Below are 114,231 nucleotides of genomic sequence, written 5' to 3'. Positions count from 1 at the left end.
AGGTTGTATTCGGTTGTTATAGGTTGTGACAGGATCAGGAAACAGGTATTTGGCTTCAGTCCACTCAATCGGGTAGTGGACAACGTTGTGGAACTCTCACATAGAAATACATACAAAAGTATAGGACACCCCTTCAAATGAGTTGATTCGGCTATTTCAGCCAAACCCGTTGCTGACAGGTGTATAAAATCGAGCACACAGCATGCATTCTCCATAGACAAACATTGCCAGTAGAATGGCCATATTGAAGAGCTCAGTGACTTTCAACGATGTCACCTTTCCAACAAGTCAGTACGTTAATTTTCTGCCCTGCTGGAGCTGCCCCTGTCAACTGTAAGTGCTGTTATTGTGAAGTGGAAACGCCTTGGACCAACAACGGCTCAGCCGAGACGTGAAAGGCCACACAAGCTCACAGAATGGGACCGCCGAGTGCTGAAGAGCGTAAAAATTGTCTGTCCTCGGTTGCAACACTCACTACGAGTTCCAAACTGCCTCTGGAAGTAACATCAGCACAATAACTGTTCGTCAGGAGCTTCATGAAATGGGTTTCCATGGCCAAGCAGCCGCACACAAACCTAGAGTGTGGAGGCTTTTATAGCAGCAAAGGGGGAAATACTCCACATTTAATACCCATGAATTTGTTATGAGATGTTCAACGAGCAGGTTTCCGCATACCTTTTGGTCATGTAGTGTAGCTATATTGTGTATGACAGGCATGTCATGTAGTAGTAGGGTTAACATTTTGTTTTCCTCTCTCTCCTCTTTCCTCTCTCTCCTCCTTCTAATATTTTCAGGTGTATGGATGGCTAACGTTAAAACATTAAATGTAATGGGACACCTCAAATCGTCTGTCTCTGGTAGGCCTTGGCCCAGGCATGGGCTTTACCTGCTCCACTGGTTCTCCCATAACTACTTCATTTTCGACAACAATGGTGACCTGCTGGCGCCGTACAACCCCAAAAGGAAGGAGTTTGGCTTCCATCGCTATGATAACCGCCTCGAGTGTGACGGTTACTGTTGGCAACTGCTTCCCAACCACAACTTTCCGTACTATGAGATGGGCAACCTGAATACCTCAGGGGCAGATGACTTGCTATCATACGTTACGCAGAACTACGAAGGACACCATGATGACAGCAGCATGGACCGTATCATCATCAGCCTTCACCCCGACCCAACATGAGGATGTGAGGACCTTTGATCGCCAGAAGACCTATTGGATCATTAGGGATTTGGTCAGGCTCATCCGTAATCTGGAGCTGGGGGAGCTGCTAAGGCAAGCTGGGTACCTGGTACCCAGACCGATTATGTTTGTCAAAGCAGTCAAGCGGCAAGAAACTCCAGCTCGAAGCCACACCACCGTTTATCAACCAGCTTTCAGCCAACCTGACCGGGTCAACATCAAGGGGCCATCAACATCAAGAGTCCCAGGCCAACACCATCAAGGAAGTCTGTGATTGACATGCCACATGACTCAATGCCTCGTAAGAGCAAAGGAAACAGAGACTCCCATAAGCCTCGGCCAGAGAGGCGATGCTGTGTCATTCTGTAGACTGGGCCAAAGAGAGTCAAAAGAGTTGTGCTACTTCCTCTTACAGGATGAATTGGGAAAATAACCGTGGACATCATTTATTGCGGTGGTCCTGTAAGTAAGTTTACTGTGCAATACTATTGTAATTACTCATTATTGTTACACTGTAGCTACAGCAGTGACCCTTAACCCCAAGTAACTTTTTAAACAATTATTTAGAATAATGTAATTGTTTTATTAAAAATGATTTATTTCAACATACAATCAATTTTTAATATGTGTAGATTTCTTATAGATTATAATCAACCTCTATACTTCTAGTCTAAAGAAAACTACAACACAGCCCAGTTACCTGGTTTGGAACAGAATACAGAACTTGTTCCTGGTTTGGAACAGAATACAGAACTTGTTCCTGGTTTGGAACAAAATACAGAACCTGTTCCTGGTTTGGAACAGAATACAGAACTTGTTCCTGGTTTGGAACAGCTTTGGAACAGAATACAGAACTTGTTCCTGGTTTGGAACAGGTTTGGAATAGAATACAGAACTTGTTCCTGGTTTGGAACAGAATACAGAACCTGTTCCTGGTTTGTAACAAAATAAGCTACATTGGATGTAAATGGAGCTATGCTTGCAAAGACTGACAGCCCAAAGACTGACAACCAGGACTCCAACCTGGGTCTGTAGACTGTTGGTCCAACACCCAAAACAGTTGGGCTAAGCCAATAGATCCAAACCGCTTCTCAAAATAACTGTGATATGTTGAAGGTATACATGGTTTGTTTACAAAGACTCAAATGACATCAAAAATATAAGTATGGAATAATACAACCTTACATTTTAGATGAAGCTTTTCGATAGGTGTATCTAAGTCAAATGATATACTCTTGTAAATTATATGTTAACAGTTCAGTGAAAAGTCTGCAAACTTTTTTGTCACTTTTGGTTATCATTGCAATACATATTTTTTCAAAGGCCTTTTATTTACCTAAATCCTAAGGGGGATTCCCCTAGCTAGACTTTTAGGATGCCTAAGGATTAGAAAAATTTGTACAATTAATTAATTTGTTCCATATGCTGTACGGGGCTTAATGTGATGTCTCAAGGTATTTTTTGTAACTATTTTACATGAAATAGAATATTTGTTATCTATTGTCTATGAATTTCTACTGTCTATGAATTTCAGGGTGGTTACATTTCTTCAGTCCTATCCCCCAGGTTTTTACCAAACAGTAGTGGGGTACCCAGTTTGTTATTATTTGAACCGCAGATTGCCCTTTAGTTTATCAAATTCCCAGAGTGTTGTAACAGCTCTGTTCTAATTGGTTAAACAGCTTCTTGTTTAGATTCAAATGGCTAAAGGGCTCTATCCAAAGCTGTCAATTATATGCATATTCTAGCATCTTGTCCTGACAAAATATCCCGTTTAAAACGGGAACGTTTGTTTTCCAAAACTGAAAATACTGCCCCTAGAGTTGCAACAGGTTAAGATCAATTATAAATGTTAGTCGTAATGGATTTGCCTTTGTATTTTGTTAAATGTATGATCTTATATTATTTTGTACATATAAGCTATTTATTTGATTCTTTTGTATTTTTGACACTTCATTTAGACATTTGTAAACAGAGGGGGAGACAGGCAAGTTGGAGTATCAGTAGGAAGGGTGACCGCGGGGAATGAACCGGTAGGGAGAGGCATATATGTGGCTGGAGCCGGGAGCGTTGCCATAAGGTCGTCATATATTTTTGTTACCTAACTACAGTGGCGATTTTAGCATGTCAATCTTGGCAGGGCAAACTCCCCAAAACATTTTTAGATGCATGCCAGCAAAGCCACAACACTAAACAATACATTAATTGCACTATAATGGTGCCCACAAACTGTTAGGGCCTACATAAATCTGTCCCAACAGCAGCAGAGTCCTAACAGCAGTCCCAACACCTTACCACTGCTACACTTGGCTATCACCGGAGCCTTGTCTGGCAACGAAACAGTTAATTCAGCCTAATTTATTGCCTTTTAAAAAAACATAGCTGATATGGCTGACTTGCTTAAACAAATAAGCATATAAGCAGACAATGAAATCTCTTAGAATATTCAATGATTACATTTCTCTAAAACAGGCTATAGGCTACATGTGCACCACCAGTAGGCTAAGTTATAAGGGGGAAATGGCCAAATTATTAGGGTGAGGCACATGGGCTACTAACAGCTTACTACACAACATACACTTAGTATTACTTTCTTAGCTACAGTATACATATCTCCCTGGTATATTACATAATTTATGAAGCAGCATACAATACATTTTTTGGACTCAATTTGTTGTACTGTACTCACTTGAACAGCAATTTGTGGAACTTTGTCATCAAAGTCTGGCATTCTCTGGATTTATGATGCTTTCAAGACAACTGGGAACTCTGGAGAAAAAAAACGTCAAATCATGACTTCAGTGATCTTCAGGTCCACTGGTTCCCGACATGGAATTCCAAATTGAATGACCGTTAAAAACTTATTTTCCCAGTTGGAGCTCATATTTTCCGAGGTCCCAGTTGTCTTGAACTTGATGAAGTCTGAGACTTCCAGTTGTTTTGGAACGCGGCAGGAGTCATGCTGGATTGACAGCTTAGACAATGGTTTCGATCTTTTCTGGCCCATGGTGTTGAATGTTTATCATTTTAAGCTTGGAAAAGAGACCCGTAAACCCAGACTTGGACCACACACCGACTCCACTGAATAGCAGGCGAGTGATTGCTTTTCAACGCTTGCAGTTAGCCACTGATTCCTTCCAAACCAACTCATTGTTGAATTTGCGATTTCCAACTTGTTGTGTAATGTTTATGTCCAATGCCCGATGAGCACTGAGCACATTTATCTATAATTTATCTTCATATGACAAGGATTGAAAAGGATTTGCCAGTAGATTGTCAATGTGATTCATGATGATGCCTTCTTGTCTAGTATGCTAGCTAAGATTTGAAAGTATGATGTTGACATGATCAGTCCAATCAAATCTATGGTAGACATAACATGATTTTATTACATTTACATTTACATTTAAGTCATTTAGCAGACGCTCTTATCCAGAGCGACTTACAAATTGGTGCATTCACCTTATGACATCCAGTGGAACAGCCACTTTACAATAGTGCATCTAAATATTTTAAGGGGGGTGAGAAGGATTACTTTATCCTATCCTAGGTATTCCTTAAAGAGGTGGGGTTTCAGGTGTCTCCGGAAGGTGGTGATTGACTCCGCTGTCCTGGCGTCGTGAGGGAGTTTGTTCCACCATTGGGGAGCCAGAGCAGCGAACAGTTTTGACTGGGCTGAGCGGGAACTGTACTTCCTCAGTGGTAGGGAGGCGAGCAGGCCAGAGGTGGATGAACGCAGTGCCCTTATTTGGGTGTAGGGCCTGATCAGAGCCTGGAGGTACTGAGGTGCCGTTCCCCTCACAGCTCCGTAGGCAAGCACCATGGTCTTGTAGCGGATGCGAGCTTCAACTGGAAGCCAGTGGAGAGAGCGGAGGAGCGGGGTGACGTGAGAGAACTTGGGAAGGTTGAACACTAGACGGGCTGCGGCGTTCTGGATGAGTTGTAGGGGTTTAATGGCAGAGGCAGGGAGCCCAGCCAACAGCGAGTTGCAGTAATCCAGACGGGAGATGACAAGTGCCTGGATTAGGACCTGCGCCGCTTCCTGTGTGAGGCAGGGTTATCTGTGGCCAATGACCTTGGGCCTTCTTGGATGGGCACTTCTAATGTAACTCTATGGCAGCACCCAAGGGGCTTGAATTTTTGAGCTCTCCCTGTAGATTTTGCAGGGATATAGTGTCCCCTTGAGTGACAGAACACTGAGCCAATCACGGCGCAACTAGAGAACATTACCAACCCCTACGCTTTGTATTTTCCGCTGGCTGCCCCACCACCACAGAAAGCACTGAGCTACGCTGAAACACCTGCATTAAGGAGCTGCCTTACTCAATAAAGCAAAAAAGAGACTATGTTTGTGTGCGGCTTTAACATTTTTTACATTGTTTTCAAACTGATACAGTGGGGGCAAAAAAGTAGTTAGTCAGCCACCAATTGTGCAAGTTCTCCCACTTAAAAAGATGAGACCTGTAATTTTCTTCATAGGTACACTTCAAATATGACAGACAAAATGCGAGGAAATAAATCCAGAAAATCACATCGTAGGATTTTTTATGAATTTATTTGCAAATTATGGTGGAAAATAAGTATTTGATCACCTACGAACAAGCACATTTTCTGGCTCTCACAGACCTGTAACTTCTTCTTTAAGAGGCTCCTCTGTCCTCCACTCGTTACCTGTATTAATGGCACCTGTTTGATTGAACATGTTATCAGTATAAAAGACACCTGTCCACAACCTCAAACAGTCACACTCCAAACTCCACTATGGCCAAGACCAAAGAGCTGACAAAGGACACCAGAAACAAAATTGTAGACCTGCACCAGACTGGGAAGACTGAATCTGCAATAGGTAAGCAGCTTGGTTTGAAGAAATCAACTGTGGGAGCAATTATTAGCAAATGGAAGACATACAAGACCACTGATAATCTCCCTCGATCTGGGGCTCCACGCAAGATCTCACCCGATGGGGTCAAAATGATCACAAGAACGGTGAGCAAAAATCCCAGAACCACATGGGGGGACCTAGTGAATGACCTGCAGAGAGCTGGGACTAAAGTAACAAAGCCTACCATCAGTAATACACTACGCCGCCAGGGACTCAAATCCTGCAGTGCCAGACGTGCCCCCCTGCTTAAGCCAGTACATGTCCAGGCCCGTCTGAAGTTTGCTAGAGAGCATTTGGATGATCCAGAAGAAGATTGGGAGAATGTGATATGGTCAGATGAAACCAAAATAGAACTTTGGTAAAAACTCAACTCGTCGTGTTTGGAGGACAAAGAATGCTGAGTTGCATCCAAAGAACACCATACCTACTGTGAAGCATGGGGGTGGAAACATTATGCTTTGGGGCTGTTTTTCTGCAAAGGGACCAGGACGACTGATCCGTGTAAAGGAAAGAATGAATGGGGCCATGTATCGTGAGATTTTGAGTGAAAACCTCCTTCCATCAGCAAGGGCATTGAAGATGAAACGTGGCTGGGTCTTTCAGCATGACGATGATCCCAAACACACCGCCCGGGCAACAAAGGAGTGGCTTCGTAAGAAGCATTTCAAGGTCCTGGAGTGGCCTAGCCAGTCTCCAGATCTCAACTCCATAGAAAATCGTGAGGGAGTTGAAGAATGGGCCAAAATACCAGCAACAGTGTGTGAAAACCTTGTGAAGACTTACAGAAAACGTTTGACTTCTGTCATTGCCAACAAAGGGTATATAACAAAGTATTGAGAAACTTTTGTTATTGACCAAATACTTATTTTCCACCATAATATGCAAATAAATTCATAACAAATCCTGCAATGTGATTTTCTGGATTTTTTTTCTAATTTTGTCTGTCAAAATTGAAGTGTACCTATGATGAAAATTACAGGCCTCTCATCTTTTTACGTGGGAGAACTTGCACAATTGGTGGCTGACTAAATACTTTTTGCCCCACTGTATGTGACACGTATTAATGGCAAAATAACATGCAAAACAGGCAATACAGGAGATATTGACACAACTCAAATAGAATTCACCAGAATTCTGATTAGAGATTGTCATTTGCTATTTCATGATGCTAAAGAAACATAAACAATACCATGTTTCCCCTCATGTTTATGTCTAGGTACTTCATCAGTGAACTGTGCTAAAGGGTCAGACCTGACACTGGGACCCCGTAGACGAGGAATATGAGGGTAAACTAATGCCATATCCATTCAAGTATTATATTTGTTTGTGAGTTACCAAACCAATATGTCTCGCCGGTATTTCTGTTAAAGGATTACACAGGAAAAGAGAAAGGTGGCTGGATGAGGGGAGAAAATGAGATTGAACCCATTCTGTCTTTTTTTGTAACAACCTTTGTTACAATATACTGACTGTAATAGGGGGAAACATTCAGTGACATTTAATAATAATTTCTGGTACTATACATCACCAAAATGAATATTTGCCTCCCCTTGATGCTACAACAGGGGAAGTGGAAGTCCTCGATGAGATCCCCGTGGGTGTTACCGTGAGGCTTGTGGCGTATGCCTTTCCAGACCACATCAATTTTCTCGAGTTAGTTTACACCCCTGGGAGTACAAATGCAACAGTCCGTACCAAGATGGCGCTGGATGCAGATCTGTTACCACAGGTGAGATGGTTATAGTTGCTCTACAACGTCTAGCTCTGGTCCAGTGTATTGGTGCACGTTCCTCTACTACACTCCTACAGTAGAGGAATGCGCAGTAACGCTCTGGATCAGAGCTATACAACGTCATTCATGGTCTAGTATGGTTCACTTTAGGTGTTACCTTTTTTATGGACAAAATGGGCGAAAGCTAAATCCTGATGATCATGCTGCAAAGGGTTTTGAACTTTACAATTTCCCTTCTCTTGTAGACTGGCGGGCAACTTTGGTATTCTGTTATGTGTGTGAATAGCGAGGTAAAGTCAAATTGAAAGATTATAAACTACAATGGTTAATATGTATGCTGTATATGATGGATTGTAACAACATATTATAATGTTCGAGAAGTGCATTCTGTTGACATAACAACTGTTATCTCTTCAGACAGAAAATAAACAAAAACTTATCCTCACCGACCTAAATGACAAAGCGCCAATATCTGAGGTAAGGCTACATCAGTCTACAGAAGATGAGTTGGCAAAAACATAATACTCCTGTCCTACACCTTGTAATACAATGGAGAGCATAAGCCTATATGTATTGTTTATGTGGTTATAACCACCGAGTGTTTTGTCCCTCCAGATTCAGGCAGTGAATACCGAGGTGATCAGAGTGGAAGCTGTGGATGCCGATATCAGCATAAACAACAACAGAATTACATACCGCATATTGGTGAGTCACACATGGGGCCTGTATTCACCAAGAGTCTCAGAGCAGGAGTGCTGATATAGGACCAGTTTAGTCTTTTAAATAATAATGAATAAGAAGGGAGACCTGACCCTAGATCAGCAGTCCTACTCTGAGACGCTAGATACATACAGGTCCTGGTCTATACTTTTTATAAGTGTAACAGCAGTGGTTCTGTGACCACACTTGAGCTGCATTAGCTCCCTTGACTTAGTTAGATGGACAGGAGACCCGGGTTCGAATCCCTTTGGTCACATAATTTACTCACCACGACATGATCCATATGTCACATTCACCAAAGTAAACATCTAGTCTAAACTGTCCATACAACTGTCTTACAAAAATATATACAGCCACAATGTAGGTCTATAATCCATAGCAGGTATTGGATAATCCAATGGAAATAATGACTGAATAGACCTATCTGATTCTTTCTCTGATACTGTTCCACAATTACATGGCTGAGGGGATAATCTCATAGTCTTTCACCTTATTTAAGGACCCAGCACACCGCTGACTTTGAGGTCCGCAATGATGGGAATGTACTGCTGAAGAGACCTCTGAACTACAACATCGCCCAAAACTAGGAATTCACAGTTGAGGAGCGGGTAGGTGATCTCACCATATCACAACCTATCCCGTTGGTCCATAAATAGATATCCATGTTTATCTATTAGTAATGCTTCTGGGATCCTTCCTTTTAGGATAATGGTGATCTCTACGACACAGCGACCGTTCTCCTTGAGATTATGGACTTTGATCATCCCGAATCCCTATTTCAATCACAGCCTTTACCAGGCTGTGAGTGTCATCGTACCCATCAGACTACAAAATGTCATATATGTCTCCTTAAAGCTACTGGTGTTGCCATGGTTGTGATGTCTATTTAATACATAATCTCCTCATTAGACAGGGCCTTTCCTCACCATCCAGCCAGAGGCCATAAAAGCACAAGATGGAGACACTGGCATTAATATGTCTATAGTCTACAGCATCAGTTCAGGTAATCTACCTGAGGCTTTTATCACAGGCTTGGACTAGAACTCCCATCAGCCTTAGCAAAACTAAATTATATGAAACAAGTACACTATATATACAAAAGTATGTGGACACCCCCTCAAATTGGTGGATTTGGCTACTTCAGCCACACCCGTCGCTGTCAGGTGTATAAACTCAAGCACACCGACATGCAATCTCCATAGACAAACATTGGCAGTAGAATGGCTTTACTAAAGAGCTCAATGACTTTCAATGTGGCACCATCATAGGATGCTACCTTTCCAACAAGACCGTTTGTCGAATTTCTGCCCTGCTAGAGCTGCCCCGGCCAACTGTAAGTGCTGTTATTGTGAAGTGGAAACATCTAGGAGCAACAAACGCTCAGCTCACAGAATGGGACCGCAGAGTGCTGAAGCACGTAGCTCGTAAAAATCATCTGTCCTCTGTTGCAACATTCACTACCAAGTTCCAAACTGCCTCTGGAAGCAAGGTCAGTAAAATAACTGTTTGTCGGGAGCTTCATGAAATGGGTTTCCATGGCCGAGCAGCCGCACACAAGCCTAAGATCACCATGCGCAATGCAACGTGTCAGCTGGAGTGGTGTAATGCTCCCGTTTTCTGGAGTGATGAATCACGCTTTACCATCTGGCAGTCCGATGGACAAATCTGGGTTTAGCTGATGCCAGAACTCTACCTGCCCCGATGCATAGTGCCAACTGTCAAGTTTGGTGGGGGAGGAATAATGTTCTGAGGCTGTTTTTCATGGTGCGGGCTAGGCCCCTTAGTTCCAGTGAAGGGAAATCTTAATGCTCAAGTAGACAATGACATTCTAGACGATTCTGTGCTTCCTACTTTGTGGCAACAATTTGGGAAAGGCCCTTTCCTGTTTCAGCCTGACAATGCCCCTGTGCACAAAGTGAGGTCCATACAGAAATGGTTTGTCGAGACCGGTGTGGAAGAACATGACTGGCCTGCACAGAGCCTGAACCTCAACCCAATCGATCACCTTTCGGGATGAATTGGAACGCCGACCTCACTAATGCTCTTGTGGATGAATGGAAGCAAGTCCCCGCAGCAATGTTCCAACAGCTAGTGGGGAAAAAAGGGGGACCAACTCCATATTAATACCCATGATTTTGTAATGAGATGTTCGACGAGCAGGCGTCCATATACTTTTGGTCATGTAGTGTATCTTTGCATATGGAAACCATCAGAATAGAAAGTTTGCACGAAAACCACAACAATATCATTAACATGTATGAGGAAATTTGTTTGGTTCTGTTTACTTTGTGGTGAAATCCTGAAGTGAAATGTTGTTGTGTGTCTTTACCTCAGTATCGCCAAGCAAGTATCTGAGTAACTTCAACATCGACGCAAACAGTGGAGTCATCTCCGTGGTGACTGGGTTGGACAGAGAGGAGATACCTACAGTCACTCTCAATATCAAGGTATTGGGAATTGTAGCTATAGCATTCTAACGTTTTACGACTATTCAAAATAAGTAAAATCACACTTCTCTCAGTTCATTCTCATTGTAGATTGACTCACTCACAATCACAAGTGCTTTAAAATAGTTAACATGGTATGGGCATTAGGTGGGCTGGTGACCGTTTTATACATTCCAAGTTATGGATGTCAAATATCAACATCTATCACTTCCTTCCAGGTATCATAGCAGGATGACAGCCTAAAGACCGCTGGCACTTTAGTGTCTGTTACAATCGAGGACGTCAATGACAACGCTCCAGAGTTTGACAAAGCAAGCTACTCTGTCACACTACTGGAGAAATCTCAAATAGACACGGCTGTTTTCAGAGTCACAGTCACTGACCTGGACAAGGTAGGTACGGTGTCCTAGAGGATCAGTACACATACAAAAAACTGGGTGATGGATTTACACAAAAAGAGATGAGATGTACTTTACTACTCAAGCTGGGATGCGATGTCAATAAGTGCACATATCACAACAGTTTACATGCTTGTATCTTGAGTTGTGTCTGTTTCTACATGAGCCAAATCTTTTGTCACACTAAAACTTCATTTTTTTCCCCAATTGGACATGAAACCATTTAGTCTTTGCCTCGGGGTGGATTTGTGGGAGCGTTGTGGGTGGTGGCACCGGGATCCTCATCTCTCCCAAGTGGTCATTCTCTCTTTCTCCCCTTACCCATCTGTCTATCGCCTCCTTTGAATTCCATGCTGTCACAGTTACTAGCCCTTTCAAGCTTAACATCCTTATCATTTATCGCCCTCCAGGTTCCCTCGGAGAGTTCATCAATGAGCTTGATGCCTTGATAAGCTCCTTTCCTGAGGACGGCTCACCTCTCACAGTTCTGGGCGACTTTAACCTCCCCACGTCTACCTTTGACTCTTTCCTCTCTGCCTCCTTCTTTCCACTCCTCTCCTCTTTTGACCTCACCCTCTCACCTTCCCCCCCTACTCACAAGGCAGGCAATACGCTCGACCTCATCTTTACTAGATGCTGTTCTTCCACTAACCTCATTGCAACTCCCCTCCAAGTCTCCGACCACTGCCTTGTATCCTTTTCCCTCTCGCTCTCATCCAACACCTCCCACACTGCCCCTACTCGGATGGTACTCCGCCCCCTCCCCCCCCCCCTCCTCCCTCTCTGCAGATGACTTCATCAACCATTTTGAAAAGAAGGTCGACGACATCCGATCCTCGTTTGCTAAGTCAAACGACACCGCTGGTTCTGCTCACACTGCCCTACCCTGTGCTCTGACCTCTTTCTCCCCTCTCTCTCCAGATGAAATCTCGCGTCTTGTGACGGCCGGCCGCCCAACAACCTGCCCGCTTGACCCTATCCCCTCCTCTCTTCTCCAGACCATTTCCGGAGACCTTCTCCCTTACCTCACCTCGCTCATCAACTCATCCCTGACCGTTGGCTACGTCCCTTCCGTCTTCAAGAGAGCGAGAGTTGCACCCCTTCTGAAAAAACCTACACTCGATCCCTCCGATGTCAACAACTACAGACCAGTATCCCTTCTTTCTTTTCTCTCCAAAACTCTTGAACGTGCCGTCCTTGGCCAGCTCTCCCGCTATCTCTCTCTGAATGACCTTCTTGATCCAAATCAGTCAGGTTTCAAGACTAGTCATTCAACTGAGACTGCTCTCCTCTGTATCACGGAGGCGCTCCGCACTGCTAAAGCTAACTCTCTCTCCTCTGCTCTCATCCTTCTAGATCTATCGGCTGCCTTCGATACTGTGAACCATCAGATCCTCCTCTCCACCCTCTCCGAGTTGGGCATCTCCGGCGCGGCCCACGCTTGGATTGCGTCCTACCTGACAGGTCGCTCCTACCAGGTGGCGTGGCGAGAATCTGTCTCCTCACCACGCGCTCTCACCACTGGTGTCCCCCAGGGCTCTGTTCTTGGCCCTCTCCTATTCTCGCTATACACCAAGTCACTTGGCTCTGTCATAACCTCACATGGTCTCTCTTATCATTGCTATGCAGACGACACACAATTAATCTTCTCCTTTCCCCCTTCTGATGACCAGGTGGCGAATCGCATCTCTGCATGTCTGGCAGACATATCAGTGTGGATGACGGATCACCACCTCAAGCTGAACCTCGGCAAGACGGAGCTGCTCTTCCTCCCGGGGAAGGACTGCCCGTTCCATGATCTCGCCATCACGGTTGACAACTCCATTGTGTCCTCCTCCCAGAGCGCCAAGAACCTTGGCGTGATCCTGGACAACACCCTGTCGTTCTCAACTAACATCAAGGCGGTGGCCCGTTCCTGTAGGTTCATGCTCTACAACATCCGCAGAGTACGACCCTGCCTCACACAGGAAGCGGCGCAGGTCCTAATCCAGGCACTTGTCATCTCCCGTCTGGATTACTGCAACTCGCTGTTGGCTGGGCTCCCTGCCTGTGCCATTAAACCCCTTCAACTCATCCAGAACGCCGCAGCCCGTCTGGTGTTCAACCTTCCCAAGTTCTCTCACGTCACCCCGCTCCTCCGTTCTCTCCACTGGCTTCCAGTTGAAGCTCGCATCCGCTACAAGACCATGGTGCTTGCCTACGGAGCTGTGAGGGGAACGGCACCTCAGTACCTCCAGGCTCTGATCAGGCCCTACACCCAAACAAGGGCACTGCGTTCATCCACCTCTGGCCTGCTCGCCTCCCTACCACTGAGGAAGTACAGCTCCCGCTCAGCCCAGTCAAAACTGTTCGCTGCCCTGGCCCCCCAATGGTGGAACAAACTCCCTCACGACGCCAGGACAGCGGAGTCAATCACCACCTTCCGGAGACACCTGAAACCCCACCTCTTTAAGGAATACCTAGGATAGGTTAAGTAATCCCTCTCACCCCACCCCCCCTAAGTTTTAGATGCACTATTGTAAAGTGACTGTCCCACTGGATGTCATAAGGTGAATGCACCAATTTGTAAGTCGCTCTGGATAAGAGCGTCTGCTAAATGACTTAAATGTAATGTAAATGTGGATCCTTCCGGAGACTGTGCCTTTTTCTATACACTTGGATGGAACTGTCATAGTGAAGAGTTCAGCTGACCTGGACAGGGAGACTGTTGGGAACTTCATCTTTCAGGTCAGACACTCTGAAACACAGCAGTACTTAGACCTCCAACTTTGATCCATTTAGCAGCAGACATAATCACCATAACTTATAAATCAGAAAGGAACCTGTAAATATGTCTAAAAAGTTGCAAACCAGGTCTAATGGCACTTGGCAGTGCCCTGTACTGTCTAATAAAACATATCTTATCAATTAGTCTGTCACAATGGGCAGTGCACACGTCAGTTGGTATGCTGTTGAACACCTTCCCATACCATTCCAAGATTGAAGCACGGGAAAACGACCCACCGAACCACGTTGCGTTGGCTGATGTGAACGTCACCCTCCTGGATGAGAATGACAACAGTCCTCAATTTAAGAGCTCCAGGTACGAGGGCAAGGTCTTCAAGAACCAAACGGTGGGGATGTTGGTTACCCAGGTGAGATGGTTTCTAACCTTGCACCTCAATTCGTCACTGTGTTTGGTAAAGTGGTTTTTGTCCGAGGCATTTGCAACGTGGGAAACACACATCAGCTGATGTCACCACACATGTCCACAGGAACACGGCTGCAAACAGGAAACAACGGTACTGCTTTGTCACCACATGCATTTTATGCCATGTGATAGGTAGGTTTTATGACATGTGATTGGTAGGTTTAATGCCATGTGATTGGTAGATTGAAGCAACAAATCTGGATGCTGGTGCTAATGGACAGGTCAAGTACCCAATAGAGTTTGGGAACCTGGAAGGATTTGTCTCCATCGATGAAAACACTGGCGAGATAAAGCTGGAAAAGAACATTCCTCTGGAGGAGAACAAGGTCCTTCAGTTCCCTCTCTATGTGGCAGCAAGATGGTGAGTCTAGGTACAGTCTCTGTCTACAGAACTTGAAGGCACTGTCATGTAAACAATTTTGTTGAGCGCATTGTAGTGTGGAATTAATCTGAACGTAAAGTTGAGAAAATATGTAAATGAACACAAGCAACTCAAGAAAACATACTATAGCCTAGTAGTCATAGCATATATACACTGTAGACTAGAAGAATATGAGAGGAATAGTGTATATCTACAGGAGGCTAGTCAGTCAACAGCTGGAGATTTGGTTATGGGTTCCCACATTTTTTGGGGCCCAAAGTGACTGGATGTTCTCCTCCTGTCCTGTAGGGGGCGGAATTTCTCGTTCCTCCGTGGTGCTGGTGGAGATCCTGGCACCTGGAGACCCATGTTCATCTTGAGCACCTACCGTGGGAGCATAGAGGAAGAGACGGATCCAGGGGCTGTGATTGTCAAGGTGAACTTCCCCAGATCCATTAAATTCTACTTCATCTGAAAAAATAACCAGATTGATCCTATAACATTTTTGTCACCCCAAATACAGGTGACCTTCCTAGCAGTAACTACAGTAGTTCCCGTGACGCTTCAGGTCCTGACAGACGCCGACAAGTTTGCCATCGACTCCAAAGGCGTTTTTTTTACCTCTAAGGTCAAACTGGACTATGAGACCCGAATGGCATATAAGGAACTACTCAGTCCAGATCTCAATCTCGGATGGCACAAGCAGCGATGAGGCACACCCTGTTCCGGAGGATACAGATGTAGGGGCCAACCTCACTGCCATGACCGCCAGGGATGCGGACGACGGCTTCAACAGGGAGCTCCGCTATGCCCTCTGGGGAGGCGCGGGGAAGTTCACTATCGACCCCAAAATGGGGATGGTGTCCCATGGCTGGGGCGCTGGACAGAGAGACCAAAGCCGAGTTCAGCCTGGAGGTGGTGGCTCAGGACCAAGGTCGTCCAGCTCTCTCTCTGCAACCGCCACTCTGCTCATTCAAGTATCTGACGTCAACGACAACGTTCCAAGTTTCTCCAAGACAGAATATGAGGTTGAGGTCTTAGAAACAGAGTCCGTGGGAACGACACTGGTCACCCTAGAAGCGGTGGACCTTGACGAAGGCACAAACGGTGTAGTGACCTATAGTATATTTCAGCAAGACCCTCCCTCGACCGTGGCGCTCTTCCAGCTGGACTCTTCCACTGGGGTACTGCGGCTGGCGCGGGCCTTGGACTATGGAGCAGTGAAGGTGTACAACCTAATGGTACAGGCTGCAGATGGGGGGACCCCGTCCCTCGTTGGGAATGGATCAGTGGTGGTGAGGGTGACAGATGTGAACAACAACCCGCCTCAGTTCAGCGCGGAGCACTACGATATCGCCGTCTCTGAGAACCTGGCCAGCGGAGCGGCTGTCGTGACCCTGTCGTGACCCTGTCGTGACCCACAGCCAGAAGAGGACTGGCCACCCCACATAGCCCGGTTCCTCTCTAGGTTTCTTCCTAGGTTTTGGCCTTTCTAGGGAGTTTTTCCTAGCCACCGTGCTTTTACACCTGCATTGTTTGCTGTTTGGGGTTTTAGGCTGGGTTTCTGTACTGCACTTTGAGATATCAGCTGATGTACGAAGGGCTATATAAATAAATTTGATTTGATTTGAAATTTGATTTGATTTGGAGGTCACCGACGAGGATGAGGTCAGAGAAATGAGAATGTCATTATCATCAGGAGATCTATTGTATTTTGTTATGATGGTAACAATATCTTGGACATTACGATCTACATTGAGATGAGGGATATATCTGCACGACATGAAGACTATTGGCTATATATAATATTGGTATATCGATTACGGTATATCAATGACAATATATATAATCGATGAAAATATATCATGGTGATACATAATGGTGTTTATCATGACGATATCAACAATCTGAAAATATTTCAATACATCCATCCCACTAATACATTTCTGACGAACCTAGGAATGATAAGCCGACACGCACCATTAACATATCTCTGGGTTATCCTTTTAGGGTGGATTCTTCTCGAGTATTTACAAGTGACACCTTCAACATAAACAAACAAGGTGCTGTGTCCCTGAAGAGTGACGTCGCCTTGGCCAGAGAGACAAAGGATAACTACGTTCTACAGGTATACCACGTCGTGTCAAACAGCATGTGCTTTAGCTGCGTCTCTCATAAGATCTACACCCAAATATAGGCCCCGATAACAGTCGGGTCTACTTCCATAAATGTAATCCATGTGGAGGAGGGAACATTTTTCATATCTTAACGATGGGCAAGGACGCAGCTGGAGGAGAATCTCTCTCTCCCTATCACCCTGACCTTAACTCTACCCCACCTAGACGCCAACGTAAACATTGTCTTTGCTCATGTTGTTAAGTCATATAGGTGATAAAAATGTACAATGTGGATAGGCAAATGCAGGCTGGTAATTTCACTTAAGATGCTCAGGTAGACCATGAAGGTCAGCAACATTATGCGTTGGAGTCAACAATGTTACGTTTTGTCAACTACGTTACCTGTTAAGATCTTACCCCTCTCACTGTGTTCAGGTGGTGGCGGTGGACAAAGATGGGCTGAACGCCACAGCCCAGCTCAACATCACCGTTCTGGACTACAATGACAACACACCCCATCCCACCATGACTGGGAATACATATATGCATCTGTTAGTCACAGAAACAGTACTTCAAAAAGTTTTTAGGGGCATGGGTCAGAAAACCAGTCAGTATCTGGTGTGACCACCATTTGCCTCATTGCGTGACATCTTCGCATAAAGTTCATCAGGCTGTTGATTTTGGTCTGTGGAATGTTGTCTCACTCCTCTTCAATGGCTGCGCGAAGATGCTGGACATTGGCGGGAACTGGAACATGCTGTCGTACACGTCGATCCAGAGCATCCCAAACATGCTCAATGGTGACGTGTCTGGTGAGTATGCTGGCCATGGAAGAACTGGGACATTTTCAGATTCCAGGAATTGAGTACAGACCCTTGTGACATGGGGCTGTGCATTATCATGCTGAAACATGCAGTGATGCTTGAAACATGCACGCATTGAAGCTGTTCTGGCAGCTCGTAATGGATGTATATAAATAAATTAGCCAACATCTCAAAGCATAGCCAAGGTGATTTGTCCACACTGATGCTGACATGGAGGCGCATGAAAATATAGCCAAATGTTTAATTACATAAATAGGCCTAAAGGCAGTGATGTTTGACAAATATAATTTAAGATAATTAACATTAACGTAAAGGCTCATTCTGTTGACATACTCAAGGTGTAACAGTATAACTTTAGACCGTCCCCTCGCCCATACCCGGGCACGGGGGGTTCAAATTGACGTGTTTCTAAAAACCCCCCGCAAGTTAGCGTGTTAGCATCGGCCTGCTAACTGTCAATCGCCGTGGACCCATGTTCACTTGGCTACGCATGCCTCTCTCTAATATCAATGTGCCTCGTCCATTACTGTCCTGGTTAGTGATTACTCTCTCACTGTAGAGCCTCTAGCCCTGCTCAATATGCCTTAACCATGTTGTTCCACCTCCTACATATGCGATGACATCACCTGGTTTAAACGTCTCTAGAGACTATATCTCTCTTATCATTACTCAATGCCTAGGTTTACCTCCAAATGTACTCACATCCTACCTTACCTTTGTCTGTACACTATGCCTTGAATCTATGCTATCATTCCCAGAAACCTGCTCCTTTTACTCTCTGGTCCGAACATGCTAGACGGCCAGTTCGTATAGCCTTTAGCCGTACCTTTATCCTACTTCTCCTCCGTTCCTCTGGTGATGTAGAGGTTAATCCAGGTCCTGCAGTGCCTAGCTCCACTCTCCAGGTGCTCTCATTAGTTGACTTCTGTAACTGTAAAAGCCTCGGTTTCATGCATGTTAACATAGAAGCCTACTCCCGAAGTTGATTTTACTCACTGCTTTAGCACACTCTGCCAACCTGAATGTCTTAGTCGTGTCTGAATCCTGGTTTAGGAAAACCACCAAAAACCTATAAATCTCCATCGCTAACTATAACATTTTCCGCCCAGATATAACTGCCAAAGGGGACGATGTTGCAATCTACTGCAAGGATAGTAATACAGAACTTTGCAGGCTATCCAAGTCTGTACCCAAACAAAATCGAGCATCTACTTCTAAAAATTAATCTTTCCAGAAACAAGTCACTCACCGTTGCCGCTTGCTATAGACCTTCCTCTGCCCCCAGCTGTGCCCTCGATACCACATGTGAATTGATTGCCCCCCATCTATCTTCTGAGCTCGTGCTACTAGGTGACCGAAACTGGGACATGCTTAACACCCCGGCCATCCTTCAATCCAAGCTTGATGCCCTCAATCTCACACAAATGATCAATTAACCTACCAGGTACAACTCCAAATCCGTAAACACGGGCACCCTCATAGATATCATCCTAACCAACCTACCCTCCAAATACACCTCTGCTGTTTTCAACCAAGATCTCAGCAATCACTGCCTCATTGCCTGCATCCGTAATGGGTCTGCGACCAAACGACTCTCCTTCCAGACTCAAATTAAGCATCTCCAATCCAAAATAAATCTGGAATTGGCTTCCTATATCGCAACAAAGCATCCTTCACTCGTGCTGCCAAACATACCCAAGTAAAACTGACCATCCTACCGATCCTCGACTTCGGTGATGTCATCTATAAAATAGCCTCCAACACTCTACTCAACAAACTGGATGAAGTCTATCACAGTGCCATCCGTTTTTGTCACCAAAGCCCCATACACTACCCACCATTGCGACCTGTACGCTGTCGTTGGTTGGCCCTCTCTTCATATCTCACCGGTCACCCCGAAAAGACAATTCCTCCTTTGGTCATCTAGCCAAAAAGTTCTCAGCTGCCAATGACTGGAACGAACTGCAAAAATCTCACAGATCTCACTCACTAGCTTTAAGCACCAGCTGTCAGAGCAGCTCACAGATCACTGCACATAGCCCATCTGTAAACAGCCCCCAGTATCTCTACTTGCACATTCATCTTCTGCACATCTACCATTCCAGTGTTTAATTGCCATATTGTAATTACTTCGCCACCATGGCCTATTTATTGCCTTAACTCCCTTATCTTACCTCATTTGCACTCACTGTATATAGACTTTCTTTTGTTCTACTGTATTATTGACTATGTTTTGTTTATTCCATGTGTAACTCTGTGTCGAATTGCTGTGCTTTATCTTGGCCAGGTCGCAGTTGTAAATGAGAACTTGTTCAACTAGCCTACCTGGTTAAATAAAAGGTGAAATAAAACAAATTAGTTCCACGGCTGCCTGAAGGATCCCTGTGTAAAAGTGGCCTTCAGTAAACCCTGTAACAAATCAATACATTTTTACAGAGAGGATGATTATGATAAAATGCCACCACACACACACCACACTGGTCTCTCAAGACCAGGATTGGGTAACGTTGAGTACACCACATGTCCTCCTCTCAAGGACAGTTTCAAGACTGTTTCAAGACTGTTTCAAAACACTGACCTAGCATTGGGTTGTGCAGGACTTACACCATATGTTAAGATTGTTACGGTATAAAGCAAAACCAGACGGAGCAAAATTAAAAACAAGAGCAGAGCTGATAATAGCGCCCATTAGTGTCGCAGTCCACCCAAAGACTTCTCTCGAAACTGCTGCAGTCTACGAACCAGGTTTCCCTTGAAAACATACATCCATCTAAATGGGACACGATTGATTTGATAAAGACACGGTTCAATTAAAATGATTGTGGTTCTTCACAGCAGTGTAACGTGTGGCGGAATAAGTCCGGAAACATTCTAGTAAACCTTACGAGCACGGTGAAGGCTGTACGGGGGGGCTCTTTTAAAACAAATCATTCACAACGCTAAATCAATCAGATTGTAATCCAGGATGTGCGAGGACGCTATAGAACAAAATGATCATAGCTCATTTGTGGTTCAGTTCATAATTATTCAGATTACAATTTTTATTCATTGATCCTATAATCGAAATAAATTAAAAAAGAAACAAAACAACCAGAAGAAGCAAGAATGACAATAGATTATGGAATGTATTTTCAGTAAATAAAATAAAGCTCCAACTGTTACACCAAGACTGCTTTATTTCACCCACAGATATCGTGTCAAATAAAGCACCATTATATATATATATATATATAAAGTTTTATATATATATATATAGTTTTCATATACACCGCCAGGCAACAACTAGAGAAGATTCTTTACAGAATCAAGTTTCTTGTGGTTCTTTTTTTAATGTACAGGTAAACTTAGTTTGGATATTAACCACAGAAAAAAGCAAGGCAACTTTTGCCTCTCATCAGGTACAAAACTGGCACAGAGGACACCATTTTATACAGAGTAAAAATGCAATAAAATTAAATTGCATACAGAAGAGACTAAAATTCCTGTAAACCTTTCCCCGTTACAGCAACCTCAAAACAAATAAATCACTTCAAAAAGAACTCGGAAATCGGTAAAAAAAATAATAATTATTTTTCGTCCAATGGATCGGCGGCTGTGCATGTTTATAGTCATTTGGGAGCATGCTGTCTAGAGCCTTCTTCTGCCATTGAAGCTGGGGAGGAGTGATTGCGTGACAAACCGGAGCACAAGAACTGATAGAAGCACATCAGCAGAGGCCAACGCAACACACACAGAAAATGGAAAACAAAAACGAAAGGATGAAAACAGGGAAAGAAAAGTGTTAAACGAAAGAGCATAATACACTTAGAGAAAAAAAAACAGACAAAAAAAGATTTTTAAAAAGGGCTCATAGCGCTGAGAGCAATAATGGGGATGTCACGTGGAGGCGGAGCACGGCCCTTTCGCAGATAGTTTTGTAACCACGGCGATAGTGGCCTCCACTGTCCTGTAGAGCATTTCCAGGGTGTCCGGAGGCGGGGCAGAGTTCGTCAGAGCCTGCGAGGGGGCGTGGCTACTGCACCCTGGGACCTCTGGCCCCTCTCCTGCCAGGCTCAGGGCAGATGGGAAGGCCAGGTCCTCCGAGCCTCCGCAAGTCTTAGAGCCCGTCTCCCTCTCCTCCTTTGTCTCATCCATTGCCGCCGTTGCTTCCCTCCTCTCTTCCTCCTCCGCTCCTGCCATGGCTGCCTGCTGCGTCTGAGACGACTGCGGCTCCTCCCCTCCCTGTCCGCTGACGCCGTACGACAACTCTCCTGTCTCCGGGAGGGAGGAAGAGGATGATGATGAGGAAGAGGAGGAAGACTCCATCTTCTCCTCCTTGGGGGAGGCGTCCCCAGGGGGTTGGCTGCAACTGGTGGCAGCGGTAGGATCCGGTGAGGGCGGGTCGTGCTCGGTTCCCGGGTCGATGAGGGACGAGGAGTCCCGAGTCTCTGTGTCCGAGGTGCTGGTGGGAGTCAGTGCCCCCTGGTGCTCCGGCTTCAGCTCGACACATGGGGGGAGGGAGGAGGTGGTGGCGGCTGCGCAGGTGGGTCCGGATACGGTCACACCCCCGGTGCTGGTGCCGGCACTGGTTCCTTCCCCGGGGCCTTCGTCGCTACTCATCCGCCGGCGCTTCACTGGGGTGGCGCCCTCCTCCTCCGCTAAAAGACAGAAGAAACTCAGGTGATTAACCTTTACATCTGTGTACAGGTAAGTACTACCGTTAGCATTTTCAACTTCAATTCATCATAGCCCAACGAGTTTAAATGACACATAGTGTAAGCAGATAACAGGGTTGGACTAAGTGACACCACACATTGACTACCTTCAATGCGTTTCAATTTTTCCAAGTTTGTGACAGTACACTGTATGTGTCGTACCTTTGGCCTTGCGGTCCTTGGCCTCCTGTTCGAGCGCGCTGCGTTGCTGCACACAGGCGCTACACTTGGACAGCAACTCCTGCAGGGCCGGACCCAGAGCCGGGTCCAACGCCTGAGGGGTGTGTATGGACAACATCAACGCCAACGCTCGCAGGTCCTGCAGAGAGGGAGGGAGAGGGACAAAAGAACAGTGATTATCTAGTAGAGAAGAGCATTTGAACAGGGAATGACAATCTAGTAAGGCATGACTATGGAATTAACGAGTAAGCATGAATAAGGCCCAAGTAGAGCGTGAAAAAGGGATGAATAGCATGTAAATAGGGCATGAATTGCATTAGAATAAGGCATGAATAGTGCACTAACAGAATGTGAATAAGGCGTGAATAAGGGCACGAATAAGGGGTACTGACAGCGTTGAGGAGTCCGCTGGTCTTGCTCAGCTCCAGGCGGTGCGAGGCCAGCTCGGGCTGTAGGCTGCGGTACTCGTTCAGCAGGTTGGTCACCAGCAGACTGATCAGGTTGGCGCAGCTGGGGCCTGACAGCACCTGGCTCTGGACCTGAGAGATGACAAACACACACACACACACACACACATACGGTCATGCACTCGAAAGGCCCATGAACATGGCATTTACTAGTAGCAAGGTTAGCCTGAGTCCCAGATCAGATTATGCAGTCTTGCCAACATCATGGCGGTCATTTGAAGTTGACAAGACGGCAAAACAGATCTGGGACTCAGACCAGCATGACACCTTGGTGGAGCGTCAACATTGGATGCATACATGAACTGACACGCTATAAAAACAGGCTAAAGCAGAGGCTGTCGGCGTTGAAGTAAACGGATGGTAGCGGTGGCTCCAAGATGGCTACCTTGTGCAGGAAGCAGGTGAGGAAGGAGTAGGCCATGTTGTTGTTGAGGAAGGTCCTCTCGTCCATCAGGATGCACTTGATGTACTCGCCGAACGCCGGGTCCTCGCACAGAAGCTTCACACAGGTCTTAGCCAGGGCCGACTACAGAACAGCACAGCAAGATGTTGGTGACAACGACCAATTATATTTTGTGTGTTACGCGTGTTTGTAGATTTGGATGTGTGTTAAGCGTGTTTTGCAAGTGAGAGAAATAGTACACATTTGTGTCTAAGTATTGTGTGTGTGTGTGTGTGTGTGTGATTGTATTGGAGTGAGCGTGTTAGTGTGTGTGAAAGCGTGTGATATTTACCGGAGACTGGCAAAGCTCCGTCCACAGCTTGGGGAAGAGGGCCAAGTGCAGAGGCAAGCCCTCGTACGCTATCAGGACACCTGGAACCAAAGAGACATGGTCACATTGGCGACAAACACACACTTTTTAGTCATTAGATACAGTAACATTAGAAACGCATCCACACACACTCACTTAGTTTGACAAGGGTCTCTGTGAACTTCTCGCAGTTGATGGCGACTCGACACAGCAGGTGGATGAACTGGTGGTAGGAGAGAAAGTAGTCTAGGAGCATCCGGTCATACACCTCATCTTTACCCTGAGAGAGAGAGAGCGAGAGAGCGAGAGACATGGAAGTTGATGATCCTTCTCGAAGAAAGCAGGAAGACCACACTAGCGCAAATATACACATGAAATGAACAGACCTTGAAATTGCGAAGAAACATGCATACATAAACCATTTTATTTACTTCAGCTTCCACTTATCCAACCATGACTGTAACCAGGTAGGACAGATGGGTCTCATCTTAAATGAACCTTTACTCAGCTAGGTAAGCTATCAACAACAATCTCCCTTACAACAACAACCTGCGGTGAGATTTCCCCCAAAACATCCTCTTTAGCACTAAGACCACTGTTCAATCAAACTTGCCATGATCTTGGTGCCAAAGATGGTCTTTATGTTAAGAAAATGACAAACTGGCCAAGAGACATGAAGCAGTGGTAGTATTCAGAGACACACACACCTTGCTGGTCTCCACCATGGAAGGCAGGAGGCACATGTTGAGTTCAGGTCTGGGAGGCCGGATGTTGTTCTTGCCTCCCATCAGCTTGATGTTCTCTCTGCAGGGCAGGTAAGGCCCAAAGGACACTTGTGTACAAAAGAGAGTCACATTCAGATAAATCCTACCTGGTCTTACGCAAATCTACAGCAACATTTATGCCAATGGGAGATTGTGGTTGTCCCTTTCTAGATATGTGTAGGACAGTTGAGTGACTGCCTCAGACACGGAGAGGCCAGGACAGTCAAAGACTCCCCCCGGTACTCTGGCATGCACTTGGAGAACCAGAGGCTACAAACAGAGCCAGGGTCCTTAGGATAGCATGCTGTGTGGTATTATTCGTAGGCACTGTTTCCCTGATCGCTTGCGTTTGTCCTCGTTAACTTTCGTCAATACATAAGACGAGCTCCAAGTGTCGCAGCTGGAGGGGGGCACTCACTGGGGATGTTGCTGTGGTGGTAGGTGCAGTGGTTGTGCTGCAGGAAGGGCACCAGAGTGTGCAGGAAGTCATGGGGACTCAACAGGACCAGCTCCTTCAGAACATCTGGAAGGGGGGGGGGGGGATAACCAGGAACTACTAGTGACATCACATCTCATATTACATACAACAACAGGTACTCCCTCGAGTGATTGGAATTGTTCAAAGGTCTATTGTATATACTATGTGGAATAGTTTAGAGGGGAAAATGTGGTCAAATATTATCCAAACTGTTTGCGTGTTCTTACCCAGGCAGGCGTTGCGGAGCTCCGGAGGGCTGTAGGAGTTGAGGAGGGTGAGCAGCTTGTGGGCAAAGTCGATCCTCTCCTGCCACTGGATAAGAGCCTGCTTCACGTCTATAGGAGAACAACACAGGTTACACAGAGACTTTACAGGGTCCCTAAATAAAGAAAGGCAAGTCACTGAGCTAAACAAAAGGCTCCGACAGAAGAACAAAGGGCTTATTCACACGGGGGGGGGGGTGAATCCTAACTTTCACTTAAGTCATGCATTGATGTCAAATGTTCTGTCTCCCATTGACTCGGAAATGAGGTTTTGCTACAAGGTAGGTGGTCGGCGTAGAATAACTATCTTCAAAGTAATTGACTAGAGACTTCGGTGGCGAGATGAAAGCTTCTTTTTAGTAATAATACATTTTACCACTTTAGATTCTACAGAACAATAAAAAGATTGTTGCCAGGAAAAGCCACGATTAATGACTTGCACATAACTGGCGCATAAAAAATAAAAAAAGGCATTCTGGTACTTGCAGTCAATAGCGTAATCCAATACAACATAAATACGTACATAGCTCTCTCAAATCGCCACATGAATTCTAGTACAATTACTCTTACATATGTAAATAACTCAAATCAAATATTTTTTAGGATACAGCGGAACAAATTAACTGTAAAGATGAACTCTGTAACCCATTACGGTTACAACATCCAGAGGAGAAGGGGGAGGGATATATTAGGGAGGGTCATTTTTGCTGACCTTTGCGTTGCAGATAGGGCCGCGTGGCCTTGAGTACAGACAGGAAGATGGACAGTAGCTCCACCAGGTCCCCGGTCACATGGCACGCTGTGGCCTCGTGGTACATCATGTGCAGGGTGTTGAACGACTGCAGGAAGCGGAGGGTGAGGGAGAGCGCGAGAGGGGCACATCAAATGACAAACCGTTGCCTACGCTAGAACCCTCGGCCTACGAAATTAACGTTCCTACACTTTATAGTAAAATATTATTTTACTGGATACAGTTCACAATGAAGAAACTTCAAACTACCAACATCATGTATAGGGTGTTAAAGACAGCAGGATGGAGAGGGGGGGGGGGCACGACAAATGCCCGGTAACGATTTATGCAACATCTGACACTCTTTACATTGAGAAACGTAAAAAAAAAATATAGAGAATATTTTATATTGGATACTGAATAATACATTAAACGCTAATATTATTTACACCTTTGAACCCGTTAACCAAACCTTGATTTCCACTAGCCGAGTGATACAAGAGACTTGGAAATGTGGCAACACGAGACTACCCCCAACCCCACAACTAACTCAAAATGATAATATAGAAGCCAGTGAAATGAAGCCACGTATGAACGGTTCGTTATAAAGCCTAATAACCATAATCAGTGCAGAATGTCTTGACGTACCTCTGTCATGAGGATGAGTCCTCTGTTGAAGACCACCAGTAGTCTGTCCTCGTCGTTCTCCAACAACACACGGAAGGCACTGCGACGGACACAAAACACAGTTAACACTATATCATGGACATATACCGTAGCTCACAGTGCTTTCATCTCAAAAGTAAGACAGTGCCCATATGATTCTCTAAAAGGCATCAGACATCTCTCTGGTTAAGTTGCCGTGAGTTCATTTTTTTTCTTTCTTTTAACTCTGCAGATGCTTCGTATCTGGGCCGTGTTTTAGGGCAACGGAATAAATAAAAAAATAAAAAAGGTTTTGCAACAAATGATTGTGTCCTATTGGACCATTCCAGGTAGTCCCTGTTTCAGTCAATTCAGCCTGATGAACATGATCCTGGTGGCAAGTGTGTGTGTGTGCGATCCCCTCTGCACGTGCACGATCCCCTCTGTGGCTTTTGTGGAGTGATAGGTAACGATGCTTGGTAGGTGACTGTTGTTGATGTGTGCAGAGGGTCCCTGGTTCGCACCCGGGGACAGTCTAAAGTTATACTGTTACATCCCGTGCGCTCGCCATCCCACCCTGTGCGTGCCGCGATCCCCTCCGCGATGGGTAACGATGCTTCGTGGGTGACTGTTGTTGATGTGTGCAGAGGGTCCCTAGTTTGCGCCCGGGGATGGTCTAAAGTTATACTGTTGCGACCCCCTCCGCGTGCACGACCCCCTCCGCGTGCACGACCCCCTCCGCGTACGGCGACCCCCTCCGTTTTACCTGATGAGTGTGGTCCAGCAGGAGCGTCCGTCCAGGCAGCGGAGGTAGCAGCTGATGGTGGTCTTCTTAAACTGCTTGACGTCCTCCAGCTCCTCCTCCCTCATGTCCGACCGCTGGGCCACAAACAGCTGCATCAGGTTGAACAGCTCCTCCACCGCCTGCAGGGTGACAAACACACAGACACACCAGACAGTGGTCAGAGATGTAGGGGGACAGACACACCAGACAGTGGTCAGAGATGTAGGGGGACAGACACACCAGACAGTGGTCAGAGATGTAGGGGGACAGACACACCAGACAGTGGTCAGAGATGTAGGGGGACAGACACACCAGACAGTGGTCAGAGATGTAGGGGGACAGACACACCAGACAGTGGTCAGAGATGTAGGGGGACAGACACACCAGACAGTGGTCAGAGATGTAGGGGGACAGACACACCAGACAGTGGTCAGAGATGTAGGGGGACAGACACACCAGACAGTGGTCAGAGAGGCAACAGAGACAAACGCAAATCAACCTCATACCGGAGTCAGAGAGACTACGTGAAGTAGAGGATGACAGTGGACAAAGCACAAGGGACTAATGAATCGCCTGAGGGGTCATGGACACAGGCAGTATAACAGAGGCATAAGATATGTCGACCTGACGCAGTAAGAGAGAAAAAAAAGACAGACGGAGAGTCACACGAACAGACAACACACACCAGCACCCAGTCAAATCAGGTCATCTTCCCATTACACACAAAGGGACAGAGTCAGTCAGTCAGCTGGACCACCCACCCCTGGGTACTGGCTGGCGTGCGGCGTCAGGTTCTTGAAGGCCCACTGGATGTTCTGGTGCGAGGCCAGCTGGCGGGTGAAGGCGGGCGACTGCTCGCAGCACATCCTCAGGATGCCGTAGTACGCCGGCAGCATTCCCCGGTTGAACAGCACCACCTGTTGGTAAATCATCGCAGGCAGGCTTTCAGACCTTTCCCACCTTCATTCTGTGGCGGTTGTGTTTTTGCTTGTAACATTTTGTACATTTTCAATGTGTTCCTGGATAAATTGCTCAGAAAAAGTTGAGTTCTCTCCGCTCTCTTTGCCAGTGGAAGGCGCCTCTTTCACTGACGGTTATAACTATTGAACTGTTGGACGTTTTTTAATAATTAGGGGGGTTTTGCAGCTAAAATGTATTATTTCCACCTCCTGGTCGTCGTGGTCGGCCAGGATGTAGTTGAAGGCGATGTTCTTCGTGACCACGGGGTTCTGGACGACCAGACGGACGTTCTCGGGACACTCCATACACACGTTGTACCAGAAGGAGAGGAGGGCCTGCTTGTTGTGGTTAGTGGCGATGGCTGGTTCAGACAGCTTGGGCTGAGAGGGGAGGGACATGGAGAAAGATCAGAGAAGTTCTCTTACGGCAACTCAATTATCTCATTACTATCACTAGTTATTATTCAATAAGGTGTGAACAGGTGAACACACCACAGAGGAAGAGAAAAAGGAACCAAACTAAATTAAACTAATAGACTTCATTTTCATGCCGTGAGATGAACCAAAACGCATGTATTTAATTATTCTAGTGTGGTGCAGTGAATGCACAAAGAGACTAACTTCTAAATGACTAATGTGACAAATCTAATCCCACACTCATTTAGCCCACTCAATTCTTCCCAGAGCAGACAACCCCCCCACCTGGAAGAGGTTCCATAGGTCCATGAAGTAACCGGAGAACATGAGCTTCTCCGTCTTGGAGATGAGGCAGTAGGTCATGAAGCTGAAGTACTGCACCAGCTTGGTGGTCCCATGCACCGCCGCGTCCACGTACAGCTTAGCCCGACCCAGCAGGCCCAGAAGCAGGTTGTACACCTGGTACAGGAGCAAAAGGGAAAGACTACAGATATTTTTCGGGATTTTTCGTTTTCACACTAAATAAACACAATTTCAAAACAGTTCCTGTGAAACACGTACACTTCCATCTAGTCGTTGTACATTCTGTATCTTGTCAATAAATTGTATTATGTAAGTCTCCTTCACGGGTTGTAAATTACATCCACTTCTCCCAGTTTCAATAAAATATCTGTACTTGAAGTCTTCGAACTAGAAGATATCTGAGCAGGTGATCAAAAAATACCAGCAAATGGATATTATTGCCAAGACCTGATTGGTCTAAACGTCACTGATGATGGAAACCGTTTGACTTGAGCCCATTATAAATTGTATAATACGCTCATTAGTAGTAGTCTTGTTATGGATTTGGTTGTTGGAGCTTGTTATTGTAGCGGCAAAGGGGAAGCACAGAACGTGTAGGTCTCAGGTCAGACACTGTTGGTGCTGTATATCAAGATGCTAAGGAAGTAGGTAAAAGAGCAACAGTTGGGTTGCTGTTGAGCTAAGTTAGTTTCTGAGGGACAAGGGCAAGGAGAGGACAATAGTTGGGTTGCTGTTGTGCTAAGTTAGTTTCTGAGGGACAAGGGCAAGGAGAGGATAATAGTTGGGTTGCTGTTGAGCTAAGTTAGTTTCTGAGGAACAAGGGCAAGGAGAGGACAATAGTTGGGTTGCTGTTGAGCGAAGTTAGTTTCTGAGGAACAAGGGCAAGGAGAGGACAATAGTTGGGTTGCTGTTGAGCTAAGTTTCTGAGGAACAAGGGCAAGGAGAGGATAATAGTTGGGTTTCTGTTGTGCTAAGTTAGTTTCTGAGGAACAAGGGCAAGGAGAGGACAATAGTTGGGTTGCTGTTGAGCTAAGTTAGTTTCTGAGGGACAAGGGCAAGGAGAGGACAACAGTTGAAGAGGGAGGAAACATCTGCGAGGGGGGCCAGAGGGGCGCCAATGACACTAACTGCAGCTTTCCCTCCCTCACAGACACACCGGCCCACAAAGGTTCTGGACACTAACAAAGAGGCACAGACCTAGTTTCCGCCCAGCAACAGAGACTAATTGTTTATCTTAGACATACAAGAAGGGGAAATCCGCCTAGTCGGGGTATAAATATATGCTTGTATAACTTGCATGCAGGGCCGGGTCCTTGCCTCTCTGCCGCCCTAGGCGAGACACACACAAAAAAAGGAACTTGGCTGGTGTTTACTGGGGTGCAGCCTACCATGTCGACCAGCCATGGAATTTTAGGAATGCCCATACACCCGGTAGGCCCACCATTTGTAAAACAGGCCATTGCATTGGCTTTATTGGTCCTGTGACTAATCAATTTGGCCATTTAAGCTCCGAATGTCAGCTACCCATCAGGAGTTATCCTGAGCCTATTTGCAATGTGTTTGCACAACACGTAATATAAACTAAATTCAAGGAAAGCCGCACACTCCAGGAGCTCAGATGCAATAATTGAATGTCCAACGTGTCGACAGACAAGCAGTCTTCATCAGGGTAGAATCAACACGTAATGCAGAAATATTAGATTTTTTCGCTATGGTCAACTTGTTAAAAACACACAAACTTGAAACCACTGGTCATAAAGGGGGGGGGGAACTCCTGGACAACAGTTGTGATTGCAGATTCTATATTGTCCATGTTACTTTGACCTGTCCTGTTTTCAGGATATGTTGTTTGTTCACGTGACAGCGCATTTTGTCGTCGTCGAATGGGCGCCATTTATTTTGATCAGAGAAACCGGCACGATGATAAAAAAAAGTGTCCGTCTTAATACATTGTCGTACGTTTTGATCTCCAGCCTGTTGGCTACAGAAAAGGCCACATACTCTTTCTACGATATCTGACACGTGATTTATGTCCGATTTTGGCGCGCCGCATCTCAGCAATAGCATCCTGGAGAAGTGCGCTGGGAATGGACAAGTGAAATAGCTCATCACAGGGCGGCATCAGAGCACACCTAAAAAGCCCATATGCCACTGGTTGAAAGAAATTGCAATTGTTTTTGGCCAGAATTCCATGAGGTTTTCTGTGTTTTTGTTGGTGCGCCTTGGTCAGTTTCGATCAGAAAATGGCGCCCTCAGTCAAGTCTGCCGCCATAGGCGGACGCCTAATCCTGCCCAACGAGCAGGCCGGCCACGCTTGCATGTCACGCTATTTAGCTGAAGCATCCAGGCTGGGTGAATGATTCATGGTTTGAGCGTTTCTCAGTGTCCAACTGTACCTGGAGTAGAACCTAAACACGAATAGAAACACAGGGAGGAAAGACTGCAGAGTGTAACCGTACCTGGTGCAGCACCACGGTGGTGTCGGGGGACAGGGGCAGGTCCCGCGTGGGGATGTGGAGGGAACGCGTGGAGCGGAACATCTGGCGGAACGAGTTGCTGGGAATCAGGGAGACCAGGAGGTAGGCTGCCGCTGGAGGGTCAGAAAGAGAACTTCAGAGTTGGAGCAGCGTTTAGCCTAAATGTCTGTCTTTAAAATAAATATTTCTAGGCTAACTACACACAATCGTTCTTTTGCTAGAGTGAGAAGAGAAGGATGGGGATGAGTGCAGTGGACAGCAGTGGTACCTAGCTCTCTGTTGGTTCTCTGTGAGGTGGGGATGGAAGCGAGAGAGGGAGTAACATATAAAACAAGTTGAAAAGGGCACTTAAGGAACCTGTTTTAGGGGATTGTTTTATGGGGAAAGTTTTGTAACCTACACTATATATATTTTTTATTTATTTTACCATTATTTAACCAGGTAGGCAAGTTGAGAACAAGTTCTCATTTACAATTGCGACCTGGCCAAGATAAAGCAAAGCAGTTCGACACATACAACAACAGAGTTACACATGGAGTAAAACAAACATACAGTTAATAATACAGTAGAAAAAGAAGTCTATATACAATGTGAGCAAATGAGGTGAGATAAGGGAGGTAAAGGCAAAATAAAGGCCATGGTGGCGAAGTAAATACACGCGCAACACCAATCAATGGCTGAAGAAGTGTCAAACTCGTTGCCATTAGACTCTGGAACAGCGGAAACTTGTTCTCTGGACTGATGAATCACGCAGTCCGACGGACTAATCTTGCTTTGGTGGATCCCAGGAGAACACGACCTGCCCCAATGCATAGTGCCAACTGTAAAGTTTGGTGGAGGAGGAATAATGGTCTGGGGCTGTTTTTCATGGTTTGGGCTAGGCCCTTTAGATCCAGTGAAGGGAAATCTTAACGCTATAGCATACAATGACATTCTAGACAATTCCGTACTTCAAACTTTGTGGCAACAGTTTGGGGAAGGCCCTTTCCTGTTTCAGCATGACAATGCCCCTGTTCTGCCCCTGAACAAGGCAATTAACCAACTGTTCCTAGGTGGTCATTGAAAATAAGAATTTGTTAACTGCCTTGCTTCGTTAAATAAGGGTAAAATAAAATTTAAACAAAGCGAGGTCCATACAGAAATGGTTTGTCGAGATTGGTGTGGAAGAACTTGACTGGCCTGCACAGAGCCCTGACCTCAACCCCATTGAACACTTTGGGATGAATTGGAAGGCCTATTTGCCCAAAATAAATGCCCAACCTCACTAATGTTCGTGGCCGAAAGGAAGCAAGAACCCGCAGGAATGTTCCAACATCTAGTGGAAAGCCTTCCCAAAAGAGTGGAGGCTGTTATAGCAGCAAAGGGGGACCAACTCCATATTAATGGCCATGATTTTGGAATGAGATGTTTGACGAGCAGGTGTCCATATACTTTTGGCCATGTAGTGTAGTTCGTAAGAACTTCCAGACAGAGACATCACAAGTGTTCTTACAGGTGCGGACACGAGGGTAGTTGTGGGCCAGTAGGAAGCGCTCCACCCAGTTCTCCATGTTCTGCAGCACCCAGCTGTGAGCCAGCTTGTTCCTGGGGGTCTGCACCGCCAACCAGTCCAGACACTGACTAGGGTTGTACTCTATCACCTGGGAGAGAACACACACACACACACACACATCAAAAAGGATAAGATTCTGAATATTTTAGGCAACGACGTCAAGATCAACTGAAATAACTTGACTAAGTGAATTAAGGACAAATACATAGATACATTTATGTTTAACTGAAGTAACTTGATAAAGAACAATTAATCAGATGAACCTATGTGACTATGTTAACTCCAAGCTCATCACTAAGTTCAGTACTCTGGGACTGAACACCTCCCTCTGCAACTGGATCCTGGACTTCCTGTCGGGACGCCCCCAGGTGGTGAGGGTAAGCAACAACACATCCGCCACTCTGACCATTAACACTGGGGCCCCTCAGGGGTGCGTACTTAGTCCCTTCCTGTACTCACTATTCACCCAGGACTGCGTGGCAACACCTAACTCCAACACCATCATTAAGCTCGCTGACGACACTACGGTGGTAGGCCTGATCACCGACGACAAGATAGCCTATAGGGAGGTCAGTGACCTGGCAGTGTGCTGCCAAGACAACAACCTCTCCCTCAATGTCACAGCAAGACATCGTGGACAACAGGAAACGGAGAGCCAGGCACGCACCCATCAGCCAGGCACGCACCCATCCGCGCGATGTAGTGGCGCGGGTCGAGAGCTTCAAGTTCCTCACTAAGGAATTAACACGGTCCACACACACCAACACGACAATGCCTCTTGCCCCTCGGGAGGCTGAAACGATTTGGCATGGGCCTTCAGATTCTCAAAAACGTCTACAGCTGCACCATTGAGAGCATCTTGACTGGCTGCGTCACCGCCTTGGTACGGCAACTGCTTGGTATACCGACCGCAAGGCGCTACAGAGGCCAGTGTATGGCCCAGTACATCACTGAGGCAGAGCTCCCTGCCATCCAGGCCCTCGATACCAGGCGGTGTCAGAGGAAAGCTCTAAAAATTGCCAAAGACTCCAAGTCATAGACAGTTCTCTCAGCTACTGTATGGCGAGCGGTCTGGAACCAACGGGACCCTGAACAGCTTCTACCCCCAAGCCATTAGACAGCTACATAGCTACCTGGACTATCTGCATTGACCCTTTTTGCACCAACTTTTTTGACTCATCACATACGCTGTTGTTACTGTTTATTATCTATCCTGTTGCCTAGTCACTCTACCTACCCCCTACCTATATGTACATATCTACCTCAATTACCTTGTACATCGACTTGACTACACACACACACACACACACACACACACACACACACACACACACACACACACACACACACACACACACACACACACACACACACACACACACACACACACACACACACACACACACACACACACACACCAGTACCAAGCTAGTTATTTATTCCATGTATCATTTATATTTTTCTATCTGCACTGTTGGGAAGGGCCCCTACCGGTCACCGTTTACGAAGCATGTGACAAATAACATGACATTTGATGTTTGTGTGTGTGTGTGTGTGAGTGACCGTACCTCCCAGATCCTCTGTAGGATGTAAGAGGCGAAGGAAGGCATGCCCGGAGGACCACCTGACAGCTCCATCAGCATGGTGAGCAGCTTGAAGAAAGGGTTTGCCGCCTAGACGAGGAGAAGCGGGAGACGGAGAGCAGGGTGGAGATGAGGAGAGGGAGAGAGAGGGACGGAGAGCAGGGTGGAGATGAGGAGAGGGAGAGGGAAGGACGGAGAGAAGGGTGGAGTTGAGGAGAGGGAGAGAAAGGGACGGAGAGCAGGGTGGAGATGAGGAGAGGGAGAGAGAGGGACGGAGAGCAGGGTGGAGATGAGGAGAGGGAGAGAGAGGGACGGAGAGCAGGGTGGAGATGAGGAGAGGGAGAGATAGGGACGGAGAGCAGCGTGGAGATGAGGAGAGGGAGAGAGAGGACGGAGAGCAGGGTGGAGATGAGGAGAGGGAGGGACGGAGAGCAGGGTGGAGATGAGGAGAGGGACGGAGAGAAAGAAGTAGAGAACATGAGGGACAAATTGAGATTTGTACAAACTAATAATTGAGTTGGATAATAGACAGAGCATTATGTATTAAAAGTATAGGTTCTCACATCAGTGCTTACCTCAGGCGTCAGTTTAGCGATAGAGGTGAAGAGCATGGATACAATCTGGAATAAAAAACACAGGAGAAATTATGCTCCTCTATGTAATAATAATTTAGTGGGTGCCTATATTTGTCCTAGTTCAAACATGTAAAAGTCTGTATTAATACCAATTGTGCTTTTGTCAAATCCCAACTCTCTCTGAGACACCCTCGGAGAGTGAGGTCACGGCCAGGGTCTACCATTAACAACGGCGATGTGTTTGTTGGTGGGTGCGTGCGTTAGTGTGTGTGTGTGTGTGTGTGTGCGAGCGTTAAACGTACGTGCTCGGCCAGGCGGTTGTTGTAGCGACACAGGCTGAAGATGAGGTTGCAGGTCTGCCTGATGTTGATGCCGTCTCGGATGTGCTGGAAGAGGAAGGGGAAGCCTTTCCCCCCGGTCAGGGCTGCCATGTCACTCTGGGACAGAGTCAGGTGTCTGGAGAGAGAGGGAGGGGGAAAAGGAGATTAGAAAGAATATGAAAAATTAAGCATATGAAGAAGGGGGAGGATTTGATACAGACAACAGTGAAAAGATTGGGTGCTATATGTGGTAGTATTTCTAGCTAACTTTTGGGAAGTATTACCAACACTATGTTGTGCTGTACCAGTGCCAGAGACTGCTTTTCCTGTGTCCCAAGTGGTGCCACGCAGCGCCCTACCTCTCAGAGCGGGACTGTTCCACCAGCAGGGCGATGAGAGCTATCATCTTCTCCAAGGCGGCAGGGCGGTACTTCTCTTCTGCCAGGGATAAGATGTCCTCCTCCTCATCCTCCTCTTCTCCCTCCTCCTCAGACAGCACCTCCACCTGGGGCTGGGGGGGGCAGGTTATTACACACCCAATCACAGAAACACACACACACAAACACACACACAACTAGTGTTTACTTACGTTCTCAGGCCCCTTGGTGCCCATGTAGAAGTGCACCATGATGGAAATGGCTTGTAGGGACAGAAGGAACTGACTCTGGAGGTATGAGAACAAAACAGACTTAACAAAAACCTTGTTCTCTAAAAACCCTTTCAGCCATGTATTTTGGTGAGGTAATGCCAAGGTCATGGGGTTCAAGCCTTGCAGGAATCACAGAAAACATGTGCACTCAGAGAGCAGGCTCTGGTCAAAAGTAGTACACTCTCTTGGTTACAGGGTGCCATTTGGGACTAATTTTTACACACTTAAGTCCTTTGGGATAAAAGTGTCAAGAGTATTTTCCTATAAAATGACAATTGTTATCAACAACCCACCTCCTCCTCTCCCATCTTGGCGAACTCGTAGAGGAAGGCGAAGTACTCAGTCAGGTGTTTGCTGTGGGGCTTGACGCCGTGTTCCATGATGGACAGCAGCGTCTTGACGAAGCGAGTCACGCACGAGCGGCTGCCAATGTCCTCCACCGGCCCGTCCATGTCGTCAGACCTGGAGGCAGCACACAGGAAGTGACACCAGACAACTTGTGAGGTCATGTTCATTACCAAACAAATGAAGATGGACTGAAACAAAGGGACTACCGAGACTTGTTCAATGAGAAACTCATTTTCATTTCCTTTTGCAAAGCATTTTGAAACATTCTCTGTTGAGTACCCTAATGAACATGATCCAGGTGATAGTAGAATTAAACATGGAGTTCTCCCCGAGTTTTTCCAAAAAATAATAAAAAATCGATACTTCTTCTTTTGTTTGTGACCATTTTCCTCAATGTTTTGCCACAAAACTCTCCAGGTGCCCATAGTGCTAGGGCAACAAGGTGACACATGGCCAGCTAATGACACCGACAACACGGTGATGTCATGCTGCAACGCCTCTAGTTTCAGCAAAACATGATCAGCTCAAGAGCCACGTTATAGACTCATGGGATATCAGAAGCCAGTTTAATCTGGGAAAAATTCAACAACAAAAAAAGTATATAGTTATGTGTAAGCCATCATTTGTTAACATTATAAAGCATACAAATGAACATGTTTCTCAGGTTGTGAGTGATTGAGTGGGTGGATGATTGATTGGTACATATGCAACCAGTCCTACCCGTCCTCCATGCCAGGTTGTAGGTAGAGGTGGGCGTGGACTGGCCGTAGCCTCTGGATGACGTGGATACACAGCCTCTGAAACATCTGATGGGGGACAACAGGGTAGAGAGTATGAGTGAGTGAGTGAGAGTGAGTGAGTGAGGGTGACTGCCGAACAATCTGATTGGGGCTCTCACCTGTCGAACAATCTGATTGGGGCACTTGATGAGGATCTGCATGGGCCACCAGTTGTCATCAGCCATGCGGTCCAAAAACCACTGAAAGGCCATGACAACATGAGAACAGGAAGTTAGCAATTACCCCGCTAATGATTGAAAACCATTTCAGCACAATGTGTTCCCGGATTTGTCCTTCAACAAACAGTCAATTCACCTCGCAGGCTGCCTGGCTGTTGTTGAATTGTTTGGTCAGTAGCTCGATCCACTGCAGCATGGTGGGCTGAAAACACACCGACAAAATTTAGACAAATTTAGACAAACCCTTGCACGCGGTAAAACAGAGGGCAAAAAAAATAAAAAATAAAAATAAATTAACCAGACTGCAATTGAAGCTGGCAACTAGAGGGACCATCCACTGACAGTAAGGAAGGACAACTCACCTTTTCCTTGGAGTGAATGAACGTCTCCAGGACAAATGACGTGCTAAGCTGTAGCCAAGGAGGAGAAGTGTGAGAGTGGAAAGTATATTCAAAAAGTGGAAAGGTAAAACCATTTTTTATTTTTTATTAAACGGTGAAAAAAATTGATTTTTCGAATGAAGTTCTACGGTTGCGAATAAGGCTTTAGTGGAGTGCGGTCGTACCTTGGCAGTCATGAGGGAGATGGCTTTGGGGTCTGGTAAAGTGCTAGGGATGCTGCTGCAAAGTTGCCACATGAACCTGTAGGTAAGAGTGGAGAGAGAGTCACAACACTGATCTCAGACCAGTTGATCCACCAAGGCAACACTACATCCTACATAACTTGCACTATGTTAATAGATCAAGACCACATTTGATTGCATATGAGCTTTAATTGAGACAGTATTTCATTAGTAAAATCGATTTGGTTATACATTTCAGGGTAAAGTCAAGGGCACACAAGCAAAGTACTGTTAACATAAACTCTAAATTATATCACATCTGCATTCTAGCTTCAGAAAAGGTACAGTCTTGACGGCTAGTACAAAAATGTGTCACTGACCCAAAGTACGTGTGCTCGAAAATGTTCTTGTCCTGGAGAAACTGCATGTTGTCTTGCCAAATCCACTGAGTAGAGAAAATAAAATAAAAACACAGCTTAAGAGAGAGAATGAAGAATGTGAGAAAGGAGAAGTGCAATGAGATTGTGACCAGCCGGGTACCTCGAGTAGATCTGGAGAAACGTCGAAGTTGAAGTCCTTGCCATTTTCCTCCTCGAGCTCCACTCTCTTGTAGAAAAGCATGTAGGCGCTGTGGGTCTGGAGTGCGAGACACGGGACAAACTGTCAACTTCAAAACCCATCGTTTTATTAAACGAAATTTTAAAAAACACTCGAAAATTATTTACAAGGAAACTGACCTTCTCAAAGGAGAAGTCCATGAACTTGTCGGTGACAGAGTCATACGTTTTTGTCTAAAAGACAAATATGTAGGCGAGACAAAACATTGAAATATTTAAAAGGGTATTAATTAACAGTAAAACATTGAAGCCGTGACTATTTTTGGTGTGGATTTACCGTCATCTCTCCACCGAAGCACTCGGAGGCTAGCTGGGCTGAGTCAAAGGGCTTCACCTCGGCATCGTTGAATAAGTACCTGAGAAAAGCAAACAAATGACCTGAATGACAGTCGGTTGTACTCCCTAAAATTCAAAAGCATCCAGATATCAAAAGGCGTGTCATGAATGAATCTCCATGTAAAGGGACAATAAAGTGTATCGTAAGACAATAACATGAGACCTCTATTTAAAAAAAAAAAAGTAAATTCCCCCACTGATCTGATTTCAATACTAGAGCCAGAGATATTGCTCACCATTTGTTATTCTTGTAGGCGTGCGGGTTGACGATGTCTCGGATGAAACTGTAGTAATGGCCGCCGTCGGCCGTGCCCGTGTGAACCGTGACGCCGATGAGGTCGTACTCGTAGCTCTCCGCCACCTTGGCCTCACCCTCCTCCCGGAAACCTGTAGTAGGACATAGTGGACCACATCAATGAGCAACCCATTCCTCCAATGATTGGTCCAGCTAGCCTCTGATAGGCTAGATCGATGAAGATACCAAGAGGATAAAAACTTTATATTAAATCGCCGGGGAGCATTCGAGGTGCAGACATTACTTTGTTTTTAGATATTCATTTTTCTATCCAGCACATTTGTCCTCTTTCTACAGACTGCGAAAAAGGAATTATATGCAAATTGCTACTCAACCCGATTTCAAAACACACCGACTAGCACAGTGATACAAGTGAATTTAGTACAGAGCCTATGAGAACCAAATCATGCAGTTGGGCGGGGGGGTCTGTCGGAACAGGAAGTGACGCGTACCCTCTTTCCTGTCTCCCTTGGCCATGAGGAAGTCCTCCGTGTAGGGGGTCATGTCGAGGCGCAGGGGGAAGGAGAAGTGAGTGTTGACCTTCTCCTTCATCATGGTGACCATGTTGAAGGTGTAGCGCATGGTGTTGAAGCTCAGGATGCGAGGCAGCTTCTTGAAGCAGGCCCTGGAACAGAGCAGGATGGAGAAAGGGAAGGGAGATGAATATAAGCGCAGGTCTTGGACAAAAAAAAAAAAAAAATAGAGACGTCAATAAGTTATTTTTTCAAATGGTAAAACCAACATCAACTAGTGGAAAACCAGCCAACCATTCCAAAAATGTCTAGTACACAACTACGACTGCCAGTGTAGGATAGTTGGCTTATTTTCAGTAGAAACCAGCAGGGTCCTCTTCATGAGGTTCGCGTCGACTCACCTCTTCTCTGCCCGTACTTTCTTGCCACACTGGGAGCAGGTGTACATGTTGTCCCCCTCCAGAGTGTCCTTGATGGTCACCTCGTCCAGAGATTCCTGAGGAAGCACGAAGACAAGTCTCTAGCAACGTTCCAAGCAGTACTATATGCCCACTAGAATTAGGAGCATAGAAAATACACCGGACTAACAGAGTACGACATAGGATGACTTGAGGAGAAGTTGTCATTTGCAAGAGTAAGAATTCCAAGCTGAATAGAAGGAGGCAGTGTGATACTACAGTGCTATGAGATTTGAGACTTGTGATTGGAAGGTAAAACCCCAGTCTATAACACTTGGTTGCACTTCTAAACGACGTCAACAGTGTTGATGGCGATGTTGTCCTTACGTAGATGTTCTTCATGTCGGCCACCTGGCACCTGACTGTGTAGAACTCCTCGGCTGTCTGACTCACGTGGTCACAGTCCTGTTGGACGGGGAAAATGACTTGAATGAGAATTGTGTAAAGCCACACACACACACAAGTGCAATAAACACATGTAGGGCAACATTTTGTAGTGAATTTTTGTAGTGCCAAGGAATAGTGCAAAGTGCACAAAAACAGTAAACCTTGTAATCAAGCAGTGTGGTTTAATGCGGTTTATGATGAGTTTTGCACTTTACACAACTCTTCTGCACCAGGGAAACGTTGCAGGTAAACTTTTAAAAGGAGTATAGTGATTCTTACCAGCGAGACCACATTGTTGGTGATGACTCCTCCAAAGAGCGTCTTCACTGTGTTTTTCAGGTCCTGGGACATCTCCTCTATCTTGGTGATGAGGTCGGTGAAGAACTCGGTCATGTCCTTCTGCTCGCCCGTGTTCAGGGGCTGCTTGTCCATGGTGTAGGTCTTACAGAACGGGCGGGGGTTGTACGCCTTCCTCTCGCTCTCCTGGAACGAGGGATGGAGAGCGAGGGGGTAAAAATGGAAGAAAGAGGAGCGGAGCAAAATCGAAGTAGCAGGGTCTCCACGGGGACAACGTCAGTTTGTTCCTGTCATGTGGACGGAGGAGCTAGATGAGAAGGGTGTGAGACAGAGGGCTGAGAGAGAGAGAGAGAGACCGGCTGCATACCATGAGATAGGTGAACATCTTCTGGAGCTCCAGCAAGGTGGTCTTGTGCTTAATCTCCTCTGCGTACTGGGGAAGAAAATAAAAAACACACAACTCTCATTAGCAAACAACATTCACAAATACCAACATCGAAAGCGTTCTTCCGGGTGGCAGAGGGAGTGAAATAGCATGTGTGGGATGAGCATTCTTGCGCAAAATGGCTGCCGCGGATCTTCCAAGCGTGGATGTGGTGAAATTGCCCCCATACAAACTACAGCATTGTGAAAAAGGAACCACAGTAATATCATCCATTACAAATCGCTAACATAGAGCGAGGAGAGAGAGCGAGAGAACAAGACAGGGGGGGAAAAAACAACGAGGCGTAAGAAAAGCAAGAGGGAGAACAAGAGAGGAACGATAGAACAAAGAGCGTAAAGGGCGTAAGAGGAGCACAGCATTTAGCAGACTGACCTTCGCAGTGAAGACTGCCTGGCGTGCCTCAGGGATCATGTAGAGCTGTTGGATCGTGGAGGCCAGGTAGCAGGTGGCCCCCAGGTTAGTGAGGCCCACGAAGCGACACTCGGCACGCACGTCGTCGTGGGGCCAGTAGTCCCACTTGTACGGGGCGTGAGAGGCTGTCAATTTAATTAACATTAACACAAATATTAATATCGTTCAGGGGCCTAATAAAATATACCAGATCTAGGATTATGTTTGATGATGCTCAAATACCTTAAATCATAGCGACTTTGTGACTTTGAACCTTATGGAAATCCATGGAGCAGACATTACCAACAGGAAGGCCTGACTTCAATGGGTTGCTATTTGGCTGTTTGTTTAAAACCAGCGTATATAGCATTTCTACTCCTCGCACCCCACCAAAGGAAACAGCTAGGCGCAGTTTAGGGGCGGAAACTATTTTCAGATTCTGTCAGCCAGCACAATGTCTAATTCAATGGCCATTGTATTCCCTTGGGCCCTCCTACCAATGCATTACTCTCATTGACAAATATCCCTAGTAGCATTTTCAACCGTTCTTAAAAAGGTCCTTCTCACTCTGCATGTGCTGGGACATGACCCAGTTGTGAAGCAGCCTGTAGTTCTCCACCGAGCCCTTCACCGTCTCCACCAGGAGGTCGTAGGCGGCCGCGCGGGCCGCATGCGACTTGCACTTGGGCTGGGCGCGGTCGGCCAGGCTGGGAAGGAGGAAGAGGAGGTTGTGGACGTCGCGCAGGAACTCCTGGCCCTCTCGGGAGAACTTGAAGGGGGGCTTGTGTTTGAGGACGCTAGTGGCGAGGCGCAGGAGGCCCGTGAGGCCGTCGTCCTCGATGGCGCCGTCCTGCTGGTCCAGGATCTCGCGGCTGGGGAGCGGGAGACAGGTCAATGTTTGAGCAAGCAAACTTTAATTGTAGAAGTGGTTTAAAAACAATATTGTGCCGTGTATTTGAACGGAGCTGGCCTTAATTCTCCAGAAAGAATGTGGACAACGCAAGCCACCACACATTAAAACATCATATTTCCTATATAGCGCACTTCTTTTGACCCAGGCACATGGTCCAAAGGCAGTGCGCTAAATAGGCAATAGGACACCGTTACAGACGCAGACCTGGTCTTGGATTCATCTTGGACTCACCTCCGTATGCAGTCGGCCAGGTGTCTGGCTAAAGCGTCCAGGTCCAACAGAGTGGTTTGGCTGGCGTCTTTGACGTGGATGTTGTCGATGAGCTTGCACAGCAGCCAGAAGTACTCCTTACAGCCCGTCCTCAGCACGGGCTCCTCTTCATAGTCCTCCACCTGAACACATGACCACACAGCACATCAGCTACAGAGCCTCCTTCGTTTATATTAGCTATAACTTGACGTGACCTAGGAATTTAATAACCCACCACAAACACATTTGTTTTAGTCAGTATACAGTACAAAACAAATTGTGCTTGTGTGTGTGTATATGCATCTGTCTATACGCGCAAGTGTGTACGTGTGCTGTACCCACCCGCAGTGGTTTGAGGGCCTGTGCGTCGGGGAGGAACTTGAGCAGCGTGGAGGCGGCCAGCAGCAGGAAGGACCTGTTGATGGACTCTCCCCCCTCCTCCAGACCCGACAGGGACAGCTTGTACAGGCCGTTACACGCCTCGTGACGCACCGCCGTCTGAGAAGGCACACTCACGTTAACCCATTCCTCTATTTGATGTTGTTACCAAGGTCACACGGATCGATTGGGTCACAATAGTTAGTATTCCAGTGGCATCAAAATAGAGACAATATTTTTCGATGGAAATACCCACAAATGTTACACCGAAACAAACTGAGGGGGGTCAGTGTCTCATTATTCCCCCAGATCTCACCTCCGGGACCAGCAGGGTGAGCTTCCTGAGCCAGTCGTGGAGGTGGTCGCTGTCGGCCAGACCGGACTTGACCGTAGAGCAGCAGTGGGCCCAGCTCACCAGCAGCCACATGGAGTAGTGGGTCACTGGAACATAGGAATAACGTTATCAGTTCACATATCTAATGTGTCATTCCTAAGAACAATGTGCTTAAGCACATACAGAATGGATAGGAGGCTATGAAAGCTCTACTTTCAGTGCAAAATGTTTGTGTGAAAAAAAAAAAAAATGTGGCTTTTAATTTCTCATGCTGATTAACATTTAAGCCTATGTAAAACGTAGCTCACCTTCATGGCGGGACCGGTGATCCGATTGGGCCTTCAAAACTCTGCAGGTGAGACAGGAAGTAAACAAAGTCAAGATAGGCTGACGGAAACCTTTAGTACAAAAACATTTCACACGAATACCCCATGTCCATACGACAACACAACTTACAATGAATGCCTTCCTTCAAATTCAATCATTTGTTCCCTGTCTTCAAATTCAAACGCCTTTCTTGGCATGGAGAGTGTGACCACATACATTGAGCCACACCAAAAATACTTAGTAGTTAAGTACTACATAGCACGCTAGTGGGTAGTGTGACCACGGAAACACAGGCCTCGTCTTCGGTGTCCTCTCACCTGTGTGCTAGGTTGTCGTAGGTGTAGGCCACGTTGATCAAGCGCTGGATCAGGTTGGTGCCTTGGACAAGGCCCAGGAAAACCTGACATGAAAAAAAATTATAATCAAGTATTACCAAGTATATGAAGTATTTAAGATACAAATAATTACCCATGGGGATAGTTTTGAAGTTCATGTAGAGGCCAAGACACCACAGGGAAGGAAGTACAGAGAGACAAAATAGCTGTGGGCAATAGAAGACTGCTTCAGAGGGAGAGAAGAGGCAATAGAAGACTGCTTCAGAGGGAGAGAAGAGGCAATAGAAGACTGCTTCAGGTGGAGAGAAGAGGAAATAGAAGACTGCTTCAGAGGGAGAAAAGAGGAAATAGAAGACTGCTTCAGAGGGAGAAAAGAGGCAATAGAAGACTGCTTCAGAGGGAGAAAAGAGGCAATAGAAGACTGCTTCAGAGGGAGAAAAGAGGCAATAGAAGACTGCTTCAGAGGGAGAAAAGAGGAAATAGAAGACTGCTTCAGAGGGAGAAAAGAGGCAATAGAAGACTGCTTCAGAGGGAGAAAAGAGGAAATAGAAGACTGCTTCAAAGGGAGAGAAGAGGAAATAGAAGACTGCTTCAGAGGGAGAAAAGAGGAAATAGAAGACTGCTTCAGAGGGAGAAAAGAGGCAATAGAAGACTGCTTCAGAGGGAGAAAAGAGGCAATAGAAGACTGCTTCAGAGGGAGAAAAGAGGCAATAGAAGACTGCTTCAGAGGGAGAAAAGAGGCAATAGAAGACTGCTTCAGAGGGAGAAAAGAGGCAATGGACGACTGCTTCAGAGGGAGAAAAGAGGCAATAGACGACTGCTTCAGAGGGAGAGAAGAGGAAATAGATGGTGAGACAAAAAGATGCTGCAGGACATTCTCTACTACTTTCTACAGAAATGTTGCATTCACTACAGAAATTAAGTTGAAAAAAATGTCATTAAAATGTTTTATTGATTTTTTAAAAGGTTTATGGTTACTGGTTTCTCAATCCTGGGTTATTACACGTTTCTGTATTTCCTGGTTACGTCAAACAAAATAATACAAAAATCGATCGACCATTTCTCTTTTAAGTGCCTCAGCTGTAGAAAGAAAGGCTGTGTCCCACACAGAAAGAGTTAAGGATGGCAACTCTCCCCAACCAGCGGTGAGCTTAAGCTGTTAGCATTTAGCTGAGGGACCAGTGTACCTCTGTGAGGCGGGGGATGTGCAGGCCCTTGCCGTGGTCGCCGGCGGACTTGCGGGACTTGCCAGGCCAGGCCCTTTTGCGCTGGCTGTCGGTGAGGCCCGACCAGGAGAAGACGTCGTGGTAGGCTAGGTCCAGGTCGGCCGGGTCCACCGCAAACTGGCAGATGAGCTTAAGCAGGCAAGCCAGGCAGTCCAACAACCACTGGAGGAGAGAGAGAGAGACGTGACCTGTGTTAACACTCAACACTAACTACAGAACATTATTTTTGAAAACAATGAAGGACATGGTTTTATTTCTGACCTGTTCATCCCCCCCCCATGTTTTTCATATATAGTTTAGGATTGTCCACTTTGAAATTGGAAATCGTCGGCACCTCATAAAGCGGTTTTCAAAATGTGTGATTTTTTAACAGAATCATTACCACTCGTCATATGACTGTAGAGTACCAAGACTTCAACTTTATTTAGTTTAATCTATACAACCCATTCTATTCCATTTCTCCCACGTATTATAATGTGTTTCTGATCCACCCACCACTGTCCAAGACTCCTGGTCCTTGGGCTCCAGAATGGCAGAGTTGAAAATCTCCAACAGCAACTGAAGCCCTCCAGACGACACAAACTGTAAGAAGAGAGCAACAAAAAACAAACAGGAAATGGAGTTGACGTGATGGATAAGTGGTTTGTGTAAGTGTGTACAGTATGAGAGTTAGTCAGTTTATAAAGAGGCGTACCTTGCAGCTCCAGGAGTTCTTACTATTCTCTATCTGGTCCTCGCTGGAGTCGTCAGAGTCTGGGTACAGGTCACTGTAGCTCCCCTGGACACACACAGACAACACAGGGGTCATTCATATGTGTGTTTGAATCAGTGAGCAGAGCAAGGGTGTGCATATGTGTGTGAATGTGGGTGTTCGTGAATGAGAAAAAAAGGTGTTTGAGTGACAAAGTATATTTATATAAATAATTAGTCCCAGTAGTACCGTGGACTCCCGGTGGATGCGTCGGTTGGGCTTGCCCAGGGCCTCGATTATCTCCAGGGCGTACAGCAGCTTGTGGGGGCTCTTGATCCTCAGCAGGTCCTTCCAGCACAGACCCTCGCCTCCCTAAGGACAGACGGAGAACACACACACACGAGACAGGACGCATATCTTTATGTTGTCATTCATTGGTGAGCAAAGTGGGTCAGGACAAGCACGGCTCATTGAACAAATCAACTCAATCGGCAGGCCCTTGATATGTTGAATGAGGCGTGTGCGTGACGGGCTGAAACTACAATGTACACCCCTGGGGCCCTGGGAATGTTTAAGAAATACGAGCAGAAACTAATGAGCAGGATGCAAAGGGATAAGCAGGCCAGCATGAGCAGGGGCACAACAGTATTGGGGAAAGTGACGGCGTGTAAGGGGAGCGTGACGGCGTGTAAGGGGAGCGTGACGGCGTGTAAGGGGAGCGTGACGGCGTGTAAGGGGAGCGTGACGGCGTGTAAGGGGAGCGTGACGGCGTGTAAGGGGAGAGTGACGGCGTGTAAGGGGAGAGTGACGGCGTGTAAGGGGAGAGTGACGGCGTGTAAGGGGAGAGTGACGGCGTGTAAGGGGAGAGTGACGGCGTGTAAGGGGAGCGTGACGGCGTGTAAGGGGAGCGTGACGGCGTGTAAGGGGAGCGTGACGGCGTGTAAGGGGAGAGTGACGGCGTGTAAGGGGAGAGTGACGGCGTGTAAGGGGAGAGTGACGGCGTGTAAGGGGAGAGAGTGACGGCGTGTAAGGGGAGAGTGACGGCGTGTAAGGGGAGAGTGACGGCGTGTAAGGGGAGAGTGACGGCGTGTAAGGGGAGAGTGACGGCGTGTAAGGGGAGAGTGACGGCGTGTAAGGGGAGAGTGACGGCGTGTAAGGGGAGAGTGACGGCGTGTAAGGGGAGCGTGACGGCGTGTAAGGGGAGCGTGACGGCGTGTAAGGGGAGCGTGACGGCGTGTAAGGGGAGACGGCGTGTAAGGGGAGCGTGACGGCGTGTAAGGGGCGTGACGGCGTGTAAGGGGAGCGTGACGGCGTGTAAGGGGAGAGTGACGGCGTGTAAGGGGAGCGTGACGGCGTGTAAGGGGAGCGTGACGGCGTGTAAGGGGAGCGTGACGGCGTGTAAGGGGAGCGTGACGGCGTGTAAGGGGAGCGTGACGGCGTGTAAGGGGAGCGTGACGGCGTGTAAGGGGAGCGTGACGGCGTGTAAGGGGAGCGTGACGGCGTGTAATGGGAGCGTGACGGCGTGTAATGGGAGCGTGTGTGAGAACAGGTGACGTACCGTGTCATCGGCGATGTTCTGGAAGGCCAGCAGCATGTTGGGGCAGGTGGGCAGCAGCATGAGCAGCTCCCAGACGCGCCTCGACAGGTTTTCAGCATGGAGATGCAGCTCCTCACATCGTAGGTTCTGGAGAGTAAAATAAAAATAATCTTTATTTAGATATTTGTAACGCGTTATTTTCTGCTGTCACAGTGACAGAACCCATACACCACACACACACACCACACCACAGCCACAGAGCAGCCTTGGAGCGGTACTATAAACACAGCCGAAGGCAGGCAGACACTATAGTCAATACCTCATTTTGATTCAAGTAATTTTGTTAACGTTCCGGTCAGATGAAGATGGGAGGAAGTGAAGAGGGGGGAGACAGACAGAGAGACAGAGAGAGAGGAGGGATAAATGCATGCAAAAGAGGGAGTGAGTGACGTACAAACAGCACACTAGATAACCCCTCTCTGAGTCCCTGTGAAGGGAGAGACTATAAAAAGCACTGACCGCCGGGTGACTTTGCATTTCAAAACGAGACGGCTCCCGCCGCTGTGACTAAAATATACACGTTGACAGATGAGCGCCTTACATCCTATGTATTACACATCTGAGGCTCGGTCCTAAATGGCAACTTACTCCCTACACAGTGCACTACTTTTGACCGGAACATATGAGCCCTGGTCAAAAAAAAAGTGCACCATCAAGGGAATAGGGATGGCATTTAGGACATACCCCATGCAGTACGTTTTACTGGACTATCAAACGACTGCCAGAAGACCATTGGACAGTCGTGATGCATTATGCATGATGCACCTGGAAGGAAGAGCCCACTTTATATTCTGGAAGGGATTTTTGTTCAAAGACTATTTCACATTTAATCGGATGGAGAGTATTTCAAGTCTGGTTTCTATGTAGCTGTTTCCAAGCTGCTTTTTCAAATGCTCTGTTGCATTCTTATTTCCTTAACTATATTATCAAGGGTATCTAATAGACTAAAAAAATATCATGATATACAATGAAACCCATCCCCAAACATATCTACTCCGTCACACACACATTTTTGATGGAGATGCCGAAGGGGACTCTTCCCCCCAACATACAACCCCCTCACACACCACGTCCTGCCAAACCATCTTTGTCTCCGCCCTACCTACACACACAAACCATTGGGCTGTAAAGGGCCTCCTCTCACAGAGCACTGGGGGGCATAAAGCAGGCTGGCATCTCACATACCCTCAACATCCCCTCACACACAGCCCGAAACCCATGCCCCCACAACACGCACACTCCATGACCCACCTCGGGGCTGTCTCCCAGGGCACTGGGGGGCTTAAAGCAGGCCAGCATCTCCAGCAGGTCGAACAGGGTGGTGAGGTGGGGCTCCTGGAGCAGCAGTAGCATGGGGATGTGCTCCTTCTGGGGCGGGGGGAGACACGAGGCCGGAAGCTGCACCCCCTCGCCCTTACGCTCCCGCCGTGGGGCGCCCAGCGAGACAAACACCATCTGTAAATGAGGAGAGGGAGAGGCGTGAGTGCCATAGCTGAAGGGGCCAATCGTGCGTTATAGGCATTGTGGCTTTGAAAGTCAACGTTCCCCCGTTCGCAGAGATATCGTTCTCGTAAACTCTGCATGTTATCGGCTCAAACGGAAATGGCCTTTAAAAATCCGCAATGCCTAATAACCAGCGATCGCTTTGAAATCTCCGGCTCAAGTGTGTGCGAATATTTATGCCTAAGTGCAGACTGCCAAGTGTGTGTAGGTAGTTTACCTGCATGTCTTTGAAGCCCAGCTCATGAAGGGTCTTCTCATCGTAGTCCGTGGTGAGCTCATGGCCAGAGGAGATCATTCTGACCGGGCCCATCAAACCACCTGACGGAAACACACACACACACGTTAGAAACACAGACTGGCGAAACACCCAATACTGGCTTCTGATCCCTTAACTTGCTCCTTTCCCTTAGTGAAAAACCATGACTCAGATCTGAAAGGACGGCATAGAAACGGTGTAATCCTTCCTTCTGAGGTGATTACCTCAATAGATCACTGAAGGAAGTGTGCATTTCTAATGAGGGGGTAAGGAAACCATTCGCTACATAAGAATTGCCCTTCGGGACAAAAAAACGAATTGATTTCAATTAAATTCAAGACTACTGACACCACAGGCCGTGTTTGAATACCCCTAAAATACTGATACAAAATACACGGTGAGATCAGCGATTGCTTCAAAAAGGGAAGGATGAAACAGCCTTGGGGAGAATCTCAATTGCATTTCCTTGATCCCATCCAATCAAATACTCATTATCCAATTGTTTTTTTGTTTTTTCAAAGGAGAGGAGAGGATGCGAGGAATCAAGGAAAAGCAATCGAGATTCTCCATTGGTATTGCCGCCACACTGGATCAGGGGTCAAAGGTGAGAGGTGACAGACCTGGGAAGTCCCCCTGGCGGCTGCTCTGCCCAAACTCTTGCAGCTGGGCCTGTTGGTTCATCTGCTCCTTCTGCAGGTTCTCGTACCAGTGGGTCACCTCGGCCCGCAGGTCTGCCACCTGGTCACTGGGGTACATCTCGATGGTCATCTGGTACCACATACACAGGTAGGAACGTAGACACACACACAGACAGACGCAACACACACACACACAGACAGAAAGGGACACACACACACACACACACACACACACACACACACACACACACACACACACACACACACACACACACACACACACACACACACAGGCAAGTGACCAAACAGACACACACAGACGCGCGCACACACAGAAAAAGTGTGTTAGAACATCCTTACGAACATCAAGAATGAGAACACAGCATTCTTCACAGTAGTATCACAACAAACATTTCTACTCCATAAAAGTATGAAATTAGCTTGCACCAATCGTTTCCATTCATTTTGACATTGTGGCCTGTAGATTTTCCCTATCACCACAGAACACAACAGCAACAAGAGCATTTGAGTGTTTCCAAGCGAACCAAGGGTTAATAATTAAGTACCAAGATGCTGGGTACTTTCTTGGGTACCTTGTCGGGCAGGCCGGCGGGCTGGCACACGATCCTCAGTGGCAGAGACTGCTTGTCGCTCAGCGCCTTCAGGTGGCTGCTGATGCCCGTGCCCTCGATCTGCCACTGACGCAGGTGGTACGCAAACCTGGAGACAAAGAGACAAAGAGAGTGGGGCAGGAGACAAAGAGTGTTGGGGGTGCAGAGAGAAAGTGAGAGAGCGCCAAAGAGAGACACGGTTCTTCGCGCTGGTTGAAATTAGCGTGGGAGTTGAGTCGGGGGGAAAAGTTTGGGTGAAGGGTGGATGGGTCAGGAGAACTGGACCAAGAGCTTGTCCTGTAGCTCTCCATGTCCAGGGATGATCTCTACTCGGCGAGGCGGAAATATAGTTGATGATAAGCAGTGGGTTAAGTTTAGAGGTTCAGGGCTTAAAGTACACAGGTTGAGAGGATGGAGGTGAGGAGCGTGTGTGTTTCTCTGTGAGAGAGTTTCGGTGCGTCTGCTTGCGTACATGCATTTGTGTGTGTGTGTGTGAGTTCCCAACCTGCGTCGGAAGGCCTCCAGGTGGGTCTTGAGCATGAGCAGGCCCCTCTCGATGACGGTGAGGCTGGAGTGGGCGTCCTTCTCCAGGTTGGCCGAGGTCATCATCAGGCTCTCCATGCACTTACTGATGAACTCCTGCTCCTTCTCCAGGCCCGTCTTACCAGCTGGGGGACGGAGACGGACACGCAACCGCAGAATCAATATTGGCCAAGTTCGGAAATCACTAGGTCATCGCGGTGACTCCTGATAGGCACGTTGCAATGAGCCGAGCTTCTAGGCAAACGTCTAAAACCGCTCGTTCAAAATAATGACTATAAAGTAGGATGTTTTGGATCTGGACGTGCTGCTGCGGACGTTTTTTTTTTTTTCAGCAGCAATATAAAACAAGGGTGTTATGGTGGAGAAATTCTACTACGAGTCTTCAACCATGTACCAGCTGAAGGTGCACTGACCGTTGATGTAGTAGGAGTTAATGTACTGGATGGCAGCGCGGCTGATGTCTGCGGACTGGGCCCTGAGGGCGATGCCCCACAGCTGGTCCATGCCACACAGCTACAGAGGAGGTGGTCAAAGGTTAGAGGTCATGGACAAGCGTTGACAAGGTGACAGCAGGGTTCAGTGAGAGGTATGGACGGGCCTGAAAGTTACCAAACACTCCATGACACAAACTGTGTGTGTATAAGAGTGTATGTTTGTATGACCAACTGTACTCGGGTGGGTGTGTGTGTGTGTTTGAATCCTTCTCTGTAATGTGATTTGTGGATTCAAATAAAGTGTGTGTGTGTACCTCGCAGTTGGAGCCGCTGTCGTAGGCGCTGGTGGCCAGACGGGCCAGGTTACAGAGATGCTGGAAGAGGTTGAGGCCCGTCATGCTGATGGTCTCCGGCTTCAGCTGGGGCATCTGAGGAAACAGGAAGTATTAAGGGCAAACGGTATTACAATGACAGATTCTGAGACTTTAAGACCAATGCTTTTAATGCCAAGGCTTTTCAACGATTTGGGCAACTTTTCCAATTTGTTTCCCCCGGCGAGTGAATCACTTTTCAATGACCTTTCACAATGAATTGACAACTTTGGGACTTTTTAAATGACAACCTCCTCCCACCCCCCACCCCTTTTTTTGTTTGTTACAGATTCTAGCTATCAACTTGTTTAATTGGTTTTTAGCTCAGGTTCGCCATCACAGACCACGTTGGAATGACCCTTGTCCAACACCCCTCCCCACTAAGACCAGATGGTCCAGTCCGGTCGTACCTTTTCCAGGAAGAGGTGTTTGTAGGTCTCCATGCCCATGGCGTGCTGGTCTTTGCTGCGGACCTGGTTGAGGAACCAGTGCAGCGCGTCGTCGTAACACTCTCCGTCCTCCACCAGGCAGTGCCACAGGATGTCCACCTGCTCTAGACTCAGTCCTGAGGGAGAGGAGAGGCTGTTAGCGTGTTCATATACAAATACCCCACTGTTATATATGCACACATTCACTGCTGGGGAGAGGAGGAGTTAAACTGGTGTCAGTGTTGGTACACAACCACACACACACTTTTGACTATAAAGGGGAAGATGAGCGTATCACTCCCACACTGGATCCACAATAGGCACACAACCACACAGGCAGATAGTCATGTACACCACATCCACATTTTCACATACACACAATATAAATTGGTTCCCAGAGAAAATTGGCTGCAGTATTAATCCTTTTGTGTCCTGATCGGGCGCCACCATAAGACTGCAGGGAGTCTCCCAGTCTACCTCTAAATCAAAAATATTAGCTCCCCTTCACGCATACACAAAAGCGTGCAAACACGCACACGCACACACAAAAGTCACACACACACACACACACACACACAGGCAACACACACAGGCATACACAAAAGTCACACATACACACAGCTATGAACAGAGTGAATTAGCTAGGTAGATCCAGTCACCCCTCTGGAGACGCCAGAGGACAATGAGGTCTCTGTTGTAGGAGAGAGAGGCTCATCAGGTTGCATATCTCCTCCAGGGCCAATTCCATTCCCAGGGTGTAGCCAGCCAGCCATAGAGGGAGAGAATGATAGGGAATGTTTCTGTTGAACTGTATGTGAAGACTGGGTAATGTAACGGAAAGCTGGAATAAGTCTTCCTTATTAGACACGTCATGGCTGAAACACTCGCCGTTTCAGTCTTGTTTCGCTCCATTTGGTGCCTAATGAACACGACCCCGTTGACTTACTGAAGTGATCTGGGGAGCCCAGTGTGGAGAAGACACAGGTCAGGAACTGCAAGCGAACTTGGACTTCCGCACTGTGGCCATACCTGTGATCGCATAGTAATCAAAAGAAGATATTTCAATAATGAACTATTCCGTTTCCTTTTGAACTGCAACGTCACTCTAACGTACATTCCAATGCGTTTCACATTTCAAAGAAGGAAATCAAAAAAGACTAGCCACGCTCTCTGTGGTTCTGTCAGGACAAAACATGCACGTGTCGTTTTGTCTCGGCGGTCCCTTAAAGCAGCCAGCACCTCCCGAGCTGGCCACATACACAACCACAGAGTCACTGTCCGCAGCCATTGCACACCAGAAACGCACTGCAGCGAGACTGGTCGGCTTAATAAGCTGCAGTTACATTGGTGTACCTACAATACATGCTGTGTTACCAAATATGTTGCCATACTCCACAGTAATAAGACTGTTTACCGTTGTATAGTTACAAACGCAAGGTCAATAATGTCAATGGGAGAGTGGGTAGGGTAGTGGAGAGAACGGGTGAGTTACTCACAGGGCAAACTTGTGCCTCTGCTCTCGGACTTCCTGGATGTAGTGCAGCAGGTTCTCGAAGAACAGCTTCATCATGTGCAGCTCCTTCTCCGCCCACCTGAAAAGACACGACACCAAAGGGTGCGAGTTCGGAAATTCATTATCTGCTCCGATTTCGGAGGACTCTCGCCCGAGTGTAGCCAGAGCGCAGAATAACTGATAACGGCCGTTGAATAAGTGTAAGGTGTAAGTAAACGTCTGCAAAACAAACTGAATTAAACTGTAGCCAGCAGCACAGTTACAGTCACCAACGCTGTGGATAACAGCCTAACAGCTCTGCTAGGGAGAGTAAAACGGTCAGAGTGAGGTGTTCTAGCATTTGTGTCTGGAAGTAGCTTGCAAAGCTAACCAACGTTGGACAGTTAGATTGGGTGCTTGACTGCCGTGTGAGAACACTTCTGAGAACGCTCAGATCAACCCTATTCCTCGGCCAGAGCGTCCAGTGTGCAAAACACTCGGAATTTACGAACGGACAGTCTGACAACGCTCTGAACATACGAACGCCCTGACCGTACTCCGGCAGTCCGACGTGAATTTACGAACATACCAAATGTCACAAAAACAGTAGTTATTGTCACAATATGTCCAATATGTGCAAATCTGTTGCATTGCCAATGTCATTCTGTGATGCCATGTAATGGACAACGGTTTGTTTGTTCTAATCATGCTGAGGGTGCGATGCTTACATGGTGATCCAGTGGGTGTCGTAGCTAGAGCCGAACTGCTGAAAAGTGCCGAACAGTTTGGGAAGGAGGCGCAGGGAGACGACCACAGATCTGCGGGAGAGAGAAGCATGGAGTTTCACATAATAGCTAGCCAACGAAGGGATAATAAAAAATCATTTGACATTTCAGAGCCATGTCGTTCACACAGACATACACGCTCATATATATGCGCGCGCACACACACACACCTGTGGTGGGCTAGGTTCTCCAGGCAGCCCTCGATGAAGCGCATGCGGATCTGACGGTCGGTGAACCAGCACACCAGAGAGCACAGGAGCTTCTCCGCCTCGTTGATCAGGCCCTCCGACAGGTGGATCTGAAGGAACAGGGAAGAACGGAGAAAGGTCACTCGCACCTCTTTCTCGACTTCAGAATATCACAAAGATCCTAAATTAATAGCGATAACTAACCTTGATAATAAATGAGCTGCTCCTCGAAACCTGAAGGAGGAAGTGGCGCATTCTCCTCTAATACGTTGAGTATTTAGTAGCTGACAAAACGTTTTTGCCACACAGTAACCAAGTTTCCATCCAACCATTTTTATCCGAGTATAGTACCCGTTGAAAAAAAGAGAGCAAAAAAAAATAACTCATGACAGGCCTGATTTAAACTGTCAAATTGTCGGGAAATTCCCTAAAAAGTCAACAAACAAAACAAACACTCGAGACATGGGTGGATACTTTTTTTTGGTCGCTGATTAGAATATGCAACGAATTGCAGTGCAAATTGCACAATTGCTGATAGACTAACCATGACTTTGAGATATATTTACAGTCATGCGATGCTGTGTGTGGTCTTGTCACTACAACTTGAAAAAACATGCACAGTTTATTAAGCTCCAGATGAAATCATTTATAATGAACTTCACAGGGTGGTGAAAGTTGACAGTAATGAGCTTGATGCTCATTTCCAATAAATATCTAGGGTCTTCATTTGTATGCTGGTGACAAGATGATTGATGATTGGCTGCCTATAACCAAATAAAAATGATTGCATTGTATTTGCGAGCTGTTGACTATAGCGCATGTGCCAATACCAGAGTGGGCACATTTGCTAGTTATCATGGACCTTAATGTGCCAAAACTATCGACAGAGTTAATTAAAGATGGGACACTACTCCTACTCCCCCCCCACCCAGTTAGATTAACAAGAACTTAAGCTTTCTGCCCATATAAGACATGTCTATGTCCTGGAAAGTTGGCCATTACATCATTCTAGTCACATTAGCGCATCATTCTAGTCACATTAGCGCACGTTAGCATCAACTGTCCTGGTATAGGGACACCGATCACGTAGAGGTTAAAAATCGGAAGGAAAAGCAGACTTTTTTAAAAATGTATCTTCATTCGGTGAACATGTAGACAACAAAATGTGTCACTTGTTTCTGGGAACTCAAAACTCTGCTTCTATGCCGCTAGGCTTCAAGGCTAGTCTGACTACTAGCATGCTCCATGCTTTTGCACAGCAAGAAAGTCGCTAGCAGAATGCTTTCTTAGTGCACGGTGTAATCCAGTGTCACGGTTCTTACCGCGTCCTCATCCTGCACCAGGTCCCAGAGCAGCGTGTTGCCCTTCTTGCACACGTTGTCCAGGTTGATGTCAGTCACGGCGTTGCCAGAGTACTGGTGCTTGTGGACCTGCGGGCCTGCAGAGGAATAAAACACAGCCGCTGGTGAAAAAGAGAGCCATAAAAAAAAGGTTCAGTAAAGATTTACTGAAGTGCTAAAACGTCAAGCTAAAATATCACGCTAAAATGTGGCACGGATGACAACAAATCGAGTGACACTGAGAATGGCAATAAGAAAGCAGCCATATGGAACGGAACGCCAGACGGTCACGTTTACAGGTAGAAGATGATTTTGTATTATTTAGCAGACGCTCTTATCCAGAGCAGTAGTGAGTGCATACATACACCGTGGGAATCGAACCCATAACCCTGGCGTTGCAAGCCATTGGCGGCAGGTTGCCTAGCGGTTAGAGCGTTGGGGCCTGTAACCCAAAGGTTGTTGGATCAAATGCCAAAGCTGTCGTTCTGCCCCTGAACAAGGCAGTTAAACCCACTGTTCCCTGGTAGGCCGTCATTGTAAATAAGAATGTGTTCTTAACTGACTTGCCTAGTTAAAGGTTCACATTTTTAAAAATAAAAGTGCCATGCTCTACCACTTGAGCTACACGGGATTAACTGATGGTGAAAGCGTTTGACTGGATTAGCCCGTCCAGACGATTAGTAGAACCATAACTACATGATTCGTGCCGCTGTAAACCGAGGCCCGTTATTGGTGTGCAATAAGTGGGTGAACCGTTCCGCGAGTGCGGTATTCTGTGAATTTTCCAGCCGCGATTTCTGGGAAACCTGGGAATTTGGGGGTAAATTTAAGTCAATTCACAACCCTAGGTGCACCGTGCAGTGCAGCCTACCTTGCACCATGTGCTCGTGGTAGATAGAGGCCAGGTTGGGCAGGTGCTGCTGCAAGTGGGAGCTGAGCTCGGCGTGCGAGTTGATCTGCACCAGCTCCTCCTCACAGCCAGACTCCTCACCGTCAAAGTCGGCCATGTTCTTCTCCGACTTGGCGCTGATCTGGGAGCTGCTGCAGGACACGTCATCTGCGCTCAGCATGTCGTCCGCCATGTGCCTGGTGGATGATTCAATGTTAGAAGGGCAATGCATGTTGTTGTCACTTGAATAAGCCTAAGATTCACGTTGCAAGGAAAACAAATACATTTACACTGAATGCACAAAACATGGCTCTTTCCATGACAGGCTGACCAGGTGAATCGAGGTGAAAACTATGATCAATTACTGATGTCACTTGTTAAATCCACTTCAAATATGTGTCGATGAAAGGGAGGAGACAGGTTAAAGGATTTTGAAGCCTAGAGACAATATGTTTTATTTCACCTTTATTTAACCAAGTAGACTAGCTGAGAACAAGTTCTCATTTACAACTGTGACCGGGCCGAGATAAAACAAAGCAGTGTGACACAAACAACAACAGAGTTACACATGGAATAAACAAGTGTACAGCCAATAACACAATAGAAGAAAAACAGTCTATAATATGCAGTGTGTGCAAATGGCGTGAGGTGGTCAGGCAATCAATAGGCCATAGTAGCGAAGGAGTTACAGTTTTTGTTTTTACAATTGAGACATGGATTGTGTATGTGTGCCATTCAGAGGGTTAATGGGCAAGATAAAAACATTTACGGTAGAAGGTGCCAGGCGCACCGCCGTTGACTGTGTCAAGCACTGCAGCGCTGCTGGGTTTCACACACTCAACAGTTGCCCTGTGTTTTATCAAGATTGGTCCACCACCCAAAAGACATCCAGCCAACTTGACACAACCGTGGGAAGCATTAGAGTCAACATGGGCCAGCATCCCTGTGGAACGCTTTCGACACCTTGTAGAGTCCATGCCCCGACGAATTGAGGCTGTTCTGAGGGCAAAACGGAGTGTAACTCAATATTATGAAGGTGTTCCTAATGTTTAGTACACTCAGTGTACATCTAGTTCCTCATGACAAATGTAGAAATGATTGACTGGACACTTCTACACATCTATGCAACTACAGGCAACTCAACTGTCTATGGGTGGTGTCTAGACTCATTTGGACGCCGACATAATTGCTAGTAGTTGGTCCTGATTCAACATGTAGAATCGGCCACGAACAGTTTGTCTTGGTTGGGGTCTGTAGTCGAAAGAAGCCTTAAAAAGAACCTCATCTCCCGAGGCAAATTTGCCAAACATAGAACATTGTGAAAGAGGAGATATAAAGAAGATAACAGGTTAGCGTAAAGAAAGCAAAAAGAGATGGTGATAGTCTTACCCTTCGTGGTGGTGGTGATGGTGGTGGTTGTGGGGCCCGATGAAATGTCGGCAGTTGAACAGCTCGTTGCCCATGGCGTCCCCCAGGAAGTCCCCGGGGCAGGGCAGGCAGGTCTGCTCCTGGGGGCCAGGGGCCATTTGGGATGAGGGGCCTCCCATCTCTGAATGTTGTTGTTCGGGCCCATCAGGCCGGGCCGAGGGCGTCCAGCATCTTCATGCGGCCCTCCATCGATACCGCAGCCGTTACCATGCCGACGGCTGCCTCGGGGTTAAATGGCAAACATTTGGGTTTTGGTCCGTCTCCTGCCCCTCTCTCGGCCCTGTCGCCATGCTCCTCCACCAGCGCCTCGCCCACTTTCCGCTTCCTGACCTCCGGCTGGTCCCGGGGCTGCTTCTGCGGGCTGCCCTCGGCCGCTACGCCCCGGTTGTTCCCCTCTTCGTCCTCTTCATCGTCCTCATCTTCATCATCGTCTTCATCATCTTCCTCCTCCTCCTCCTTGAGGACCTCGCTGTCAGCCATGTCATCAGAGTGCAGCTCACTGCCTGGGCTTCCCGCTGACTGGCTGGCACGGCTGGAGCCCGCCTCGTTGCTGGAGCCCTCGCTGTGGCCACTGCTGCTGCCGGGCCCACTGCTGCCCTCCTCCATGCTGTTGGCCGTCTCGTCCGAGCTGCCCTGCATCGACTCCTGGACGGGGCGGAGAGAGGAGACCAAATCAGTTCCAGTTAAACCGGCCATACTTCAGAACCACGAGACGGGGATATTGACTTAGATGAGCTTTTTGATAAAAAGTCTAAAAAGTTAGCTATTGGAGACAAGGCATGGATTTCTGAACAGCGCTGGAAAGATAAGTTTGCTACTAACAACAATTCCCATTAAATGTATTGAGAACGTGCATCACTTGTTTCTCCAGCTAGATGGTGTGAAAAGGGTACTGAAGTGCTGCTAACCTCCGTGTCAGAGAGTCTCTGCTGGCCCCGCTTGCTGCCGCCCATCATCTGCTCGTCCATCTCCATGTCGCTACCGCCGCTGTGGTGAGTGTCGCTGTTGTCACTGCTGTCCGGGCTGGCCGCTGGGGAGCCTGGGTCGAGACGAGAAGCAGAGGCTTGATGCAACAGATTCCGCATCTCACAAAACATAAGGTAGTCTATATACAGCAGATATGTTTAAGAGCATATTTATCTAAGCAAGTGGTAAACCATGGTTACTGGTATCTAAAAAGGTGTTCAAGACTTTTGTTCCATCCCAGCACTAAAACATTCCATTCAACACCTTGATTAGTGCTGGACAAAAAACATGCATACCACTCACTTAACAGCACCGGAGTTGTTGACTACCACTGATCAAACAAAAGGTATATCCCCTTGAAATACACAGACACAAACACAACCATCGTACCTTTCTTGTTGCCCATGGGGACGTTGGTGTTGAGCAGCGAGGCGAAGGAGCTCTGCTTGGAGAGCTGGGCCTTTGCGGACAGGGCGTTGTTCCACAGAGCCTTGATCAACATGGAGGCCAGGTACAGGGTCTGGGGGAGCAGCATAGAATTACATACAGAATCACAATTATAGGATCTTTATGGTGGGCAGGTGTCCAAGACAAAGAGCAGCTCTGTTAGTTAGACTAGGTGTATGTGACTATAAAGCTCCTTATCTTTAAAAAAAATATATATATTTTTGTATTTCACCAGGTAGGCCAGTTGAGAACAAGTTCTCATTTACAATTACGACCTGGCCAAGATAAAGCAAAGCGACAGAGTTACACGTGGGATAAACAAAAGTACAGTCACTAACACAATAGAAAAATCTATATACAGTGTGTGCACATGGAGTAAAGAGGTAAGGCAATAAATAGGCCATAGTAGCTTAGTAATTACAATTTAGCAAATTAACACTGGAGTGATAGATATGCAGATGATGATGTGCAAGTAGAAATACTGGTGTGCAAAAAGGCAAAACAAAGTAAATAAAAACCGTATGGGGATGAGGAAGGTAGTTGGATGGGCTATTTACAGATGGGCTGTGTACAGCTGCAGCGATCGGTAAGCTGCTCAGATAGCTGATGCTTAAAATTAGTGAGGGAGATATGTCTCCAACTTAAGCGATGTTTGCAATTCGTTCCAGTCATTGGCAGCAGAGAACTGAAGGAAAGGCAGACAAAGTAGGTGTTGGCTTTGGGGATGACCATTGAGATATACCTGCTGGAAAGTGTGCTACGGGTGGTTGTTGCTATGGTGACCAGTGAGCTGAGATAAGGCGGAGCTTAACCTAGCAAAGACTTATTGATGAGCTGGAGCCAGTGGGTTTGGCGACGAATATGTAGCGAGGGCCAGCCGACTAGAGCATACAGGTCGCAGTGGTGGGTGGTATATGGGGCTTTGGTGACAAAACGGATGGCACTGTGATAGACTGCATCCAATTTGCTGTGTAGAGTGTTGGAGGCTATTTTGTAGATGACATCGCCGAAGTTGAGGATCGGTAGGATAGTCAGTTTTACGAGGGTATGTTTGGCAGCGTGAGTGAAGGATGCTTTGTTGTGAAATAGGAAGCCGATTCTAGATGTAATTTTGGATTGGAGATGCTTAATATGAGTCTGGAAGGAGAGTTTACAGTCTAGCCAGACACCTAGGTATTTGTAGTTGTCCACATATTCTAAGTCAGAACCGTCCAGAGTAGTGATGCTGGACAGGTGGGCAGGTGCAGGCAGCGATCGGTTAAAGAGAATGCGTTTCGTTTTACAAGCATTTAAGAGCAGTTGGAGGACACGGAAGGAGTGTTGTATGGCATTGAAGCTCGTTTGGAGGTTTGTTAATACAGTGTCCAAAGAAAAGTCAGATGTATACAGAATGGTGTCGTCCGCGTAGAGGTGGATCAAGAAATCAAGAGGGACATCGTTGATATATACGGAGAAAAGAGTCAGCCCGAGAATTGAACCCTGTGGCACCCCCATAGAGACTGCCAGAGGTCTGGACAACAGGCCCTCCGATTTGACACACTGAACTCTGAGAAGTAGTTGGTGAACCAGGTCGAGGCAGTCATTAGAAAAACCAAGGCTGTTGAGTCTGCCGATAAGAATATGGTGATTGACAGAGCCGAAAGCCTTGGCCAGGTTGATGAAGACTGCTGCAGAGAGTCTTTTATCGATAGCAGTTACGATATCGTTTAGTACCTTGAGCGTGTCTGAGGTGCACCCGTGACCAGCTCGGACACCGGATTGCACACCGGAGAAGGTACGGTGGGATTCAAAATGGTCAGTGATCTGTTTTTTAACTTGGCTTTCGAAGACTAGAAAAGGCAGGGCAGGATCGATACAAGTCTAACAGTTTGAGTCTGGAGTGTGTCCCCCTTTGAAGAAGGGGATGACCGCGGCAGCTTTCCAATCTTTAGGAATCTCGGGACGATATGAAAGACGTTGAACAGACTACTAATAGGGGGTTGCAACAATGATGGATAATTTTAGAAAGTGGGTTCAAATTGTCCAGCCCAGCTGATTTGTACGGGTCCAGGTTTTGCAGCTCTTTCAGAACATCAGCTATCTGGATTTGTAGATCAAATCACACTCAACATTTGATTGTCCACTCCTTGCCGTGGCCTATATTTACTTAGTGTTGTGTTACCTTGCCACAATACTAACTAGTATCACGATACTGGCATCTTCCCGGATCGAGGTCATTCGTAGAATACCATCAACTACCATTGGGCACTCATGGTGTGTGGGCGTGTGTACCTGTTCGGTGTGTGCGCTGGGGTGCAGGCCAGACACCAGGTTGAGGACGTGGCGCAGCGGCACCGGGTCCAGGTTCTTGATGAGCGAGGGGAACAGGTCGTGGATGTAACGGCTACAGTGCTTCAGCTACATGGGGAGAACAGATAGAGAGGCAGGGTCAAGGAGAACATCAATGGAAAAGAACAAAAAATAATTAAATTAATTATGATAGCAAAACTAATTGGTAGAATACAGTAAAGAAAAATAAGTTTAAAATATGCATACAAATTCAGTGTATGAGTGCTGCTCTCGGATTAGGTCCCTCAATTTGATTAGAGGCTAAACGTATCCTACAAATCCACATTTCTACGCTGATAATCTTTATACATGCGGCCTCTGGTGTTTAGGACCTAGTTACCTGAGCTGCTGCCCAGATGCAGTCCACATGCTGGGTGCTGAGCCTGCCCTCTGCGGCAAGGAAGTTCAGGATCACTTGGCACTGCTTAATTATCTGGAACGACAACAAAGAGGCACAAAGACAAACTCTGCATTATAACAGGGGAGTTAAAACACAGATTGCCAATGAAAAGGTATCGAATTGGTGTAAGAACGACTTGGAATGGGAAAACTCACCTCTATGTGCAAATTTGGTCCAAATATGTGCTCCACTACATTGTTGTTGATTAGCCAGTCCGCTAGTTCCTTTGCTATTGACCTGGAGGGACAGTTTGAGGTACGCTGCTTTTACGGTCCGTGACGCAGTGCTAAATCAACTCAATGGACTTACGTTTCATTGTAAAAATCGACACAACTGACTTGAGTTTCATTGTAAAAAATCCAATCAATTGACTTACGTTTCGGTGTCGGACACCAGAGACTCATTATTACAGACATCGTTGAAGGTGTGGAGCTGATTCTGTGGGGAGAAAACGAGTTGTAAAAAATATAATGAACGTATGCATGTACAAACCAGTGTACTTCATTGATTGAGTTATTAACCCTTGTGTAAAAGTCCGAGTTACATGAAACTGAAAGTCCTAATGAAGCTTTAACAATGTACACCCTGTGTCAAAAACAAAACAGCGGTCACAACGTGCTTCACAGTAACCCGGCCTAGACTCCTCCCAAAGAGCAAGCAACACGGCAGTGAGTGAGTCTCACCGTGATTTGGCTGAGGCCGGCCAGCCTCATGGTGAGTGTGGGGGACATGAAGTATTTGAAGGCCAGGTCCAGGCTCTCCTTGTCGAAGCACAGTGCGCTGTCCAGCGGCTCCTTCACCGTGCTCCACATCAGGTCGGCCATGTTGCGTGCCGCGCTCTGACGCAGCTCCTGGTCCGACAGCTTGCACAGGTACCTGGGGAGGGACACATTTGGAAAGAAGTTACTTGTGAATTGAGTTAACTTTGTTTAAACCAGGGAAGTTTCTTCTTGAGGAAACACTTTTAATTTGTTCTGTTTAGTTTTAAAAAGTAGAAGACATGGTAGACAAGTTGGACATAATGACTGGACCAATGGGACTAAACAGTCAGGACTAAGTGTGGGGCATCTATCGAGGCTGGCTGCAACACTCAGATGAGGAGAACCGTGACAATAGTTGGCTACAATGAGAATCGAGTCTTTGCGATCAATAAGATACCGTATGTATCTTTTTAATAACTTCTGAGAAAAACAAACATTTTGCTCAATTCAGGAGGCAGGAGTGATACGCTAGAAGGTGTCAATGCACTGGAGTCAGAAATTCACATTTCATCATTCTTCGTCGACTAAGGATAAAAATGACTAAGGAATGTTCCATTTGGACATCAGGACCAGTTAAACCAGCCCACCCAGGTCACATGACAGAGGTATGACGAGGCCTGCGAGATGTCTGGCTGCTCCAAGGTCATGTGAGGAGAAGCTGACTGGAGCACTGGCCACTGTTACCATGGCGAGGGAAGCTCTTCCTAGCAACACCAGTTGGTGGCACAGCAAGAGAGGGCTCTCAGCTGCAATTGCTTTCCATCCAGAAAAAAATATATATACAGTCAAGTATCTGACCGAATTTTGAAATTCAACTCAAATACAAAAATATGCTTGCTTTGTAAGAGCATCCACTAAATTCATCCTTGATTTATGCTAATCGACTGCCAATATGCTGGATTACACCATTTGCATAATGTCCCCCTAATACTACATCCAATATTCACGGGAGCATTTCTATCAAGTGCGTTTGATTGTGTGTTGGAAAGTGGCGGGCGAGTTGAACAACACCGCACTGTGTATACAAATTCAATATGCATCTCAAACAGCCCCTTGGGCCATTTCTGACGAGAGGAGCTCCGACTGCAACAGCAACTCTCCTCTCCTCTCTCTGCCCCATTTTCTTATTCTCTTACAATGACTGCAGGAAAAAAAGCACTACGCAGAAGTATGGGATGCCATATTGTATAGAGCTGTGTTTGATATGGGGGAAACGGCATGACTAACATTAACCATTATATTCAATAAAAGATTTGTGATTCAGTCTGTATTGACACATGCCTAAATAGGGATTTCAAGGCACTAGTGAAAACTCACTGGCGGTGAGAAACTAACGAAGATTTAATGATCCTCACTCTGAAGTAAATAGAGATTTCACCAAAAGAGTTTCATTGATATGGAGAGTGTGAACTTACCGTATTACATACGTGCGGAACGGTATGATGTGCTGCATGACGGCGGGAATGTGCAACCATATTCGGATCTGTGTGTGTGTGTGGAGAGAACAAACAGAATTGGAATCAGACCGACATCCCTTGAGATGTGTGAAAAGCAGTGGAAAACCTAAAAAAAATGGATGCCACTTTAACAGAGCTGGCTGACAACTGATTATTCACTGCAATTACTGACGGAGAGAGCATTCACAAATGAAACAGCTGTGCTATAACATAGAAACTGCATCAAGAACATCTGCATGTGGAGCTGAAACAGCATCTGGAGGTAGTGGTAAATATGTCCAGGATTGGGTGGCTAAATATTAGGCGGTTGGGTTGGGCTGCAATGTTGGGTGGCTGGATTAATTTGTTGGGTGGCTGGATTAATTTGTTGTGTGGCTTGGATTAATTTATTGGGCGGCTGCCAAGTGGGCTGTGGTGCCATATTGGGATCAACTCCTACTCACATTGGAGACGATGGTGATGAAGGCGTGGGCGATGGGGAAGGGCAGGCTCTCCGGCGTGCCTGACTCAAAGCAGTCCTTCATGAGCGACAGACCGTGCTTGCCACAGAACAGGCAAACATAGCGCAGCAAATGCAAGGGGACCTCCACATCCTGGTCACGGGGAAAAACAAGGTCAATGCAACTTTATTGTCCACACGGAAGTGGAAAACTAACTTTGGCTTCATATCGCAAATCATAGTGGAAGAGACTAGTGTGATTGGTGCAACTCAATGGCTTCAAGTGGTTTCATACCCTCATCTCCTTTTGGTTTATCAGAACTATAGATTGAAAGCAATATGGTGGATGGATGTATACTGGGAATTTGCTTTCACTTGTCTAGTTCTTTCACACCATCTCATGAAGGAGAAGAGATTATGGCTTTTTTTGCAGCCTATTCAGGACAGAGTACGCAGACCAGAGCTGGGTACATAGTATATGAAATCTTTGAGCATTTGCTTATGCCTGCCTGGTGTGCCAGATAAGTAGGGAGCTTCATCAATAAGTGTATCGATGACGTCTTTACCACAGTGGCCGTACATACATACTCCAACCAGAAGCCATGGATTACAGGCAATATCCGCAATGAGCTAAAGACGCTTATAAGAAATCCCGCTATGCACTCCGACGGATGTGGCAGGGCTGGCAAACTATTAAGGACTACAAACGGAAGCAGATCCGCAAGCTGCCCAGTGACAGGAGCCTATCAGATGAGATTAATTATATGCTCGCTTCGAGGCAAGCAGCACTGAAGCATGCTTGAGAGCACCAGCTGTTCTGGACGAATGTGTGATCACGCTCTCCATAGCCGATGTGAGTAAGACCTTTAAACGGGTCAACATTAATTAACTAGCCGCAAGGACGTGTACTAAGAACGTGTACTAACTAAGAACATGAGCGGACCCACTGGCAAGTGTCTTCATTACATTTTCAACCTCTCCCTGTCTGAGTCTGGAACACCAACATTTTTCAAGGAGACCACCATAGTCCCTGTGCCCAAGAAAACTAAGGTAATCTGCCTAAATGCCAACCGACCTGTAGCACTCACGTCTGTAGCCATGAAGTGCTTTAAAAGGTGGGTCATGGCTCACAGCCAACACCATTATCCCAGAAATCCTAGACCCACTCCAATTTGCATAACGCCCCAATAGATCCTGTCACACCTGGACAAAAAGGACAACCTACATGAGAATGCTATTTATTGACTACAGCTCAGCGGTCAACACCATAGTACCCACAAAGCTCATCAATAAGCTAAGGATTCTGGGACTTAAACCCCTCCCTCTGCAACTGGATCCTGGACTTCCTGACGGGCCGCCCCCAGCTGGTTAGGGTAGGTAACAACATATCTGCCACGCTGATCCTCAACACGGGGGCCCCTCAGTCCCCTCCTGTACTCATTGTTCACCCATGACTGCATGGTCAAGCACTACTCCAAAACCATCAAGTTCTGACGACACAACAGTGGTAGACCTGATCAACACCAATGAGAATCTATAAGGAGGAAGTCAGACCTGACAGTGTGGTGCCAGGATAACAACCTCTCCTTCAACATGATCAAGACAAAGGAGATGATTGTGGACTACAGGAAAAGGAGGGCCGAGCACACCCCCATTCTCATCAATGGGGCTGTAGTGGAGCAGGTTGAGAGTTTCAAGTTCCTTAGTGTCCACATCTCCAAAAAACTATCATGGTCCAAACACACCAAGACAGTCGTGAAGATGGCACGACAATGCCTATTCCCCCTCAGGAGACTGAAAAGATCTGGCATGGATCCTCAGATCCTCAAAAAGTAATACAACTGCATCACCGCCTGTTATGGCAACAGCTTGGCCTCTGACCGCAAGGCACTACAGAGAGGAGTGCGTACGGCCAGTACATCACTGGGGCCACGCTTCCAGCCATCCAGGACCTCTATTCCAAGCTGTGTCAAAGGAAGGCCCTAAAAGTTGCCAAAGACAACAACCACACTAGTCATAGGGTTCTCTCTGACACCGCACAACAAGCAGTACCAGAGTTCCAAGTCTAGGTCCAAAAGGCTTCTTAACAGCCTATACCCCCAAGCCATAAGACTCCTGAACAGCTAATCAAATGGCTACCCAGACTATTCCCCCCCCCCCATTTTTACACTGCTGCTACTCTATTTATTATCAATGCATAGTCACTTTACCTATATGTACAGTACCAGTCAAGTTTGGACACTTACTCTATCCTGGGTTCTTCTTTATTTTGACCATTTTCTACATTATATAACAAGTGAAGACATCAAAACTATGAAATAACACATAAGGAATCATGTAGTAACCAAAAGTGTTAAACAAAACAAATGTTATATTTGAGATTCTTCAAAGTAGCCACCCTTTTGCCTTGATGACAGCTTTGCACACTCTTGGCATTCTCTCAACCAGCTTCATCTCAAATGCTTTTCCAACAGTCTTGAAGGAGTTCTCACAGATGCCGAGTAGTTGTTGGCTGCATTTCCTTCACTATGCGGTCCAACTCAACCATCTCATTTGGATTGAGGTCGGGTGATTGTGGAGGCCAGGTCATCTGATGAAGCACTCCATCACTCTCCATCTTGGTCAAATAGCCCTTAACACAGCCTGGAAGTGTATTGGGTCATTGTCCTGGTGAAAAACAAATGACAGTCCCACTAAGCTCAAACCAGATGGGATGGTGTATCGCTGCAGGATGATGTGGTAGCCATGCGGGTTAAGTGTACCTTGAATTCTAAATAAATCCCAGACAGTGTCACCAGCAAAGCACCCCCACAGTTCACATGGGAACCACACATGCGGAGATCATCCGTTCACCTACTCTGTGTTTCACCAAGACATGGCGGTTGAAACCAAAAATCTCACATTTGGAATCAACAGACCAAAGGACAGATTTCCACCGGACTAATGTCCATTGCTCGTGTTTCTTGGCTCATGCAAGTCTTCTTCGTATTGGTGTCCTTTAGAAGTGGTTTCTTTGCATCAATTCGACCATGAAAACCTGATTCACGTAGTCTCAGCTGAATAGTTGATGGTGAGATGTGGCTGTTACTTTGTGAAGCATTTATTTGGGCTGCAATTTCTGAGGCTGGAAACACGAACGAACTTAACCTCTGCAGCAGAGGTTTCATCATAGCACTTGACGGTATTTGAGACTGGCACTTGAAGAAACGCTCAAAGTTCTTGAAATTTTCCAGATTGTCATTACTTTAAGACATGATGGTCAGTCAGACTGTCGTTTCCCTTTGCTTATTTGAGCTGTTCGTCTTGCCATAATATGGACTTGGTCTTTCACCAAATAGGGCTTTCTTCTGTATACCACTCCTACCTTGTCACAACACAACTGATTGGCTCAAACGCATTAAGGAAAGACATTTCACAAATTAACTTTTAACAAGGCACACCTGTTAATTGAAATGCATTCAAGATGGTTGAGAGAATGCCAAGAGTGATAAATATCACCAAGGCAAAAGGTGGCTACTTTGAAGAATTTCAAATATAAACTATATTTAGATTTGTTTAACACATTTTTGGATACTACATGATTCATGTGTAATTTCAGTGTTCATGTCTTCCCCATTTCCAACAATTCCAAAATATTCCAAATTCTGAAAAACTCTGGAATGAGTAAGTGTGTCCAAACTGGTACTGTACATAATACCTCAACTAACCTGTGCCCCCGCACACTGACTCTGTACCGTTACCCCCTGTATATAGCCTATTATCTTATTACGTTATTTTTTCTATACATTTTTTTTTTTACTCATGAGTAAATACTTTAAAACCGCATTGTTGGTTAAGTGCATGTATGTGCCGCCCTGGCTTTCACTGCCGGGGCGGCAGGGTAGCCTAGTGGTTAGAGCGTTGAACTAGTAACCGAAAGGTTGCAAGTTCAAATCCCAGGGGCAGATCTGTCGTTCTGCCCCTGAACAAGCAGTTAACCCACTGTTTAATATGGTGGTACGAGCTGGAAAGTTATTCAATTAGCCTGAGATTATTGTACTCCGGGGAAAGATCGACAGTACTTGGAGGTGGAAATAAGCCTCAATTTAATAAAAACTCTAAATATACTGCAGACACATTTCACACCTCATGTGTACGTTGGCCTGAAAACCACAAGAGGGACCTGAGATCAGTGTTTAGAGAGCCTTCTCCCCCTGTCTCCCCTAGTCCTAAAGGAAACATTTGTAATTGGACCCCTGAGGGAGAACTATTCTAGGACCTATTGTTAACCAAATCTACACCAAACCTCCTCGAGTGAAAACCCTGGGAACAGTGTTCAGAGTCCTGCCTCCCTACTCTCCCAGTCCTAAATGGGACATAGCTGTTGGGTTCTGGGCAAGTCACTTTTCATGCAGCTTCCCAATAAAATAGAAATAGAGCCAAGATGTCATAAATCACTAAGATGAGTAACATGACCACAGGAGAGAGGAGAGGGGACTAGGAGGAGATTGGCGATTGGTCAAACAGGCAGCCCAGACATTAAGGCATGGGATGCATCCCAAGAGGCACCCTATTCCCTATATAGTGCAGTACTTTTGACCAGAGCCATACGGGCCCGGGTCAAAAGAAGTGCACTCTAAAAAGGAAATAGGGTGCCATTTGAGAGACGTAGATGTTGCTGTAAAGAGTTAGAACCGACACAAAGCGACGATCAGGCAGATTGAGTATTGCGTTTTCCTTACGTTCATGTCGCAGAAGGAGCCGAGGATATTGCTTTCATGAGCAGAGATGTCCTGGAAAAAGGAAACAAAAAGAAAGTATGACGGGTATATTGTATACTGAGAAATGTTAGAGAACATTTTAGAACAGGATGACACCAATGTCATTGTCGAGTATTACGTACCCCATGGAGACAAATACTGATTCCATAATAGAGTTGTGTGTATGGCCACATGTTAAACTTTTACCTCTACGGTGCAGTGTGTGTTGTGTCGGCGGTACATATTAAACCATTAACGCTTTGGTAGGGTGGGTGTTGTGTGGGGGGGAACCATGTTATTTGTTTACCTCTACAGTGGGGTTTGGGTATGTATTGTGTTGTATCAGGGTGTGTCATTCCATTACCTCTATTGTGGGGTGGGTGTTGTGTTTGTAAGCCGTGTACAATGGGAACTGGATCTGGAAAATCTTGGCGGCGCAGAGCAGCAGCTTCTCCCGGTCCTCTGTGCTCCACGAGTCAAACATGTCCTCCTGAGCCTGGCTGTCCGTACTGCTGCTAGCTCCAGCCTCAGACGCCCCAATACCACTACTACTTTCCTCTGGCTTGGGGGCCTCCTGCTGGGCCTTGCTTGTCCCCTGGACTGGGTTCTGGTTGTTGTTATTCTGGTTCTGCTCCGGTGCGTCCCCGGCGGCGTCCTCCTCCGCCGAGTCCCTCTCCACATTCAGCGGCTCGTCCTCAACAGGCGAAGAGGGTGGTTGCTGGGGGTGTGGCCCTACTCCAGTTATTCCACCCTCTCCCTCTCCTCCCCATTCTGTCCCAGGCCCCTCCGTGCCACCTGCGGCCCCGTCCCCGGTGTCGGCCCGTTGGCTGATGGTGCTGCAGAGGCGGTCCCTCAGGCTGGTGACCTGAGCGATGACCAGGTTGATGAGGGCGTAGACCAGCTGGTTGAATACCTCCAGGTGCTTGTACTCTTTGAAGCAGCATAGACATTGCCTATGGAGGGAAAGGAGGGGTGGCCAGAGGGATTGTGTGAAATACGAATCACGAAGACCCACCAGTGAGTCGCATTCAACTCCTACTGGGGTCACAGTTCGAGGCTGACTCATTCCATTTGGAAGGTCAAAGAATCAAAACGTTTGGGAACCATAAAAAGGCAATGCACGGTCCACACTGCAGTGAACTGTAGCTTCTGCTTGTGTTGGCCTCAACAACCAGCCATCTTTAGAGAGACTCATCTACGGGCTCAATTCAATCAAACTTGCATTGAAGCGAATAAGGCATAGAAAAATAATATTCTCCCCATATTCAAATAAAATAGCAAGAGGAGCCTAGATTTACGTACTTGCAACAGAAAATATTCAGTTCACTCACTTTCTGAATAAGACATGTAAGTAGGATTTAGTTGTATTAACAACAATGCAGAATATTCATTGTCGGAGGATTTGATTGGATGAAGCCCTTGATCTACTGAACTCTGTTCATGAATTCTGTTTCTTTTGACAGTTACGTAATGTTAAAATGCATGTCTGACTATATTACTGACCATCCTAGTTTAGAACCCCCCCCCCCCCAATGTATTTTCATGAGACAGCAACCAATTAACACACATGAAAGGATCCCACACAAATGACAGATCCTACTAATCAGAAACACAAAGAGAAGATTTCAAAAGTAGAAGAATGCCTTCAGTCAAGTTTCCCTGATTAGTCAAGCACTTTTCCCCCTGATCTCAGAGAGTGGGAGAACTACTAGGAAAGGTCAATAATTCCTCAAGGCTCTTCTCCGCACAGACAGGCAGGCAGGCAGGCAGGCAGGCAGGCAGGCAGGCAGGCAGGCAGGCAGGCAGGCAGGCAGGCAGGCAGGCAGGCAGGCACGCACACATCTAGCTAAACAACAATTCAACCACCACTAAGCAAGACGAAAAACCTATTATGACCTACTTGTCCTCTGGTGACCTTAGCGAGCCTACATGCTAAGCTACACTTAAAACGCATTGGTTAGCCTTTGGCGCTAGTAATACATTTTGAATTCACGGCTGATAATGACCTCTGAGTTATCCAGGAGCGGATAGCCTCCCCTTTTAAATATTAACGGTCTACGTTCCAAATGAAACCCTTTTCCCTACATAGGGGTCAAAAGAAGGGCACCTGGTCAAAGCAGTGCACTAAATAGGGAACAGGGTTCCATTTGGGACAAATCCGTGGAAGAATAATGAATGCGGGGATCAGAGGAGAGCGGGAGACTGACCTCTGGGTCCATGAGCTGATGTAGCTGAAGACTCGTAAAGCATGCTCCTTCTTCAGCTGTAGGCCCTCAGTGCTGTCTGCATCCGATACTGGTGGGGAGAGAGAGCAGACAAGGTGGTGAGTACAGTTCAATGTACATGGAAAAGGCAAGTGTAGGACATGACACTTGACCCACACTGCTTGTTCAAAGGCTACTGGCCTATATAGTGGCCACGCGCTAGAAAATTGCACACATAGGAAGCTGAAATTGCAATGCAAATATTTTAGGCATTATCCAAGACCGTTGGAGAAGGAATAGTGGTTGTCAGACGCTTTCCTACAACAACAAAATATATTTCCCGAGGCGCAATGCGAACAGTCCTTTGGTCAACAGGAGAACAGAGATGATCGTCTCTCTAGTCTGGATGGGAGACTGACCCATGGAAGTCTCAAGCCTCTGGTGAGAAACGTGCCTCAGCACCACAATTGCACAGTGCCAGGCAAGGCTCCCCATCGCCGACCACTAACAGGTACACCAAAATGCCTTCCCAAGCAGCATTGGCTTGTACAACAGGCTAAAAATAAAGTCAGCTACTGTATTGTGTTGGTGACTAGGAATGGGGGTAGAAATACATTTCACTATTTGAATAGTATCAGACATTGTCGTCGGTATCCGGATATTAGAAATATACTAACGTTTTTAACCTGAGCACTGCTGTGCGAAAAAGAGGCTGGCGCCCTATCGCTGCTCCTGCTTGGAAATGCCGGTGAGATGGGAGCGAGCAGACAGGCAGAGGTCTTGTCTACACTTGACAATTACATGCGACTTCTGCTATGAGATCACGAAGATCACATTGAAAAGCCACTTTGCAGTCTGACGGTGTTCAGATCTGGCTGACCACTTCAGGAGATGGTCAAGGACGCATTGTGTGCCGAATTTCTCCTAAGTCTGGACGTAAACAGGCTACCGAAATCGCATACAGTGTGCGATGTTATCAGCAAGCACTCCTCCCACAAGTCTCCAGAAAGCGTGTGTTTTGGGACCGAGAGGCACCTTTTCATTATATTGCTGGAGGAAATACACTACCGGTCAAACGTTTGAGAACACCTACTCATTCAAGTTTTTTTTTCTTTATTTTTACTATTTTCTACATTGTAGAATAATAGTGAAGACATCAAAACAATGAAATAAATCAAATACAAAAACATTTTTTGGGGCTGGAGTTATGCTAACCCGTTTGCGTTGCTTGCTCTTGACTAGCTACAGAGGTTAGCTGGCTCGTGTGCAACACTAGTTCGCTACTGCCATCAGTTGTTGCTGTATCATATTTTGCCTAGTCCACAGTTTTCAGAATGCATACTGGCATTTGAATATAGCGCTGGAAAAGGGAATACGGACACACTGTGGACACCATAGACACATTTAAATGTAGGTGCAGGCGCATGACATGTTTGGAATTCCATAAATCAGAACTCTATATCAGAATACTAAATCTGCATGAACTGTCAAGTCTAGACACGGCCAGAGAGAGAGACGCTGCCTGGCTACAGCGTAGACTAGCTAACTTGTAGCAGGCAACGTTATTTATCATCCCACAGAATAGTGTCCGTCTTGACTGGAGTAGCCTACAAAAACTATAGGTAGCTTGGCTAATTTAGGCCACATTTAGAACCCTCTCCCCAACCCCATTCAATAAAACTGAAGCCTACCTATTGGTTGCTTGTTGTAGCCAAATAATTTCACTTCCGTAATTTAATTCCATCTCAATGTGGAGTGAACGCTCACTACACATTGAGCCTCGTTGATTGGCCAACATAAAACAACAAGCGACACGTGAAGGCTACCAGACAGCTACCGGCCTTTTTCAATGGGGCAAGTCATAAAAACTGAAAAACAGTTGATTTTATTAAATTAATCATTTGAAATGTCACAGACCTTGTATGTAAAAATGTCACATGGATATTTACATTTAGAAAATGCCTGTGTTAAAATAAGCCTATACATTTTCTTGATGCAAAAATGTATTCCCACAAGTATTCAAATACTAACACCCTTTAAGATATTTGTAAAACCATGCACATCCCTATTGGTGACACACAAAGACAGTCTCAAAACAAAATGTAAGTGACGTGTGGGGCAAGGCATGTCCAATGGAAGGTTATTGCCGTGTCAAAAGTTCAGCGCTCTAACATGTCTGTGGAAAGTGCAGCATTGCCTATATTATTTCCGCAAACCCAAAGCACTTGTGTCTTCACAAAGTCATTGGTGTAAATTAAAAACATTTGTGACACTGGGGAGGCTGCATTTGTGACGCATAATTTTCAGCCGCACCCACAGATCTGTTGTTGTTGTACCAACAGCCTATTTTCTGCTCTCAGAAAAAGAGAAAACGGACCATATTGTCGCCTCCCATTGGCGTACATGCCGAGGCTACTAACAAGAAAAGCAAAAGGACACCCCGATGAAAGCGTTAGCTGATACGCAAAATGACTTAGCCCACATATTAAAGGCTTTTTAACTTGTAAAAACCCACACGAGTGCTTCATGTTAGACCTTTTTTTATGCCATTTCAGACCCAACTTTTGTTGGGCATTTCGAGTACTATTTCACGACAAGAGCAGCTGTGGTTGTTTTGGAATACTTGAAGAGTTACTGCTACTTATTGTTCTTCACTACTAACTAAAAGTTAGAAGTTTAAGATAAATTGCTAATGTAATCAACTATACATTGAATATTGCACGTTATGTTTGAGGGAGAAGTGTCATTTAAAAAAGGCACAGCCTACAAGCAAACTTTGTGACAAAGTTTCCATACCCAACTGACCTAGGCCTCAATGTCACATTCTTATCATGCATAGTGCATAATAACAACCACTGTGAAAATTGGAGTTGTGCCAAAACGCTACCAAGAGAAGCAGAAAACATAAAGTGGAACTAGTGTCTAGGTAAGTGGGTCTGTTCTTGAGATGAAGAAATAACAAACAAGGTTCTAAAGTTCACCAGGGCAGCTTGTCTTAACTCTGACCTAACTGTGTGTCTGCCTTCATTCCCTTTTCATCCACTTTTCTTTTTTTTTCAATCTTGAACTGGACTCAGCCAAAATTCCCAGCTCCCTTCATAAAACAATCCATGACATTGTGTTCAGACGCCTGTACCAAAAATATTGCGATAAATGTAATTCCCAGATAAGACGATCTGGATATCCCAGCCATTGTTCTGACAGCAAAGCTTTGAGCTTGAAACAAAAACATTAGAGAAGTAAAATAGACACCTACAACTCAGCAGTTCTCAGCAGGGCTCTGCTGTGCTCAACTGCCTGTGTTGGTGGAAGTAACGTCAGTTGTCTTAGGTGCTGACTAGGGTCAGTTTGTATTTTTACATCAATGGATTAGTATTAGGTTAGGGGTGTGAAGGTAAGCTGGTCCCAGAGATCTATGCTCAAGAGCAACCTCTGCCTTGCTGGCCACAGTGCCAGACAGCATCTTAAAGCAGGGTGTGTGGAGATTGACAATGGCAGTCACATGTTACATTTGAGTCATTTAGCAGATGCTCTTATCCAGAACGACTTAAAGGAGCAATTCGCAGCGTCTTCTTCAAGGGGCAATCGACAGATTTTTCACCTAGCTGGCACGGGATTCGAACCAGCGACCTTTTGGTTACTGGCCCAACACTCTTAACAGCGAGACTACCTGCCACCCTGCAGGATTACTTGCACAGCATATTCAATAGCAGATTGAAACCCTTCATTCCCTCAGTAAATCCCTCACTTCCCTTGCATGCATGCATGCAGCCACACACAAAAAATTCCCGGCTTCATGCATACCGCAACAGCAAATTTGGGGTCAGGGCCACCTAGCGAACGCACCCATGGGGCTACCAGTCTCACACACATGGGGCTGCCAGTCTCACACACATGGGGCTGCCAGTCTCACACACATGGGGCTGCCAGTCTCACACACATGGGGCTGCCAGTCTCACACACATGGGGCTGCCAGTCTCACACACATGGGGCTGCCAGTCTCACACCCTGGCGCTCCAGACAAGACTCTCACACCTCTACTGGCGGAAAACCTGGTGCCGACAAACACTCACACAGGGGTGTACTCTGTTTTGCTCAACAGAGGGATGACCCCCGTCACACGTAAAACAGCAGCTCTACTGTGAAAACATACTACTGTGTGGCCTACTAGCCATTTCAGAATTATTGTTGATAGACGTACATGTGGGCCAGAGAGAGGGTGTTTTGCTCAAAGACAAAAGGGGGCCCTTTTAGAACATTAGTGACATAGGCCTTCTCCTCCACACACTTTAATAATACATCAGTGTGTTCACTGATTATAGGCCAAAGGAAATGTATAGAACCTTTAAGTAAGGCTACATTTCTCTTTCTGTAATTTGCCTACAAACCACCAAATGAATGAGCGCCTAAAGTGTCATACCCATTGCTCATTTGAACAGATTTGCAGAGGAGATAGGTTATGTTATATTCCATTCATCTAGTTTATTTTAAATGTGTATTGGCAGGACGAAAGAACCTTTGAGCAGCAGCATCATCATGATGCCCCTTTCAAAGGGGTCCTGCAATAATCAACACACAACTGCTTTACCATGTGGGTTTGGATGTCCTCCCAAAACATGGAGACAATTTAAAAAACGATTACTCCCCTCTGGTCCAAGTCACCAAATCAAACGCTTAGTCACTGATATCAGACTGAAAATAGGTGTAAAACATAAAACTCACAAGACATCCTAACTAGTAAACAAACATATTAAGATTAAAATGAAAAATCCCATATTATTGACGGCAAACAACTCATATGGCAAGAAGTACAGTACACCAGGCCATAAAGCAGACTGTCAGCAGTGTCTTCTTGCTACCATCGCCAATGTATTCCCATATTCAGTTCGCTAACTAGGCAAAACAAGTGCACTATACATATACAAAACATTGCAATTTCATAGACGTATAACTAGCAATAGATGCAATGGAGGAAACAAGAGACGTAGTCCCCAAAAATGGGCCTTTGTTTATTCGCTCCCATATCCCGTTATGAAAGCAATATGGCCTAGTTAGCTAACGTTACATCGTAGCTAGCAAATAATCTGTTCTGATGTTACTGTCCATTTTAATCTTAACTCTGAAATACATCCAATGGCATTTGAAGGCACATTTGATTTTTATTAATAACAAGTTTATAATAGTTAACTAGCAAACAAAAACTAAAATGAATCATAGTTGGCATATGTTACATGCCTAGCTTGCTAGCTAGCTTGCTCGCTTAATGTATTTACGTAAATAAAATAGTGACCCCATATTACTCAGCTGACGTTAGCCGACAATGCTAAACATTTGCTTGTAATCTGGCAAAATTATATTACAGCGCGTGTGTCAACTCAAACATGAAAACTAATCAGTCCGTTTTGATGCTAGCTGGCTAGTTAGTGAGTTAACGTTGGACAACTCGTTAGTCAACGTGAAACTGACAAACATATCAACCAAACAGGCTAGCTAGAAAGAGCGAACACGCCTGCACAACATAACCACTTCCACAGCCACCCCTCGGACATAAAAAGGGCACATGTATAGCAAACATTTGATATGGCCAAATACATGTCAAATCACATGTATACAGGCAGTTAACCAAACTGTTAGCTAGCTAACCAAGTTACCATACAATGACATCAACCCAATCTAATTAGTTAGCTAACTAAGTTAATTTATGTTCAGAATCTCGTCTAGCTAACAAGCCAGTTAAATCTGCTCAGGCATCCCTTTCATCCTGCAGCGATTTGACAGAGACAGGCCTCAAAGTTGCAGACAAGGTTCCATTTACATTCAGATCATTAATTCAAGACAAGGCCTTACATTGGCAGCTGTCTGGCTAGTGGAGAACCGGGTACGATAGCTAGCTGTCCAGCTTCCATCAGGTAGCCTGACTTAGCTAACGTTAGCTAGCGTTAGGGGACCACTACGGCCAAAACATTTAATATATTTTTTTCACTTACTTTCATTTAAAACCTCCACCAGCTCGGCGCAGTTTTCACACATCGTTCATTAAGAAAATAACAAAGGAAAAGTGTAGTCAAACCATTGGAAATTGTTGATGGATACGAATTGTTGGCACCTGGTTGTTTTGGGGGAAAAGGCCCGACGTAGTGGTTGGTGAAGGTTTGCTAATGCATTAAATAAAATAAGGGAGAGTAATAGATTCAGATTGAATTTGATACTAAATATCGTTGATAAAGTCAAAAAGTAAGAGGCATTAAGATTCAGTCGAGTCAATATCCAATCGGAGCGTTACTGGAGAGTGTAGATACCGCAGCCATATTGAAAAGGGGTGGGGGCACAGCATGTTCATAATTCGTAAATTTCCGTTGTCTCTTTCGCCTTGTTCGTCTTTTTCCGCTAGTCTCGCGGTTACACCATCAGCAAGAACTGTTTACAAATGGCGTTTCATTCACAAGCAGCAGACAGTCAAGAGAGCACGAGCCAGTAGCCACTGAGGGGATTCGATTATCTGGCCCGGGTTACCCCGATGAGGGAAGGATACACAGGGCATGTGCCAGGTGGCCCCTTCAGTAATGACTAGGATTCGGTTTTCACATGCATAAGTGATTGCTTTTTATCTGTTTTCCAATTAAGAACTCTTGAAATTTAAAAAATACATTTGATGGAAAATCTTTGTTTCATCAGGACGAGTCACAATGCTGCCCTGTTGACAACATTATAGAGCGACGCAGATTACGGTTCGATTTGAGGGTGCTCCTCACTCATTGCTTGTGCCCTTTCACGTCACGGACCATAGACTGGTGAACTGCGGCTCAGGTTTATAGATGGCCCTCATTGGCACCATCAGACAAGAGCACCTTTGCAGACATTTTTTATTAATTTGGGGAATTTGTCAGAGAAGCACGATACCATGGCATCGTTTTTATTTTATTTGTTTACTCCAAAGTATTTAAGTAATTTAACCTTAACGTTCAACCTTCCTCTCAAAATGCAGATTTATCAGTGAGTGTTTAATAGTTTCAAATCCTAATTCAGATATTGGATTTAATAACCTTCAATGATGGAAGGAAACACATACACACAGAATAGGACATACACAGTTTTGTAAAAATAACCAACTTTATGTTCCCATAGTACTAAGACAGCTTTACAAACAGGATGATATGCACATAACCTTCCTTTGATCTAACATTCTTGTCCAAATGTCAGAGCAGTCAGTTTTTGGTGCAAACAAAACCTGACTCGCCACATAAAAACTGCTGCCAAAACAGAAACAAAGGAAGCAGCGTCATTTACCATCACATTCATCTGCAGGCTCCTCCAAAAAACACACGTTCTTTCTATTGGAGCACTTCCTGACACTACAGCGCTTTTTAAAGTAACCTTTTAACGTGTGCTTTTAACATATCTTACATATAAACAAATAGAAGAGGTGTTGGTGGGGGGGTGTAGGGAAAGAAAGAGGGTTAAAAATAATTATTTCTTTCAACTTCATGCACGGCGAAACAGAGGATGACCAAAAATATAACGCTTGAATTAGGAGGGAAAAGGAGCAATACCATATTATTACACAAATGACTCTGTATAAAATGCGTCCGTATGCAAAAAAATGTGAGTGCCCGAATCATAGGCGCAATTCTCATTTACATATTGGCATTGATTTGGTCGACAAAGCACCTCTCAATCTCACACACACACACACACTTGACAAGAGGAGCTCCCAGCTTCTCTTGGCTTTCTTTTTTTCAAAAACTGTACATGTTTACTGTGGTGTTCGTTCCTATATGGCGGCGCTCAGTCGCACATCTCCTCGGGGAGCTCATGGGGGTTGAGGATGCCGGGGACGGACATCTGCAGCTTGTGTTTCTCTTCCTGGGCCTGCCGCAGCGACGTCTCCCGCTCCTCCAGGAACAGGTCTGTGGTGTCCTCGCCAGCAAACTCCTGGACAGGGAGTAAAAAGAGGAAGTTAAGTGTGAGGGACAAATATCATGTACATCTACCATGCTTCAGTGGTTTGACACTTCAGTCTGATAGACACGCGAGGGCCAGAGAGTTACTAAGCGTTTGCACCCATGTGTGTGTGTGTGGCTACAAAACCAGAGTGACTCACCTTGATCTGCACCAGGAAGTCCCTCAGGTGCTCCTTGAAAGCGGGGATATCCTGGTTCAAGCTGAATAGACCTGTTACAAACACCTTCACCTGGGCACTGGAATGGAGAGGAGAGTCAGGATTACAACACAATCACCTACCTATATACCAACTACCTACAGTAAGTAGATCACTTTAGATCAACTAGTTATTGTCTGTAGTACAAATGTATCCCCAACACCAATGTAAAATAGATGAGGCCCATGAACTACAGGTTCACTGTGGCAGCCATTTGGGCCAGTGCGGTCCATTGTAGAGGAAGCAGCGAATTTGACAAGGCTGACAACTAACACATCCCCATTTCAGTGCTCAGAGTGGAGCACAACAAAATGTTTAATTTAAAATTGACTTGACAGGGTCCCTCAAGGCAGCTAAGAATAATGCAAATAGGCAGGCTGACAGACACACTTACTCTTGTAGATGGGGGAAGGCTGTCTTGAGCAGGTTGGCCACATACTCCTGAACATAGCCCTGGTTGTTCTGGCTGGCTGGGTTGAGGGAGGTGCTGATTTTACCCTCCTCCACCAGGTTGAACATGTAGGCCAGGATGGACGCGTGCATGGTTAGCCCTGCAGAAAGTCAAGCATAACATCAATTATACCCACGCTTGTCTGGCACTCACCAATGGCACTTAAGCACATTGTCGTGTCCATCTGCCATGTCTGTGTTTGACTCTGCTGCAATGTGACATCAAAGTTAAATATCCCCATCAGGAATCAAACCATCTACCCATCTAGTGTAAAACAAGGACTCGGATTCCTCGCCTGTACCCAACACTTTTTACAGTACCATCGATGTTTCCGGTGATATTTAACTGTCAGCCACCGACCCCACCACCCCTCACCTGCTGTATGCGAGGTATCTGTGACGACAGAGAAGATGTGCTGGAGGATGTCACAGAAATAGGTCTGGTAGAAGCTCTGTGCGGCAGCCTCCTCCTGGGCCACGTTCTGCAGCAGGGTGTAAAGAATCTGCAGACCTGGGTGACATAACAAGACAGATGGAGAAAAAGAGGATGCGGGATGAGTGGCTTGATGACAATAATAAGCAGGGCATATTCCACAATGTACCAAAATGACTATTTTCTCAAGACTCAGATTAAGCCTAGTCCTGGACTAAAAAGCTGTTCTCCATTGAAAGAAAATCCTTAGTCCAGCATTAGATTTCACCTGCGTCTGAAACGCCCATAATATTTGAAATATAGAGTTAAGTGAACTGCATTTCACCTCAGAGAGTTTGCCAACCTCATTCATCAACACAGTTCCAATCTCGTGAAAGCCCTAGTATGTATGAACAGGTAGGTAAGGCAAAAGCATATGGAGGGTCCTACCAGTGTCTGCAACATTCCTCATGGTGTGTTTGAAAGCCCAGATAATGGAGTCCAGAACCAGTTTGAACTGGGCCGGGGGAATGGAAAGGAAGGCTGGGAAGCACTGCGAGTTCACAGCTTGGAGGAGGTAGAAAAAATGGGTCCTATGCTCTGGGTACTCCTCAAAGTCCTGGAGGAAGAAAAAGGGGACAATTCAAGTTGGACAATGTCAGTGGAATTACTTTCTATAAGGAATAAAGACTGCTTGGATTATCTCAGTCATACAGTTTTTGTTCACATAAACAATTACAAAAACTATCCTGTGTTCAACAATCCTGCACAACCATGCATTGTAAAGACTTGACCGATTGTCTGTAGTACAAATTTATCCCCAACACCCACGCAAAAGGGATGTGGGGCCCATGAACTACAGGTTCACTGTGGCAGCCACTTTGGCCAGTGCGGTCCATTGTGGAGGAAGCACTGAATTTGACAAGGCTGCACACCAACTCTAACTTTCTGTTAATGTTCCTTTGACATCATGTACAGTCTATAAGGGCCACTCAGGCCAGCTAAGAATATAAACTAATTAATAGATTACCACATTTTTAGTATCGTGCTATAATAGTATAGGAAACATCTATGAAACATACTTTATTGATCATGTTCAAAGTGCACTCGAAGACTGCGTCAAAGATCTTCGGGATCTCCCCGGTAATGTGTCCACCCAGTTTATTGACGATGGTCGCCATGGTGCTGAGCACCTCAGGCTCTCTGGCGGCGGGGACGTTGCGCTGATAGTCGATGAGTACGGCCTCCAACAGGGGCGGGACAAAGTTCTCCCCCACCTGAAGAAGATGACCAGTTAATAAAAGGATATTGAATCTAACAAAGCAAACTGTCAGATAACTGAGGGCTTGGGGCTCCACTGGGGGATAGTGGTGGTTCAATTCATTGGCACCATAGTTATTTTGGAGGAACTGACAGGAAAATGCTATATCTTTGTCTGTGATGTGAGCTATACTCTGCTTTTTCAACCTGTAAGTGGATGAAATTGTTTCAATGGGCATGGTGCCTCTGGACAAGGTTGGGGCTGTGTGGAGTGCAAGCTAGTCCAGACAGCGAGTTTGATCTTTCTGGTTGTCTTTCTGCCTCCCGTTTCTCTATGGTGTGGTTTAGACAGGCCATCTATGGTCTGAAAGACGCCCGCTCTGATCCCACCAATGGAAGTCAGTTAACAACAAATTCGTATCTACAATTACGGCCTTCTGAGAGGATCTATAGAATAACCTCTGGTCTATACCATTCCCTACAGGCTGTGACTCTAGATTTGATTAAGACAGGACAGACTCGCCATTTGTGGGTCGTTGGAGCGGCTGACCCAACCTGAGATCAGCTTGAGCGTTTCTCTCTTCACCGTCCTCATGCTCCGGATCAGGGGCTGCTTGGTCACCATCTCTCCTTGCAGGACAATAGAGCATTAGTTATCCAGCATAGGGATTAGTGTGGTAGCATGGCGTTAGCATTGGAGAGCTCAGTGACGCTTAAGAAACGTTATTATGCCACTTTCAAAACAACTGAGAACTTCAGTGCGTTCAAGTCAAACAAGAAAAATCGTTGTGAATGGTCACCCAGCCCCGATTTTCCGACCTGATTATCACTGACGGCATGATTTGACATCGTAATTTTTCAGAGTTCCCAGCTGTCTCCAACGCAACGTTTGACTGGACTTATAGTTCTGTGCCTGATGCCGCAGACATACAGTTAAGCACACACACACTTTGACAAGCAAGTGCCTCAGGCATACTAGAGTGACAGACCCACACACCAAGACAAACAAGCACCTCGGGCACACAGATCAGATAGACCAGGGACAGACGACTAGGCACACACGTCTCACCGTTGGTCTGGATGGCAGAGGAGATGTTCTCACTCAGACACTTGTAGACATTGAGCATGTCCAGGTAGATGCGTCCCAGCTGCACCACGAAGGGATGTCCCACGGCCTTGCAGGCCCGCACGTTGGTCTTCAGGATGCTGCCCAGCTGACGCACTGTCTCTGCATCCTTCAGGATGTCCACATTCTGGGGGAGAGAGAGTCAACAAGTCAGTTAAAATGCTTTCACCGCATCTTCAGACAACATATGGTAAGTCGCTCTGGATAGCTTTTTACTTAAGTGTAAAAAGAGGAGGCTTTGAGAGTTGCTATTTACAACAACAAATGGGAGAAAAGGCATTTGATGCTTATAAAACTACAAGGGCATTTAAGACGGTGGGTGTTCCTCTTCATGGCACAGTGGTACAAGGTGGATGACACCCTCGTGTTGTTTGGGTTATGGGGGAGATCTCCGTGGGCTACACTCAGCCTTGTCTCAGGATGGTAGGTTCGTGGTTGAAGATATCCCTCGAGCGGTGTGGGAACTGTGCTTTGGCAAAGTGGGTGGGGTTATATCCTGCCTGTTTGGCCCTGTCCAGGGGTATCGTCGGACGGGGAGCCAGTGTCTCCTGACCCCTCCTGCCTCAGCCTCCAGTATTTATGCTGCAATAGTGTGTGTCGGAGGGCTAGAGTCAGTCGGGAGTATTTCTCCTGTCTTATCCGGTGTCCTGTGTGAATTTATGTATGCTCTCTCTAATTATCTTTCTTTCAGAGGACCTGAGCCCTTGGACCATGCCTCAGGACTACCTGGCCTGATGACTCCTTGCTGTCCCCAGTCCACCTGGTCGTGCTGCTGCTCCAGTTTCAACTGTTCTGCCTGCGGCTATGGAACCCTGACCTGTTCACCGTACGTGCTACCTGTCCCAGACATGCTGTTTTCAACTCTCTTGAGACAGCAGGAGTGGTGGAGATACTCTCAATAATCAGCTATGAAAAGCCAACTGACATTTACTCCAGAGGTGCTGACTTGTTGCACCCTCGACAACTACTGTGATGATTATTATTTCACTCTGCTAGTCATCTATGAACATTTGAACATCTTGGCCATGTTCCGTTATAATCTCCACCAGGCCCAACCAGAAGAGGACTGGCCACCCCTCATAGCCTGGTCCCTCTCTAGGTTTCTTCCTAGGTTCTTTCTAGGGAGTTTTTCCTATCCACCATGCTTCTACACCTGCATTGCTTGCTGTTTGAGGTTTTAGGCTGGGTTTCTGTACAGCACTTTGAGATATCAGCTGATGTAAGAAGGGCTATATAAATACATTTGATTGATTGTGTTGCATCCATATAATTTAAAATGCTTTGAAACAGAGGTAATCAAAACCCAATCCCATAGTGGAGTGTGACTTACCTTGGTGGCCTGTTGGATGATGCTGTCCCACACCTGGTTGGGTAGCAGCATGTACTTCTCAATGAGGTGCTCTTGCACGGCCTGGTCCGTCTGGGCCCCGATCATGTAGCCCACCGCCTCGTAGAACGTGTGCACCTGAGGGGAAGCGATACGAGGTTGATTATGGTCATGTGAACAACTCCAGCCATTTCACATGGCTGTGACAACTAGAAACATGGTGCTCCCTGAACTTGGCCAATAGAAAACTCAAAACCAGTGTTGCTACTTGAAAATGTTCAACTACTACTGTATTTTACTCTTAGTTTTGGTTGTTTTCAGAGGCCTGTAACTCAACTGTGTCACTGCTAATCTTGGTGTATCTGTGTACCTGTTGGGGCTGGAGGTCACAGATGATGGTGTTGATGTTGTTGAGGATCTCGTCGATGAAGGGCATCACCTCGCCCACCTGCACCTGGACAAAGTGGCGCCGGCACTTCTGGGCGATCTTAATGAAGGTGTCGCACGCCATGTCCTGCACACCATCGTGAGTCTCTGCCGGGAACAATTACATTCAAATAAAATGTTCAATAAAAGACACTGTTGGGACGTGTTCATTTGGACATACCGTAGCGGAACTTTTTTTTTTTTTTTAAAGCTATGAATCGTAAACCGCAAATGACTGTTTCTTATTGGACTAGTCCAGGTAGTCCCTCCCTGTTTGTTGGCTTTCTGTCTTGTGCCAAATGAACAGAGCCCTGGTATTTTGCATGGATGCAAAAATCACACCAAGGAAATCAATTTTCAAACGACACTGAAAACAGTATCCTGTATCTTTTTGAGATATGCAAGTGATGGCCTGAACAAAGTCGCTTACCGTGCATGAACTCAAAGAGCTTGTTAACAACAGTCTTGAGGAACTTCCAGTGGGCTCGGAGGAAGCGTGGGTACTGGCCCACGATGTACATGATGTTTGAGGCGATGATGGCCTTGTTGTCCTTCCCCCTCTTCTGCTCACAGAGACCCAGCAGGTCCTGGAGACATGATGAGAAAACGACAGTCGGTCAACATCACAGAAACGCAGCTCAGTACATCCTGACAGTCACTCTACAGCAGCAGAGTTGGTGGCAATTACATTTGAAGTCTTGTCAGGTGACGTGGATGTGTCATTTCTCCATAAGTGTCATTAAATTATTTTTTGGGGTCAAATGTCAGTTCTATCAATCACTCCAAGCACCCACTGTTCTGAGTCCTCGGCGTAGACATAGCCCTGTTACTCTCCGCCCCTCATGACACAGGCTCAACATGCACAGTCGGACTGCAACACCTCAAGGGGCAGGCCATTCAATTTCTGAACAGTAAGGGGAACATTTCTGGTCTAACAGAGCACGGAATTGATGACCAAGACCAGCAACTACTGTATGTGTGTATTTTCCCCTTTAAAGACCGTAGCTACCTGTGAAGGTGCGACGCGTGTATGTGCGTGGTTGCGAGTGCATGAGTGTGAGCTGTGTCCGTTAAGACTACTACAGACCTTGATGACGGTGACCAGGAAGCGCTTCTCGTCCTCCTCGTGCATGGCCCCGCTGATGGAGCCGATAGCCCAGCATAGTGTGTTCAGGTTCCTCCACGACCACTCTGTCCCGTTGACCTGGTTGTGCAGCTTCTCCGTCATGATGCGCTCCGTGTCCGCATAGTCCAAATGGGTCAGGTAAACTGGGGGGGAGAAAGGGGGGTATGGTAATCACAGAGAGAGGGAGTATGTGAATAGTTCCCTACGTTATAGACAGCGAACAAAAGTGTGCGGGAGAGATGTGCATCACTGACAGAGCAATCAATTGTGGAAAATACCTTTGAGAAAGGAAAAGATTGCGGATTAACTGACATTACAGACTAGAGAGAGGACGTGTATATGTGTGTGGAATGTGCAGACTGTCCTGGGCCAGGCACTTACCCAGTGTCTCTCTCATGTTCTTATAGAGGTTGATTGAGTCTGTGTCCTTCATGAACTCTCGGACCACCTCGCCCTGGTCGTTCTCCACCACCAGCACTTCCTCTGGTTTGGCCATTCGGCTCACCATCAGCGTACGCACCTGTGTTACCGGGCAGACAACATGCCAGTGACTATTAATGGACAATCTAAATAGTGTAATCCTATCAGACACCATGAGGCAGGGACACAGTAGAACAGCAAGGTTGTGTCCAGTAGGGGGGAAACAGTTTGAAGTGGTGGAAACCTTGTTCGATTGTCACACATCGTGTGTGTACCCGTCCGGCGGTCTGTGTGTTACTCCTCACCTTGGAGAGCACGGGCAGGTAGAGGTGCCGGCGTGGCGGCACGTCAAAGTGCTGGCTCCCAGAAAGCAGGGGGGAGGTGGAGGTGGAGAAGGGGCTCTCCCTGTAGAGCTCGGCCGCCAGGTGATTCCAGTACTCCAGACAGATCTTAAAGATCTCTGTCTCCTCCACCTCAGACACCAGCAGCATGTAGTGCAGAGCCTGGAGGGGTGGGGGGTGATTAGGACAACAGAAGGTAAGGAGAATGTTGAGGACTGGGGGGGGTTAGTGCCATTTCAATGGTGCGTGACTTGAGGATGACAACAAAAACTGAAGAAAACATAATACTAAAATGCAGATAATACAGATCTTCATTGTAAAGCATGTTTCCCATGCTGGTTCAACTAACCATAAACAATTAATGAACATGCACCTGTGGAACAGTGGATAAGAGACTAACGGATTACAGACGATAGGCAATTAAGGTCACATTTATGAAAACTTGAGGACACTAAAGAATCCTTTCTACTGACTCAAAAACACCAAAAGAAATGATGCCCAGGGTCCCTGCTCATCTGTGTGAACGTGTCTTAGACAAACTGCGAGGAGGCATGAGGACTGCAGATGTGGCCAGGGCAATACCCACGCTACAGGGAGACAGGATGGACAACTGATCGTACTCACAGTGGCAGACCATGTGTAACAACACCTGCACAGGATCGGTACATCCAAACATCACACCTACAGGATGGCAACAACTGCCCGAGTTGCACCAGGAACGCACTATCCCTCCATCAGTGCTCAGACTGTCCGCAATAGGCGGAGAGAGGCTGGACTGAGGTCATGTAGTTCTGTTGTAAGGCAGGTCCCTCAGACATCACAGGCAACAACATCGCCTATGGGCACAAATCCACTGTCGCTGGACCAGGACTGGCAAAAAGTGCTCTTCACTGACGAGTGGCGGTTTTGTCTCACCGGGGATGATGGTCGGATTCGCATTTATCATCGAAGAAATGAGTGACACCGAGGCCTGTACTCTGGAGTGGGATCGATTTGGAGGTGGAGGGTCCATCATGGTCTGGGGCGGTGTATCAAAGCATCATCGGACTGAGCTTGTTGTCATTGCAGGCAATCTCAACGCTGTGCGTTACAGGGAAGACATCCTCCTCCATCATGTGGTACCCTCCCTTGCAGGCTCATCCTGACATGACCCTCCAGCATGACAATGCCACCAGCCATACTGCTCGTTCTGTGTGTGATTTCCTGCAAGACAGGAATGTCTGTGTTCTGCCATGGCCAGCGAAGAGCCTGGATCTCAATCCCATTGAGCACGTCTGGAACCTGTTGGATCGGAGGGTGAGGGCTAGGGCCAGGGCCATTCCACCCAAAAATGTCCGGGAACTTGCAGGTGCCTTGGTGGAAGAGAGGAGTAACATCTCACAGCAAGAACTGGCAAATCTGGTGCAGTACACGAGGAGGACTGCAGTACTTAATGCAGCTGGTGTCCACACCAGATACTGACTGTTACTTTTGATTTTGACCCCCCCCCCCCCTTTGATCAGGGACACATTATTCCATTTCCAGTCACATGGCTGTGGAACTTGTGCAGTTTATGTCTCAGTTGTTGAGAGTTCTTTTTTAAGTTCTTTTGACGGATTTAGTATTTGAGGTCAAAGGTCAAATTTTTCTGGCTGCAGTATAGGTTGGGGAGGAACAACAGGGTATGTGAACTGTTAATACATGACTTATGGATGAAAGCGATTGATTCGTGCATTTCTCCCCAAAAAAACATTATAGGAACAGTATCTCTGTTGTTATTGTCCAGTATTCACGGCGTTAACGCTACCTCCACGAGTGTCTCCCTAAGGTTGGGCCTCTTCTCGATGAGCTGTCCATGCTCTTTCAGGAAGGTGCAGAGGAACAGGCTGAGGTTCTGGATGAAGTTCTGCTCGTCGTCCTTGCCATTGGAATATGCCAGGCGGATGTTGGTGTTCAGGGGGAGCATCTAACACGCAAAGAGAGATGGGGGAAAATGCAGATTATGTGATGCGTCAATTAGTGTTAAATCACCTTTTTTATGTAAAAATGTATGCTAACTTCTTAATAGTTCTTATGATGCCTGCAATATGATCGTTGTTGAAACAGGGTCTGCAGTATCCTGTTTAAAATAATATATGAAACCCATCGCTTTGTCCTGCTCCATCATTTGGGTACCACTGCTACAATAGAGTTTTGACAGTAGGCTTAACTGGCCAGCAGATGGAGCTAAGCATACCAGTTTGAGCTGACATGGTGTGTACCTGTTTGAGCTGATCCATGGTGAGCGTGAAGAGGTTGACAAACTGCTCCTCATACTGGTTGACACTCACGCCGGCGATCTCCGTCAGACACTTCAGTGTCACGTTGCGGAACATGGGCACGTTCAAGAACTGGGAACGGACGAGAGGAAGAAGAGGTTTGTCAACAGGGTCGTATTCACTAGGCACCAATCAGAAGAAAACTGACTGAAACAAGGAGGGACTACTTGAGCTTGTCCCAATAAGAAAAAGTTCTGGACCGAAGTTGAGTACACAACAGTTCACCTGACAAGACTGAATCCAAACATTACACTTGATTTTATGTGCATTTTACATTCTGTACTTTGACACATTTGCTGATAACGAAATCTGAAAATACTCTGGATACATTCAGTAACATGTGGGGTAGGTGCAACATAAGACAAAAAAATGACAAGGATTTGAGTGAGAGGACTAACTGGTGTCTCCAAGTGGCCACACACCTCTCAAAGAAGAGTCTTCAACTATAAGCTTCTTTTTTTTGCTCTCCTATCTGTGCTGTTGAGGAACTAGAGCGAGCACACTTGTAGTTTAGTCCTGAACACATCCCCGCCATCGCACAATTACTATTGTGTTCTATGCAATCCAATAACACCCAATTATAAATCGCAATCTGGGTCAAGTGGGCATAATTTGAAAGCTTATTCTATTGCCAACATGACCAGTCTTTATAAAATATGATATTACAGTGTTCAAAAGGCAATTCAGAGAAACAGATCGGAATTTTGGTGCACGTAGAAAGGAGTCATGACTGCATTCAGGTGCTGCTGCAAATTCTCTTCACAATTGACAAACATAGGCTCATTCTGTTCAGAACAACCCAGGGTATGCCGCCATGTCATATTGTAACTGTACAACAAACAGTAATCATAAACTTTGACACAGTATATGACATGAGTTTTGAGATTTGGACGAGTGTTTGGCTTGCTTGTATGACATCAAAGCGGTATTATAATCCTCATGTCTCATCTCTCAAAATACAGTCCTGCTCAGCCACTACAGAGCTCTGACATCATGTACAGCATGTTACTGTACAGCCACTACGTTCCAATTTTGGCATTTATTAGTGGCCAAATCTGCCATTTTCAACCCGTACACGGGTACAAGTGTACGGATGTTTGCAGCAGACCAAGTCGCCGACGCAACAAGGTGCAAATGTCTCAAACATTCACAATATTGTTCCTCCGGTTCTTACGCACTTGCAAGCAAAACCAATGCAAGAGCGCCTTTGTGAGAGGATGCCTATAGCTCAACTGCCGTTTCAGGTTTACACAAGCCGGTATTGCTGTATCACGTCAAAAACACCACTAAATTGCCTAGGGAGATGTTTCAATGGAACCGAGAAGTAGTAATACGCCGATACTTAGTCATTTAATTTTCAGTATGGGGACAGGTGCAAGTGAGTCATCAGGAGTTGAGTTACCTTGTACACCAGAGTGCTGATCAATTTGGTCTCAAATATGTACCCCAGGGGGATCCAGTTCAGGAAACGCAGGAGAGTCTCGAGTGTGGCTTGGACCAGAGGGGCATTCTGGGAGTTTTCCTGCAGAAAATGTTTGCATTGAACTTGTGTTGGGTATTCAACATGTCAATTTCATATCATATTTAGAATCACTGAGCCATTGCTTACCATGACAAACTGGCAGAGCTGGAATATTTGCGAGAATTCATTGCACATACTGAAAGAAAAAGAAAATCATTACTAAATAGCATGTTAGTGTACAGTTCCAGCTTATCTACCCATGCCTTCAAATAATGTGATGATAAAAAATGTACAATTCAGTTGCCATGAAGAGACTGGTAATGTTACCAACCACTAATACTCAGGGAAACAGACTCTTTGCGATATACAATACATCTCCAAGCAGCCAAAGCATTTATTGTATAAATAAGCATTCAATTGTACCGTGTAGGCTACATTGTATCCTGCACATATGACAAACTTTAATGTTATTAGGTAGCTGGATAGGAGACGTTATGTACCTGTCTTTCAGGTGCTTGGCCTTCACCTGGGTCATCTGTCCACTGGAGAAGTCAAAGACCTCCTCACTGAGCAGCTTGAGGATGATCATGTTGTTCTGACACAGACTCTCACTGGTGCGGCTGGCACCCACGATGTCACTGATGAAGGTAGGCCAGTGCTTGGGCCACTCCTGCTTCAGGATCTACACAAGCAGAGGAGACACGTTGCGTTTGATTGTTTCGGTTTTAACCATTTGTAATGACAGGACAGACGAGTTTCTTACAAAATTCTTTTTTTTTTTTTTTACCTGTACGAGGATCATGTTAAGTTTTGCAATGTACACTCCATCTTTCTGAAACACAGATTAAAAATGCAGATGAAATTTGGGAACGAGCACAGAATTTCAACATGGAAAACATTGCGGCGAGAACAGGGTCAAACACAGGAACGACTCTTTACCTCAACATTTGCGGCATCAGATGAGGTCTTGATAATCAGACCAACGACATACTTCTTTATTCCTGAAAACATGCAGAAATGTTTGACTCAACATTGTCAAAGATCAAATGTTTGTGCCTGCATAACACGGAACATTAGCTATGTAGTCTAGCCACGTTATTCCCTTATCTTAATGTCACTGTTCATTCCCAAGGTTTGTATCTCATGCTTGGCCCTAATATAGTGGTGTTATTCCAAACAACCTATACAGCGGGTGTTACCTTCACATTGATTTCTGGGAAGAATCTTCCAGCGTGTCTTGATCACAGTCTCCAGAATTTGCAGTGCATAGTACTGGAATGGAGAGGAGGGAGAGGCTTAGACTATCAGGAAAGCATCTCTATGGATCCAACTGGACTGCCAATGCCTGGCTGTAATGATATGCTTTTCGATGTTGACTTATATATTCGACCTGGTTAGAGGATGTAAACCAATCACAAGGAATGAATCACTGGCACACATACTTTAGTCTTCATGTTCTGAGAAAACTCCAGGATGGTGTCGACTCGTGTCCATGCGTCCGGGTGATCCTTGAGGTTGGTCAGCACCTCCTGGGCCATGCGTTGCTGTGGAAGACAAGGAGAGAGAAACTGTTCTGAGATCTGTGTGGCTTTAAAGGTCTAAACCGCAGTTGAAACAAAGCATGAACCCTGCCACTAAGGGATGGAGAAATGTAAACACTCAAATTCATAGAGAGCAATGGATGCAAGGACTGGTCTTCCATGATATGAAAGTTACAGTTTTAACCATGTTCAGGCTATACAGTGTTTGTTTATGTTTACCAACATGGGAGTAAGGTAAGTTTGTATTTTGAGTCATAACAGGGTACAATTAACAATTAATTGTCTGGCTACCTAAACTCCTTGCTCCAGCCAAATCCTACACCACACCTACTGACGTAAGATTCTTCTTCGCAATGAGTCTGGATCTGAGTAACTCCTGACAATTTCTAGAATGGAAAGCTATTCTAGATCGTAGGACTGGTCCCATGAACCAAAAGGTTGGGCGAGAGCCAGAACACACATCCAGAAATGATCCAATCACTGATTACTTTTTTTTTTTTTTTACAAAAACCCTGGTTTTGAAGTCACTGCAAACAGCCTAAATGATGGCAGTCTGACTTAATTATGTAGCAAATGACAGAGCAGCAGAAGGGCAAGGAGAAGCTCTCACCTGTGATCCAATGTCATAGTACATGGAATTGACTACATTGTCCAGCAGATTGATGTCCAGCTTTTGACTGAAGTCTAGCAGCTGTCTTGCTGCATGATCCGCCAACATTGTCATGTTTGCTGGCATAGAGCTCTAGCAATGGAGGGGTAGGGAAACATGAGAACAAATGGCAGAACTTAACTACAGACAGACCTGTAAATAAAACCTGACCAAAGATATTATTTTCACTCCCGATATTACTACCTATTGCTACACCCACCCACGTAACAACAATGGCGAAATATTGAGTGACTAAAATTGCGACATCACTCGCAAGCCTGTAAACTTAAATAGATTTGCAAATTGCGACACCATGGACCACAAGTGGTACTTGTGGCGCGTTCAAGTGCTCGTCGGAACCAGGAGAATCGAAAATGTCAGATTTATAAACTGGTTATAGTCAAACACGTGCCGGGTTTAAACCAGTTAGTCATTCGGACATTTCTGAGTTTTCTAGTTCCGGGAAGCACGTAAACGCGGCAATATACAGCAACCCCTCCCTCCATCCAGCGACCCAAGAGTGCTGCTAGTTGATAACGCAAGCTAACGTTACTGTTTAACTTATGGCTAACTTAGCGTTTACTATTGTTAGCTAGCGTTACCTCTATTGTGTATACTACTTGGTTACGTCTAAATTAACTGACCTCAAAGTTAACACAGGTCTAGTTAGCTTATCGCATAAACTAACGTCTGGCTAATGTTAAGTCTGTACGATGATTAAATTTCACTTCACTCACTCGTATTAACAAACTTAAGTAATATTCACAATTATAGCTAGCAAGTTAGTTTAGCTATAAAAATCAGCCAGATAGCTAAAAGGCTAGTTAGCTACCACTAATAGCTAGCTGGCTAACGTTAGCTACATCACTACCCAAACTCAAGAGATTCAACCCTCTAAACAGCTAGCTACCAAACTTACCTTATTTAGTCTTTCCGTTGTAATAAAAAAAAACAAGAGACTTTTGCCCTTAATTTTCAACTGTCGTTTGGCTGGATGTCAAGCTATCTCATGGCACACGTTCCAGTGTGGTTGACATTCACTAGCTAGCTTCCTGGCTAATTAGCTAGCTAGCCAAATTATTTATGTCCTAATAGCACGTCGTTAGCTGTATGTCCTGCCACTGAAACGAAGTTTCAGTATGATAATGTACATGTACCAATTTACCAAATAGCAAATAAATGTCCACGGACTAGTCTAGAAGTAGCTTAGCAATGATTGAACCGTTGCTGACGGCGAGAAATGTTGTCAAGTTAGCTTAGCCTGCTAATGCACAAGCCAATGATGACTTAGCTTCCCTTGGCTAGCTAACAATTTACGGAGTCACACGTATAGCGTTATTCCGGTTCATAATCACAAATTAAAATAATCTTGAATGTATTATTGGTTCTATTCGTATATAATATTTGATAGCAGGGCTGTGTAAGAGCTTGTACGGTAGCTCTTCATCTCATGCTTCAAACCCAAGACCGGTTGAAACCGGTTAAGACTGGGATATTCCATCTCGGTTTTTCGGCCCATGGCGCCGCGTAAAATTTGGACTATGTGCACGCCCTTGAGTGATCCGATTGGTTTGTCATAAAATTGTACAAGGGTTGTCCTGTTATTTTACGGGCTAAAGATGCTGTCAATCAAAATGAACATCCATCCTTCAGTACCCATGCGGCTGTGTTTTCCGTTGGTCTGCGGGGTCTACACACCCCAAAACATATATAATACATTTGGGTTGGTAAATGACTTCAAGTCTATGTACTGTACATAGACTTGACATCACTGGCCACTTTAATAATGGAACACTAGTTATTTTAATAATGTTTTTATATGGCTTTACTCATCTCATTTGTATATACTGTTTTTAGTCTATGCCCCTGAAATTGCTCATCCTAATATTTATATATTCCTTAATTCCATGATTTTACTTTTAGGTTTGTGTGTATCAAATTGTAATAGGTTTCACCTTACAGTGAAATGCTTACTTACAAGCCCTTAACCAACAATGCAGTTTTCAGAAAAGTATTTTGTAAAAAATACAAAATAAATATTTAAAGAGCAGCAGTACAATAACAATAGCGAGACTATATTACAGGGGGTACCGGTACAGATTCAATGTTAGGTTAGTCGAGATAATTGAGGTAATATGTACATGTAGGTAGAGTTAAAGTGACTATGCATAGATAATAAACAGAGGGTAGCAGCAGTGTAAAAGAGGGGGTGGGGAGACAATGCAAATAGTCTGGGTAGCCATTTGATTAGCTGTTGAGCAGTCTTATGGCTTGGGGGTAGAAGCTGTTAAGAAGCCTTTTGGACCTAGACTCGACACTCCGGTACCACTTGCCATGCGGTAACAGAGAGAACAGTCTATGACTAGCGTGGCTGGAGTCTTTGACAATTTTTAGGGCCTTCCTCTGACACCGCCTGGTATAGAGATCCTGGATGGGAGGAAGCTTGGCCCCAGTGATGTACTGGGCCGTTTGCACTACCCTCTGTAGTGCCTTACGGTTGGAGGCCGAGCAGTTGCCATACCAGGCAGTGATGCAACCATTCAGGATGTTCTCGATGGTGCAGCTATAGAACTTTTTGAGGATCTGAGGACCCATGTCAAATCTTTTCAGTCTCCTGGGGGGGGGGGATTAGGCTTTGTCGTGCCCTCTTCACGACGACTGTCTTGGTGTGTCTGGAGGACCATGATAGTTTGTTGGTGATGTGGACACCAATGAACTTGAAGCGCTCAACCTGCTCCACTACAACACCGTTGATGAGAATGGGGGTGTGCTTGGTCCTCCTTTTCCTGTAGTCCACAATCATCTCCTTTGTCTTGATCACGTTGAGGGAGAGGTTGTCATCCTGGCACCACACGGCCAGGACTCTGACTTCCTCCCTATAGGCTGTCTCATCATCTCATAGGTTTTTCTTTTATTTACATCGTTGTATGTATTGTTGTGAACTGTTAGATACTGCACTGTTGGAGCTAGAAACACAAGCATTTCACTACACCCGCAATAACATCTACTAAACGTGTATGTGACCAATAAAATGTGCTTTGATGATGATTTATTTCCAAATTGTTTTATGACGACTTGTACAGAAATATAAATATCCCATAATGTACATGAAATACATAACACCTTTATGTTCCCAAATGTTATGTATATATGAAATGAAAGTATGATCCTGAAATATATTGCAAATGTTAGGCTACACATATTTAGTCACAAAACATTGACAAATAATTGTCTAAAGAAAATGTATCACAAACATCCAAAAGTAAGTGGTCATAGTGTTGTATTTCCTGCATAGTAGGATATCACAAAACAAAGAGTACCCTAAACTGTTCAATGTGACAATTTGCATAACCATAACCTACTACTACAATTGACTCTGGTCTGTGTAACACACTAAATTGTATTTGCCATTTTCTTTTAATAAACAAGAAATTAACCAATTGTATTTACACACACATATATATACACATACATACATATATATATATACATACATATATATATATATATATACACATACATACATACATATATATATATACACATACATACATACATATATATATATACACATACATACATACATACATATATTTGTAAGTCGCACTGGATAAGAGCGTCTGCTAAATGACTTAAATGTAAATGTAATATATATACACATACATACATACATACATACATACATACATACATACATACATACATACATACATACATACATACATACATACATACATACATACATACATACATACATACATACATACATACATACATAGACAGATATCCTACCATACATTTAGCATATTTTATAGTAGAAGCATCTCTACCACTGTGTGTCAGTGTTGTAGACGTTTGCTCACAATGTAGTCCGCCTACGTGTGAGAAAATGCACTCCTTTGACTTTTCAGTCATCCTCGTCATTTTTCTTGTCTGCTATTGCAGTGTTTTCCCTATCACTCTCTGACTTCTGACTGTTTCGGCTGCACTGGCCGCTTCTATAGCTTGGGCTGCTCTCTGTACTCTTGGGCCTTTTGATGATGTCACTCCCTTCATTCTTTTCATCGTCCAGGGGCAAGTAATGCTCACTGGCATCTGAGTAATGGTCATCATCATCTGAGTAATGGTCATCTGAATAATCACAATCATCTGAATAACGCCCAATGTCCTCCCTCTCCCGCCCTACTTCGTCATGGCCTTCATCCTCCTCTTTCATGGACTTTAATTCATCTTTCTCAGCCTCCTGCTCTCCTTCCAGTTCTTGGTCAGCAAAGCTGTCTTCATAATTGTCTGGGTAGTCATCCTGGAGGACCGTGTTGTAAATAGCTGGTGTATCTGTCTCATCCTTGTCACTGAAGAAACAAAATAAAAACATATAAACTCTTATACCATGGCATTGTTGAATACTCGTTTCTGATTGGCTTGAAGTGCATTCTAGCGCGTGCATTATTTCAGAATGCTAGGATTCAATATATTTCGTTAATTCTTACATGTTATATGTTTGAGTGGCCTATGAAAGCAACACAAGTCGAACTGAAAACATTATTGCCATTGTTGAATTCGACTTTTATAATAGCAAGCTAAACGTGTGTTCGTAAATTCAATCTGGAGTGCCAGAGTGCGCTCTGGGCGTCCGTAAATTCGAAGCGTTGTCAGATTGTCCTTTAGTGAATTCAGAGCGCACAGTGGACGCTCTAGCCAAGGAGAAGCATTGATCCGAGCGTTCTGACCTCACAACGGCAGTCAAGCACTGCTAGCTAACTGCTAGCTACAAATGAGAGAACAACTCACTCAGCCCATTTTACTTGCCCTAGCAGAGTTGGTTAGGCTGTTTTCATGTTACCCAGATCGTTGGTGACTGTAACTGTACTGCTGGCAACAATTTAATTGCGCCTTTTTGCCGACGTTTACCAGCCATATTCAACCGGTATTGAGTGGTCGTACATTCATCAGTTATTCTGCGCTAAAACTGATGGTTTGGATAGCTAAACTAGCAGTATGTTTGTTTCGTTACCAAGGCAACTACTGCTACAGTAGTAGTACATTTGCTAGCTATTTCAGTGGATTTTGAACACATTTCTAGCGGCAAATGTGTACATTATAGCCATGGTATAAAAGGGATAATAAACTCCGGGCTCTATGCATTCTCTGTAAAACAATATACACCTTCCATGTCCTTCATTATTTTCCACAGAACGCATATCCCTCATTGATTATCCCTTACACATGGCTCAACTACTTTGAAATACTATTTCTATTGATTATGAGTAACTTAACGACTGTGGTAAAATATGTTATGTATTATATGTCTTATTCACTATCACCATCTGAGACTGTAATACTGTATACAAGATCTAAGACCACAGCACAGGTGATGAAGTAGGCCTAAAACATTTTTTTTTGCAACGTGATACTGTATTGTCTTCATAGAGATTTTGACTAATGAAGTATGTTTACAAAATGTATAATTCACTGTCATTGAGCCAGAAGTCTACCTTTGTTTGGAGTCACTGGAGAAGGAGGTCCTGCATGCAGAGTCTTGGCCACCTGGCCGCTGGGACTTGGGAACCTTGCCACTGACAAAGTCCTCACTCACTCCACAGCCTCGCAGGGTGTCTGTGTAGTGCTTCTCTGCAGCATGTTTGGCATTCATCTGTCAACAGACAGAAGTGAAAAATTCTATACACCATGACCAGTGATGGGTAAAATAGTCAGTCATACATTTATTATTCATGCAATATATATTTATTGTGTGAATGAGTGGACTGAGGAGATGAGGAAAGGAAGCCACTTATAACTACTGAAATGCAACCCATGTCATGTCACTCCACGTGTGTGTGTGTGTGGGGGGGTTCAGGCTCACCTGTGCGACCTGCTCCAACAGCAGAGGCCTCCCCTTCACTCTCTCCTGGATCTCCCTCATCTCCTCCTTGTACTCCTTCCTGCGCTGAAAGTCCTGCTTTCTGTTTGAAACACAGACAACCTCTCACCCCTGTGATCCCACAACCCTCAAATAACCCTCAAGCCTGACCTATTCAACAAAAACATCACTTTTACAACCGCAGCTTACTGATATGGAAATCATTCCCAAACAATTACTTGAAACTGAAATTGGGATAAGGAACAAAAGGGTATCCACACATTAGTATGTTTTTAATGTCTTATAAAAACAATGAAGAGATCCATCCATATTCTTCAATATAATATACTAGAAAAAGAGTCACAATTGAGACTATTGAGGCAATGTTCGGTTCAGTCTTTTTAATAGTGTTAAATTAACACTTTAGGTTTGCAATTCCATTCACTACTTCCATATGAAAATGTGGGACGGGCTGTGGAGTGGGTGTTAGTACTGGTCTCAGGTAGGGTGAGTTTTTTGGTTGCTACAAGTATTATTGTAATGTTATGGTTTTCTATGGGTACCTGAACTGCTTGAGCTTGGACTGGTTGGTCTGAGAGAGGGGCACGTGGGTGTCGTTGGCCTGGGCGCGCCTCGAAACCACCTTCGCAAGCTTCTTCTCTCTCTGCTTCTGCCTCTCACTCCATCTCGCTTCCTCTTCCTCTGCCTTCTTTCTCTGCTCAAGTACCTTTCTACTCAAAGACACAATGACATCGATGACAGGAAGGCATGGGTGGAGGAAGGATTGTCAAAAGGGAAAATGAAGGCCAATGACACTAGAAGTAGGACTAGGGGGGTAATAATGTCAGAGGTTGGGCATTTGGTTGTTTTGGAGCTGGGAGTGTATAGGAAGTCCATAGGGATAGGAAGTCCATAGGATTCAACAGACAAGGGTTTCAACTTTCAGGGCATAACTATTCCTAAAAAGAGCAACTAAATTCTGAAGCGCTCACTAGCTCGTCTAAAAAGGAGACGCTCCTTGCTATTCTATGTGGGTAGTACCTTACGGCCTCTTGCCGTTTTTTGCTGGCATCGGTGACTTTGGCAGGCAGCTGTTCCAGACTGCCTGAGAGGGAGGAGCAGAGGCTAGAGTTGTGTGAACGGACATGCCCAGTTATGCTGATGTAAGGCCAGCGCTTGGCCCGCGGACTCATCTGCTCCTTCTCGATGTCGGCCAGGATGCGTTCGCGGTGCGAGGGGATCTGTGACGTCCGGAGCTGGAACGGCTCGCACGTCGTCAAAGGTTTCACGTCGCGCCGGCTCTCCAGCTGCTTCTTGAACCTCCTGTAGCTGGCGTCGAAGTCGGGCACCTCCGTATTTATCTTAGGCCTGTAAGAGGCACTGTTGTCATCCTCAAATCCAGTAGTGTCCCCACTGGCTTCATCCTTGGCCCACTTCCTTTCGCTAAGGTGGCGTGCAAGCATGCTGGGTGGCATGGAGGCGCTGTGGAGCAACTCCTGGGCCCTCATCTGCATCTTGATGGCGCGGTACAGCTGCTCCTCCTTCAGTTGCTCGCCCGACGCCGCCTCATACACTGCCTTGGGCACGGGCTTGGCCCTAAATGGTTGGACTCTCTCCTTGCTGTTTGGCTGGAGGTTGCGGAGCTGCTCCTCTCTCTGCTCCCTCTTGAGACGTTCGCGCTCCAGGAAACTGAAGGGCTGCTGGGTGGAGCACAGACGCTGCTGCTCCCGCTCGCGCGTGGCCCGCCGTGCCTCGTCGCGTTCTTGGAGCTCCTCATACAGGGGCAAGCGCACGTGGGCGGGTACGGAGCTGGCACGGAACTTGCGCTGGCATTCTGTCAGCTCCTCCAGCTGCTTCCGTAGGGCCGTGTTCTCCAGCTCAATCTCTGACCGTGTCTTGACACCTTTCTGGTGCTTCTGGTTCTCCCGCAGCGTCATGTGGAACGGCTTGGGGACGGTCACTTTGTGTTTCCAAGGCTCGTGTTCGACATCTTTTCGCCCTTGCTTCCGGTCCTTACCCTTGATGCCGTTCTTGTTGTCCCCAATGAGGCTCTGGTGGGAGGATGTGGACAGGTGACACTTGCGAGGCGACAGCTTGAAGTCCTGCCACATGTTCTTGATGTGCTCTTTGGGGGAGGACTGCAGACCCTTCTCCACATTGTTGTCGACAGTACCTTCCTCGTCAGATGTGTCCGACAGCCCAGAGCCCCTCCTCAGCTCCAGAGCAGAGTGGGCCTTCCTCAGACGCCTCACAGGCATGGGGCTGATCTTCAAGTACGACCTGGTGAGCGAACAAAGATTTTACACCCTTCTAATATTAATTGGCACGTACCAACTTCAGCTTATCATCTTGATGGTTAATCAAGAAAAACAACAAATTCCAAACAAGAGCCACAACACACCTGTGTGCCTGTGCCCCCTGCACATTTTCTGAGGGTGGTGTGCTTTTGAGCTCCAGCTTCTTGCGGTACATGCCCTCAAGCTCGGCCATGGTGCGAAGGTGGGCCCTCTTCAGCTCCTCCAGTTTACGATAGTACTCCTCGTTGGAGAAGTAGAACTCACGCAAGTCGATGTGATCCCCTGTCACTCGGTAGTCTTTGATAATCAGGGGGCTGCCCTTCCCGGGGGCATCCCCTTCACCGTACTCAGAACCCGAGTCGTCATACTGCAGCTGAGAAGTCAAAGAAAGTCATGAGGGAAATGAAGCAAAAAACATTTATGTTGTGCACGGATTGTGGAGCATGTGTCTGGAATCCATTCCATACAAATAATAAAAGTAGCCTACAAAAGGACATTATTGGTCAAATGTTAAATCGACTTTGTCTCGGACCCAACACCGGTGCCAATATATCCTCCAAACACCGGCTTCTCTGGCATTATCCCTTAAGTAAGTAATTGGAAGCAACGGGTATCTTGGATAGGATTATGGTTGCATGGAAGAAAGAGCCTTTCACCTGTATTTCTATGACTTTCAGATATTTCTTGAATGGGTGGCCCCATTTGTGTTAATATGCCAAATGTATGGAAGTGTGTCATCATGTAAGAGTAGTACTGATGACTGGACTTATTGTGGATGGTTATGAAGTGTCTAGAGTAGAACATAATATGAGATGGCTACTTGAGGCCTAAGCTCATTATCCCCAGCTCTGTGGGTTTGGATGACCTATCCATATGGTCACGCACAGAATGTGGGTGATAATGGAAGGAGTGTGTTCAACTTTCACACTAGCTGCTCGGCCCCCAACCATCTCCATCTTTTTTCTAGGGGGTGAAGAATGGACGAGATCAAATCATACATTTACAAATATTAAGAAAATATGTCTAAAACTTGGACAAGCAATTCTAACTAGTATCCTACTGGTTAGAGTACAAGCCAGATAAAAATGAATGTACTTTCTAAATTATTTATTTTTTGAGATGCCCAGATGTAGGGAAGAGCATTGTCCAGTGAGTAAAAATAAAATGGGATTTGAAATAATGTTGTCCAATGGAAATGAAGCATTTAGGATTACTGGCACTATGACGTCAGCGTAAGCTAGTCAATGAGGGAAGCCAAAAATAGGCCAGTCACAAGTTATACAGGTGAAATCCTCTCCCACACAGGCAGGTTGACCTGAAAACAGTCAAATCTCTGTAGTAACATTTGAGAACAGCATGGATTTATGAGAATCCACCGACATAAGTACATGCTTGACCTGAAGTTTCCCAATCTTTAACATGAGTGACATTAAATATATTCATTAATAGATTCTCCACTTACTTACATCACTATCCAGTATCATAGGATATACATTAGGCCTACTTACATCAACTTGTATGCAATGTATGATCAATATGTTTTATGACTAAGCCATCTAGCAGATCAATGAGGGAGGACCAAATAATTAGCTTATTATGGAATTTTGACCCCATGAATGTAAAATATATATATATGTAGGGTTCCTATGGGCAACTGATTCCATTCCTCTCCAGATCAACATAAAGATTGGAGGTAACTTATAACGTTGATGGATTGGTTAGTGGGATGAATGGCATCTTGCCAAGTGTTGGATGGCGCTCCAGTCCTCTTTCCACCCTTATGCTGCATTTCAACCAATCATTTCAGAATATTTCTTGATTGCTTAGCTCAACTTTCAAATACCAAACTCATCTGCCGATATCTTACCTCTTTTTCGTAGTCTCGATTGTCAATACGACCAGCTGCTGGCGAACATGGAAGGGCTCGCTGCCTTTCATACAACGCCAACGGAGCCTTGGTATGTGGGTCTACCGGCGTTTTCAAACAGGAGGTCACCAGGACGTTGGCGCGATGGGCATTTGCCATTGTTTCCCCTATTCTTGCTTTCTTTGTCAAAGTTGAATGTAGTAGAGACGCTACAACTACTTGGCAAACGCTATCAAAAGAACAGCAGGTGCTCTCCAGAGCAACATCGACGCGTCGTGTGGTTGTGAAGGAAATGACTAGTTGTTTCAGGAAGTAAGAGTTTTTTTTTTTAACTGTTATGGTGCACATTTATTAGTATTTAGAGCCTAACAGCTTTCTTGTTGGCAGAGTATTTCATTTTCTTAACATATAGTTTGATTTATTTTTGCAAGGTATGAAAATGTGGTGTTTTGTTTCTAAAATTACATTTGTGAATATGACATTTGGCTAAATGAATTATATAAAATAGTTTCAACTTATTTTCTATTGTAGGTAAAGAATCCAAGCAGTACATCTCTCCAAAATAGTGTAAAATCTTCATAAATGTAATTTTCAATTATACATCTACTGATGTCTTAGCAAAGATTTCTTCTGGGTGGTCATTACAAAAGGTACAATTTGATTTTTTTTTACTTCTTCATATAGTGGTTGGCAGGATAATATGTGTGAATCATTTTAAAAGAAACTTCCTTCATTTGGTTAATAAGTAGGTATATGTGTGGCAATATCCAAACTTTTCTCTAGCGGTTGAAAAAGTACCAAATTGTCATACTTGAGTAAAAGTAAAGATACCTTAATAGAAAATGATTCAAGTGAAAGTCACCCAGTAAAATCGTACTGGAGTAAAAGTCTTGAAGTATTTGGGTTTAAATATACTCGAGTATCAAAAGTAAATGTAATTGCTCAAATGTACTTAAGTATCAAGAGTAAAAGTATAAATAATTTCAAATTCCTTATATTAAGCAAATCAGAAGGCACCATTTATTTTTAGTTTTTAAGGATAGCCAGTTGCATGCTCAAACACTCAGATATAATTTACAAACAAAGCATGTGTTTAGAGAGTCCGCCAGATCAGAGGCAGTAGGAATGACCAGGGATGTTCTCTTGATAAGTGTGTGAATTATACAATTTCCTGTCCTGCTAAGCATTTCAAATGTAACGAGTACTTTTGGGTGTCAGGGAAAATGTATTGAGTAAAAAGTACAGAATTTTATTTAAGAATGTAGTGACGTAAAAGTTGTGAAAAATATAGTCAAGTAAAGTACAGATATGCCAAATAACTACTTAAGTAGTGATTTAAAGTATGTATACTTAAGTACTTTACAACCACTGCTTTTTCCCAACCAATAGTGTCAAATAAACCATTCCAGTAAGGCATGACATAAGGTACAACATATCCTGTTGATACAAGATACAGCATCCTGTTGAAACAAGGCTCATATAGCTCCATTGGACGAAAAGAAAAACAAATCTTTCCTACTGTTGAGTCAACAAGCTTAATTGTAAGTATGCTCTGAGGGTCAGGTCTTGACACGTTCCTGAATAATAAAGCAACGCCTGAGGGAATGGCATTTTAAACAATTGCAAAATCTTCAGGTGTTACAGGGATTTTGTAAAGTGATAAGAATTCCTTTTAAGTAAAATACTTTGCATTTACAAGATGGCTCAATATATTATTTCAGAACCAATATTCTAAAGACAAAGAAGTATTTTTATACAATATCTCCCGATTATTCCATATATAATATCTGTGTGGAGAAAAACTATGCTTATAAATTAAGGACCATGACAAGAAAACCTGCAATGAAAAACAGAGTGTGTCACTGGTACTTTTAAGGCCACCAAAAGTAGAGACGACATGAGTATTTAAATTCCACATAGTGGGTCTTCTTAGGAATTGTTTTATCCAATTGATGGCATTCGACCCGGGCACATACCTGGTTGACCGGGGTCCCGGCGGTGGAATTCAGTGATGAGCGCTGTGTCCAGGATGTTCCTAGCGGGGACCCAGCACCTTTCCTCTGGACCATAACCCTCCCAGTCAACCAGGTACTGGAATCCCCTGCCCCGAGATTGAACACTCAGGAGATGCCCCGCCGTGTAGGCCGGATGGCTATCGATGAGATGGGGGGGAGACAGAGGTTTAATCCCTGATACATGAAACATGGGATGTATACGGAAGGTGAGGGGCAACAGAAGACTAACAGCAGAGGGGCTAAGGATCTTGGACATGGGGAAAGGGACAATAAAACGGGGGGAACGTTTGCGGGACTCTCCCCGGAGGGGCAGATCCCGAGTGGACAGCCATACCCTCTGCCCAAGACAATACCTGGAGGTGTTCTTGAAAAGAGCGGACCGAGCTCTCTTCCAGGTACGCCAACGGCGGACAAACATCTGGGCCGAGCGTATGTTGAACTCTTCCTTGCGAAGAGCAGGGGTTGATAACCCAAGGAGCACTCAAAAGGTGAGAGCCCAGTGGCCAAGCAGGGAAGGGTGTTCCGGACGTACTCCACCCACACGAGTTGCTGGGTCCAGGTGGTGGGGTTGGCCGAGACGAGGCATCGAAGAGTCGTCTCCAGGTTCTGATTGGCACGCTCCAAACTGGCTGTTAATTTGGGGAATGAAACCCGGAGGACATGGTGGCCGACGATCCAATGAGTGTGCAGAACACCTTCCAGAACTGGGATGTGAACCACGGTCGGGGGGCCTCCCGGGTGGTGCAGTGGTTAAGGGTGCTGTACTGCAGCGCCAGCTGTGCCACCAGAGACTCTGGGTTCGCGCCCAGGCTCTGTCGTAACCGGCCGCGACGCACAATTGGCCTTGTGTTGTCCGGGTTAGGGAGGGTTTGGCTGGTAGGGATATCCTTGTCTCATCGCGCACCAGCGACTCCTGTGGCGGGCCGGGTGCAGTGCACGTTAACCAAGGTTGCCAGCTGCACGGTGTTTCCTCCGACACATTGGTGCGGCTGGCTTCCGGGTTGGATGCGCGCTATGTTTTAAGAAGCAGTGTGGCTTGGTTGGGTTGTGTATCGGAGGACGCATGACTTTCAACCTTCTTCTCTCCCGAGCCCGTACGGGAGTTGAAGCGATGAGATAAGATAGTAGCTACTAACAATTGGATACCACGAAATTGGGGAGAAAAAGGGGTAAAAAAAAATAAAAAATTTAAAAGAGAACCACGGTCAGAAAGCATGTCCATCGGAAGTCCATGGATCCAGAAGACGTGCTGCACCATGAGCTGGGTCATCTCCTTGGCAGAAGGTAGCTTGGGGAAGGGAATGAAATGGGCGGCTTTGGAAAACCTGTCCACAACCGTGAGGATAGTGGTGTTTCCATCAGTCGGAGGGAGACCAGTGATGAAGTCCATGGATATATGTGACCAGGGACGAAGAGGGACAGGAAGAGGTTGAAGGAGGCCAGCCGAAGCTTGCCGATGATTCTTGTTCTGAGCACAGACAGTGCAGGCGGTGACGAACGCTGAGACGTCTGGAACCATGGTGGGCCATCAAAAGTGTTGTCGCACAAAGGCCAGGGTCCGACAGGAGCCATGGTGGCAGGCAAGCCTGGAGGAATGAGCCCATTCCAGGACAGGGGAGCAGGCAGCATCTGGAACATCCGGTTAGTCGTCTGGGAACCCTGCGCCACAGACATGGTTCTCTATTCCCCCAGATGAGGGTAGCCACCAGGCACGAGGTAGGAAGTATGGTCTCGGGGTTAGAGAGTGTAGAAGCGGCGCAATAGAGGCGTGAAAGCGCATCCGGCTTAACATTCTTAGACCCCGGGCGGTAGGAGATGGTGAAGTTGAACATGGTGAATAACCGGGCCCATCGAGCTTGCCTGGAGTTGAGACCCTTGGAGTTGAGACCCTTGGCGGTGCAGAGATATTCCAGGTTCTTGTGATCCATCAACACTATGAATGTGAAGTTCCACCCACTCTAACCAGTGTCTCCACTCCTCGATTTCCCACATCATAATTCCTCTCCGTGGCGTTAAGGCAATGGGAGAAGGCGACGCAGAGATGCAGCTTAAAGTCTAGGGCAGAATGCTGGGACAGGACGACCCCCACTCTGATATCCGAAAAGCCTACCTCCACCACAAACTGACGGGACGGGTCCGGATGGATCAATATGGGAGCTGTGATGAAGCAGTGCTTAAGGTCCAGGAACGCCCGTGGGGACCACGTGAATGGGAACTTGGGAGAGGTGAGTGCTGACATGGGGGAAGCCATGGCGGTGCTGTAACTCCTGATAAAACGGTGATAGAAATTGGCAAACCCCCCAAAAAACATTGCAGCTGCACTCTGGACGTGGGTTGGGACCAATCCACCACAGCTCTCACCTTTCCCGGATGCATCTGCACATTCCAGCAGAGATATTGTATCTAAGGAAGGAGATGGTGGAGTGATGGAACTCGCATTTTTCAGCTTTGGCAAACAGCTGGTTCTCCAGGAGATGCTGGATTATTTGTCAGACATGGAGAACGTGTTCTTGAGCCGAGCGGGAAAAGACGAGGATGTCGTCGAGGTAGATGAACATGAACCGGTTCAACATATCCCAGAGAAGGTCATTAAACAGGGCCTGGAACACAGCAGGAGCATTGGACAAACCGATTGGCGGCGCCAGGTATTCATAGTGTCCGCTAACAGTGTTGAAGGCTGTCTTCCACCCGTCACCTTCCCGTATCCGTACCAGGCGGTAGGCATTCCGCAGGTCTAACTTAGAAGAGATAGTGGCCCCTGGAGCGGCTCGAAAGCAGAGGCAATGAGTGGTAGTGAGTAGAAGTTCTTAACCGTGATGTCATTGAGGCCCGGTAGTCAATGCACAGGCACAGGGTTTTGTCCTTCTCCACAAATAAGAACCCTGCGCCGGCGGGGGAGGCAGAAGGACAGATACCCCCTGCAGCCAGGGAGTCCTCTGTACATCTCCATAGTCTTGGTCTCCAGACCCGACAGTGAATACAGCCGTCTCCGGGGTGGTGTAGTGCCCGGGAGAAGGTTGATCCCGCAGTCATATGGTAGATGCGGAGAAAGCGAAGTGGGCCGGGCCTTGCTGAAAACCTTATGGAGATCCTGGTACTCCGCAGGAATGGTGGAGAGGTCCGATGCTTCTTCCGGGGCAGGCTGCGCCAACTTCAGGCAATGGGCGTGGCAGAACAGGTTCCAGCCCACGATAATACCAGCAGTCCAGTTGATAAGGGGATTGTGGCACTGGAGCCAAGAAAACCCTAATACCACAGGAACCTGAGGAGACTTGATGAGCATAAACTGTATAGAGACTCAGTGTGGTTTCCGGACACACGCAGGTGGATAGGAGTAGTATTATGGGTGACCCTGCCTATAGAACGCCCATCCAGTGCTCTAACGTCCTTGGGACTGGAGAGGGGCTGAGTGGGGATGCCCAGCTCAGACACCAGGGTGTTGTCCATGAAACTCTCATTGGCCCCAGAGTCAATGAGAACCCGAAGAGACTTAGACTGGTCACCCCACAGCTGGATGGCATGGAGAGGGATGCGAGCAAGGGGAGAAGAAAAATTCTCCGTAAGGCCTACCAGAGTACTCGTACCTACAGAGGAGGCTGGTCTCTTGAAAGTACAGGTAGACACATAATGACCGGCAGTTCCGCAATACAGACAATTCTGGGTGTTAAGTCTGCATAAGCATTTGGCTGGAGGCTGCCTAGCGCTGCCGAGTTGGTTGGATCCTTCGGTGAATGATTGGGAACTGAATCAGACCCCCTCTCCCTCCTATACGTTCCCGTAGCAACCCATCGATCCAGATGGTCAAGGCGATGAGCGAATCGAGAGCCATAGGCACCTTCCGGGCTGCGAGCTCATCATTAACCTTCTCCGATAATCCATGAAGGAATGTGTCGAACAGGGATTCCGGGTTCCAGGCACTCTCGGCAGCCAACGTGCAAAATAAACCGCAGTTTGCCACACTACGAGAGTCTTGGCAAAGCTGGAGTAACTTCCGAGCAGCATCTCTCCTGGACAATGGAGAATCTAAAACCTTTTTCACCTAAGTCATGAACTCCTCCAGGCTGAAACACACGGCAGATTGTTGTTCTCACACCGCCGTAGCTAAGGCAAGAGCCCCACCCCCTGGACATTAGCATTATGAGATATCTTCCAGCGGTATCTTCAAGGGGAAGGACGAGGGCAGCAGCTCGAAGATGAGGGAACACTGGGAAAGAAACGGCCAACAGGTTCCTCCAGCAAGCGTTCCGGAGGTGGTAAGCGGGGTTCTCGGGAAGCCGGGGTGGCCTGGAGAGAGACACTGCTTATAGCAGTGTTATTGGGGGGCTGGGAGGCTGTAGCTGTGGCCAGCTGCCTCACAGATAATCTGTGTAATTTCTCCAGCCATGTATTCAAGGCACAGTCATGGCGTTCTGCCAAGGTCTGGAATCTGTCCATAAGACCTCAAAGTGACTCCTCGTGTCTTCCAATGGTTGCTCCTTGGTGGTGGTGACGTTGCGGAGCTGGTCCGAGTCTGCTGGGTCAGTCATGGCCGGTTCGTAATATATGACCCAGATGCAGACAGGTCGAAGTAACAAGAGTTTATTACAGCAAACGACAGGTCAATGGCAAGCAGAGGTCAGTAATCCAGAGCAGAGTCCGAAAGGTACAGAACAGCAGGTAGGATCAGGGTCAGGGCAGGCAGAATGGTCAACACCAGGAAAACTAGAAAACAGGGACTATAGAGAAAACAGGAGTATAGGAAAAACACTGGTAGGCTTGACAAGACTAACTGGCAACAGACAAACAGAAAAAAACATAAATGGATAATGAGGAAATGGGCGACACCTGGAGGGGGGTGGAATCAAGCACAAGACAGATGAAACAGATCAGGGTGTGACAGTATGGAGAGTCTTAATAGCCTTAGAGAATAAATCCACAAAGCCAAATTTCCCAAGGGAGTGGAAGAAGAACTGATGCTCCACTGTGTCAAATACTTTGTAAAAATCTAAAAAAATAATATGAAGCTATCCTCGGTTATTAGGTCCGAGTAGTCAAGTATGTCTAATACTAGTCTGATATTGTTAGAAATATATCTGTTCCTAATAAAGCCAGACTGTTTCATCAATGATTGCATCTAGGACTTATTTAATTATATTAGTATTAAGGATAATATGTTATAGTCATTATTAAGAAGACAAATTGGACGCCAGTTATCGATGTGCAGCACTTGTTTTTTATTAACCCCTGACTCATTGTAGGAGGGAGAACATTGTTTTTAATACTCTCTAAAAAAACTTCAGGTAGGAAGGGAACTACTTGTTCAGAAAATAACTTGTACAATTCTGCTGTAATTCCATCAATACCTCAGGATTTATTGATCTTTATAGGTTTGATAGACTCGATAACTATGATGAGTTAATCACACTGTTTAGATTCTGTATCACTGATAGTGAACACATACATTTCCAGTAAAACAATTGCTACAGTATTTAGTGATTTATTTTTGCTAATCTGTAATAGCACAATGTTTAAATTATGGATAGTGTTATTTGTAGTTACATTTCTCAAGTCTAAAGAAATAGGATGAATTCTGTTCTCCCTCCTCAAGCCATTTTTCCTAGATCTAATAAAAGCTCCTTCTGCTTTTAATCTATGTACTGTATATTATCCAGTTTATTTAATCTATGTACTGTATATTATCCAGTTTATTTAATCTATGTACGGTATATTATCCAGTTTATTTAATCCATGTACTGTATATTATCCAGTTTATTTAATCCATGTACTGTATATTATCCAGTTTATTTAACCCATGTACGGTATATTATCCAGTTTATTTAATCCATGTACTGTATTATCCAGTTTATTTAATCCATGTACTGTATTATCCAGTTTATTTCATCCATGTACTGTATATTATCCAGTTTATTTCATCCATGTACTGTATATTATCCAGTTTATTTAATCCATGTACTGTATATTATCCAGTTTATTTAATCCATGTACTGTATATTATCCAGTTTATTTAATCCATGTACTGTATATTATCCAGTTTATTTAATCCATGTACTGTATATTATCCAGTTTATTTAATCCATGTACTGTATATTATCCAGTTTATTTAATCTATGTACGGTATATTATCCAGTTTATTTCCTCTATGTATGGTATATTATCCAGTTTATTTAATCCATGTACGGTATATTATCCAGTTTATTTAATCCATGTACTGTATTATCCAGTTTATTTAATCCATGTACTGTATATTATCCAGTTTATTTAATCCATGTACGGTATATTATCCAGTTTATTTCATCTATGTACTGTATATTATCCAGTTTATTTCATCTATGTACGGTATATTATCCAGTTTATTTCCTCTATGTATGGTATATTATCCAGTTTATTTAATCCATGTACGGTCCAGTTTATTTATCCAGTTTATTTAATCCATGTACTGTATTATCCAGTTTTTAATCCATGTTATCCAGTTTATTTAATCCATGTACTGTATTATCCAGTTTATTTAATCCATGTACTGTATATTATCCAGTTTATTTCATCCATGTACGGTATATTATCCAGTTTATTTAATCCACGTACTGTATATTATCCAGTTTATTTAATCCATGTACTGTATATTATCCAGTTTATTTAATCCATGTACTGTATATTATCCAGTTTATTTCATCCATGTACGGTATATTATCCAGTTTATTTAATCCATGTATGGTATATTATCCAGTTTATTTAATCTATGTACTGTATATTATCCAGTTTATTTCATCCATGTATGGTATATTATCCAGTTTATTTAATCCACGTACTGTATATTATCCAGTTTATTTAATCCATGTATGGTATATTATCCAGTTTATTTAATCCACGTACTGTATATTATCCAGTTTATTTAATCCATGTACTGTATATTATCCAGTTTATTTAATCCATGTACTGTATATTATCCAGTTTATTTCATCCATGTACGGTATATTATCCAGTTTATTTCATCCATGTATGGTATATTATCCAGTTTATTTAATCCATGTACTGTATATTATCCAGTTTATTTCATCCATGTATGGTATATTATCCAGTTTATTTAATCCATGTACTGTATATTATCCAGTTTATTTAATCCACGTATGGTATATTATCCAGTTTATTTAATCCATGTACTGTACATTATCCAGTTTATTTCATCCATGTATGGTATATTATTCAGTTTATTTAATCCATGTACTGTATATTATCCAGTTTATTTCATCCATGTATGGTATATTATCCAGTTTATTTCATCCATGTACAGTATATTATCCAGTTTATTTAATCCATGTACTGTATATTATCCAGTTTATTTAATCCATGTACTGTATATTATCCAGTTTATTTAATCTATGTACTGTATATTATCCAATTTACTTTGTAACTCAGTTTCATCTCTCCCCCCTTGAGGCTGGCTGGGGACCTCTGAGAAAGGAAGTTATCTAAATGATCACCTTTTCCTCCTCAGCTCTTCTGGTTTTAGCAATATTACTACCATATTTTCTAAGGTATTTGGCCACAAATTTAAAGAGCTCCCAGTTCTTGCAATAAGATTTTTCTAAACAAGCTCTTTCCCAAAACTGTGAGGGCAGATCTTTTTTACCTCAAACTCAGCTATAATGAGGAGCTATTTAGCTTCCAGTAGGATGCTCTACCAAGGTTAGTATCAGGGGTAAATATTTTGATATCAATGTAAATGGCTCTATGGTCTGAGGGGAGTAGTAAAAATATTTGTAGTAACACTCACTATCAATACATTTTCGATAAGCCAAAAATCTATTCTGAACTATCTGGAACCTGTTTTATTACTCCAAGTGAATGATTTGTTGGAAACCTCTCTCTCCATATATCTGTGAGATGAAACATTTTCCATAAAAAGTTTAAACCAAAATTCTGATTGGTTGGCCGACCTGGTGGCCGTCTATCTGTTAAAGGATCTATAGTGATATTAAAGTCCCCTCCTATCAATAATAACAAATCGGGAAATTTGGATAACCAATGAAGTACTGTATATGTTTCTCTACAGATTCAAGAAACTCATCATCCTCAATAAAAGCAAACACAAAATATCGTTGCCCCATTGTGACTTCCAAAAGTGCGACTCCTGGAGAAAAAAAAACAAATCTGATCAAAGTTGTTTAGCAAATAAAAATAAGGCCTTGCACTTCACATTATTATCAGAAAAACAATTGGAGACCTCCACAAGTCTGGTTCATCCAGTACATCATTTTTCAGCTGTGCTAACATAATTGCAAAAAGGTTTTCTAATGATCAATTATCCTTTTAAAATGATCAACTTGGATTAGCTAACACAACGTGCCATTTAAACAAAGGAGTGATGGTTGCTGATAATGGGCCTCTACACCCATGTAGATATTCCATGTATTTATTTTTTCATTTAAAAAGCTGTTTCCAGCTACAAGTCATTAACAATGACTACACCATTTCTGATCAATTTGATGTT

The 114,231-nt window shown here is 45.5% G+C and overlaps 3 protein-coding genes and 5 non-coding genes across 8 annotated transcripts; all 8 read right to left on the bottom strand.

Moving 5' to 3' along the window:
• Positions 1-20,865: 20,865 nt before the first annotated feature.
• Positions 20,866-79,036, bottom strand: LOC124015107 (ubiquitin carboxyl-terminal hydrolase 34-like). Its single transcript, XM_046330047.1, is given in 79 exon segments — positions 20,866-22,491; positions 22,711-22,867; positions 23,121-23,267; positions 23,581-23,721; positions 23,930-24,009; positions 24,104-24,227; positions 24,655-24,779; positions 25,130-25,234; positions 25,417-25,524; positions 26,165-26,291; positions 26,831-26,909; positions 27,594-27,751; positions 28,373-28,528; positions 28,778-28,951; positions 29,273-29,446; positions 31,750-31,880; positions 33,260-33,407; positions 34,888-34,992; positions 35,478-35,522; positions 35,780-35,933; positions 36,157-36,308; positions 36,387-36,461; positions 36,740-36,908; positions 37,515-37,600; positions 37,693-37,773; positions 37,889-37,954; positions 38,115-38,162; positions 38,318-38,393; positions 38,695-38,759; positions 38,855-38,950; positions 39,052-39,105; positions 39,209-39,287; positions 39,504-39,654; positions 40,015-40,187; positions 40,437-40,531; positions 40,821-40,898; positions 41,160-41,363; positions 41,545-41,610; positions 41,995-42,158; positions 42,580-42,884; positions 43,157-43,317; positions 43,517-43,672; positions 43,869-43,993; positions 44,195-44,235; positions 44,531-44,613; positions 45,736-45,936; positions 46,270-46,356; positions 46,469-46,552; positions 46,715-46,837; positions 48,024-48,149; positions 49,314-49,517; positions 49,783-49,883; positions 50,442-50,589; positions 51,053-51,179; positions 51,576-51,738; positions 52,027-52,126; positions 52,362-52,475; positions 52,829-52,983; positions 53,793-53,875; positions 54,343-54,438; positions 55,067-55,156; positions 55,294-55,421; positions 56,634-56,749; positions 57,523-57,737; positions 58,930-59,126; positions 59,128-59,613; positions 59,877-60,007; positions 60,325-60,454; positions 62,653-62,778; positions 63,050-63,142; positions 63,265-63,346; positions 63,486-63,547; positions 63,793-63,985; positions 65,286-65,353; positions 65,771-65,920; positions 70,488-70,538; positions 70,870-71,458; positions 72,713-72,800; positions 78,697-79,036. Coding segments are annotated over 79 exon segments (10,998 nt in total). The 5' UTR covers positions 78,740-79,036; the 3' UTR covers positions 20,866-21,730.
• Positions 24,885-25,018, bottom strand: LOC124016573. The gene has a single exon (XR_006835384.1). It is a non-coding gene; the product is annotated as a small nucleolar RNA SNORA44 (small nucleolar RNA).
• LOC124016556 lies at positions 54,052-54,185 on the bottom strand. Its single transcript, XR_006835368.1, has one exon. It is a non-coding gene; the product is annotated as a small nucleolar RNA SNORA70 (small nucleolar RNA).
• Positions 79,037-79,800: 764 nt separating the features above from the next.
• LOC124015859 (exportin-1-like) lies at positions 79,801-95,229 on the bottom strand. Its single transcript, XM_046331333.1, has 25 exons — positions 94,624-95,229; positions 93,666-93,797; positions 92,957-93,058; positions 92,714-92,786; positions 92,454-92,515; positions 92,302-92,346; positions 92,015-92,196; positions 91,662-91,710; positions 91,455-91,574; positions 89,996-90,124; positions 89,542-89,700; positions 87,720-87,917; positions 87,376-87,514; positions 86,956-87,137; positions 86,299-86,455; positions 85,813-85,976; positions 85,446-85,580; positions 84,059-84,242; positions 83,513-83,619; positions 82,812-83,006; positions 82,180-82,348; positions 81,694-81,828; positions 81,262-81,418; positions 80,811-80,907; positions 79,801-80,641 (listed from the first exon to the last, which is right to left on the bottom strand). The coding sequence occupies exons 2-25, from the start codon at positions 93,789-93,791 to the stop codon at positions 80,495-80,497; spliced, it is 3,213 nt and encodes a 1,070-aa protein (XP_046187289.1). The 5' UTR covers positions 93,792-93,797; positions 94,624-95,229; the 3' UTR covers positions 79,801-80,494.
• Positions 80,999-81,134, bottom strand: LOC124016571. The gene has a single exon (XR_006835382.1). It is a non-coding gene; the product is annotated as a small nucleolar RNA SNORA5 (small nucleolar RNA).
• Positions 82,525-82,661, bottom strand: LOC124016570. Its single transcript, XR_006835381.1, has one exon. It is a non-coding gene; the product is annotated as a small nucleolar RNA SNORA5 (small nucleolar RNA).
• On the bottom strand, positions 86,629-86,761 carry LOC124016581. The gene has a single exon (XR_006835392.1). It is a non-coding gene; the product is annotated as a small nucleolar RNA SNORA17 (small nucleolar RNA).
• A 2,207-nt stretch (positions 95,230-97,436) lies between the features above and the next one.
• LOC124016170 (protein FAM161A-like) lies at positions 97,437-104,028 on the bottom strand. The gene is made up of 7 exons (XM_046331708.1): positions 103,729-104,028; positions 101,966-102,234; positions 100,606-101,844; positions 100,128-100,295; positions 99,568-99,667; positions 99,200-99,357; positions 97,437-98,056 (listed from the first exon to the last, which is right to left on the bottom strand). The coding sequence occupies exons 1-7, from the start codon at positions 103,885-103,887 to the stop codon at positions 97,612-97,614; spliced, it is 2,538 nt and encodes an 845-aa protein (XP_046187664.1). The 5' UTR covers positions 103,888-104,028; the 3' UTR covers positions 97,437-97,611.
• Positions 104,029-114,231: the final 10,203 nt, after the last annotated feature.

Source organism: Oncorhynchus gorbuscha, linkage group LG26 (assembly GCF_021184085.1).
Source record: "Oncorhynchus gorbuscha isolate QuinsamMale2020 ecotype Even-year linkage group LG26, OgorEven_v1.0, whole genome shotgun sequence".
NCBI lineage: Eukaryota > Metazoa > Chordata > Actinopteri > Salmoniformes > Salmonidae > Oncorhynchus > Oncorhynchus gorbuscha.
The sequence above is the reverse complement of the archived record's forward strand: the minus strand, read 5'-3'. Positions and strand labels throughout refer to the sequence as shown.

Coding starts and splice junctions, on each gene's coding strand:
- LOC124015859 (XM_046331333.1), bottom strand. CDS start 93,791: ATGCCAGCAAACATGACAATGTTGGCGGATCATGCAGCAAGACAGCTG. Junction 89,701..89,995: donor CCATGGATCAGCTCAAACAG/GTACACACCATG, acceptor TTTGCGTGTTAG/ATGCTCCCCCTGAACACCAA. Junction 84,243..85,445: donor TCATCCAACAGGCCACCAAG/GTAAGTCACACT, acceptor TCTCTCCCCCAG/AATGTGGACATCCTGAAGGA.
- LOC124016170 (XM_046331708.1), bottom strand. CDS start 103,887: ATGGCAAATGCCCATCGCGCCAACGTCCTGGTGACCTCCTGTTTGAAA. Junction 100,296..100,605: donor AAACGGCAAGAGGCCGTAAG/GTACTACCCACA, acceptor GTCTTTGAGTAG/AAAGGTACTTGAGCAGAGAA. Junction 99,668..100,127: donor TCCAAGCTCAAGCAGTTCAG/GTACCCATAGAA, acceptor TGTTTCAAACAG/AAAGCAGGACTTTCAGCGCA.